Source organism: Artemia franciscana, chromosome 1 (genome assembly GCF_032884065.1).
Source record: "Artemia franciscana chromosome 1, ASM3288406v1, whole genome shotgun sequence".
Classification (NCBI taxonomy): Eukaryota; Metazoa; Arthropoda; class Branchiopoda; order Anostraca; family Artemiidae; genus Artemia; species Artemia franciscana.
In genome coordinates, this window is record NC_088863.1 from 69001691 (window position 1) to 69145869 (window position 144179).

At 35.3% G+C, this 144179-nt stretch overlaps 1 protein-coding gene across 2 annotated transcripts; it reads right to left on the bottom strand.

The window, feature by feature from the left end:
• Positions 1-44267: 44267 nt before the first annotated feature.
• Positions 44268-110883, bottom strand: LOC136033316 (protein suppressor 2 of zeste-like). 2 transcript variants are annotated; one of them, XM_065714106.1, is made up of 9 exons: positions 110796-110883; positions 95141-95258; positions 92246-92342; positions 89973-90076; positions 87078-87168; positions 68663-68738; positions 67407-67505; positions 50148-50228; positions 44268-46978 (listed from the first exon to the last, which is right to left on the bottom strand). In XM_065714106.1, exons 1-9 carry the CDS (start codon positions 110826-110828, stop codon positions 44792-44794), a joined length of 2886 nt encoding a protein of 961 aa, XP_065570178.1. In that variant the 5' UTR covers positions 110829-110883; the 3' UTR covers positions 44268-44791. The 2 variants fall into 2 exon arrangements, with proteins under 2 accessions (XP_065570178.1, XP_065570185.1); XM_065714113.1 differs by lacking the exon at positions 50148-50228 and having other exon boundaries at positions 44626-46978.
• Positions 110884-144179: the final 33296 nt, after the last annotated feature.

Here is a 144179-nt window from a genome sequence, read left to right on the forward strand (position 1 = left end):
TCAGCGTATTGCGACCAGCTGATTCTTTTTCTGTCAAGTTTGTGTCTTTTTTTATATTAGTTTTATGCATGATTCAAGCTATGTTTCCACCATTGTAAAAATGTATTGTTTTTACCTCCTTGGTACATAAACCGGAAGATTATTTAAGTTTGGTACAACACATGTCGTGAATAGCATGAAAAGCTTCATTTGAAGTCTGGAAGATCTTTCTCTCTTTTTTCTCTCTCTCTTTTCATTACAGTTATTTTGATTAATCCTGGCACTGAGGCTCTTGTACCGTGCTTCTTTTTCTGTTTAGTATTAAATAAAAAAAACAAGTTTTTTCAACTGAAAGTAAGGAGTGACATCAAAACTTAAAACGCACAGAAATTACTTCGTATATGAAAGAGGCTGCTTCCTCATCAACGCCCCGCTCTTTACGCTAAAGTTTGACTCTTTCTCTCAATTCTTCTTTTTAAAACAGTAAAAAACTTTAGCTTAAAGAGCGGGGCGTTGATGAGGAAGCAGCCTCTTTCATATACGAAGTAATTTCTGTGCGTTTTAAGTTTTGATGTCACTCCTTACTTTCAGTTGAAAAAACTTGTTTTTTTTATTTAATTTCTGAACGTTTTTGAATCAATGCATGTTTTGATTTTGGCTCTCCGCAGAGGAATAATCAAAACGAAATTTGCATATTTTTTTTTTTTTTTTTTTGGCTCAATGGCTTTCTCATAACTTTGATCGAATGATTTTGAGAAAAAAAGAGCGGGGGACGAAGCCTAGTTGCCCCCCGATTTTTTGGTTAATTATAAAGGCAACTAGAACTTTTAATTTTTTACGAATCTTTTTATTGGTAAAAGATTTACGTAACTTATAAATTAGCTTACGTAAAGAACTTTTGTATTCTCATGTTTTTATTACATATATGAGGGGATTCGCCCCATCGTCAGTACCTCGCTCTGTACACTAAAGCTTAAATTTTATCCCAATTCATTAAGAATGACCCCCTGAATCACAAAAGCCGTAGAATAAGTAGTTGAAATTACCGAAAATACTTTAGCGTAAAGAGCGAGGTATTAGAAGGAGGTGAGCCCCTCATATGGGTAATAATTTCTGTTTGTTTTAAGTTTTATTGCTGTTCCTTACTTCCAGCTGAAAAAACTTTTTCACTTTTATTTTTTAATTGTTTTTTTTTTAAATAATGCTAGTAAATCCTGCTCTCCCTTCATGGAAATTTTCTTCTCCCATTACAAATTCTCGAAGGAAAGTTCCCCCAGCATATCCCCCTCTTCTCAACCCCTCCCCCAAACCAAAAAAATCCCCCTGAAAACGCCTGTATACTTCCCAATAACCATTACTATATATAAGCACAGGTCAAAGTTTGTAACTTGTTGCCCCTCCCACGGGGACTGTGGGGGAGTAAGTCGTCCCCAAAGACATAGTTATAAGGTTTTTTGACTACGCTGAATAAAATGGCTATCTCAGAATTTTGATCCGTTGACTTTGGGAAAATAATTAGCGTGGGAGGGGGCCTAGGTGCCCTCCAATTTTTTTGGTCACTTAAAAAGGGCACTAGAACTTTTCATTTCCGTTAGAATGAGCCCTCTTGCAGCATTCTAGGACAACTGGGTCGATACGATCACCCCTGGGGAAAAAAACAAAAAAAAACCAAAAAAACAAAAAAAACAAATAAACACGCATCCGTGATCTGCCTTCTGGCAAAAAATGCAAAATTCCACATTTTTGTAGATAGGAGCTCGAAACTTCTACAGTAGGGTTCTTTGATACGCTGAATCTGATGGTGTGATTTTCGTTAAGATTCTATGACTTTTAGGGGGCGTTTCCCCCTATTTTCTAAAATAACGCAAATTTTCTCAGGCTCGTAACTTTTGATGGGTAAGACTAAACTTGATGAAACTTATATATTTAAAATCAGCATTAAAATGCGATTCTTTTGATGTAGCTATTGGTATCAAAATTCCATTTTTTAGAGTTTTGGTTACTATTGAGCCGGGTCGCTCCTTACTACAGTTCGTTACCACGAACTGTTTGATTAACTACTCAAGTAGTTTTGGGTTTTTGTAAGGATTATATGTATTAGTTCCTTTTTATATTATCTTTTCTATTGCAGCGTAATTTACTTACCTTCTTAACTGTAAAAGTGGATTAAAAACAGAATAGTGTTAATTATTCAAACGATAGACCTTATTTTGAACAATTTAATTTACTTGAGACTTACCGTGATTATATGCAGTATTAAACAATCTGGCAATAACTGTTAAGCGAAAAGGGACGGAGAGGTAGCATAGTTTTTCCACGGGGGGGGGGGTCCATGAAGCTTTAAAATTGCATTTGAAGAATTATAATTTAAAACTATGCTGAAATTAAACTTCGTTTGATGGGATATATTTAAACTAAGTACGGTAACTGATGCTGAGGGGATTGCAGCCCTCCTGTATTGTTGAAAGGTTGTAATTGCGAAATTGGAGATTACATTTGCATAGTTTCAAGTATAGATTTAAGAGGGAAGAAGGGGACACCAACCCCAAGATTAAGTATAACTTGAACACCCCGATGAGAATATCAAAATTGTGAGTTTAAGACTGAATTTTTTTTATAGTGTCAAACTAAATGTCATAAAACATCGAGAAAATAAACTACTGTTGAACACCATTTCCTACTGCATTGACGATCTTGTCCAAAAAAGTCGTTGAACTTCCAGAAAAATCTTGTAAGGATCTATCAGATTCTATGGTGTCCAGATTCATGTTCGTCCAGAGGGAAGCATAGTCATAGAGGCATAAGCTTCAAAGGGGCTATTTTATTTGATATTCATTTTTTTATTTGCGAAATCCTTAACTTAAGTTCAAAATATTTCAGTATTTTACTTTTTGTTTTATTTCAATGATTCTTTACTCTACTGAAAAGAAAATTGAAAATAAAAAGTAATACAAATGAAAAATAAAACAAAAAAGAATCAAGAGGAATTAAAGTGAACATGCATTATGTAAAACAAATCTTTTACTTTGTTGTGCATGATGCCACAGAGAGACCAAAAACAAACAGAGATTGCCCCAAGTACGATGGGCGAGCCAATCCATTTCAATCTTGCTGCTTTGCATGCTAGAGTTTAGCTTGAACTGTACTAGAACTTCTTAGAGTAAAATAATACAGGTGTTGGTAAAATAAACTGTTGATTTACCAATTGTCAGTGAAGAGAAGATTTAAATGTGTAAAAAAAAAACACACTTAAATTAGCAGACTCAGGTCATCTGGCTAGTTTAAAATCTTTAGTTGGGAAAGAATTACCATTCAACTATCAACAATTGTTATTTAATGCTCTAGGAGGGGAATGATCCCCCTCCAAAAACAACTGAAATACTCTCTTCCTGGAAAACTGAGCCCCAAAATATTTTCAACATTCCTGCCCTTTATTGTAAGTTTGCCGATACCGTTCCCCGCACAGAATATCCTATGATCCCCTCCATCTTCCTGCGGGTAAGATTTATATGCAATACACATAATAATGCCCAAAAATATAAGCGATTTGATAATCAAATTACTTTAGAATCACATCTTCATTTATTCCGCACCACACTTTCTGTATGTATACGATTTTCCTTCATAATTAGTCGCCGTATTTGGGCATCAAGTAATGGGAAAACTTCCAATTTAGAATTTAAATGAGAAGTCTATCATACCGAAAATGGATCGGTTATGACTGTGAGATTTCCGCTTTAAAAGAAAATAACCTTGAGCTTCCACCAATGAAAGATGGAGAGCATATCACGTGATCGTAGTCTTTGATTAGACGGAAAACATTTGTACAGAGTTGCCACGGAAATCACTTTCATTAAACATTGTTGTCTTTGAACTAAAAAGTTATTTTTGAGGTTAGGGTCCTAGATATGTTACTTGGATTTATGTTGTGTTATCCAAAATCACCAATTTCAACGTTTTCAAAGCAGACTATCGATCCTATAGAAAGTTTTTGGCCCCCTAAAACTGTTCTTTTAGCTTCGCAGTATCCCACGGCCATGGCCAAGGTCTTAGTTCCTCCTAAAGAATGCTTGGTCCTTTTAGCCCTGGCATTAATTCTTGAAAATACCAAAACACTCAAAATAAATGTTTGGATCATTTTTAACCCCAATGATTGTAGGACCATTATCCCAACAGAAAAAGCTTTTGTCTCTTTTATTGAACCCATTTTCTTAAGGGGAGGGGAACAGATTCTATTTTCAATCTTAATTCTTAATTTGGGTAGCCATTCCCCAACAGTTTTAAATTTCATTATTTTCAGAAAATAGAGTTTGTTGGCCTGTTTTTCCCCCTCTCTTGGGCCCTGTTTTCTGGGGAGCTAATTCTCTTTCTATTACTTTTGTCTCCCTTATTATTAACATATGGAAAGCGATTGGTCCCAATTGAACGAGAAACTATTAGATTGTTTTTTACAGTCTTAGTATAGGTGAAAAGAAAAACAATGAGGATACCCAAGTTAGAAGATTGCTTTACACATAGAACTTACTTCTAAAGTTCTCTAATCCTTTTTAGCCAACCATTTAGGACAAAACAAATATTCTCGAATTGAGTAGAAGGTGATAGTAAGGAAAGTTTTAAGGGAAATTGGTACTTTTCGATGGAGTGTTTTGAATGGAGTGGGCGGAGGGGGAGCGTGCGTAACTGTGTTGGCCTCAGGTGCTTTGGTGATGCACTGAGATAGTAGTCTCTAATTGTATATATTCACCAAAAAATAGTCAAACCGCGCCTGCAAATGTGATAGAAGAGGATTTGTGCTTGTACTATGTACTAAGGTGTAGTTTCGTATGTTGATCACCAACTGTGATCCGGTGGTCACAGTTGCTACAGCACCCCACGGAGCCCTATCAATGAATGTACAGTTTTTCATGATGTCTATTGCTAAGAACTGTATATAGACAAACACTGCAGTTTTTTTTTTTACTGTTTGGTCTTCGTAACAGAATTTCTGAGTCTTTTCAACCATGGGCAATCCCTCAGCAGAAAAATTCCCCTCGGATGCGAAATCGAGCTGCCACGGAGAAAGTATGACAAATAAAAGGAATGAAGAAAATAATTAATTTTTGAATATTCTACCTATATTCCAAAATATAGACAGAATCTGTGGAGTCAAATTTTCTGTAGTATTTTTTTCTATATTTTTATTGATTCTGATTCCACTTTCCTGTTTTGGGGAGTATAGTTAGAGTTGCCTTATGGTAGAAGTACACATAGATAACAAGCTTGGACATTAAAGCACCATTTAACTACTTCCAGTGTACTTGTTCCGGTTCTAACCAGAGGCGTCTTAAGCTAAAGCCTCTGGAGGGGAGGAGGTATTTTACACTCTGGCTAGTCATTTATATCAAGTTATTTGGCAATATTACTATTGAAATTACTCCAATTTTTGTTCTTTACCGACTGAGACAGATTTTCTTTCTTTGATTCTACGTCATATATTTCCATCACCTAATTTGGCCCAATAAAAACAATTTGATCCAGTAAAATACAGGAGGTTTTTGCATTGTTTTAACGACACAAATCTTTATCTGACTGGCTGAAAACACTGGGAGAGTGGTGTCCCCCTCATAAATGGTGATATTAATGGTGGTGTCCCCCTATCAACTACAATTGTACATGATACAATTTTACCTCTTGTGATCGAGAATGCGTCCACTAGCATCAAAAATCGCATCAAAATATATTTTTTTTTTTTAGTTTGAAGTACCTTTAAATTAAATTACAAGAGTCACACTCTAAATCTCAACCTAGCAAATTTAAAATTGACTGAGATACTTATTCCAAATAAGTTAGTAATAGTTTAAGTAAAGAAAATTTTCAACTAGTCATCAGGCATTGTTTACAAAAAAAAAGTACTGGGCTTCGTCCAAAAGGCGTACATCAGAAGGTTTTCCAAACTGAAGCAACTTTACGCTTAGGGATTACTTGTCTTTTCAGGGACGAATGCGGAACCGTTGGCCGTTACTTCCTCCGCAACTGGGACACTCAATATCAAGCGTTTTGATACTCTTAGTGGATTAGCTATCTCGTAGTTTGTAACTGATGGGAACTTGGTCCTCTATTGGGCAAAATCATAGTCTTGTGCCACAAAATGGTTAAATTCGCCAATTTTCCAGGTAAAATCTTTTTGGTCACTATTCAAATTTCAAGTTCTATTCGGCTGAGCCCTCTCTCAGTTTTTTTGGATGCTCAACTTTACATATAGCAAGAATTTTACGGGAAGTAACTGACAGAGGAGGGGGTAATTTTATTGAAGGGATTTTTCACGAGGAGAAATTTTTCCGGGGAACACACCAGACCCTGGTTACAAACCCTTATAGTTCCCGTAACTATCAAACTGTGTCAATGTGTTGGGGGTAACATTTTTTTTTCTGTTTTTCCTAGGTCACCAGTTTCAGTTTATTGCTAGAAATTAGTCGGAGTCTAAATCCCGCCGTTGTACCTGTGAATATGGATTTGCGGCTAGAATGAAGAATATGAGATTACATTTTGGAATCGGCACATAACTCTTGCCGTGGGCCTAAAAAATTGTTTTTCGCAAGTAGTTGAGACTTAGGCAAAGTCTGTGTCGGGGAGGACTATTTGAAGTCATGCAGCCAAGCTTTTTTCCCTTCGAACCATGATTCTACTTTCAGCTAAAAGGTACCGTTCTAGCTGGGAGGCACCAGTTTCAAATCGAAGTTTGACTAAAATCGAAAATGGTTCAGATCTGCCACGGTTACCTTGCCCCGTTGCCAGAGAAATCGGGAATTTTCCTTTACTTCTTTCCAAACAGCAATATTATAAAGTTGGTACACAGCTAGAGAATTAACTTTAAAAACAAAATAGATAGGTCTATTTTTTTTAATAATTATCCATATGCCTTGATGAGCGGATCAAAGTATATAACATTTGGTTTTGGGCACAAAAAGCCGTTCACGTGTTGCATCATATTAAAAATTTCCAGCGGTTGGCAACTTCAGTGCTGTGCCACACAAGAGAAAAAAAAATCTGGTTCGTATTTTAAGGGGTGCCTGGCGCAGTCCGCTTAGGAAGAATTCCCTCGCTGAAAATTCCCCCTTGGAAAATAACCCCATGAAAATCTCCCCTACCGAATATTATTTTCGTGGTAAATCCCCCCCGCCGTGAGAATTCACCCACATGCAAAATTGAGCGGATACAGAGAACTTGCAAAATCGACAACTAGAAATGTCGATAAGATGTCCGAAGAGATTACAAAAAGACCAGATATCAAAAATGGTTCTTGTACAGGGACTGGTCGGTTTGCAATCCATTTCAACTTTTAAAAAAGGGACAAGAACTGACAATTTCCGATCGAATTAGGATCTTTCAAAGTTTTCTAGGATCGCCAGGGAGTGGGGTGACGATGACGAAAGAACAGTCCCCCTCCTACACGGAACACATTTTGATCACTTTGGGGTTTAAAGTTACTCTTTACTTTCATAATGAAAGCATAGACCATAAATATTCCCGGAAATCAAGAGGGGATAGGCATGAATTCTTACCTTCGCTCCCTTCCTTAGAGGTAATTCTGTATTTATACGGAGGCTCAATGAGAATTAACCCCTTTCCTGATGCCTAATACTGACTCTAGTTAGGAGTAAGCAGCAAGCTAAGCCTGGAAATTTCTGCGGCAGTGGTAGAGCTCAAGGAAGCGAAGCTTGACCCTCCGTCCCTTGGTAGCATAGGAAATCCGTCAGCGCATCCCAAAGTGGTTAAGTGGTGTAAACATTGCTAAGCTTCACGCCAAGCAATGTGATGGCCAACACATAGCAAGGTGACCTTGACAAGCGGCGACCCTAGGGAAAATTATAACCTAGTAGATGACGCAGCATTAGCACCGGATTCTGATTAATAGATAATTCTTATGGGTTTGGTCTGTTTTGGTGGGCTTTTTATTTACTATGGGCTGCCTCCCCGTAGTAGCATAATATTTGCAGGTATGAATATATAATGATTTGGTAGCTTGAGATTGTCTGAGCAGGATTTAAACTCTTGCTGATAGAAGAGTATCGCCATGTGTTGAAAACCATTCTGTGGCCAAGTTAGACCAAGGATTGTACAAAGCCTCCATTCAACTGAAGGTCCCAGGCACGTCTTGCTGTTCTAGGCCGAAAATGTTTTGATCCCTCTCCTGCACTGTTATCCAGTTTTATCCAGCGATTTAAAAAATATGAAGATTGCAACGTGAAATATTACAGCGCTAATTGATAACTATCGCATCGACAATTTGAATGACTAATTTTTACGCTTCGAACCTGACTAATTAGGATTTTCAGAAACTTTTACCCAAGGGGTGGGAAGCATTAAGTTAGGTGAAATAGAATTTATGCACTCAGTCAGGAAGGATGAGGTAAACCGATAGGGAGTAGGGCTCATGATGAATAACGAAGCTGCTAATTCTTGTTTTGGCTGGGGAGGTATTAATACTAAAATGCTAGTCACAGGTTTTTGACAGAAAGTGCAGAGTACCAGTCGCAGTAGTATATGCCCTTGCAGAACCAACTGACAGAGAAGGTTGTGACTCAAATGAATTCACCTTACAGCTACAAGAGCAAATAGGCAGGGGCCCTAATTGATAGAAGGCATCATTGCCTAGGTAAATTTTGTGTAGGGAAAGAAAACACTAATGGCTACAGACTGCTGTAATTTAGTAGGTAGAACAACCTAGTTATAACAAATCCAGTATTTGGTCATAAAATGACCCATAAGTTAACAGAGTATTCAAATGATGACAAGAAAGTTAACCTTAAGGGGAAGTAGGATCAATGTAGGAAACTAGGGTATATATGTTTTGTGTTATTAATTTTAAAGCAAAGATCATCATATAGTAGTGTCTAGGGTTAATTTAAAGCCGGAATTTAAGAAGGGTGACTACCTTTCAGGAAGCTATGAAGTTGTAAGACTCCAGGATGAGACTATGAGTAAGACCTTCCAGGAACGTTTTAACACTAAACTAGAGAGTTTAAAATTTCAAAATGTTTAAGATATATGAAATAACTTTAGGAAAACAGTTTGTGAAGTTGCTGATGGTGTCTTAGAGAAGTAAGTTAGGAAAGGAACTATTAATACTAATGAAAATGCTTTATGTTTAATCGACAAGAGGAGGGGCTTGTACAAGAATGGTATGAGTGACAGGTAATATGAAAATAAGAGGAATATGAAGAAAGTGGAAAAAAGCATTAAAACACGAACTAAGGCGGTGTGAAGTGGAGGCCATAGATAAAATTGTCGAAGATCCGGAAAATGCAGCTAGACAGCGTAATAGTAAAATACTGTACTAGTATAGAAGTGACCTCCCTTTGGATTTAAACACGCCCATAGGGGGCATAATATTGGAGTCACCAATTCCTCAAAATGCTATTACGCGTACCCGGGTCTTGTGCAATACTTTGTTACACCTGTATCTTACGTAATACCATAGTATACTTGTTTGTTACATAATAGGGACTGTTTTAAGTGTTTTCTTTTGTTGTTGCGTAATACTAATGCAACTGTATGCAACTGGGGATGACATGGTTTCGCGTGGCTTGTTTTGCTAGAGCTTAGTGCCCGCTTGTCAAGTGAGGAAACGCCGGTTGTAAGTGAGGACAGCGCACACGTGGGTTCCACGTAATACTTTACGATATTATTTTTAACTTTACCACGTTTGTTTTCTTCAAGGCGTTTTTTCTCTCAAGATTTGTTTTCTTTCAAGGCGTTTTTTCCTCAATGTGATTTTTCCTCCAGATGATTTTTCGAGTAATTTTTTCTACAGACATTCTCTTCGAGATGTTCTTTTCTTCAAGATTTTTCCTCAGGGAACATTTATAATCTGATGAAAACAAAAGTTTTGTCCACTGTAGGTATGGACCACAAGACCAGAAATTTTGCCAATGAAACCACGCGTTAACCCCCTTGACCAGCAAATTGTTCCTACTGCTGTCTTTCGACAAATAAATTCAACATGATAAGCTGTCTCCCCGCTCGGAGAAATCTCCGCACAGTTCCTAGATCGATAAAGCTATGGATAGTGTATTTCCTATCTCAAGAAATATTTCACACGGGAGGGAGAATATAAATTAGTGTATATAGGGCTAGGGGATATTATTTTTATACATTTGAAATACACAAATGGATGTTACATCATAGTTATGTAAATGCTCGGATCGATAGCCTCTCTTTTGTTTCTCCGTGTTATCAGGGCTACGCAATCAATACAAGTGATACAGTGAATTATAAAGTAGACATAATGACGAAAAGGGTTTTAACGAAGGCATTGCTGGGGATCAATGAACTCTGAAAGAACCTGGACAAAGCAATTTTGCATTATTTGGCACTACAGTCCTGTCATTTTTGAAGGGGGAGGTTACTTCGGATTGAAACGGTGAGTAAAACTACTTCTAATAGCAAACACAAGGAAATAAAAAAAATTAACACAGGAAATCACAATCTAAAAACGGAAGGAACACGTAAAAATGCAGGAATGGAAGATAAGAAAAAACATCCCCTATAGGTAGTTTCTGTATTTTTAGAAGACCTTAATTTTACTCGGGAAAATGTATAAAACCATGGTTGAAGGGAATAAGGAAAAGGCTTATTCAAGAAAATATTGAATACCTTATATGGTGTATACTCGTTCTTTTCGGATTACAAAGGTTCTTAGACCAAATTGGAAAGCGAGCACAAGGTTTATTGACTAAAAGCAATAGTTTTCATGGAGTATTATATTTGTGATGTTGTGGTTATGCTTATGGTAAATTTCTTAGTTAAAGTTCTTTATGGTAGATTATTTTTATGTACAATAAAAAGTGTTCATCTTATAGAACTCTTGTTCCAGGATGAATCTTCAATATGTAATACCATAGGGGTGTTTTTCTTATCTTTAATTACTGTATTTTTATGGCTTCCTTCCATTTTTTAATTGAATTTTTCTGCGTTTATTTCTTTATTTCCTTACTTTGGTAGTAAAAGTAGAAGTCGCAGCTTCAAGGCAAAGTATCCCCCCTCAAAAATACCAGAACCATGTTGCCAAAAAGTGTAAAATTGACTTGTCTTGGCTGTTTCATAGTCCATTGCAATTCACCAATAACTTCGTTAAAACTGCTTTCACCATTTAACCCTAGAAAGGAAAAAAATCTCGAAAGAAAAAAACCTTGAGGAAGAAAACTTGATAAAGAAAAAAGCGACTCCTAAAGAATTACGTACAACCCACGTGTGTACCGAACCATAGATGTATCCAGGGCTTCCCCAGTTGACCAGCAGGCTTTGACCTCTAGCAAAATAAGTCACGCGAGATTAAATCATCCTCAGTTACAGGAGTTGCGTAACTATAAAGCAACAACCAAAGAAAACTCGATAAACACTTCCTATTACGTAAAAAAGGTATACTATACTATTACGTAACATACAGGTATATTATAGTACAAGAACCAGGTGTTCGTAATATAATCATGAGGAATTGGTAACTCCAATATTATACCCCCTCTGGGCGCGCTTAAATCCAAAGGGTGGTCACTACTTGGTATGTTAACAAATTTCGAGGGAGTAGTAAATCTGGACTTGACCCAATTAAAGATAGGAATGGTACCACAATTGATCATAAGCAAAGAGTTAAAGACAGAGTGACAGAATATTTTGAAAGGGTGCTAAACCGTGAAGAGCTACAAGAAAATATATAGAGGAGAATGAAAAAGTTTGTGACACCTTGGATTTGATTGAAAATATATTCTGTGAGGAATAATAAGTGATACTGATAAAAGTATTAAAAATAATAAGACCCAAGGTACTTATGTGTGGTAAATGGTATGTGATATTGACAAAAGTATTAAAATAATAAGGCCCAAGGTACTTATGTGTGGTTAATAGTGTGGTAAATGAGTTTCTTATATATGGTGGTTATGAGGTTAGAAACAAGCTACTGAACATTATTAGTAAGATTTTTGTAAAAGCGAAAATACCTGGCGATTTTGTAAAACTCTTATTAAACACCTATATAAAAAAGGGGATAAAAGTGAACGTGGTAATTATAGAGGCATTAACCTGATTTGTGTATGGAGAAAATTACTCAGCGCGATGACTCTTTTTAGACTTAGAATTTAGACCTTAACAGGCGTATTTAGACTTTAAGATTAGACATAGCAGCAATATATTAAGAACCGCTTAGAGCATTAGGTTGAAACTTTCAGAGCATGCTGAGGAGTATTTTGAGCTAATAAAACTACTATGTGTATATTATTACTTCTACTAGTAGTACTGCTACTGATGTTGGCACCAACATTACTAAGGCTAATATGGGTAATACAGGCTGTCAAAATGGCGTATCAGCAATGTCTGAGAAATTGACTAAAATTGAAACTATCAAAGTATAAGGAAGCGATATTGACTAAAAAGGTTCAAAGTGAATGCTATTATTAATACTACTACTAGTACTATTACTGCTGTCACTAACACTGCCCTAAATGCGCCTGTTCGGCTGTTATTACTTCTGCTACTATGATAACTATTACTGCTAAATACTAAGGGTAAAACTTTCAGGGAATGTGACGGTGGTGTAGAACTGAATCAAAACACTTTAAGTACATGTGGGTTATGAAAAGGGTGTGTATGCAATATTCCAGCAACCCCTTAGGGTATTAAGCTGAAAGTTCCAGGGCTACCAGCATTACTACCACCTTTGCTACTACTCCCACAACTACTAGGCCCTACTGCTGCTATTGTTTGAAATCAAAATAGTTTAAGTGCATCCAGGTTGTCAAAATAGATCGGGTTGTCAAGATTTCCTGACGATACATCATAGGACTGGACAGGGTATAAAGTAGAAACTTCCAGGAAAGTTTAGGTTGCTTTAAAACTAAAACTAAAGACACTTTTTGCATGCTGGTTGTCAACAAGGGATCTCATTAATATCTTAAGAACGACTGACTTTCAGGGTTAGTACTAACACTACTTCTGCTCTTACCACTGAGCTATGTCAAAAGGGAGTTGGTGTTCAGATTTCAAAAATAGTGTAGATATAATGTCTTAAGAACAGAATCGGGTATCACGTTTTATTGCTCAGGGAAAGTTGAGCCTTGAAATTGACTAAAAATATACTAGAAATATCCAAATTTTCAAAAGGGTGTATATCATTTAAAAATGTTGAAAATATTTGTTCAACATATAAATAGTAAGCCGAAATTTGAAAGCTCATAGAAAAAGAAAGATTTTAAATATTCTTTTCTTAACCAATGAAAAAGACTATGTCCACTAAAACTGACCAGAAAATAGTCTTAAAAAAAAAACTTTTCAGCAATAGAAGCTTTTAAAAGAAAAGTAAAGAGTTTTATTTGTTGATGGTGATTTATGGTATTTTTATAGTGGAAAAACTATTTGACTTTACTAACACTCATCTCTGGTTTAATATAACTCTTAACTTTCATTATAATTTTAGAACTAATTACAAATAACGGTGATTCCACCCTTATTTTGAAAATCTCCCAAGCAGTCTATAAGAAACGGAAGATTTAAATTAAAAAGAGAATTAAATCAATATACGTATTATCTTTTTATTCAGTTTGATTTGTCAGTATTGCTTTTATACCCACCTCATCTACACATGAAAGTATTATGAGTGATAAAACGCATTTTCTATCAAACCCTGAGAACTTATTATTAAATCAATTTGTAAAACAAGAAAACAAGCTTTTCAACTGAAAATAAGGAGCAACGTAAAAACTTAAAACGAACAAAAGTTATTGCGTATATGATGGGGGTTGTCCCTCCTAAATATCTCACTCTTTACGTTAAGATTAGATTTTGTGTTCTTATCATTTTAGAATGACTGCTAAAACAACAACTACTACCACTACTACTACTAACAACTCGCCACAGCACCAAGCTGCTTGAGGCTAACAAAGCTCTGCAAACTCCTCCATCTCAATCTATTCAAAGCCTCCCTCTTTACACCTTCCCAGGAATTTCACATTTCCTTTAAATCTTCCTTTATGACATCCTCTAACCTAAGATGAGGACGACCTGCTTCCCGTTTAGCCCTACACGGTTGGCTGAAAAGGACAATCTTTGGTAATATGTCATCCTTCATCCGCAGAACGTACCCTAGCCATCTTATAATACATTAATAACGTACATATATACGTAAGTCAATGCACAGTTGAACGGACTTGATGTTCATAACTGTAGCGTGATCGTGAAACAAGCCATAAAGTTAGTTTACAAGAGACTTTTATTTTCTAAATAGGATTCTAAGATTTTTTCTTCTAAATTCTTTATTTTAAATATAAACAGGTATAAACCCTGTGTTAACCAACTTAATCGGCTGATATTCATCATAAAAGATCCCTCAATCATCCAAAGCCTTTCATTTTTGGCAGGTGTTGAATTCTTCCATCTGCTCCTATTGACTCGTGCCTTTGGTAGCCTACCCCTTGCCATGTATCAATAAACTATGCCTGTGGTCCTAAATACGGCTTATTTCAACAGGAAGAGATATATTTGGAGAAGTAGAACATTGGTCAATTGAGTAATCTATCAGAATAGCAATTTTCTGGTCCCCATAGGGGGCCACTTTAGGAGCCCCATAAGGCTCCGAAGTGGCCTCCGCTTTCGAAGTAAAAAAAGAGTTTGATATAAATTAAAAACTAATGAAGTATATGTATAGAAATGTAGAAACTGTAACTTCCAAGAACTTAATCACTGTGAGTCTTCACTCTGAAAGACGCGAAGGATAATATAATGGTTTAGACTCGACAACCGGGCCATACTCACTGAAAATACAACTACTTTTATGAGTAAATCTTTCTTTTTTCACAAGTGGTAAGTTTTTTTCAACCTCTCTTGGATCCTCTCTTAGAATTAAAGTCCTTCTCACAGTCATGGTGAAGGTGGACATATACCTAGGCTGCGCTTCTCTTGAAATATCATGTTTTCATTCTGCATCAAATCTGACTTTCCATATAACACGCCATTTTTTTTTCAAATTGGGGTTCTTATAAATATAGTGCTCGAACTGAAATAATTATCTCTGTCCCTGCGATGGGCTCCATATTACAGAAAAGCGGGCTGGACCCTTCTCTGAAGAGTGGATAGTTGGCTATCTCGATACAGATAGGGATGTGGAAAATGTTACATTGATAGTTTACAAATGTGAATCACTCCTTTATCTAATGAGAATAATGACCACCCTTTGGATTTAAAGGCACTCATAGCTGCTACTCTTTTCTTCTTCACCGTTAATCACGAAGAAGTTTAACGGCGGCTCCCTCAAGACGCAGGTGCTATTGGTTTTCTTCAAGATGTAAGTTTTGTTGCATAACTGCTTACCTAAATTGAGAATGACGTAATCTCATGTGACTTGTTAAATTTACTAGGGTTGACGTGATCTCACGTAAATTAATAGAGCTTAGGGCCCGCTAGTCGAGTAGGGAACCAAAATTGTAACTTAGAATGGCGTACACATGAGTTCTAGGTAATACTTTAGGAGATATTTTTTCTTCTAGATTTCTTTTCTTTCAAGACATTATTCTTCAAGACGTTTTTCTTCAAGATTTTTTCAAGACTTGCTAATTCAGGGCCAGCTTGTCAAGTGGGGAGCCCCCGGTTGTAACCAAGGATAAAGAAGCTAACATGTGTTTTACCTAATATTTTAAGGAGGTGTTTTTTCTTTAAAAGAACCCTCTAAAATATAAAACATTTAAAATATAAAAGATTTTTTTATGTTTCAAGGTATTTCTTTTCCTTCTAGATTTCTTTTTCTTCAATTTCAAGATGTATTTCCTTTGAGACATTTTCTTTCGGATTTTTTCTTCTTCGAGGTGTTTCGTCTTCAAAGATTTAATTTTCTTCAAGATTTTTTTGTTTCAATATGTTTTTCATCAACATTTCCTTCAATGTTTTTCCTAAGGGAACCTTTATAATACGCCATCGAAAACTTTTGTCAGCTGTAGGAATCAGACGTTAAACCAGAGATTTCTCCATGGAATGCTGCCTTAACCACATATGCTGATAAATCCTTCCTAGTATTATATTCCGGAAAATATTACATTTCTCGGGCAATTCAGGACCACTATAACCTCATTTATTATCTAATTTGTAGCTGTAAAGCGCAATATAATACCCACAGCATACAATTTTGTTAAAAAACTTCCTTTTTTTAATATTTAGCTTTGATATTTTAAATATTTAATGTTTTTTTAATTTAATTACATGGGTTGAAACAAGACGGACGCATTGCAAAATACACGGCAAATATATAATTTGGGTTATATATTTAAAACTTTGGGAGGGGCGTTGTGGGTAAACTATAGTGCAGCTGCAATCAAAATAGCGTTAGCTACAATTATTCTACGCATTATAAAGTAGGGCAAAGAATTGTTTTTAACATATGCCCTTCTCAAACTCCTCAATTAAATTTTCACAGAAGGTTTAAAAAGACGGCCAATTATTTTCTTCTATTTTTCATGCAAATGCCAAATAAAAATTTATTTTTTAAATCAACGGAAATGGGAAAATCCAGAAAGCACCCCCCCCCCGTGATTGGCACCGTTATAACTAGTTTCAATAGCAAAAAAGCGTAATACCCTTCATTACTTAGGATTTTAGGCTCTTATATTTCTATAGGTCTGAATTCCTTCGTCACTACCGAAGGGGAAAGCCTAGACCAAGTATTATGTAATTACTTAATCTAGTTTAAGACGCAAAATTAACACACCATGGTCTATTCCAGTTATTGAAAACAGTCGAGCTTGTTTATCACTATAATGAATTTCAAGGACTAGACCTTCCAACAAGAGCAAAATTCTCCCTGGTTGATGTTACGCTGAGCTTGTATAAGAAGCAGCTGACCTGTTTCCTTGATAATAAAATTTCAGAGGTGGTATATTTGTATAAATATTAATGAGGAAGCACAATGGCTCACTATTTTTCGAGTTTTTCAGTAAAAACGAGCTGGGATTAATTAAAAAAATTATCTGATCGAAGTGAAAAGCGAATTGGAAGCTTACAAAGAGCACATTTTAGAATTTAATTAATGAATTACAGTTCTTCATCCATATTCAAGCGTCATACCCAAAGGCAGAGAAAGGATGAGAGAGAGAGAGAGAGAGAGAGAGAGAGAGAAAGAGAGAGAGAGAGAGAGAGAGAGAGAGAGAGAGAGAGAGAGAGAGAGAGAGACATAAAAGCTCACAGACACAGAATCAGACACAAGAACAAACAAAGACAGACAGAGATAAAAACAACACACAAACACATAGAGTCATACATACAGACACAGAGAGAGAGATAGAGACAAAAACACGCACAAAGACACACAGATTCAAAAACAATAACACATAAAGACACAAACAAACACAAAGAGTAAGACACACTGGTACAGTGAGAAATAGAGACAAAAACACACACATAAACACAGAGACTCAGAAGCACAAACAAGCAAAGACAGGCAGAACGATAAAAAACACACAAACACACAGAGTCAGACACACAGGCACAGAGAGAGAGAAAAAAAACATTCACATATACACACACACACACCAATACACAGAGTCAGACATTCAAAAACGCAAAGACAGGCAGAGATAAAAAAACATACAGATTTAGACACAAAGGTACGTAGGCAGACCAAAGACAAAGATACACACACAAAAAAATAGAGTCAGACACAAGAGCACACAAAGACAGGCACAGAGACAAAAACACGCACAAATACACAGATTCAGATGCACGAAAACACAAAGACAGACATAGAGACAAAAACAAACATGTACACAGAGAGACAAAAACATACTCAAAACACGGAGTCAAACGCACGAGCACAGAACGATAGACACAGAGACAAGAAAACACAAACATAAAAAGCCAGACAAACAAGCACAGAAAGAGGGAAAAAAACAAACACACAGAATGAGATGCGCGTACACACAAACACAGAAAGAGGACAAAACTTGCAAGCACATAGATTCAGACACATAGGCACAGAGAGAGAGAGAGCAAGAGAGACAAAAACACACAGAGTCAGGCACACGAATACACAAAAACAAAAACAGGGACAAGAATGAAAACAAAAACACAGTCAGACACACAGACCCAGAAACACGAACACACAAAGACAGATACAAACAAACCAAACAAACAGAGTCAGAATTACAGACACAAAGAGAGACAAAAACACACAACAAAAAAAGCAGAGTCAGACAAACGAATACAAAAAAGACAGACACACGGAGTCAAACACACGAACATAAAAATACAAACGCAGAGACAAAAACACACACAAACAAACAGAGTTAGACACACAGGCACAAAGAGAGAGAGAGAGAGAGAGAGAGAGAGAGAGACAAAAAAAACACACACAAAAATAGAGAGAGTTAGGCACACAAATAAAGACAAACACACGGTCTGACAGATAAGCACACAGAGAGAAACAAATACAAACACACATAGTCAGACACACAAATACACAAAGACAAACACAGAGACATGCAAACACATTTTCAGACAACACAGACACAGCCAATAAAATGAGACTTGAATCGATTTGAATAACAAAAGTACCATCAAAAGATGCAATGAAATGACTACCTGAATAAGCTTGATCATATTTTACTTTTAACCTAGATTCATCTAAATTCATTTAGCATGGCACACACCATGCAAAGTGAACTAGGTTGAAAGGAAATGAAACTAGGTTGAAAGCCTAGTGTCTCTCTCTAAGCGTGTCTGTCTGAAACTGTTTGCTTGTATGTTTTTGTCTTTGTTTATGTTCTTGTTCTTTCTTGTGTCTGACTCTGTGTTTTTCTCTCTGCCTCTCTGTGCCTGTGTGTCTAACTCTTTGTGCTTGTATGTTTTTGTCTTTATGCGTTCGTGTGTCTGTGCGTTTGCTTGTGTGTTGTCTCTTTTTCTTTGCCTGTGTGTCTAACTCTGTGTATTTTTGTATCTGTGTCTGTCTTTGTGTGTTCTTATCTCTGACTGTGTTTTTGTGTGTGTTTTTTGTCTCTCTCTGTGTCTGGGTGTCTAACGCTGCGATTTTGTTTCCGTGTCTGTCCTTCTGTGTTCGTGTGTCTGATTCTGTATTTGTGGGTCTAACGCTGTGCGTCTGAGTTTCCCCCTCTCTCTCTCTCTATCTTTGCCTCTGTTTCTAACTTTATGTGTTTGTGTGTGTTTCTGTCTTTTTGTATTCTTGTGTCTGACTCCGTGTGTTTTGCCTCTCTCTCTAAGCCTGTGTTTCTGACTCTATGTGCTTGTATGTTTTTGTCTTTGTCTCTGTCTTTGTGCGTTCGTGTGTTTGACTTTGTGTGTTTCTTTGTATGTTTTGTCTCTCTCTGTGCCCTTGTGTCTGACACTCTCTATGTTTTTGCATGTCTTTGTCTCTGCGTCTATCTTTGTGTATTTGAATCTGTGTTTTTGTGTCTGCTTGTGTCTCTATATCTCTCTTCCTGTGTACCTGGACCTATGTGTGCTTGTGTGTTTCTGTGTTGATTTTGAATAAAATACAGCCCAAATCTCTCAGATCTTGTTAAAAAAACCGGTTAACCTATCTCATATTCAAGTGGATTCCTTCTGATCCCGGTAGTAGTGCCTTTGTCTCTGTCCTGTTCTTGCATCTCCGACTTTTGAATTAACATTCTTTAGGCTGGAGTTGCTAGCGTACCCAACAAGTAATGATAAAATAGCAATTTAATGCAACAGAATATTTTTATTGAAGTAAAGGCATGTGAGACATCATCACCAGAAATTAATATTTTGAGTCCATTCCATAAAATGCTCCATCCTGTTTTCTCTTGAGTTGTCAATTATTCTATTTAAGTGCCGTACACGACTTTTAACATGGTTTGAGCTACAACCTCATCTCACTTTTCATTGTTGATATTGTAGGGTTATTGATTGCATCTGTTGGTAAACCATCGATGGTACTAGCAGCGTTTGTAGGTGCTTTGTTTTAATCAATTCATCTTTATATTCCATTGTAATATTAACTAATGATTTCCTTTTTATTTCACTTGCGGTTTCACAGTCTATTAGAATACTTTCCTTTTTATTTCACTTGCGGTTTCACAGTCTATTAGAATACTTTTTTACATACATTGCGGTTTTGAAACATGAATAAGACATGGCTTATGATAATTGTGCTGTAGTAGGCTTGTCTTCTTCTTGTCTTCTTTTGCATGCTAGTACCAGAAAGATGGCAATAGGACCTATCAAAGGGTAACGTCTTACCAGAAGCAAAAGCAAGAATTTGACCTTCGTCATCAACTAAAAGTCTTATGTTTGCATTCTCTTTGAGCACTATCATCTCCAGAAATATCACTTTCGTCCGTCCACAATTAGTATGTTGAATTGCAACGCACATATGCATTTTCGATAAGATCCCCATTGTTGCTTGATTCATAGTATAAATATTTTTCTTTGTCAGCATTCATTGGTACTATAACTTTATCATGAGCACTACAGTTCCTTGAAATATTTCGTCTTCACCTTTAAAAATAAAATTGGAATGTTTATCCTACCAATATATAAGTAATACTGTTCGAAAACGCACACTAAATTAGCCATTTTTGATGACCAGCTATAGATTACCACGGAGGCAGCAACACAAGATATCCTGGAATCGGTAGAACTCGGAGCATATTAGGTGGAATACGAACTGTAGAACAGGGGAAAGAAATGGGGGATCCGGAAATGACGGAAACAGAGCTGTGAAATCAGGTGCAGAAGTGATGGAAACGATATTAGAACTGAAACCAGCCCAGTAGAATCGTGGGAATTTTTTAAGTTTAAACGGTCAATTCTAGTGTATACGGTTAGTTTTTGTAGGAAAATGTCTGAAAATACTTTAGAAACGGTAATATGTGCCAGAGGGCGCTAGGAGCCAGGCTTCGAAATGAGAAGTCCCACTGTTAAAATATAAAGAATGACCAATTTTAGTTTAAAAGGTTATTTTCTTAGGAAAATCCTTTAGGAAAGAGAATATGTGCCATAGGACGTCAAATGGGATTCATATATTGACATGGTTAGCCATTAAGTTTGTTGATGTTCGAAAATCTACGACCATATGAAAATCACCACTTCCACAAACCAATGTAGTTAGAAAAGGTAATTTTTATAAAGAACATGTATGAGAGTGCCTTAGAAATAATAATATATGCCAGTGAATGCCATAAGCCAGCCATGATGTGCCATGATGGCGTAAACTGTCTTGGACTTCATGTTCTAAAAACAAAATGGTTTGTTCCCACTGTCCAAGTAAAAAACATTTGTCAAAATCGAAGTGTGCCACTTGGATGCCTCAGACGGCCAATTTTTTGAAAATTACTGGAAATAAGGAGAAGGTACATTCAAGAAAATGCTTTCAATTCTACATCATTTTTATACAAAAAGGAAATTTAAAATTAAAGACGGAAACATATTGAAATATATCAAATGTTTTCCAAAAAGGTGAGGAGCGACGTTAAAATTTAAGAGTCATATCTAAAATGCAAGGAGGGGGTCGCTCTATTTATAGAAGGTGATTAATGTATGTTTTAGAATGTTTTAATTTTACAGGGGCAAAACATAAGAGACCACTGATTGAAAGAAAAAAGAAAAAGGCATATTCAAGAAATTATTGATTACATCATATGGCTTATTCTCATTCTCGTCGGATTACAAAGGTTCACAGACCAAATTAGAAAGCGAGTACAAAATTTATTGATTAAAAGTGATGGTCCGGGTATACATACGATGAATTTCTCAGCATTTATATAAAAAATTCTCGATTTAATGACTTTATAGTAGAAAATAACCCTTTGCTAGCTGTTTAATATTGATTTCAGTTCCCTAAGAATAATGTGTTTTATTAATATTTGTAAATTTGTTTATATATAAACGTTTGCGCAAAATGAAAAGTCTTTGTCTTGTAAAACCATTTGAGAATCAGACCAAAGTCTTGACTAGCATACGTGAGAAAATTAATAGCAATTTAACAGTTTTGTGTTCCTAATAGATAAATAAACAACAAAATCATTGGACTCTAGCGCGCTCTTCGTGGAGAATAGAAATAAAACAAAGAATTCTTAGCTTAATCGATCAAAAAACTTTGCAGACAATTCTTCGTTCGGAAAACACTCTATTTCATTGAAATTATTTCCCTGAATATAATATTACAAAGAATCTGTTGACACAGGTGGTTAACTTCCATGAGGAAATATCTCGAAGAGAAAATAACTTAAAACAAAAAAAAACTCGAAGAAAATGAGATCCCGAAAAAAAACTCCTCAATGAAAAAAAATCCTGAAGAAAAAATGTCTCGATGAAAACAGAAATCTTTAAAGAAATATCAAAGAAAAAGAAATTTTGAAGAAGAAGAATTATCTCGAAACAAAAAAAAATTTTGGAGAACAACATCCCCTAAAGAATTACGTAAAACCCACGTGAGCGTCATCCTCAGTTAAAACCAGGGGTTCCCCACTTGACTAGGGGGCCCTGAGCTCTACTACGTAAGGTGAAATTACGTCAACCTGAAGAAATCTTGAACAAAAACACTTTAAAGAAAAAAACGCCTTGAAAGAAAAAGAAATCTCGAAGAAAAAAATATCCTAAAGTATTGCGTATTACCCATGTGTGAGCCGTCCTCAATCACAATCGGTAATTCCCCACTTAACTAGCGAACCCTAAGCTCTACCAAGTCACGAGAGATTACGTCAACCTCAATAAATATAATAAGACACACGAGATTACGTCATCCTCAACATAGGCAAAAATTGCGTAACAAACACGTGCATCTTGAAGAAAATCAGTAATACCTGCGTTTTAAGGAAATCACCGTTAAACCCTTAGCTATTAACGGTAAAGAAGAAAAAATAGCGGCTATGGGGTCCTTTAAATCCAAAGGGCGGTCACTACTAATGAGTATGACTATTGATTCTAAAACCGAATCTAAAGACACAATCTTTTGCTGTGGTGAAACCAGATAAACGTACAACAGAAATATCCGCTTTTAACAAATTTGGAACGGAAGAAGCGATTAATCTGGTTAAGAATGGCCCGAAATCTAAGCAGAAGGTTTTTTTTCAAGCATCAATTGAATGCTTCGTGCAGGTCATGCTAGTCATATCAATATTAAAAATATATATATAACAAGCCCCCCCCCGCGCGCGTAAGTCGTTACGCGCCATTGTAGTTGTGTCCCTGTGTCCCACCTGTGAATATAGATAGATTTATATATGTGTTTCAAACTACGTAAAAATTGCGAATATACAACATTTTTGGCTTTCCCACTACTGGGAGCTTACCGTTTCCAATTGCCAGCAATTGATCTGAAAATGTTTGACCAGAGTCATCGTTTTGCAATCGGACACGCATATTTGTAGTTAATTTTAATATTTTTACGTGTGCCCATAAATTAGAATTTTTCAGGCAAGCATTCATTTCGTCTGCAGGAGTTAAACTACGTAAAAATTGCGAATATATAACATTCTTGGCTTTCCCATTGTCTGTGCAAATACAAAGCCGTATGCACTAATAATGACGTCATATGCAAACGCTCTTTTTACAAACAAACAAACATGCATACACACAACTCGTTTTTATATAGATAGATAGATAGGTAGATACAATACAAATTAACTGCGTAAAACTTACGAATATACAACATTTTTCGCTGTCCAATTGTCGCTGCATATAAATAGATTGTCAGGTTTACCGACCCTCGAACATGCAACGCACAATTGTCCATGGGAAAAACAATCAGTATTAAGATCTATACCACATTTTTCTAATGATTGACCTTGAGCTTTGTTAATGGTGATTGCAAATGCTAATCGAATTGGGAATTGCAATCTTTTAAATTGAAAAGGCAGATCCGTTGGAATCATGGGAATGCGAGGAATAAGAACAGCCTCACCCTCAAAAGGCCCTGTCAAGATTGTGGCCTCTATTAGGTTTTCCATTGTTTTTTTTACGGCAAGTCGCGTGCCATTGCAAAGCTTTGGTGGGTTGATATTTCTTAAAAGTATTATTGGTACGCCTATTTTTAGTTGTAGCACGTGTTGTGGAAACCCTGAAAGATCTATGGAATTTAAAAATTCAGATGGATAATTAACCGCTTCATTTGGTTCCAAAACTGTGTCGACTGACTTGTAAAGGACTGCCTGGTCTCGAATCTTGGTCAAAACAATATTGTTGATTTCTTGGACGTCTATATTTTTGGGTGCGAGAATCGCTCTTTCACTTAGCCATTTATTATTTTTATAATTTTTTAGAATATTCGGAAATACTTTTTCAATCAATTAATTTTTGGACGTCACTAAATTACAGAAATCAGCAGGTAGTTGTATACGTCCTGAAATTGAGTCTATCGTATCATAAATGTCTTTTTGTTCCGACGTTAACTTGGAAATGTTATTTTGTACATACGACAATAGATCATTCGTACTGTAACTTTTTTCACGATCCAATTCTACACATGTCGAAACAGCAGCGATACGGTTAGGTGAAGGCATTCCCAAATCCTGAAGAGGTTTGTTTGCCATACGTACGCACAAATCTTCTATAATAACTAAAGTGTAGTTATAAATTTCTGATGTAAAATCAAAAGTCATATCTGACGTCTCTAACTGTTTTCGATGGAGTATATCTTCGGACATTTTTGACTTATATTTTTCCCATAACTCTGTAGGAGCTGATGGAGAGCAAGTTGTTAAAATGATGCCAAACAATGCACGAATTTGACTTGGGGTTGACGTTTCGCACTAATGGGGAATATGGAACAACCCACTGGTTATCTACTTCGATGGTGGTACCGTTGCCATTGTAGGTTCTTCAGTCATTTTACAATTAGAAATTTCTCTTTCAACGGTCTTCTTACAATTAAAAATTTGTCTTTGAACGATATTCTTAAATACCTGTGTCCTGGTCGTCATTTATATTCCCTGTGTCCCGGCCGTCATTTCTGTCCCGGTATCCCAGTCTGTAGTTTCTCTTTGAGTGTCCCGGTCGTTATTTATATTCCCTCTGTCCCGGTCGTCATTTGTGTCCCGGTCTGTAATTTCTCTTTGAGTGTTTTTTCTTTTTAGTATTTTTTAGTTTTTTACATTTTTTCTTTTTTCAGTTTTCTTTTTCTTCTTTATTTTTCAGCTTCACTATGAAATACATATCGCCGAACCTTTGTTTTTTTAACTAAAATCTGGTAGGCATTGATGACCTTATCCGAGTCAAAATCCCAAACCCAATCATCATCGCTATCATTTTCAGTTTTGATATGTTTTGACTCTCGCTGTCCAGGTGGATCTTCATCTAACTGCGCGGTTTTGCGTTCTTTAGCCTCAAGCCTGTTTCCTTGCTGTTCTTTTGATTCCTCGGCACGCTTTCTTTTCTGACTTTCTCTATCAGCAGCAAGTTTTTTGGCATAGACTCTTTGAGCATCTTCATCGGCTTTTGCCATTGTAAGTTCATCAGTCATTTTAAACTTAAACATTAATAGATTTCTACGTGAACATATATGTCTTAAATATCTTTAATGACGTCACCGTCATAGCAAAAATGACGACAACTAACTTCATGACGTCAGCTGACACAGAAACATGACGTCACCTGATCCACAGACAGACACACAGACAGACAACTTATTTTTATATATATAATTTATAGAAATATACGCATAAAAATGTCCCGTAGTGGTTGGAAAATAAAGTCTTATCTCATTTCAGTAATAAATGTATTTTCCATTTAAAAGGGAAATTTTCGTTTCAGGACGATCAAAGGATCGAAATAAGTAAGGTGCAAATTTGTCCGGTTTCTATCCACATTATTAAGAAGCAATGCAACAATACAAACTGCATGGATTTCCTTTTAGCCAAAGTCCCTTCTATTAACAAAGGCCCCTGACTTGCTAACTTATTTTAGTTGCTTTGTTTTGCAACGAAAGAAACTATACGAAAATTAGGAAAGAGCAGAAAAAGATTAAATATTAATCTACATTTTTGTGCGGCTCTATGCTTTTGGACGTCCTGGCCGAGTGGATTGGTACACTGGATTCAGGATCCTTCGTCTGAGAGGACGCGAGTTCGAATCCCAGTGTACCCAATTGTTCAGTTTGGGAAGGGGGTCAGTGGTGTGATTCTGTAAGATTAGCCAGAGTCCACCCAGCTCTAAATGGGTACCTGGAGAAATCTGGGGAAGTTAAACAGGAAGGGTGTGCGAAAGCACAGGATGGTTGGCCCCCAACCCCCAGTGCACTTCCCGGCTGAAGGGCCAAGAAACACAGTCCCGGTAGGGACTGTAAAGTCTAATGCCATATCCTTTACCTTTTCCCTTTACTTATGTTTTTGCAAAGAACTGCAAAAACATTGAGTCGCTATTCGTTCTGATTTTTCAGAAAAGATCATGAGTAATCCAACGCTTCTGTGGAAAAGTTCGACTCGCAACCAAAGTCAAAGAAACACACCGTGAGCTCACAACTCTGCTGAGGCTTGGCAACAGCATTTTTTGAAAGATTTTTCAGAACCTGATTCTAAAGTAGAATATTCCTTTAAATGTAATCTTAACCGGATGCTGTCAAAAAAAGCTGCATCCGCGTTTATTGTTTTACTGTCTGATATTAGGAATTCCGCGCAAAAAATTAAGAAACCTTTTTCGAGGGTAAAGATAATATTTTTTCTAAACACATTCTTCTTGGAAGTCCCCTAATATTTTGTCACCTTGAGCTCATGTTCCAAATGGTGTTCGCAATTGGAATAGTTCCGGCCTCGTTCTCTTCTAGTCGTCTTACTCCTGTTCCGAAAAAGAATAAATCGCTGAATCAGTGTTCTTCATATCGGCCTATTACAGTTGCTACTACTTTCTGAAAGATTTTTGATATACTTGTAATGCCAAAACTTAAAGATAAATGCTACATGCCGCCATATCAGTTTGGCTTCCAGAAAGGCCTAGGGTGTGCCCACGCGCTTACTGCACTATCGTCAATATACTCATAGATGTTGATAAGTCTGGTGATTCGGTCGTCTTAGGAAGTCATGATGTTAGCCGTGCATTCGACTCTGTAATTCAGGCGCAAATTCTCCTTGAGCTATATAAACGTGGAGTTGATACGTCTGCTATTCGTGCTTTGTATGACATGTATAACCATGTTGCTGTTGTAATCAGGCTACCCGATGGGATCATAACAAGTTTCGTAATTCCAGTCCGTCGAGGCGTCAGACAGGGTGCCCTTACCTCTCCAGTTGACTTTAATAACTGTATCCTGAACGCCTAGTCCAGCGCAGTTCCTTCGTGTATTTTAAAAGGTATCGATGTGTCGCTTATCGCTTATGCAGATGATATTTTTAACCCCATTCGAACAGTACAGTAGTTCAAAAGAAATTTTGCTATTTTAAGTAAAGAATATGCTAAGATTTACCTTACATTCAATAGAGAAAAATCGGACGTAGTTCTGTTCAACGGGGTGAAACTCGAGCAGGATTTACTATTAATCTTGACGACGCGCCAGTTTACCAAAATCACAAATGAAATATTTAGGGCTTCCTATCGGTGACACTCTTAAACCAACTAAAAGGTTCTTGATCCTTCATTTTCAGCGTCGAACAACAACTACACACGGAAGCTTGGTAGCAAACAAACTTCGACTCAACCGCAAGCTACTAGCTAAACTTAACAATGCTTCTGCACTCCCGAATAACCTATACCTTGCACCTTTTTGGCGTGTGTTTACGATGACTGAGACGAAGGAGCTGTAGCGAATCTACTTCCGGTATGCCAAATACCTGTTTGCCCTTCCTCCATGGTCACGCAACTCCTGGGTCGTTAAAAGATACAGCATCACAGACCCGAATGCTTCTATCAGAAAAAAGCAAAGAAGCTTATAATAGTATATATATTATAATAGTAATATATCAGAATAGAAATCTGATGCCGTGGAATGGATAAAGAGGAAAATAATTTATATGATAAAAAAAAATATCTGACGAAGAGACCTCTATCAACTAGTACATCGTCTTGGTTAAAGTTTCGACCACATAGTCACCACTCCTACCTACTATCCATAAGTCAGGATAACTTCGGAAGTAATAGAGTAAGTTGCAGCTGCGAAACAGACAAGTCCAGAAGATTTGGAAATCTGGGGGCATGGTACGGATTAAGAGGAAAATATCTTTAAAGATATGTCTGACGAAGAGATCATAAAAGATATTTCTAGTTCTACAGTAACATATCAGGAAGTTGACGACGTTGTAATTGAAACTACTCCTCAAAATGAACAATTACCTCGCCCTTCAACAATCTTAAGCGAAAAAAATTGATGAATATTCTTATGTTTCATAAATTGATTGCTTCATCTTATGATTTCAAATCATAATTTCTGATTGTTTTAGTATACATGTAGGCCTATATTTGTTTGTACAGGATTAGTTCCTTACTGAAATTATTATTTTTGCAAGTTCTGTAGCATTAATGATACTAATTCTACAGTAAACCGCATCTTTTTCATTGTGTTGTTTATATTATTAAATCCAACATGCATAATGGAGTATGATTTGTACTTCAGAGTATAACTTCCCGTATAGAACCTAATCATTGGATACATAGTTCCGGATAACAAGGTACTATTTGTAAAACAATTCTGATTATAGAGGGTCTTAGGCAGTACTCTACAACCTGACAAATTCGGTAGTTCGACACTGCCCTCCAAAATGTTTATCGGATTACTGGATGTTCATTGTAATCACATAGTTCCATTTAGTAAGATGGATGCCAAGGGGTTGTTTTATGAGAAGGAGAGAGGTACTATAGGCCTCAAAAGATTGTTTTCGTACCCATTAAAACTTTCCATAAGACGGGACTTGAATGATTGAATGTTTATACGGATGAGTTTGAACTTAATTTCTGACCTCCCTTCATCTGGAAGAAAATCACTACGCAGTAAAGTGTCAATTTCCGTTATTTTGTCCTGAACAACATCAACTTAAACTCAAGCGGAACCGAAAAATCTATATATGGATGAATTTGTAATGAAACGTACGTTTTGGATGCTGAGAGGATAAAGGCGTCTCTCTTAATGATGGAGCGACAGTTTATTCAGTAGAACTATTCTATTTTGAAATACAAATAAACTGAATAAGCTCTTTGTCTTGAAGTGCTGTTATGCAAAAGTTAAACTTTAATGTAAAAAATGAGGGTCGAGGAACTGGAAGGCCCCCTAATATTTAGCATAACACTAGATACGGTGCTAAAAACAATAAGACAATGGGCGAAAACAAGTTTTTCCACATAAGAGAAAAGAGCAATATTAAAAAAAAAATTATTGTGCAGGAATGTGCAGCATAGACAAACGTGCAGCAAAGATGCTGAGAGGATGAAAGCAAATCTCTTATTGATGAAGCGGTAGTTATTTATTAAGACTAAATTCCATTTTGGAAACACAATGGTTCCTTTGTCTCGAAGCACTTTAATGCAGAAGTTAAAATTGAATGATACAAGTGGGAGTAGGGGGGCCAGTAGACCCCCTCATATCCACCCCGCTCTGGATATGGTACTGAAGCCAAAAAGATATAACCTAGCGAAAACAGGGATTTCAAATGAAAGAAAAAAGCAACGTTAGAACAGGAAGGGAACATAGACTATTCTGTATGTGAAGAGGGCAGCAACGTCGCTTGTTCCTTCTCCTACTCTTTACGCTAAAGGTTGACCGGTGTTTTATTGAAACTATTTTTATAGTGTCAGCAAAGCATGCTGGTAATTCAAGTTATTTAGCGATTTTCCTCCAAAATATTTGATCTAATTTTTTTCCCCAAACCCTTCCATTTTCCAAATACTGCTTCAAAACTTTCCAAACACAAACAAAGTTTGTCTTTTGCTCTTGAGCATTCACTCTGGGGGCATTGGAAAAAAAAGTCCCACTTGTACGCGATGAGTGAAAGATCACGCGATGAGTGAGAGATCTAGGCGGTAGTGATTTCCCCAATAGGCCTACCAAGGTAATTCGGTTCGTTTTAAACATTAACGTTTCCTTGTATAGAAAAAAAATTTTGAGAAAAGAAAAAATATTCGAAAGAAATGACGAAAAAAATTAACGTTAAAAATTAAACCTTAGTCAGTGACCATTAGCTGTGTCAAAAACCGTACAAAAGTTGATTTTCTTATAAAAGCTCCTCGTTTGAAACTCTGAGGGATATCCCACTCTACCGTCTGATATTCATCTTGGTGCGTGACTTGTTTCGCTGCACCGCACCACATCTGCCAAACTTTCCCCTGCATGGCGTGCATTTACAGATGTGCGCAGTTCTTGGGAGTGATCGGCCCCTCACTTTTTACGTTAATCTAAATGAATTGCAAAAAAAAGCTGCTTAAAAATACATTTAGTGTGTTCTAAATAATTTTATTTTTTAAGATTGTTAGAAATATTTTGACTTCTATTTGTATCTACTTAATTTTCTACTTTGTTATTTTGTTGGGGTCTATTTAATCTACTCAATTCATTTAGTCTATCTAATCTTTTCAGTTTTTTGTGTTCTAAATCTTTAATTTTACTTGTGTTTATATATCTATTATTATTTTCCTTCTTCTCTCAGTAAGTGATTATTTTTCTTATCTCCGAGTTAGTCTCTGTCCTTCCTTACAGGTCAATGAGTCTTATGGAGAATAGTAAAGTGTAATATTGCATGTGTATTTCATAATTAATAAACCTGATCTTATCATAGAACCAGTTCATTTTGTCAGAATTTTCAAAACCTTTTAAGTCACCTTAAAATGATTAAAGCAAAAGAAAAGGGATTTTTATTGAACACAAACGCAAGACAAAACAAAACCTCTGCAAATTTCATATTAATCGTCAAAGAAGGCTGAGTCCGGAGGGTAAGGGTACGGGGTTAGATCCTCCCTCCTTGAAATTCTTGTCTGACTCAGAAAAACGTAACAAAATGCATACAAACTAATTTTCTACAATTTTTTATACAGTTTTTTAACTAATTTTGACGCGTTCTTACAGTTTTTTTTAGCCTCCCCCACCCTCCCAAATAAAAATCCTGGATAAGCCCTTGTTATCACACCAGAAGTGGCGGTCAAATTGATTTCTGAGAGATATGAGTTTAAAAATCCGAGTTTGTTTAGTTTTCAGCTTATTCGAGGGTTTTGTCTGAGAAATTGAAACTGATGTAGGATTCTATAATGGTACCACAAAGAATCTTCGCACGATATAATTTGATCGGAAAAATGGGACAATATTTATTAAAGCGGTAACAACGGTGTCGTTTAGTCTTAACTGCATTGCCAAAATAGCACACAAAGAATGAAACTGCTAATATCAATCATAATTAGTTTATACAACTACTAAAGAATATTGTAGAGAAAAACGAATGCCCGGAAGACTTGGATCATTGACAGGTGAAGTATAATGATGTTGAAAATTCAGGTTTTTGAAGCAAACGCAATGCACAACAAAAATTTATTATTGTGCGAGTTAGATTATTCAAAATTATATTTTGTCTCTAAGATGAGATGTCCAAGAGTATTAACGACTTATACCACTAATTAAATAAAACTTGGGATGACTCTATTTTATTCTTAGATGTGAAATTATAATTTGCTTACTATATGAAATAAATTTTTTGTCATATGTCTTAAGGTTTCCCAGTTCGGTTCTTTAAACCCTTAATGGACTAGTTCTCATTTGATTCAATAGAAATTTGGGTATGTTTCAGACATGTGTGCAAAGGAAAGAGGGGAAGCTTCGGTCTTAGCCTCCACCATGAAAATTGTGTTCACTTCTTATTTAAATTATCAGCAAATTACTCTCCTCCCATCAAAAAACCCACACACGTGCCTGACACAACTCGTGTTAAAGGGTTTTTTTCAAGATTGTGTTCAATGGGGTATGTCTTCTAGCTTGCGCCGAACAGATCATTCTTCTTACGAAACAGATGCACTCTTGATATATTTTTTTTTCTTTTTTAGTTCACACTTTTTAGTTCTGCGCTGTTGAAAAAAAAGTGGTCGTTTTCGCAATGTCCGTGCAAATGCGGTAAAAATCGGTGAGAAATCAACGTGGCAAGAATGAACGTGAAATTAAGGAATAAAATTGAATCTTGCAATTTTGTTGTAAAAAGTTTCTTTTTCTTTTTTTCGGAGGTTCTATTGCTGAAATTTCACTGTAGCCTAGATCGAATTTGACTTTTGTTCTAAATCTTCTTTATTTTTGATTTTTGTAGTTACTTGAATGCTTAATCTGATAAATCTTCACCTTTTACGTTTTTTTTTATCATATCCAAATAATTTTAAAATTGCTTTAATCTTTTTTCATTTCAACTCCAAATTGCTTCGATTTTGGGTTTGGTCAATCTGTATTCTTTCTTCCCTTTTTAATTTCCTAAGTTGTTGAATGTAATTTGTCAAATCTTTTTATTTTTTTTAGCCAAATCTTAAACGCAGTTTTCAAAGTACTTGAATAGTAATTCTGGTTCTCTTACCTTTTCTATAGAATTCCAAAGCTACTGACGCAATTTATAACCTGGAAAATTTTCTTTACAAAAAACTTTGCATCAGGCTTTAAAAAAATTCAAAAGTAACTTCAAAGTTTGATAAAACCGAAAGAAAACTAAAAATAAAACTATCATAAAAAAAACAAGAATGATTTTCAGACAATGGAAGACACAAGAACAAAAAGATAAAAGCAGATATTTGGGCAAGGACCTCCGCCAAGCCGTCCTCAGCGCTTCTTAATTATTTAGATATTTTCACTTTTATTTCAAACGTCGTATAATGCTCGACTTATCCCTCGGGGAAATCCACCCTCGGATAATTCTCCCCGTGGAAAACTCCTCCCACATACAAAATTAAACAGCCACAGGGAAAGTATGACAAATAAAAATAATGCAGAAAAGAAGAAAATTGAGAAATATTTATCAATATTCCAAAGCATAGTCGGAATACCTGGTGTAAGATGTCTGACAGTATTTTCTTTTGCATTTGTATGTTATTTTAATTCTTTTATGTGTGTCTGGGGGTTAAGTTATCAAGGCAGGATACGATGAAGTTTAACATAGGGGCTCTAGGAATAATATCAACCACAAAGGCAATCGTATCAGATATTTCACAAGTTTTTGGACAAGATAGATTCCTCAAAATTGTATTTAGTATTTTATGGGCTGCATTAAAAATGCAGACCCGTTTTTGGGTCTGCATTTTTGGGAGGAGTAACATTCCTCAATTATTCTCCTTTCGCATTGGAGTCCCCTTACTGCAAAGTTTATGGACAATCGGAAAAAATTGGCTCCTTTTTAGGCAGCCTTTGTTAGAGGAGGGATCAGTTTCAAAGAGACAAATCTTTCCAAAAGTTTTTCGTGCATTGGTCTTTTTGGCTCAAGAACTTGCGGCTATAAGTTCCAAATTGATCAGGAATATTTTTTGTGGCTCATATCTTGGCACTTGATCTCTTCCCCTTCCCACAGCAAAAATTAGATGATATATTTGAGGAATAAAAAAATCCCTGAAAATTTTACGCCACTGGACTCACAAGATCAAACATGCAGCACTCTTTTCCACTATAAAATATATCTGTAAAGAATTGATATTTAGCATAATATATGACCCTTATCCCAGGGGCTCTGGGGGCTATGTCATCTTAGGATGCAAATTTATTGCAATTTTCAACTGATGAACGAAACGTGTACCTAAAAATGTTGATCAGATGTCCTAAGGGCCTAGAGAAGGACCAGATATCAAAAAGGTTCTTGGACAGGGGCTGGTTTCTTTCCAATCGCTTTTGATTTTTTGAAAAGGCACAAGAACTCTCAGTTTTCGATCGAACGAGCATCCTCCGATGTTTCTACAACCACAAGAGGGGATTGAGGAGAGGGCAGCATGAGCACCATCAGGGGGGGCAGGTGGGGGCACGGCCCCCTCGAAATTTGGAACTATAAAGTAATTATAAGGAAACCAAAGGAAAGAGAGAAGAATAGGGAAAAACCATGGAAAAATGTGTGCTGCTCCATTGTTGGCTGCCAGCCAATAGATTCTGACCATTAGTAAGGAAAATAAAAGTTGTAATTTGTGACTGAGTGACCCCTTTGGAGTGTTTCCACAAACATTTTTCCATATGATTGGGTTACAGCAACACAAAATTCAAATTCTTCATAGTAATGAATGGTATGTAAATAACAACCCTTGTCAATAACGAAAGTATAAGAGCCTAACTATTGACCACATTCAATCAAAGAATCAGCTTTTCATGGTGATCCTAAATAATTTATTTGTTTATTAGTAATTATTGCAGTTATTAATACACAAGGAAGTTCGCACAATTATAGAAAACACAAGGAAAACAACTTAATAAGAGGCAGTTTCGGTAAAAATTTGCCGTCAACTTTTGCTTGCATTGGAAGAATACCCATGAGCTGATATATGAAGCCATTATAATCAGAAATGTTTCCCCTGAACGGAATGCTGGGAGTTTCTGTGTTTTCACCCTGAACAGACACGATTTTTGTATTTTATTATCATTTTTTTTCCAGGAGTGATTGTGTTTATCTAGTTATCACTTTATAAAGATCCAATTTCTTAAAGTTACGAAGTATAAAGGTGTCAAATATATTGGTTTTTGGTATTCAAAATTAGTCCTAAATTAAAAATATGGACTTGAAAAATTTTGTCTGATTTTCTTAATCTTAGTTTTAGCGTTTTACTTTGAACAAACTACTTTGATAATACGTTGCTTTTTATAAACACCGAGTCTAAAGGCATTAAATATTTTGGTGTTTCATAACCAAGTTCAAAAATTTCGATATTGTTACAAATACGTTACGTTACGATATTGTTACAAATTACGATATTGTTACGTCCAACACTTTGGCATTAGTCAGTAGAACTGAATGCTGGGAGTTTATATCTTAGTTTTTGTAAATAGGCTACTGTTTTGTGTATTGTTTTGCAATTACTTACTTTTTTCATTTTTTTATACTTTCACTCTAATTGACATATTTTTTCCATTGCCTTTAGAAAAATGTTAGTCTCTAAGCTTCATGCAATAAAGAAAAAAAAAGTTTTTTAACTGAAAATAAGGAGTAACATTAAAACTTAAAACGAGCAGAAATTATAAACTATAAGGGGGGTTTCCCCCTCCTCAAAACTTCGCTCTTCACGCTGCAGTTTACGGCACTTAAAAGAAAATCTCTTATTGTTCTATTTAAACGACCCTCGTATTTCAGGGGTCGTTTTTAAGGACTTCGTGCAAAATTTAAACTTTAGTGTAGAGGAGGGGGAAACCCCCCTCATATACGTAATAATTTCTGTTCGTCTTCAGTTTTAGTGTTGCTCCTTTCAGTTGAAAATACTCGTTTTTGTTTCATTTCTGATCGTTTTTTAAATAACGCCAGGATACCTGGCTCCACCTCCCCAAAATTCCCTCCCATAGAAATATCCTCTGGACAATTTAATTCTGGCGAAAATTTATCTTGGGCAATTACCCTTAACATCTTCACGCGTAAAATTGAATTGGTAAAGAGAAAGCAAGACATATTCTTCGAAGAAGAATTCTGGCAAACTCACCCAGTGTAACATTTCCTCTGATAAGTTCACCCCCTGGAAACTTCCTTCTCCGTGGAAAATTCTCCCAGCAGAAACATTGTCCTCCCCTCCCATCCGAAAAATATATGCATACTTCCCAATAAAATATAAAACAATGGGTAAATTTTATAACTTAAAAATGTTTCTCCAAAGGCTTTAGGGGGTCATTTTACGTCGAAAGACATAGTTATTGGGCCTTTCAACAATGTTGAAAAAAAACTTGTCTCAAAATTTTGATCACACTATTTAGGAAATAAGTGGCGTGGGAGGGGATCTAGTTGCCCTCCAATTTTTTCGGTCAATTAAAAAAGAGCACTGGTACTGGAATGAACAATCTCCCGAAATTACGAAATTCCACATTTTGTAGATATGAGCATGAAATCTCTACACTAGGGTTCTTTGATACGCTGAAACAAACAATGTGTTTTTCATTAAGATTCTGTAACTTTCCCCCTTTTTTCGAAAATCAGACAATTTTGCTCAGGCTCGTAGCTTTTCCCGGGTAAAACTAAACTTAATGAAACATATATACTTGGAATCAGCCTAAAAAGCGAATTCTTTTTATATATGTATTTGTATTAAAATTCTGTTTTTTAGAGTTTCGGTTATTATTGAGCCAGGTCGCTCCTTACTTACAGTTTATTACCACGAACTGTTTGATTATCCATCAAAATCCAAACAGAGATTATTGAAATATTGATAGTTTTTTCTGCGCTACCAAAAGTATTGTATTCATAAAACTTTACAGTTTCGTGAAATGTAATTAAACAAATATAAAAGGTTTTTCTACTAAAGTAAGGAGCAAGTTTAAAACTTAAAATGAATACAAACTATTCGGTATTTAAGGGGGACAGCCCCCTTCTCAACCCTTTATTCCTTAAACAAAAGTTTATTAGTGATTTGAAAAATCACCCTTCCCAGTAAAACTTCCCAAACTTCCCAGTAAAGAGTAGGGAGCTAAGGAGCAGACAGCCCTCTTCATGCAAAGAATATTCTGTTCAAATAGGTTCCAAACCTGTTACTTGCTCTCAGTTGAATTTTTTTTTTTTTTTTAATTTGTGATTGTTTCCAAATCATACCCAGGCCTAAACAAGATTTAATTTGTGGTGTCAGTCACTTAAATCCCTAGTTAATTGCTTTTAAAATTTGTAAATCAATAATTGGATTTTCATTAGTACCGCCCTACATTTAAATCTACAATTTCAATTTTTGAAAAAATTTGAATATACTTAAAAAATGGCCGATAAAACAGTAGTTTTGATGGAAAGTCCCTATTAGTATTACTACTAAAGAATTTCGGTTGGATGAAAAGGAGTATTATTGTTTGTGTGGATGGAAATTCTGTGAGACTTTTGATTTTCCACATAACTGAAGCCATCACAACCTCTACAATAGGATTTTCTTATCGATAAATACATTACATACATTTTTTAAAATACATTGAAGTATTTCATATAAATAGAGAAATATTACCATTTAAAATTGCTGAAAAATAGTTCTTGCCACCCAAAAGAAATTTCCTGGCAGAGCTGATGAAGACCTGCCTTGCCTTTTCCACCTATGTGCTGGTAGATATGGGAATGCAACATTTTAGCTGTATAGAGAAAAAAATTAATTAATTCCTTATCCCCCTACCTCTTTCAACATTTATCTGAGGCCTCAGGAAGAGTAAGCAGTTTGTCTAACAAAACGTACTTTTGTAGGAATCTACACTACCCCCACCTAAACAATAACTCACCCCCTTCTTTATAGCTAATACGCAATTACAGATCACCAAACGTAGCCTAATTTCATTACAAATAAAGCGAATCAACTTGGTTGAATCCTGTACTACCACCGTTTGGCATTACTTCTTTTGCAACTGGGAAGCCTAAAATATAGTTATTGATACTTTTAAATCAAGTGGCTTTAATTTTACTATTTACTTACATGATAAAGGCAATAGAACAAAAATATTCCCAGAAATAAGGAGGGATTGGACATCAATTTCTACCTTCCTTTCTTCAATAGTATTAATTTTATATTTATATGAAGGCTCAATGAGAGTTAGGATGTCCTGGCATGAAAATATACTCTTTGAGACACCCCCCTCCACCTACAAAAATGATCCCATATCTCTTCTTCATAATAGCTAATGCAAACTTAAAAATTAGTGCATATAATTTTGTGAAAAATGAGGAAAAACATTTCTTTTTTTCTTTTTTTTCTTTTTTTATTGTAAATAGTGTAACAGACAAACAGTACATTTATATCATTTATATATATATATATATATATATATATATATATATATATATATATATATATATATATATATATATATATATATATATATAGATATGGCAGCATACAATTCCAACTAACCGATTCAAAGAATCAAATTTCATTTTCTTTGTCCTGATCCTTTAACAAAATTACCAAAATTTGAAATTGTTGCAGAGCTTGATTGGCCGAACCAAAAATAGGGAAGAAGGATCGACTATCTTTTGACTCTTGACAACATGATCATGTTATGTAATTGATAACCCCCGCTCGTTAAAAAAAGAATAAAAGAAATAAAGCATATTAAACAATTAGCAAGCGAAATGACAAACAGTCTTTAATTTATTGATCTGGGTCATGATCTTCCCGTCAAGTTTCTATTGTATCCACTTTCGTTGTTTTACGAATGGATTACTAAGGATGATTCTTGAAGATATATTGATCCGCTTAGGGATCCCCGAATGATGTGTCTTCAGTTTGAAATTCATCGGAAAGGAAGCACTCACGCGCAGTTCGCAAGGATACCCCGTTTATTTTTTCCTTTTTATTTAGTTAGGGTGGAAACATGTCAAAAAGAATTGACAAAAGCTCTTTTTCTTCCTCAGACAAATTGGATTTTCAGAATTTTATTAAATTCGGCTAATTAAAAAAGGGTAGAGAAGCAAATGTGCATTAGCCAACAGCACCGATTGGAAGCGATACTTCCAATAGATGCTTCCGTCGACATACTCCTTAAAAATTTACTCGGTGGTTTCAAAGAAAAACAAAACTCAAAAGCCCCCCCGCCCCCAAAAACAAATTGCAAATCAGCTTCAAAAAAAATTTTTGACCCCCGCATAAAAAACTTTCCCATGAAGTGGCGCTACCAGTAATAAGGACAATCCGAGTTAATTTTAAGTGAAAAAGCTGGAATATTCTAGGCAGACCTTAACACCCTACAGACCTTTGCATTCTATTCCTTCGTCTAGCGGCAGATAATCAGACAAAAGGGAAAGAGGTTTCTTGGGGGGGGAACGCGAGAAAAGAAGGTATACTTGCAATTTACATTAACTAAAAATGTATTAAATAATCCCCAAAAAAGGAATATGCCAAAAAACAGTTCCGTGAATTGGTGCTACAAGTAATAAGGGCAACCGAGTTAATTTTAGGTGAAAAAGCTGAATATTCTAGGTGGACCTTAACACCTTTTAGGTCTTTGCATTCGACTCATTCGTCTACCGGTAGATAATTAGAAAAAGAGAAAAGAGGTTCCTTGGGGGGGAAAGGCGAGAAAAGAAGAAATGCTTGCAATTCACATAAGTAACAAATGCATCCCAATTAAAATAAGAAATCACAAAAAGGAATATGCCAAAAAACAGTTCCGTGAATTGGTACTACCAGTAACAAGGAAAACCGAATTAACTTTAAGTGAAAACGCTGAAATATTCTTGGTGGACCTTAAACAGTCTATAGATCTTTGCAATCTACTCATTCGTCTACCGGTAGTTAATCAGACAAAGAGGAAAGATGTCTCTCGGGGGGAAAGGCAAGAAAAGAAGAAATACTTACAATTCACATAAAAGAACAAATATATCCCAATTAAAATAACAAATCCCAAAAAAGGAATATGCCCAAAAACAGTTCTGTGAATTGGTGCTACCAGTAATAAGGAAAACCGAATTGATTTTAAGTGAAAAAGCTGAAATATTCTTGGTGGACCTTAACAGTCTATAGATCTTAGCTTAATACTCATTCGTCTACCGTCAGATAATCAGACAAAGAGGAAAGAGGTTTCTTAGGGGGGGGGAAGGCAAGAAAAGAAGAAATGCTTATAATTCTCATAAACTAACAAATGTATCGCAATTAAAATAACAAATCCCAAAAAAAGGAATATGCCAAAAAACAGTTCCGTGAATTGGTGCTACCAGTAGTAAGGGAAACCGAAGTGATTTTAAGTGAAAAAAATTAAATATTCTTAGTGGACCTTGACTTTCTACAGATCTTTGCAGTCTACTCGTTCGTCTATCGTTAGATAATCAGACAAAGAGGAAAGAGGTCTCTTGGAGAGGGAAGCAAAAAAAGAAGAAATACAATTCACATCAACTAACAAATGTATCCCAATTAAAATAACAAATTCCAAAAAAAGGAATATGTCAAAAAACTGTTCCGTGAATTGGTTCTACCAGTAATAAGGAAAAACATTCGCCTATCGTCAGATAATCAGACGAAGAGGAAAGCAGTTTCTTGGGGGGGCAAGAAAAGAAGAAATACCTACAATTCACATAAACTAACAAATGTATCCTAATTAAAATAAAAAATCCCAAAAATAGAAATATACCAAAAAACAGTACCGTGAATTGGTGCTACCAGTAATGAGGAAAACCGAATTAATTTTAAGTAAAAAAGCTGAAATATTCTTGGTGGACCTTGACACTATATAGATGTTAGCATTCCACTCATTCGTCTACCGTCAGATAATCAGACAAAGAGGAAAGAGGTTTCTTGGGGGGAAAGGCAAGAGAAGAATAGATACTTACAATTCTCATAATTAACAAAATGTATCCCAATTAAAATAACAAATCCCAAAAAATGGAATATGCCAAATGACAGTTCCGTGGATTGGTGCTACCAGTAATAAGGACAATTGAGTTAATTCTAAGTGAAAAAGGTGAAATATTCTTGGTGGATCTTAACACCCTATATATCTTTGCATTCTACTCATTCGTCTACCGGCAGATAATCAGACAAAGGGAAAAGATGTTTCGTTGGGAAGACGGAAAGAAAAGAAGAAATACTTGCAATTCGCATAAACTAGCAAATGTATCACAATTAAGATAAAAAATCTTTTTGCTGTCCTCCGTAAGACATGGCCCAACCATTTGAGTCGACGATCCTTGATCGTGATAGCAACGCATATTTTGATACCACACATTCGTCATGTATCCATGTTTGGTATATGATCATTCAGATTTTACCTGAGGATGCTACGCAGACAGGTAGGCTATGCTCAAACACCTTCAGTGCATTTTCATGTAGTCGCTTCACTGACAAAGTTCCACATTCATAAAGAAGGGTTATTCGAACCAACGCCAGATGGACTCGAACTTTAGTTCTTACACTAATTTCACACCGGTTTTCTAAGTTATCAAAATAGGATCATTGTGATTTATTGCCATAAATTTGTCTTCCCTATACTGACTTTCAAGCCAATGCAATCTGCCCAAGTACCTACATCATCGAGCACAGTTTAAGCTTTCTCTGGGTTCGAGAGTATTCCAAAATTGTCAGTGTATTCAAGGTCTCGAAGTGAAAGAATCTGTCCAATCTCGACTCCTGGATGAGTGCATTTTCAATCAATACAGTAGTTAAACAGAATCGAAGACAGAACGCAGCCTTGTTTTACTCCAAACCCAACCGGAAATTCTTCAGTCTCTTCTCCTTAAACTCGAATTCGGCTCACGGAACCCTTGCAGTATGCTCTGTGCAGTTCAACAAAATTCATGGGCATTCCATCATTTTCTAGAATTTTCCGAAATTTTGGCGAGTGATCGAGTCGAAGGTGGAAAGTCCAGAAATATAAGAATCAGGGGCAAATTTTACCTTTCAAACTGTTGGATTATGAAATGGAGTGCAAAAATATTGTCAGTGTAGCCTCTACCAGGACGGACACTGGCTTGATTTTCATGGGTTCCTTTCTCTCTTGCCTCCTTGAAGTGGTTAAGGAGGAATATCCCATTTTTTTTACTGCAATGTAAATTAGACTTATTCCTCGGCAATTTTTGCACTCAGTTTCATCAGCTTTCTTTTAGGGGAGATTAACTGATGTCATCCAATCACTGGGGAAAGTGCTGGTCCTCCATACTTCCTCAATGATACCATGGAGCTGCTCCACTATGATCTCGGGGCACTGTTTGTACATTTCTGGGGGGAGACCAGCTTGTCCAGGGGCTTTGTTGTTCTTCAAGGCCTTAATCACTTTGAGTATTTCAGCTCTTGTTGAGGCGGCCAGCTCGATATTGTAAAGTTTTTTTTTTTACTTAAGGGGGGAAACAACCAGGAATTGATGACGTGGATTGGTTAAGTAGTGTTTCAAAGTGATCTTTCCATCTGATCAAACGCTCCTTTTAACAGCTAATGACGTTCCCTGATTTATCTCTGACAACATTAGACACTGCAGCTTTCCTTGAGAACTTGGTAGAGTTTGCAGGTGTTATGAGCGCGTGCTGCTTTTTCTAAAGACAAGGCTGTCTCTTCCCACATTTCGCGGCAGTCTAGACGAGCAGAGCGCTTGACCTTTCTGCACAACTCTTTCGTGATATGTTTAGGGCCGCTCATATTTTTCCTACGCTCTTCGACAATTGACAGGGTTTTGGTAGTAATCCAATGTTGTCGTTTCACTTTCGTTCGGCCAAGAACCTATTCAGTGGTCTCTCTCGTCACTGTTTTGAAGGTATCCCATCTTTGCCCAGATTCGCAGTTTTCCTCCTCACTCAAGTTTAGGGCACCTAAATGGTTTGTTAGCTCCAGGTTTAGAGTTTGCCAAACTTCTTTATTTTGCAGCTTGCAAATGTCGATTTAGGCCTTTGGTTGATTCTTTCTCCTAGATGCAAGACCAAGTAGGATTTTTGCAAGGACTAGCTTGTGATTGGACCCTGATTTTAATCCTGTGTCTGCACCGTTATAAGAGCGGAAGTCTATTACTAAGCTTCTCCAAGTTGGTGAATGAGAATGAAGTCAATTTGGCCCTTAGTAAAAGCATCGTTGGAATGCCCGATCAGTAGATGGCTTGGCTTGTGCTTAAATATGGTGTTGATGACAACAAGATGATTCATCAAAGCATAGTTTACCGGCCTTTGCTAATTTTTACATCTATGCCTCAGTCCAAACTTTTCAGTAGTTTGCGTGGGGGATCAGATAGCCTATCTTTCATGTTGGCCGTTGCAATATTAAGTAGTATCGTGCAGCAACTGAGGAAGACAGTTGTTGCAACTCTGAATAGAATTCAACGTTGGCGGTAACTGTGGCATCACGAGCAGGGGCGTATGCTGAGATAATGGATACATTTGCAGAGCTTCTTTTAAGCCTAATATTGGCCAATCAGGGAGATACAGAATTCCATTCAAGAAGTTCGTTTCTGGTTCTTCGTTTCAAACCAATGCTATGGAGTCCCGAGTTATCGTTTACACCACAGTAGAAAAGGTGGAACTGTTGTAATGTTTCCGGTGCTGTAATTACTGTAGATCCAGAACCGGAGGTTCTGGTCTCAGAAAAGCATAAAAGGTCAACACTGTGCTTCTCCAACTTTAGGATAAGGAAAGCTTGCGTAGCTTCTTGCTAACAGATCTGACGTTCCAACAACTATAGTTATTCGTGATTTTGCTTGTTTTATGACTGTAGTTGGTTTTCCCATGGATATGGCTTGTTGGTTCTTCGACTTCGTCGCCATATTCAAAGTCGCATCGCCTGCCGATAACGCTGTAGAATGGTTGGCTTCATTACTTCTCGACACCCACACCGAAAGGGCCACATCACTTGCCGGGGAACGCCGTAGCCGTACTCATAATTTTTCTAGGTCTAAGGTCCATTGATATTTCTTGGGAATAGAGTCGATCGCAAGGTCCCCTGTCTTGCGGCAAGGCAGCCCTTCGGAGAAGCTGTTGTAAACAGATCTGGATCTTAATCTCTGCCACAGTTGTACTCCTATAAATTATTCTCCCACGATGGTGTTATTCCTCACCATGCAATTTAACCCATCGCTGGGAGAAGGTTTGTAATTCATTGGACGTGTCCACATGCCGGTGTGCCCTGCTGAGAGTACATTTGACGACCCTTCTTCCTCCTACCCTGTATTTACTTCCCCTGGGCGAAGATGCCCCAGTTTCTATCATGAACTCCCAGGGACCAGGTCCCCCTGGTTCGTGCTTGCTATAAAGGTACCCTACATATCGATAGGGCGTTCCCCTATCCGCCACCTGGAGACGTGCTGAGTGGCCTGGGGGAAGCACCTACTGAGAAGATGACTCAGTGTAACTCAGCACACTATAAAGTCACTGTGCCAATTTTTAAACGGACATTTAGAGTCAGTTCCTATTACCTTGGACCACAGTAGAGATATCTAGATATCTCTACTGTGCCATGGACAAAGAAGCTTTTAACCTCCAACTTTTTTCAGATGGATTCTGTTGAAATTTCGATCACCAACCTTAAATAGGCATAGTTTGATTTGTTTTTCTTTACTGACAAGGCAGAAAGTTATGACAACAGCTTGACTACTTTCATTTGCCTATATTCAAACTGTTTCTTACCTTAAATGTTTTAAGACTGATTTTAAACACAAGAAATTTAAAATTAGACATAAAAAGGGATTTAGTGTCAAAGCATTGGAGAAAATTCATTTGAAAACAAAATTACGGGATAAGGCGAGAAAAATATTGCGTACAATTCTTCGCTTCTTTTGATCCAAGCCAAAAGGACACAATTTACTACAGCTGAAGGGACATAAAAACAATATTAAAATGCATAAATTTTTATTACAAAACGATATACCGGTTTGAATGTATATGAGAAACAGTAAATTTACAACTTTCATCCACAAAATCTATCTTCCATAGCACAAAACTATACCTGCTTGAAAAGGAAACCAGCAAAAACTGCCAAGAGAAAACTAGCAGATGAAAAACAAGAAAAAGAAACAAGAAAAACAGCAAACAAAAAGTAGAAGAACTAGTAACAATCAAAATTCCATCTGGGTTTGCTGGGGAAGGAGTGATCGATTAAAACTTCAATCAAATTTTTTTCTTTTTTTTTGTCAAATATAAATAAAGTTTAGTTTAGAATGGAAAAGTCTTGTACTTGTGAGGAGAAGAACAAACAATAGCTAAAACTTGACGAAAGTTGGTATTTGACAACTGAATTCCGCTCTTACAAATGATTACAGCAATAACAAATCTTTTGATACTTGAAACATATCACCCCAAAACTGTTTACTGTACATGACTTGTTGCTCTTTTTAAACAAAACGAAAAGAAAATTATAACTATTCGTTTTTAACTTCTGAAAATTTCCTCGCCTTATTCTCTGGGTTTACAATGCTAACAGTTAGTTCTTTATTTGAAGCAAGTTTTGTCTCCATAATCCGTTTCGGAACAGGAGCATTGGACGTCGCAACTGTATCGCGTCCTTGAGAAACTCCAGCACTCAGTAGTTGTGTCAATCGCCTTTGTTGCAAAAGAGAAGGATTGGGAATTTCTCGGACACTTGAGTTCAGTCCCATTCTAGGACTTGGGGATGTTGCACTCCGACAGTTTTGCTGAGACTGAACAAAATGACGAATATTGACATTAACGGGATCATTGTTCGATTTGAAAGTCGGATTTTTTGCTTTTGTTACATTTGGTAGCTTAGTCATCATTGACGCCTGCGACCCATCAGACGAAGAGCTTGAAGAAAGACGACATGATTCTTGCTGAGCTGTTGGAGTTCTCTGACTCTGTAGCTGAGCAAGAGCATTCCAAGTCAACATATTCCGCATTCTTTCAAATTCAGCCCGATTCGTTAACGGCGAAGTGGTACCAATAGCCTGTTTGGCAGCCGAAGCTGCATACATAGCTGCTTGTAGCTGCTGCATCTGTTGCCTTTGCGCTAGTGCCATGGACTGAAATAGTTGGTTTTGAGCCATATTTTGATGTTGAATATTCATGGCATGATTTGTGAAGGTGTTTATATTCCCGTGCTCAGGTAATTGAAAATGTCGTGGCTGTGTTAACTCTTTGTTAGAATGTATATCCGTACTTGGCTTTGCTGTCGATGGCTTTTCTGTAATGGAGACAGCTGACAACGTTGGAGTGCTCCGCTTAGCAGGAGGGGATGGGGATTTTCTATCTTCCATGGCACTAACACTAGAACTTCTTGATGTCGACGTCGATGATTTACCAGACAAATCAAGAATTACTGCAGTCACTTGAGTAGAATCACTGTCTTCTTTCAGGGCCATTTTTCCGGGCTCGCTTCTTTTAGCAGCCTCCATGATTTTAACTGCTGGCTTTTTATTACTAGCAATAGTTTGCATGCTGCGTGCAATTAATGGTGTTGGTATTTCAGATATTGCAATTAAATTTGGCATAGTTTTTGCGGGCCCGTTACTAGATGCCTTCCGTTTTTTAGAAGAAGAATCGCCGTCACTTGAATCACTTTTTGAATGTGAACTATTGTCGGTATTAGTTTTGTTCTCTGGTGAAACCGTAAAAGCACTTCCCTTAATGTCATACGTTGTTCCATTTGTCATGTTTAGTTTTTCATCTTTATTTACATCATTTCCATTTGTCTTTGTTTTATCTTTAGTCTGTTTGAGCAGTACATTATGAGTAGAAATATCAGTTTTTGGTGTTCCATATTGACTATCTTCCCGTGACTGTTCAATTTTACGAAGTTCTGGTACTTTTCTTGCTGTCTGAGGGATAGAAATTGTCATTTCGTTTGTGGAGTTAGTCACCGCAACTTTGACACTGCAATTAGTCGAATTTTCTTTCATGTCTAGTATATTATTCGGACAATTTCTAGTACGTTTGTCTTCAATGATAGCTTCTTCGGACTCAGTAACACAACCAACTTTTAATTTAACTGGGGACTTACTTGGTGGTTTAGGACCAAAACTTGCAATGGAGGGTAAAGATACATTATCAGGTTGCAGAGGTTTCGAATCAAAGTCAATTTTCGAGACTTTTTTAGTTCTATTTTTTCTTGTAGACTTTACCTTAAGTGAATTCCAGTTCCCAGATTTTAAGTTAAACTTTACGGCAGGAATATCCCATAACTGACCCAATTTATCGCTTTTTACTGGAACTGATAAGTTTTGATACTCAGTTATAGCTTCCCCCTCCTGATATTCATCCAACTTTTCAGATTTAGCTTTAGCAATAAGCTTCAGCCTTGCGCTTTGACTGATATCTTCCAGTCGCGCCTTCTTCGACAAACCGTTCACGCCCGTCTGCATTTTCGCTTTGGAAGTGTCTGACAAATGTCTTTTGACGCCGCATGTTTCATTTAAATCAGCCTTTATTGGCACAAGCCCTGGAGGCACTTCTGAGCTAGTACTAGGAGATTCTTTCTTGCTCCTTTTAGTCCCTTCATTTTCATGAGATTCTATATCTCTTGGAGAAGTTTCAGCGATAATATTGTGACGCTTAATTTGGTAGATTCGATAGTAGAGTCGTAATGGCTCCTCCTGAAATAAATAGAAACATATGACACGTGTATACTGCAACCTATGACAAGAAGGGGGAGGGAAAAAGCTTTAATAAACCACCAAAACATTACGATCATATAAAAAAACATAATAAATTACATCTAACTTGTAAAAATTTGATATTTTAGAGAGGAAGAGGCATAATGGAGGAGGGGGCAGTGGTGCAATTTCCCTTTATGCCTGGGAGGTATTTTTATGTTGTTATAGCATCTTAAGGTCTATCTATAATTTTATGTTTGTTCTTGTAATTTAATAGAGGTATTGTAGGTATCTTTGTCTAGGCCAAGTTCTTCGAGCTTGTCTCCCCATGGGCCTATGTCATATATATATATATATATATATATATATATATATATATATATATATATATATATATATATATATATATATATATATATATATATATATATATATATATATATGATTAATAAATAAATGAACAAATGAATAAATGAATCAAAAAAAGTAAGAATTAAATACATCAGGATATCCTCTATTTTTCAGCTCCTACTTGGAGCCACCATTAATAAAATAAAATTAACACATAATCTCCTTCCCTCACATACTTAAAGCATGACTTTAACATGAATTGAATAAACAATATTTATACCAAATATTTTTTAATAGCAATAATTGTTATTATTGTCATTCAAATTTTATTATGCTTCTTCTACAGAGGGTAAAGCAAGAGGGTAAACCTCGCAGATTTCTATGGAGAAGCGCGGGATTTTGGCGGCCAGGGGGACTGCCCTCATATATTTTGAAGAACACCTTTCTTTGTTTCCCCGAATATCTTTGAAAACGCTTTAGAAATGAAATTAGAATAGAATGCCATTAATTCTCTGAAGTCTAAAACATTACGACAAAGTCGAATCCAGTCTCAGCTAATCAAGGGGCAATATGGACTGAAACTTGGGTTTGGGGTTATTCTAATTTTTTTCCTCTCCTATACAATACTTCTTTCCCCTTAAATCTCTGTAACGAGCACAACTGTGACGGTTGCACTTCGACAAAATGAAGCCAACTTCATTTACACACATTTACAACTTCATTTACAACTTCATCTACACACTGTGATTCTCGTAGAATTTTTAAACCGAATACTAAATATGATGTTCCCTGAACATCTTTAAAAACACTTTAAAAATGAAACTGGAATAGAATAGCATTAGTTCTCTGAAGCTTAAAACATTACAACAAAGTCAGATCAAGTCACTGGTCAGAGAAAAATTGAATAAAAAAAGTTTCTTTTTGAACTGAAAGTAAGGAGCAACATTAAAACATAAAACGAACAGAAATTATTCTGTATACAATGAGGGCTGCCCTTTCGTTGCTCCTCACTCTTTACACTAAAGTCTTAAAGCTCGCTTTATGCGCTAAAGTCTTAAAAGCTCTTTTAAAATAACTCATTCAAAATCAAGGGCCCTTGTGTTTGAGTTGTCTTTCCTAAAGAGCCAGGACAAAAATTCAAGCCTTAGCATAAAAATCAAGGGTCAAGGAAGAGACAGACCCCGTCATAAACTAGAAGAATTTTTGTTCGTTTTAAGTTTCAATGTTGCTCCTTACTTTCAGTTGAAAAAGCAGTATTTTATTTTATTTCATTTCTGACAGTTTTTTCAATCGAGCCAAGAAATCTTCCCCCCAGGTGTAGCATTTCTGATAAAAAAACTTCCCTGGAAAAGTTTCTCCCTATGGACAATTTTCTCCGTGCAAAATCCCCCCTCCATACCGCACAAAACTAAACCCGAAAAATTCTGTATATTCCCAATAACAAATTCTAAATGTTAACAATATGGGGAAATTGCGTAACTTAGAGCCCTTTTCCCAGGGATCATAGAGGGGCATGTCATCACCAAAAGCAAACTGATGAAACCTTTCAACTTTGTTGAATAAAACGCCTATCTTAAATTCTTGATAAGATGTTCATGGGGACAAATGAGCGTGGGAGGGGGGCTGGGTATTCTCCAATCATCTTGATCACTGAAAAAGGGCGCTAAAACTTCTGATTTCTATTCGAATGAGCTATCTCCCAATTTTTTATGACCATTGGTTCGATACGATAACCCTTGCAAAAAAAAAACCAAAAAAACAAACAAACAAATAAACACACATCCGTGATCTTTCTTCCGCCAAAAATACAAAATTCCATATTTTTATAGGTAGGAACTTGAAATCTCTATGGTAAGATTCTCTGATATCAAGAATGTGATGGTGGGATATTCGTTAAGATCACTCGACTTTTTAGGGGTGTTTTCTCTCATTTTCGAAAATAAGACAAACTTTCTCAGGCTTGTAGCTTTTGCTGGGTAACATTAAACTTAATAAACATTAATTATTTGGAATCAACATAAATAGTCATTTTCAACATAAATAGTCATTTTCAACATAAATAGTCATTTAGAATTTCAACGACTACTGGGCTCAGCATAAAAAGGCAATTTTTTACGGACCTATTGATATGAAAATTCTGTTTTTTAGAATTTCGTTAATTATTGGGCACCCCTTACTTATAGTTCTTTACCACGAACTGTTTGACTACTACTGAACCTTTGTCCGATACCGATTTAAAGTAAAATCAAACAGAATGAGGGATGTTTACGTTATATTTTGCAAAGTAGCATGTAATTATTGCATGGGGCCAAAAAATACAGTTTTCGATTGTCCTTAAGTCAGAACCTGCAGTACGAGGGCTGAAGTGAAACTTCATAGTCTGTCAGATATGGGCGCTGACGGGGCGAAAGACCCCCTAGGAAACAAGAGGATATTAACAATTGTGAGGAAATGGGAAAACAAGAAATGTTTCCATTAAAATCTTGGCAAAATAATGCTTCCGATAATACCCCCCCCCACGAAGTCTCCTGGCGGAAAGCGCGATGTTTCAGACGGCTGAAGTTTTTATTCCAAGCTTTTGTTTGTCGAGCCATTTCTGTGGTTTCGTGTGGAAAGCTTCAAGAGGGCAAGCGAGCAGGCAGCACATTCAAATGTACGCAGTGCCCCAGCAACACGTATGCAAGGTGCTAATTTTTAACTGTGTATATATATATATATATATATATATATATATATATATATATATATATATATATATATATATATAGAGAGAGAGAGAGAGAGAGAGAGAGAGAGAGAGAGAAATAAAGCAAAATACCTGTGTCCATGACGTGATATAAGCAACATCCAGCAAGCGATATTCTGGTAACAGAAGCTCAGAATGACATAATATATCAACCTATTTTAAAATAGAAACAAATTATTATTTATATAAGGTAATAATTCTAATACTCACTTAGAGTAAAATCAGAATAAAATCAACAATTTCACGCCTTTGTTCTGCTATCAGATTAAGTGTCGCCACAGTTTCTGTTTTTGTTTGTCTAAGCTGTTTCTGTTTTTCAAAAAAAAAAGAAAAAAAAAGGAGCAGAAAACAGAAACAGGACGTCTGTTTTTGCCGGACTTGTTCTGTTTCTGTTCTTTTCTTGTTAACCTCTTTTTTCCGTTTCTATTTTTTTAGCCTATTTTCTTTTTTTCGTTTAAACAAGTGCTTGCGTATACGTTATTGTTAAAGCTGGCTACCTTGGGGACGTGGGAGGGGGGGGTTTGAAAGGTCTTCATGCTTTGGTCACCTCCTTCACCTTTGCGTCATCAATGCTTTCATTTCTGGGGAAAAAGTAGACCAAGTTCTTGAATGTGAATCTGATGACAATAATGATAAACTGGAAGAAGGTTCAAGTAGACAGCAAGCGGGTGTGGCTCTTAGGGTAAGCAAAGTAAGCAGTCGCGTAGGGCGCCGACTAACAGGGGGCGCCGAGTGACAGGGGCACCTTGAGCAAAGGGCATCGTCTGTGGCAAAGGGTGTCAGAGGCGGACTATGTGTCGGAGGGAGAGACAATCGTCGACCATCATGTGACTTAATCGAGACAAAAATTATAAGATAATTGTTGAGCCTCCGAAACCGGTTTATATCACCTAAAGAATGGCGTGATTTGTTAGGCATGAAATTGCCTGAACTTGAGCAGTGTGTCTATAGTTTTTTGAACAGTGCAAATATTCTATCAGTTATTCTTATTACTAAATAAAAAAAGCACATTTTTTTAACTGAAAGTAAGTTGCGACATAAAAACTTAAAATAAACAGGAATTATTCCGTATATGAAAGGGGCTGTCCCCTCCTTAACGCCCCGCTCTTTAAACTAAAGTTTGACTCTTTCTCACAACTCTGCTTAAAAAAAACAACTTTAGCATGAAGAGCGGGGCGTTGAGGAGGGGACAGGCCCTTTCATATACGAAATTATTTTTGTTCGTTTTAATGTCTCTCCTTACTTTCAGTAAAGAAAAAAACGTTTTTTAAATTTAATTTCTGAACGTCTTTGAATTAATGCAGGATTTGAAGATTGCTCCTCATAAATGAATAGTTAAAATGAAATTTGTGTATTAATTTTCCTTTTTTAACTTATAATAACCTAAGTTGATTTTTGTTCCAGCTATTTAATAATGACTCCTGAATCGCAAAGGCTGTTTAATTAGAATAATAATCTATTTTAAAAGTTAAAAAAAACTTTAGGGTAAGAACCAGGTATTGAGGAGAGGCAACCCCCCTCATATACGTAATATTTTCTGTTCCTTTTAAGTTTTAATGTTGCATCTTGCTTTCAGTTGAAAAAAACTCTTTTTTTTAATTTCTGATTTTTTTAAATAATGCTAGGAAATCCGGCGCCCCCTTCATAGAAAATTTTCTTCCCCAATGAAAAAATTCCTCTATGGAAAGATCCTTCCACGTGACCTTCGCCTCCAGACTCCCATCCCCCACCAGAAAAAAATCTCCCCTGAAAGCGTATGTATGCTCCCCAATAACCTGTTGCATGTAAACAATGGGCGAAGTTCACAAGTTGCAGCCCCTACCCCGGGGACTATGGGGGATTAAGTAATCCTTAAAGACAAAGTAATTAGGTTTTTCGACTATGCTGAACAAAATGGCTATCTAAAATTTTGATCGGGTGACTTTGGGAAAAAATGAGCATGGGAGGGGGCCTAGTTGCCCTTCGATTTTGGTCACTTAAAAGGGCACGAGAACTTTCAATTTTCATTCAAATGAGCCCTCTCGTGATATTCTAGGGCCAATAGGTCGATAGGATTACCCCAGGGAAGAAAAAAAACAATCAAACAAAAAATATAAATGAATAATCAATCATGCATCTGTGATCTTTCTTCTGGCAAAAAATACAAAATTTCACATTTTTGCAGATAGGAGCTTGAAATCTTTACAGTGGGGTTCTCTGACACGCTGAATCCGATGGTGTGATTTTCATTAAGATTCTAGGGGTTTTAGGGGGTTTCCCCTCTTTTTTCGAAAATAGGACAGCCATCCTCAGGCTTGCAAATTTTGATGGGTAAGACTAAACTTGATGAAAATTATATATTTGAAACCAGCATAAAAACCGTTTCTTTTGATGTATAAATTGGTATCAAACTCCCGTTATTTAGAGTTTTGACCACCCTTGAGCCGTGTCACTCCTTACTTGCAGTTGATTACCACAAAGTATTGGATTGCAAAATGACCACAATTTAGTGAATTTTAAATTCAAATCGCTATCTGTTTACAATTCAAATGATAAGAAACAATATTAATTTAATCATTTCTGTTCAAGCGATAATTTCCTTTTGTTTACTACGTCAACTCAGTACGGACAGACTGCCCAATGAGTTTTCAAACACGAAAGCAAGAAAAATGTGTTTTTCATTGCAAAAGTCGATATGTTCAATCGATAAATTGTGAATCACATTTTAACTCCCCCATTTTTAATAAATCATCTTGTTGTTTATTGACATATTTCATTTCAATATTTAAGTTAGAATTATACTACATAACAAAGTTTATTTATTTTTATTGTTAGACTTTTTACTAGAAAACACTGCACACCTTACTTTAAGGGAGTTTAATTATATTTCGGTCTACCAGGGGGAGGGACGCCGAACAATACAAAAAAACGTCTAGGACCGGCCCTAAGAGCAAGAGATAATATACAGACGAAGATGATCTACCCGATGCCATAGATGAAGATTTTGCTAATGCCACGTCTGATATGGGTGACCCTGACAAGTTGGATGAATAAAGTGCACGTGATGAGTACATTAGACTCTGGAGGCAGAACTAGAGACATAGTTTTATTTTATTTTATTTAGATATCTTTTTGAACTAATGCTTTTTCAGCTAAGAAGAAGTTCTAGTCAAACAGTTCGTGGTGACAAACTGTAAGTAAGGAGCGATCCGGTTCAATAGTAACCGAAACTCTAAAAAACGGAATTTTGATACTAATTGATACATCAAGAGAACTGCGTTGAATTATGTCATAGAATCTTAATGAAAATCACACCACCAGATTCGGCGTATCAGAGACCCATACTGTAGAGGTTTCAAGCTCATAACTGCAAAAAAGTAGGATTTTGTATTTCTTGCCGGAGGAAAGATCAGAGCTGAGTGTTTTTTCTCAGGGGCGATCGTATCGAACAAGTGGCCCTAGAATATCGCAAGAGAACTCATTGGAACGAAAAATAAAAGTTCTAGTGTCCTTTTTAAGTGACAAAAATGGAGAGCAACTAGGCCCCCTCCCACGCTCATTTTTTCCCAAAGTCACCCGATCAAAATTTTGAGAAAGCAATTTTGTTAACTAGGTTCAAAAAGTATAATAACTATGTCTTTGAGGATGACTAAATCCCCCAAAGGCCCCAAGGGAAGGGCCGCAAGTTATTGACTTTGCCCATTGTTTACATATAGTATTGGTTATTAGGAAGTATACAGACGTTATCAAGGGGGATTTTTTCTGTTAGTTGAGGGGGGTCGGGTGTTACGTGGGAGGATCTTTCCATGGAGGAAGTTTTCATGGGGGAAGGAACATTGCTATGAAGGGGGTGCTGGATTTCCCAACATTGTTTAAATACGGTCAGAAATCTAAAAAAACAAGTTTTTCAACTGCAAGTAAGGAACAACATCAAAACTAAAACAGGAACAGAAATTATTACACATATTAGGTCAATACCTCGTCAATACCTCGCTCTTTAAGCTTAAGTTTTTTTTTTAGTACTTTCAAAAGAGGTATTTGTTCTAATTAATGGGTCTTAGTAATTAAGGGGTTATTATTAAAGAATTGGAACAAAATTAGAACTTTAGTACAAACAGAGAGGTATTGACTAAGAGGCGAATCCCCTAAAATAGATAGTGATTTCTCTTCCTTTTAAGTTTTGATGTTGCCCCTTATTTTCTGTTGAAAAAACTTATTTTTTTATTTAATCTAACTACAATACATCCTCAGGAGACTGAGAACCTGTAGCTCAATATTAACTTTAAAGCTGGTCCAAAACAGAGCCAGAAGCTTGCAATACTGTTACCTTAGATCTTAGAAAAAAAATTTAGGCAGTTTGCAAAGAAGTGCAAAGGGCTTTACAGTACAAGCCAGTAGAAAAGGTGGCTCTAGTGATTCATCAGTGTTTGTATTAAACGAATTTTAGACACCATGAATACAATAGTAACTGCAACCTAGTGAAGAGCAAATATCAGCCTATAGTAACCGAAAATAAAGAAAATGTGTTTTTGGGAAAAACCGTATAATGCAAAAATTATTTGATACTGATTCATTAATGTTGATTATTGCACAAAAACAAATTTTGCCGTGTTTTCGAAAAAAAAACTAAAACTCTCGAAATGGGCAATGGATCGAAATAAAAAGTACGCCGTTGAAATCAACATGGTCAAAAACTTCTAACCGGAGGTATACAGTCCAAACCCCAAAAACCCAATAAATTCGTAATTTAGCATGGATAGTGCAAGCAATCCAATTTGCAAGGACATTTTAATGAACACCCGAAATAACGATGTTTCTATGTGGCAAATTCAAAGCTTGAACTTCAGTTTATTTTCCATTTTATTCAAAGCTGTTGTGCTTTTGTATTTGAAAGAAACCTTTATTCCTTTTATTTCAAACTCTTTAATCAACATCTTAAGGCGGCAAGAACGAAATCTTGCAATCCCCAGGTCCTCTAATAGATTTTAGAATCGCCTCTGCAGTCGAGGTCGTATTTTACGTGCATGTAGTTGATTAAAAATACGATGGACTAGTGGATTTGGGATGGTTTCAAGGTGGTTTCTTTGTGCAAGCTTTGGAATTGCAACATATAACTTTCCCAGTATAGATGACAGGGGGCAACATCTTAAAAAAAGAAGAAGATAACGAAAAAACAGCTGTTTTTTAAACAGCTGTTTTCTGTTTTTCCAAAAAGCAGCAACAAAATTAGAAAGAGATCACCTGTTTTTGACGGACCTGTTTCTGTTCTGTTTTTTTTTGTTTTTTTCGTTTCTGATTTTCTTAAAAATAGAAACAGAGTCAATACTAACAACACATTAAAAGATAAAATTATAATACAATTTATTCATGGTAAATTAAACACATCTGAAAAATTGACATCATATTCCCACAAAGACTGTTTGGCCTATAATTGTGGGGGAAAACACACGAGTAATTGAAACGCCAACTCTCAATAAAAAAAATATAAAAATAATACCTCCTATTTGTTACACACTAGATATGGCTGAATCCAGGATGGAAAGGAGGGGGAGGTATTGATCCCCCCCAAACCCACCAAATGTTTGTCCACCTCATAAAAAAGTAACAAAAATGAATATAAAGCAAATTTTGAGTTTTTTTTTAAAAAAATTATTTTTTGCAATCCGTAACTCCTCTCTACAAAAAAAAAAAAATATGGATATTATTTCCATATCTAGCTGTAAGGAGGCATGCCATCCTGTTCTTCTGTCACTCGTGCCAATAGATTGCTCTCCGTTAGAAACTGTCACTTTTGCTTATTTCAACAAAGCAGAAGCATCTTTTAAAATTAATAACACATACTTTTCCTTGCAGATTACATAAAAGTCAAAATATTGACAGGGATATGCCAATGAGGTCTATACCAAGGTCTCTGAAATTGTACAATTCTCAATATTCACGAGGTCATTATAATTGCACGCAATATTTCCGCTGACAAAAAATCCTCTCGTATCTGAACTGGGGTGGATATTTCAAGAAGAAGCAAGAAAGCGAAGAAATCGAAGGGATTCTTCCTTAAAACCTCACTCTTTAAGAAAAAAATTGTCTAATACTTAAAAAAAACTTCATATTGTTCCAATTAAAAGGTCTTTTTGTTTCAGGAGTCATTCTAAAGGAATTGAGGCAAAATTTGAACTTTAGTGTCAAGAGCGAGGAGTTGAGGAGGAAGTTACTCCCTATATATACTATTAATTTTGTTCTTTTTAATTTTAATATTGCTCCTTACTTTCAGTCGAGAAAACTTTTTTTTTACATTTAATTTCTGATCGTTTTTAAATAATCCTAGAATATCTGGCCCCACATCCACGGAAAAACCCCCTCCCAACAAAGATATACTCTAGACAATGCAATCCTGGCGAAAATCTACCCAGGACAATTACATTCAACTCCAGGCGTTAAGTTGAGACGGAAAAGAGAAAGCAAGACATATAAAGGGAATTTACATAGGAATTCTCGCAAATTTCCCCAATGTATAATTTCCCCTGACCAGTTCACTCCCTGGAAAATCCCCGAGTGGAAAAATCACTCTCCCCTAAAATGTATGCATGCTTCCCAATAGCATAGGCTATAACGAAAAACGGACAAGTTTTTATAACTTATGGACCTATCCCCTAAAGATTCGAGGGGGGGGGGATCACTTTCTATTCAAAGGCATAGTTATTGGGACTTTTAGCTGTGATGAACAAAATGGCTATCTCAAAATTTTGATCGGACGATTTGGGGGGAAAAGAGGCGGGGAGTTTTTAAGTGACCAATCTTTTTGGTCACTTAAAAAGGACTCTAGAACTTTTAATTTCCGTTCAAATGAGCCTTCTCATGATATCCTAGGACACTGGGTCAATACGATCACCCCCCCCCCAAAAAAAAACAATTAAACACGCATCCGTTATGTTCCTCCTGGCAAAAAATACAAAATGACACATTTTTGCAAATAGGAGTTTGAAACCTCTACAGTAGGGTTTTCTAATACCCTGAATCTGATTGTGTGTATTTCATATTGATTTTGCGATTGATTTTATGATGGTAAGATTCTATAACATTTAGTGTTTGATTCTCCCTTTTTGTAAAATCAGGTAAATTTTCTCAGGCTCTTAACCGTTGGTGGGCAAGACTAAACTTAATGAAACTTGTCTATTTGAAATCAGCTTAATAAGCCTTTTTGTTGGGTATACCTATTGGTATCAAAATTCCGTCTTTTAGATTTTCGGTCACTATTGAGCCGGGTCGCTCCTTACTTACAGTTCGCTACCACGAACTGTTTGATTAAAGAACCGAGTCTTTTACCAAATAACCTTTTGATCTTTTTATTGCCTAAAATTCTGTATTGAAGAACCGATAAGTTGGAATTTAAGTTTTTCCTTGCTCAAAGTTGCACGCGACTGGTTTCAAAACCAGCCAGGTTCTATAAGGGCAGGGGTGTTTTCTCTCCAGAAACAAGGATTAATTTAATTGGCGGATGAAATACATCACAAATATGAACCAATGAAACGAAATCGCCGTTTGACCATGAAATTTGGGAAACTAATCTCTCTTTGACTCATGGACGCATCTAAGAGAGAGCAACGGGGCACTTACCCTAGGCAATGATTTGTAGGAGGACCCGACCGTAAGCAACTTTTAGATCTATTCAAATAAGGTTTGAACCCTAATTTTTCTGTTCTGGCACGCCCCGACGCATACCTTGAAGATGCTACGCATTTATTCGTTCCTTCTAATGAAAAAAAAAGAAGCTTCAGCAAATTAATGTTAATTAAAGACTATCTTAGAAACGGGACAGCGAAGCAGAGGTTGACAAAACTTGGTATAATCTGCATTTTAATTAGATATGGCTTCAAAGCTTTCATACGAAGACATTTTAATAGTCAGAGTACCAGATTCTGTATCTCACTTATTTCAATTAAGTACCCATGCCGGAAGGTACAAAAATGTCAAGGGTGGATCCCAGGGTAGTCGACCATGCTGAAAGTGAATATCGTAGGGCGCGTGTTCGCCGTTGGGGCCTTTCTGAGATATAGGCCAAAAACACCAAATTTGTGTGGGTTGGTGGGTGCAAGATATAGAATCTGGCGCTCTGACTATAAAGAAATTTGCTTCGACAAGAGAACAGAAAAATTAAGTTTTAGTCTATAGAATAAGATTGATTGTTTATTACCTAAATTGTATGTTAAGGCCTCCTCCACGGGAGTCGCGCCAGCATTTCATTGGGAGGGGGGCAAGAATTTTATTCGAGCGCTACTGAAGAAAAGTTACCATTTACCGATCACAGTTCAAGGTTAAACTCAAAATATTACACAATATATAATAAATAATAAGCACATATTGAATCAACATTAAAGCTTTTACTAAGATTATATGCAATGAGTTGCTGTTGGCGACTGCAGTATAGTTTAAAAAAGCTTTTGCATGGGCTAAGGTGAATTTCATATACATTAGAATTTTCAGCAGGCTTCACAACTAATGTTGTAGAATTAATCCCCCCTCCACGTCCCCAACCTTCCATCTCAGCACAGGGTGCTCTACCTTATAATTGAACCACGCACCATTCTAACAGCTGCTAAACTCTTGTTATGCATGATATGAATTTTTATTAAAGTGATTTGGTAGTGGGTTCGCTACTTTATATTAATAAACAGCATTGAAAAAGCGGGCTATATAAAGCAAAAGCAGAAATACAGGGTAATTCTAAGTTTTAATACATATAATTCCACGTCTAATACCATATTGTAACACGAATCTTATGATATTTCAAAAGTAGACGAATGTAGGCTAAATATAAAATAGACCTACAATACACACAGACTTGCAACGAAAGATGTATTTGTCTATGTTTTCTCTTCAATTGCCAACAGTGCAAGCACGTCTTCAGCCATCGAAGGCAAGAAAAAGGTCTTTCAAATGATGCAGACTTCATAGGAATAGTGAAGTACTGTTTAAATAGATCAAATATCAGAGAAAACCCACATTTGAAGGGTTTTCCAGCTAAAACAGATGTTCTTTCTAGAATTTTTGTTTCTTCTTTTATATCCTCAACTCCGTAAAAACACCTTAGCTCAGACGTGTAGCGTTCAAAATCAAGATTATAGTAATTATATACAAAGCTTCCACTCTTTGTTCATTTCGTCTGTACCTAACATTATGCTTAAGTTGTTCAAAACGTCCAAACTGTTCTCTTCAATCCTATTTTCAATCTCTGTAGTTAGAACATCAATAACAGGATACAACACTGTATTTTTGAAAAACTCTTGCGCTGTCTCATATGGATCTACTGTACCCCCACCTAATTTTCTTAGAACTGTACGCTTCCGGGGCAATTTAGGACCTCTAAAACCACGATAATTAGCTAATTCTGAGCTGTAGAGGCAATAATAAGCTACCATGTGACACCCACAATGTGTACTTTTGTAAAAAAAAACGGTGCTTGTGTATTTTTCAGAATACACTCAATAAGTGAAGTTAGGTTCTTTCGTGAAACGAACTACAATGCAGGTACATTTTAATTAGGTAAACCAAACCTAGCCTAAACTTTCCTTCTCATAGGAGTATAAAGTCATGTTGTGTCCATTGACACACTGTTTTGTTGTGGGCAAAAGCCCCTTATCCTGGGAAAATGTAATTACCTCTTTTTCAGTCTTTGGCAAATCCCAAATCTTCATTTCAAAATCCATGTTCAGACATTATCTTCTATCACTATGCGTAGCAAACTAAATTAGTCTTTGTGGCTATGAAACCAGACTTTCTCATAAAATGTGCCAGCATCGCAGTTTGTTTCACGAAAGAACCTAACTTCACTTATTGAGTGTGTTCTGAATAATAAACAAGTACCAAAAAAACTTGCTTTTTTTGTTAAGTATTATCTTTAATATCTTTAATACCTTTTTTATTTAATTTCACGGGTTGAAACAAGAATGACGGATAACAAAATGCACGATAAATATATAATCTGGGTTATATAATTACATACTAGGAGGGGGAGGGTAAATCATAGTGCAGCTGCAGTCAAAATGTGTTAACTACAATTATTCTACACATCATAAAGTAGGTCTAAAATTTTTTTTTTAAACATTTATCCTTCTCAACCATCTCAATTCTATACTTATAAAAGATTTAAGACAGGGGGAAATTTTTTTCTTCTTTTTTACCATGAAAATACCAAATAAAATGTATTTCTGAAATCAAAGGTTTGGGGGAAATCCAGGAGGTAAATTCCCCCGCCTCATGATTAGTCCAACTGGAACTAGCTATAATAGCAACAACAAGCGTAATGCCATTCAATACTCGGGATTTTAGGTTTTTAGATCTCTGTAGGTCTGAATTCCTTCGGCACTGCCCTATGGGACAGCCTAAACCAAATATCAAATAATTGCTTAATCTAGCTTAAAACACAAAATTAACATAACATAGTCTAATTTATATATTGAAAACAGTCGAATTTGTTTCTCACTATAATGTATTTTAAGCACTAGACCTGCCAAAAAGAGCAAAATTCTCCCTGATTGATGTTACTCACTGAGCTTGTATAAGAAGTAGATGACCTATTTCCTTGATGATAAGACTCAAAGGCATACTGTATCAATATTAATGAGAAAGCGTAATGGACCACTATTTTTCGCGTTTTTTACATTAAAAACGACCTGTGATTAATGAAAATAATTATCCGGTCAAAGTAAAGAGCGAATTTGAAGCTAGAAAAGAGCAACAGTTTAAAGTTACTTAATGAGTTATAGTTTTTCTCAAAATTATTGGGGGGCAGTTGTCCCCCCCCCCAAATACACCACTGGCCTTCTCCTTTCTTCTTCAATATGCCTCCATTTCTCCCCCTCTCTTATGCGACACATTATAGGTTTTCAAGGTTTATTGCACAGCCTACAAATTATACATAATTATTGAAATTAAAACACAATATAATTGACAGTGCTTGTCAATTACGTCGACTACACTCAAGAAGTTGTATATGTTTGATCTGAGTAAAACCAGTTTTTCTGTTTGAATTCGGAAATGATTAGCTTAGTCTCAGTGAGATAAACTACTATGCAGGTACATTTTCATTAAATATTTAATATAAAGAGTTGGCTAGGTATTTAATATAATTCGTTCTGGGCGGCCAGCTTTCCGTGATTCTCTTTTGTAATTTCCATAATTTTGTTGATAAAGTATTATATTTTCGTCATATTTTGGTAAATTCTATTATGATTAACCTGACTTAATTCTTCTTGGGTGTGGTCGAAATAATTGACAAGTACCAAAATGACTTCTACCCAGTGATGACCTTTTCCAAATTCAAACTTGGCATACTGTATATTATCAGTGATATTTAACATCTGATTCGTCCATAAAGACTCTGACAGATCAATTAATAACCGCTCTGACATATTCTTGGCATGTTTCGTCGAAGGAACGCCAAAGGATGCGCGCTTCGACTAGTAGCGGAAATGTGCCAGACATTTTTATTCACATTCTGATAAAATAACAACTAGTTATTCTTATAGATGTAGATATTCAAAGCTTGAAATATACCACACAAAATAATTGTTTGAAATGCTAGCAAATTGTTATTAAAGCAACCTATATAATTTAAAAGGAATCAAATAGAGGCTCGGAAAAACTGGTTATAGACAAGAATCAAATCCCAAAATACTTTAGAAAACGCATCAAAATGTGTTTTTAAGCATTTTTATATCGTTTTTGCGAGTCGGACAATCATTTCGATGGGGGGAAGGGTTAAAACCTCCTAACACTTCCCCTGAATACGACCTTGGTGTGTACGAATTTTGCTGTTACAAGTTAATCAAACTTTTTTTTGCATTTTCTAAAAGCCTACTACCTAGAAACTGGATTGTTTCCCCATTGAATTTGTCTATATTGTCATAATAAAAATGAAATTAGCTTGAATATTTTAAGCATATCCAACACTCGTAATTTCAAACATACTGATAGTTAATAATCAGTGCGAATCTCCTGAATTTTTTAGGAGGAGAGGGGGGCAAGAGGGGTTCATATCCGGATAATCAAGTGATATGGGGTATAAAATAATTTTTCTCCTTATTATTGGGGAAGGGCAACTACCCCCCACCCCCAACGCGGAATTGTCAAAAGTGGAGCCAGATCTTGGGCACACCCTTGAAGCTTAAGGCTAATCATAGACAATATTATTTAATCTTGGATTCAGGACCTTAAAAATACAGCAGATTATTTAACTCTCAGACAGACTCAGTCTTGGACAAGTCGAATCTAAGAAAAGTATTGTGAAGCAGAATAACTGCTTTTAAGAAGGCAAGGCTGTAGGGGTAAGTTTCTTCTTAATTTAAAGGTTGAAAGACTTCTGTTTTCTAATATGGTAGACAGCCAATCCCAACTAACCCTGTCCCGGTCATTAACTAATCCCAATTTTCTAAACCCATCATGTCCAAGATTAGTAACATGTCGTCTATATTCAGGAAAGATGCATTTCAATCAAGATATTTGTATGAGATTAGGCACTGTCTGAGCCCTGGGCAAAGGGGTTATCTACTCTCCGCCACCTAGCGTACATTTCAGAGCTCAATTCTTCTGAGACCCTGATAAAAATTTGAAAGGCCTGTCCCTTCACGTCAAATTCGCATGTGGCATGATTCTAGCAGCCAACCATCTATTCTCCACTTGGTGTCCTCTACAAGATTTTGGAAAGCGAGCAGCCCCTCGATTATCATTACAGGTGAGGCCGTATCCAAAGCGGGGGGGGGGGGAGAAATTCGTATTCCCCCCAAAAAAGTGTCCAATTCATAATAACGTAACAAAATGAATATAAACAAATTGTTGATGCGTTTTTAAAGTGTTCTTTGTATTGCCCCCCCCCCCCAAAAAAAATGAACCCCCCCCCACCCAGAAAAATACTAGTCATGACTCTGAGTATAAGTAAAGTTAAAAGAAAACCTTTGTCATTTTTACTGAAAAAATATGAAGCTTTACCCTTTCAGATTTTGAAAAATTCCTGAGTTAGAAACACGATTTAGCCCATATTAAACCCTCAAGTCTTAGAAATTACCTCATTTGTTATACTGAGATCCATAGTCACGAACTTAGGATTTACTCATTTAGAATATGTCAGGAGCGTACTTATGGAAAGGGATTACACGGCTTAAACAGGGCTACCACCATTATCCTAAGTACTGCAGGCCAACTTGGACTTTGCTACAGGGGAAAAACATTTTCTATTAAAACGAAGTTCCATTGCTATAATATTTTTCCATGAAAACCCGTAAAAGGTCAGTAAAAGCTAAAATAGTAAATTGGCCTTTCGCCCAGAATGCTATTTTGATTCCAATGAGAATATACAATCTCTTTTCTCGTAATTTGATCAAAATGATTATCACTTGATTATTTATATATATATATATATATATATATATATAATCAAGGTATATAATCAAGATTTATATATAAAATCTACAATCTAATAAAGTTCAATACGCTCGTTGTAGAAAACAAGTAACAATAAGATGTCAAAGTCTACACGAAAGCATGGAATCAGAGCGTAATGAGAGGATAAAAAACCCCTCGACTAATATTCTTTAGTTGAGTTTAAGGCACAAAAATATGTTTGAAAATTTATACGATTACAAAATTATAAGAATACAAAATCGCTTCGACTAGGAATAGATGAAGGCAAAGAGACGATGTTGGGCAATGACAAGATCGATCGAGTGGGTTTCTTCACTTACCTGGGTAGTATTATCAGTAAAGATAGTGTATTCAGCAAAGTAAAATAACCAAGAACCAGGGTGTTTTATTTACAGTCGAAAAAAAGTTTATGGTAATTCTCCAAAATAGGACTAAAATATTGGAAACTACGGTTAGGATAATGGCCAAGTATGGTTCTGAAACGTGGGCACTCCTGAAGACAGAGGAAGATTTATTAAATGTTTTCCAGTGACATTGTCTAAGGATAGTTTTGGGTACCCATTTGACCCAATGTATATCAAACAACAAGCTATAACGGGAAATGTGGTCTGTCCCGCATTCCACAGGCATAATGAGAGAAAGATTGAGATGGTTAGGAAACGTTTTGCGGGCAAAGGATGATAAATTGTCAAACATAATTCTTTTAGGTTATCCATCAGGGGCCAAATAAAAGCAAGTCCTTCCTTAATGGGGTGGGAAGTCATAAGAAAGGATTTAAAGCATTTTGGAGCTTTATGGGAAGAGATAATGAACCAGGACTTGAATATATTAGTGCGAACGAGGGGCGTGCACAACAGTGGTCGCCTCAGGCAGGTTGATGCTGCAGTAGCTTATTAATCGTACTAGCAGTAAAAGAAAGCAAGAATTCAGCCAAAAACTTGGAAATAGGTGACTAAACCCCTACCCTTAACACGTATTTTGTGAGGGGAAGAACCACAAGATAATTCACTTCCGCTTCATATTTTAAATTCTTCTTAAATTTAATTTGTTGTTAATTCTTTCTTTTTATTCTGTTTTGCTTCGGGCTTTTTTTTATTCTTTTTATATTTAAAGATAGAACAGTTCAACTTTTCGGTAGAACTAGCTTCCTCACCACTCACCCTACTATTTCCAGCATTCAAAAATATTCTGGCGGTTTTGCTTTATGCTATTATGTTTCTGGGTTTATCTTTTCTTTAGGGGGGGGGGGGCATTTCATCATTATCTATTATTGGCATTTGGTCCTTATTAACCTCAATTAAAATTTGTTAGCCAAAAATAACTAGGCCTATTGATGTGATGCAATCTACTTTGCTACTTAAAAAGCCCACTAGGACTAGTATCTTCCACGACCTGATGCAATGTAAACCATAGAAAATTATTTAGTTTTTTGTTGTTGCTTTTTTTTAACCCAGAAGCGCTAAGTAGAACTTGGCACATTATGAAAGCATTACACAGAAATCTTAGGGTTGTATTTTCAAATCTTTAACAAAGAGAAAAAGAGAGATTAAGTTCCAATAATTAGGGGGTTTAGCTTGTGTTTTCATTTCATTTCATTAATGTATATCTGTGACGTACATTTCTAAGCCAATCGAATCTACTAATATAATCTGCTAATTCCTGACCTTCAGCTTAGAAAACAATCGCTTGACATAGTACGATGGAAACCTGAAGGCATTCCAACAAGCGAGCACATAATAAGGTTGGTTTTAATTTTTATCTACCGTCAGACAGAATCAGTTGCTAGTTCAGGGCTTTAACTTTTTTAGTTCAATTTTCCCTATCTTCATATCAATTTTCCCTAAAATTTCCTAGTCTTTTGGTCTGATTTCTTCATATTTTTATCCCTAGAAAAGGGATATTTTGTCTTAGATGAGACTATGATTTCAATCTCACTTGACCTAAAAACAGTTCAATTTTGAATTACTACCGTATTAAATGAAATTCTGGCATCTTTTATAAGATAGTAATTAAAATCACAATCTCCTTTCGCTTAGTGACAATTCGTTTTGAATTACCACCATACTAAATGAAACACTGATATTTTTTGAAAGATTAAATGAAAAAAAAAAAAAAAATTGAAAATATTTTTCAATTGAAAGTAAGGAGCAATATTAAAATCTAAAACGAACAGAAATTATTACATATATGAGGGGGAGGCTTGCTTCTCCTCAACACTTAGCTCTTTACGCTAAAGTATTTTAGTACTTAAAAAAAGCTTCTTATTCAGGAGCCATTATTCAGGAGTCATTCTTAAAGACTTGGGACAGATTTCAAACATAAGCGTAAAGATTGAGGTATTAGAGGAGCACCCCCCCCCCTCATATACGTAATAGTTTCTGTTCGTATTAAGTTTTAATGTTGCTCCTTACTTTCAGTTGAAAAAACTTGTTTTTTTATTTAATTTCTGATCGCTTCTTAAATAATGCTAGGAAATCTGGCTACATCTCAACGGAAAAATCCCTCATCCTGACCGATTTATTCTCCAGACCAGATGCTCTCAAAATGTGGTACTTGTACCCTTGGGATACGCGAAATTTTTTTACGGGGTACACGGAAAGCCAACAAAAAATAAATAACCCTTCAACTCAAGGACAGACAATTTCATTTATATTTTAGCTGACTTAGTACCGGTAACTGAGAAGAGGTACCTAAAATGTTTTGTGGATAAAAAGGGTACAGTGTCTGAATAATTATGAGAACCACTGATCTAGACAATTCATCCTGGTGAAAATTTGACTGTATGACTTTTAGGCGATGTTTCCCCCTTTAAAGTTTCGGTTGCTATTGAGCCCGATCGCTCCTTACTTGCACTTCGTTACCCCGAACTGTTTGATGTCACATGCAACGTATACTGATGTGGGTGTAAACTCTAATTTAGCTTCTTTTTGCTATCTTGGAAAGGGCAAGAAAAGGGACAACGCAAGTCTACATTAACTAACTTTCTTTCCATATTGATGTACGGGACACTACTCAAATGAGTTTCATTTAGTTTCTTTTAGGAAAAACCTTTATTCACGCTAGTGCTACTATCAGCGTGAAGGGTAAGCTTCGGAAAATTAGGGCTATTGAGATGGAAATGTGTTGAGAAAACAATACTTAATTAATAATATGCAGTATAACTAGACTTGACAGATTTTGAAAGCAATTCCACAATATTTTACCCCCCCCCCCCCATTAATTTGGAAATATATAGTCAAAACTGTATGTTTACCATGTGTTTCTTGATTTCCTCAGCGTTGATTGAATTCACGGTTACATGGGTTGAAACGAGAGTGATGCAAGACAAAATGCAAGTGAAGTAAGGTCGTATGCAGGGTTTGAGCCCTCCCTTCTTGAAATACGTGTCCAACTTGTAGAAACGTAATAAAAATAATTTTTTATGCGCTTCTGAATCTTTGGGGTACCCCTCCCGTAAACTCCTTTGTAACCCCTCCCCCCGAAAAAAATGAATACGGTGGGAAGTATAGAAATTGGAATGATTATTTGCACACAAAGAGAGGGAGTAAGCTTAGAGTTTAATGGAATCGCTTTAAAATTTATAAACTACAAATTTTTCTGCATATTCCGTAGTCAGAATTGTTTTATTATCATGTTTCCTTCTCAATAACCCCAATTCTAGGCTTTTACCTAATCTTTTTCAAAAACATTTACTGCTGCAAGTAACCTTCATTAAGATGGCATTTGCGAGACCCACCCTATTTTGTAGCGACAAAGATGCCAAAGGTCCTTCATCATACCCAAACAATGCGTCAACAATATTTACAGTTCTCGTATAATCAAAAAGACTATGACGCAACGAAAGAAAATCAGAGACACTCAGATAGCCAATTCCCATTAAAATTGATGCTTAAAACAACCAATCAAATTTGACTAAAAAAGGGGAACTTGACAAACCTTATAGCGATGTTCCAGATCGTATTTGAGACGAATAAATTTGTGTAGATGACCAATTGTCATGCCTGCTGGACAAGAGAGAAACCGCTTTCCAAGAACCTAAAAGATATTTTCAATTAAAATCTTAAAACAGTTTGTTGAGTATTAGAAAAAGATATAAATGGTAGACTTTTTTAAGGGAAAAGGAAGCATAACTTGAGAAACGTGCCGGAGAATTAGCAAATCTTAATGAGAGAAATGACTAATCTTAATGAAGTGATAAGCAAATATTATTATACCCTAGGAAACAAGCAATATTATAAAGAATAAGATAATAAATATCACTATAAAGCAAAGAGCTAACGAACGAAACATCCCGAGTAACTTTTTTATGAAAAAACCTTTTTTTTAAAAAGTCACTTTGTGACTGAAAAAGTCACGTTTTTATGAAAAGTACTCACGTCTCAGAAACGAGTCTAGGCGTCTACCCCGGGGAAAATACCCCCCCCACACACCAGAAAATAGCCCTTGGAAAATACCTTCCAACCGAAAAATGCCTCAAAAATTACACCCCCCTGCGGCTGGTTGGTTTCCAATTATTTTTAACTTATAAAAAAGGACTAGAACTCAAAATTTCTGATCAAATGAGCATCCAAAAAGGACTACGACCATGAGGCGGAGGTGAGGATGAGGAACGGGCAGTCCCCTCTTATACGGAAGAAATTCTAATCATTTTGGGGTTTAGTTTTACTCTTTACTTTCAATAAGCAGCGTACACCAGAAATATAGGAGGGAGATGCATCAAAGGGTGCATTTTCATACCAAAACATCCCAACTCTCATTCAGTCTTCCGATAAATACAGAATAAGTTCTGAGAGAGAGACGAAGGGAGGGTAGAGGTAGAAATTAATATATAATCCCAAGGACCGTATCCAGGACTTATGTTTAGAGGGTTGCTTTTCTGGGGGAGGATACAGTTTTGTTAAACGAATCAAAAATGTGAAATTAACATTTAATCCTTCTTGATTTCTGGAAACATTCTAGCCCAGTGTTTCCCAAACTTTTAGAGATGTGTATTCTAAAAGCAATCAAGATAGTAGCCTAATATAAACTACGAGCATTTATTGCCCCTATTCGCTTCTACACAGCATTTCCTATGCCTGCGCTGAAATTTGGGAAATACAGCTCATAACCAATCGGCAACACCCAGAGATTATTACAATATATTTCTGGGCCAAGCTTTTCCAAAATTAATATAGCATTGGTTAGAGACATACCTTCTTTCCGTTTTCCGTCAAGTCCGCGTCCGAAATATTTGACTTCATCTCCTTATCTTCCGAAATCCCTCCATGACTGTAATGTAAACATCTTTATCAGAAATTGGATTTTATTACGTGAATAACACACCAAATTTCCTAAGCTAATATCATATTGCAATGAATAAGGGTTTTCATTTAGAAAACCTTTATTTGTTATTAATAGTAGAAGAAGATTATGGGCATAAACGTCACTTCCAAGAACGATATTGTTATTGATTTATTATTATGTGTTTCTTTATGCAGATGTTGACGCAAGCATTTACTCCGGGGACGGGGCTTCGGGCGGGAGAAAATTACAAAAATGGAGAAATCAAAAATTTTACAGGAGATATCAGAATCATGGGAGAAATAGTCAAGTCTATATTTTTAGGAGGGGGAAATGGATCCAATACTCACTCCCCCCTGCAAACGTGTCTGGCCTTGAATGTGATTTCTGCTGTCTAAAATACAAATCCAGATCCTTTATCTTGTTGCGATATTTGGGAATTGAAGCATCAATTCAAAATATAACAGCTGAAAAATATCTGTTTCTTTGTTAGAAAACATTTCAATAGATTGACAAACGTTTTATGCAATATATTTGGGGTAATATGCTCAATATGGACAATATGCTCAGAAAGCCAGACATACGCAAATAAAGGATAGTTATTTGTGAAATTTAAATTAGTAAGAATCAGTATTAAAGGATCCCATTATGCATATATGCTAGTTCTAAAAGCGAATCTTGAGTTGTTTGAACTATTAAGGGCATCTCACAACCCACTTCATTTGTATTCATGCCAGAAAACCGTCATTATTCAAGACTTGTCTCTTGGTAGTTTCAAATACTGAAATGTTTGAGGCCGTATCATTCTTTCAAAAGTATTGCTACATTGACTAAATTTGACGCATTTTTCCGCAAAAATTCAAACATTAATAATTTATTGATTCCCAGGAACATTTGCACTTTCAGAGACAATTTTGGAGCTTTTATGATTATTATCATTATAACAATAATAATAACAATAATTTATTTCTTACCCACTTACAAAAGGAAAAAGTGGAGTACAAGGAGAAAAACAAAGAACTACAAATAGCACAAAGAACACAAAAAAACAAACAAATAACACAAATATAAGAAAAAAATATAACAATTTAGCAAAAGAGACGGATAAGATGATTGTTAGGACCAAGACAGATTGGCGCTTCATCAATTAAATTTGAACTTAGTTTTTCCACTGAAAGAACAATATCCGTTGCCTGATATTTACTAATTAACCTTCGGTTCCAAAATGATTGTGGTAAATAAAGTAGGAACTTTAAATACCGATAGTAATCCGTCTTGACCCTCTTTACGTCACCTTTATTCGAAAGCATAAAAAACACAGCACAAAATAACACAGAATGGTCGCAGAAACTCGAGTACAGCTTTGTAAGTGCTTGTCGCCGGAAATGTCCACGATTTCCAACAATTTTAGAATACCCCAGTTTAAGCTTAAATTGAATATCCCTAATCATCTGAAAACGAAAAGAACTTAAAGAATTGCAAACAGAAATCCCAAGCCATCGAAAAGAAGTAACTTGTGGTACGGAAAAAGAAATGCCATCCAAAGGATGAGACGAACTAACCCCATTAAATATAAGAAATTCAAATTTATCTACATTTAGCAATAATCCAATTCTTGCAAATGCATCAGCAACGCATCGGACAGAACGCCGATCCGTTATATATTATATATCCGTTATTATATATATTATTGTTTCTGATTTTCCATTCACTTTTCTTTTTGGTTTTTAATTTGACACTCGCTACTGCCAAAAAAATGCACAACTGCACAAAGGCCTCATTCATGTAAATATACTACTAATACTACTACTACTACCACTTCTAATACTACTACTACTACTTCTACTGCTACTACTACTGTTGATTCTCAGGGACAACTGCACTTTCAAAGACAATTTTGGAGCTATATATTTATGATTATATACATTACTGTTTCTGATTTTTCACTCAAGTTTCTTTTTGTTTTTTAACTTGGCACTCGCTTCTGCCAAAAACTGCACAACTACACCTGGAAGTTATTTTCCTTTAGAATAAAATAAGACAAATATGGTTGCGGAAGTTTCCACTAAAACCCGTTCAACTAATCGAATCTCATTTTCACTGTTCCTGGAACTCTAGAAGATTTCAAGCGAGATCAGACTGTACCAGAAGAGTAAATTCATTTCCTTTAGAAAACAAATTGTTATTTGACATATAGGAAAAGAATGTAAATGGTCAACCCTTCATTACTTTGTCAATGGGGATAAGATGAAAATTAAATTTCAACAATTGAACGTGTACAAATTTTCACGTTTTGTTTACGTTTACAAATCATGTGCACGTGAACGTGTTCTACAAATTTTCAGAATCAAATTTTCACAAATTACAGAATTTTCACAAATTACAGAATTTCGTGATTTCAAAATCACGTGTACAATTTTCACGTTTACAAATCACGTGCACGTGAACGTGTTCTACAAATTTTCAGCCTTGTTGTAACTCCATTTTCAATGTCTTTTGTGCTTTAAGTTAAATAATATGTGTATTATTTTTTAGAACTCGTTTTCAAAGTGGGTTAAATCCTGATTTTTTTCAGGAGGCTATGAATAGAGGAATTTCTTTAAGAGGGGAGGGGACTTCAGATGCGAAATTGTCTGAAAAAAAAACTTCAGAAGATTTCACGGACAATGGTGGAATTGCTTCAGTTACATCACCAAAAAAAAAAATACTAGAAAGCCACTGAAGCATTCGGGTAATTTTTATTTTGCCGTTATTAAACGTGTAAATGCTTTCTAAAAATGTTTAACGTTGTTGTAACTCCATTTTAAATGTCTTTTGTACTTTAAGTTAAATAATATATGTCTTATTTTTTAGAACTCATTTTGCAAGTGGATTCAATCCTGATTTTTTTTTTCTTTTTTTTAAGGAGGTTATGAATAGAGGCATAAGGAGTGTAAAACAGATTGGGCTTTACTTGAAAAAGATCTTGACATAGAGTTTACTTTACTTGGCCTAATCTAAGTTATACATATATAAATGAAGAAACCCGATGAGTTGCGAAAAACAAATTAAAAAGATCCAGTTAAGTAAGGTTCATTCGGTTTTCTTCAAGGAAGTTAGTGTAAGACTCAAAGACCAAGAAGTAAAACTAGGGGAATCTTCTCTAATATGACAAAAGATAATTAAACTAGAAAACGGAAGATGCTAAATATATCGAAATTCACTTATGACCAAGCAACATTATATCCCCGCTTGTTGGTAATTCCAATCACACGCGAACATATCAACAATTGTGCAAGCCGCTGGTAAGTTTTTGAGCTGAAGTGCCTAAAGTGCTTCAGCTTCAGTGCTTGTGATTGGTAATTCCAATCACACGCGAACATATCAACAATTGTGCGAGCCGCTGGTAAGTTTTTGAGCTGAAGTGCCTAAAGTGCTTCAGCTTCAGTGCTTGTGATTGGTAATTCCAATCACACGCGAACATATCAACAATTGTGCAAGCCGCTGGTAAGTTTTTGAGCTGAAGTGCCTAAAGTGCTTCAGCTTTAGGTAAGCTAAAGATTTTTAGTACTCTTAAAAAGTATCTGACTCTAATTAAACTGTCCTTTCATTACAGGATTCTTTCTTGAAAAATTGGAACAAAAACTCAAAATTTAGCGTAAAGAGTGAGATACTGAGGAAGAGACAACCCCTGTCATATACAAAATGATTTCTGTTCGTTTAAAACTTTAATGTTGCTCCTTACTTTCAGCTGAAGAACGTGTTGTTTTTACAATTTAATTTCTGATCATTTTTCAAACAACACCGGGAAATCCAGCTCTTCCTCCAAGAAAAATTCCCTACCTCCGGAAAATTATCACGGACAATTCCATCTTGGTTGAAAATTCCCCAGGAAAACTTCTTGCGAAATTCGGTTTTGAAAACTCTCATTAGCATATTTATATCCGAAAAGAATTAAGTTTCTGACCATTTCTTAAATCATGCCAGAAATCCCCCTCCCCAGATAATTTTCCTGGAAGTCCCCCTCCCCCTCTCCCACTCAGATATATTTTCCAGACGATTCCAACTCTAGAGAGAATTCATACAGGAATTCTGGTAAATTCCCCCATTTTAGATTTCCTCTGGGAAATTCTCTCCTGGAAATTTCCCCCTCCATGAAAAGCTCTCCTTGTGGAGAATCCTTCGCATTAAATCCCCCCAAAATGTCTGTATACTTCCAAATAATAAATACTAAACGTGTCAATGGGTAGCTTTTATAACTTACAGCTCTCTCTCCCCAGTGGCAGTAGGGGGTCATACTATTCCCAGAGGCATAGTTATTAAACCTTTCAACGATGCTGAACTAAATAATTATCTCAAAATTTTGATGAGACAGCTTAGGTGAAAAAGTGCGTGGGAGGGGTTGAAAGTTGTCCTTCAGTCTTTTTAATAACTTTAAAACGGCAAAAGAACTTTTAATTTCCGTTCGAACGAGCCTTTTCTCAATATTCTAAGACCATTGGTTCAATACGATCATCCCCTGAGGAAAACAAACATAAAAACAAATAAACAAGCATCCATGATCTTTCTTCTCGCAAAAAAATGCAAAAATCCACGATTTTGCATATGGATGTCTGAAACCTCAACATTAGGGTATACGCTGAATCTGGCGGTGCGATTTTCGTCAAGATTTGTTGACTTTTTGGGGATGTTTCCCCCTTTTTTTGAAATCAGGTACATTTTCTCAGGCTTGTAGTTTTCGATGGGTAAGACTAAACTTAATGAATTATATATATTTGTAATCAGGATAAAAAGCCGATTCTTTTGATGTATCTTGATGTAAAAAAACCGTTATTTAAAGTTTCGGTTAGCCTACTATTGAGCTGATTCACTCCTTAGTTCCAGTTCAATACCACGAACTGTCTGGAAAAAGTATTTCTGACATTTTTTTCTTTATAGCTTTGTTTAACTAAACTTAATTTACTACATATTTCATAAATGATGTACACGTGTAAGTACCCTTCAGCTATTGCGACGGAGGGGCGGATGGTCATTGTGGGGGGAGGGCAGATGTTTGAAATGAATTTTAATGCCCAATTTTACTCACAAACAGTGACGAAATTGTCGGATTTTGTCCAAAATTTTAATTGCAATCCAAAATTCTTAAGCCGAAAAGCCACAAAAGCGGGGTGAAACCAATCAATCTACAATTATCTAAATATACAATTTAAAAATAAGAAATATGAGTTTTAAATGACCAGTACCTCAGAAACATATCTTGGTTAGACCTTGACAGGGGCGAATATCCAGCATTCTTATTGGAGGGGGGCAGGAGGGGTTAATATCCGGATAGTCAAGGGGCGTGGGCTGTATGATATTTTTTTTCCAAATTAATGGGGGGGGTGCAACTTCCCCCTTGCCCTTCCCCCAAACGACGCCTCTGGACCAGGGGATGATTTGAAAACCGATCAGAAATGAAATGTAGATGGCCGTTTCAAAACCTTGAGAATTTCAATTCTTCTTCAAATGTCATATAGCTTCCATATTGCTTTCCAATTGTTTGCTCTTTTTTAGAATGCAACCCCCCCCCCAAATCTAAAAAAGAAGGGTTCCATACCAGTATGTACTTTTCTGCTTTGGCATGTTTTTTTATGATTGTGTGTTCCCTTTATATTTTTGCTCCAGATTGACCTTTATCCCATATTCTACTTTTTCAGACATGAATTTAAAAACACTATAGGGGAGAAAAAAAAAAACAAAAATAATAGGGGAGAGAGGACTAGGGTCCAGGCTCATGCGTCCGAGAGGAGGGATTACGGCCCACACCTTCCCAAGAGAGCCTGATATATTACACTATTAGTTGTTAGCAAAATCCTGAGCACCCATACGGCCTACCTTCACCCGAAAAATGTTGTAACTTTCGAATTTGTAACCCCGTAATCTTCCTATGTCCCCCAGGGGGGAACGACCATTTGTTTCCTAATCGAGCACCCAAAAAATATTGTGACTTTCAAATTTCTAACCCAGTAATCTTCCTATGTTCCCCAGGGGAGGAGCAAATATTTGTGTCTTAATCGAGCTCCTATTGCTATCAACGAATCAATTTCGTCATCTTGAATACTTCAACCAGGCGTCAGTAGAAGATGGGCCGTTACGTCAGGGGCAAAGTCATAGCCCACAGGGAATTTTACAATTCCTCTTTATCGACTAAGAATGTAAACTTTTCTGTTATTTAACGGCTACTGGAGTTCCTGTCACGAACCAAATTTCTGAGGACATATTCTTCTATCCCCACAAAAGTTGTCGCATGCCCCCAAAAAAATCTGTAGTGGGTTACGGAAAGGTATAAAGAAGGAAAAATATTTTTTTGTTAAAACAAACTACCATATTTCCCTAAAGATTAATAGGTTCTTCTATTTATAGACCTATGCTTTTTTTTGCTAGAGGGAAGGAAAAAAATGATAGAGGGAAAGGTGAGTCAAATAGACACTCTAACTCAATCCCCTTCGCTATGCCAACATTTATGCCTTGCGAGGTCACTCTGCTAAATCTAAAAACTCATTGCTGTATGCGACAATTAAGGCGTATCCAGGGGCGGAGGTTTGAACTCCCTCCGAAATGGTTGTGTGACTCACTAAAACGCAACGGAAATGAATATAAAAATTTTTATATGGGTTTTTAGTCTTTTTTTATTCCCCCAAAAATACTTTTGTAGCCCCCCCCCCTTCCCCCGAAAAAATCCTGGATACCACCCTGGCGATAATAGGAAAAAAAATACTTGGGACTAGAGTAAAATTAGTAGTTCCACGCAGTTGTATTTTCTCCTAGGAAAACTATTGTCCATAGTCAGTCCCCCGCAGAACATGGGATAACTTTGGACCCGTGACTTGTAAATATTACTTATTCTACATTTCTCGTGCTAAAACAAAACAAGTAAAAAATTACCACTATACATTTTAAAGATTAATTAAAGCCAATTTCAATACATTTGACAAAATTGTTAGTAAGTGAACCTTTTCTCCCCTAAAATTAATTATATTCAGGACGGAAACCATCCCCAATGTAATATAAAAACAGAAATAATTGATAGCAGTGCGTTCACTGGTTGCCAAGGGGAAATGCCGCGGGTGAGTAGGAGGAAAAGGAGACAGGCCGATCAATGTATCACCACCCGCTCAAAGTAAATGGGATTGAGATATTGAGAATTTTCTCTCTTCGCCGCATTAACTAAAATATAGACAATTTAGACGAAAACTTTTGATTATACTTCAGATTTTTGAAAAAACGGTTGAAGATGTTCTCTGAAGAGTTAAGTTAATTCATGGAGACTTTTCAAAATAATAAATTACAGAAATAATGCTGAATTCGTCACTTGTATATATTAGACTATGTTAGTCTTGCAATTTTGAAATTACAGTGTCTAAGAAAGAAAGAAAATTATGGGTGGGGTAAACCTCTTTATTCAAAGTGGAGAGAACATGATAATGCTACATCTTTATTTCCCTTCTCTCTCAACCTGTGGGACATGTATGTTATTGTATTTACAAAATACTGATCACAGATAATTGTGCTACAAGTGGTGTTACTAAAGCTAGTTTGAACGGCATAAATGAATTTGTGGACTTTAAACCATTAGCCCCAGTGGCGCCAATTCATGAAAATGGACATAAGTGGTTGAGATATATTGTTAAAAATATCGGGGCGCTATTTTGTTGTTTTTTGAATGAAAGTATATAAAAAGGTATATTCAATGAAAATTTTAGTCCCAAGGACTTTGAGAAACTTTAGAATTTCATGTGGAGCCTGAACATTTGTATACTCCCCCCCCCCTGCAAACTTGTATGCTAGTTTCTATAGCTTTTTTTAGAGTGAAAATTCCCAAAATTTGTAGAACAAAGACAGTCATTCAAATGACGACACTTATGCAACAAATAGAAAGGTTAGCTTCGTCACCTTTTATGAATAAGCACTAATAGCTTTTTTACCGATAAAACCTAATTACTATAATTGCCATACGAATTTCAGAGCATTCACCGTAAAATACTCAGAGAATATTCACCAAAAGTCTGGGTTGATGAAGCCTGTCTATTTTTTTTTTTTTAACATTCCATTTAAATATGACCCCCCCTTAGGATATCATGATGCCCTAAGCTCAGCGGCGGTTTAGACCTCTCGTATGCCAGGGACAAATCTTGATTAGCTAGCTCTCTCCTTCGCCCTGTCTCCCCAAAAATTTTCAGGCCAAATTTTATCAAAATATTCATTTAATAACAAAATTTTCTATTTATTTAAATCTGACTTTTCTTACTTAGCCTTTGCAAAATTGTTAATTATATGGTCTCGGTCGATTACTTTTAATTCAGTCTACTTAATTTTGGCTTAAAATTCAATTTAAAATTGCTTACATTCAGACTATTTACTTTTATTTTCAAGGAATGGGGACAAAACATAGGAAAATTGAAATTTTGGGTGCAATTTCCTTATACTTACTTCCACCTGCGCCCTCTACTTTATTTAAAAAAAACTAAAATTGCAAAATAACAGAATAATTATAACCGTCATATTATTTACTTGAAGTTTTGCACCCATAAAATGTATGCACTCGGGACGAGTACCTCCTCTGCCCCTCCCCTTTAATCACCCCTGTGTAAGTATTCACATTCCTTTCCATCATTTCTCCCCTTGCCAACTTATTAATCTCTCCTTTCAGCATGGTATATTTCCGAAGACTCACAAGCAATCATGTTATTACAATTTATGGGATGGGCATCAAAATGGTCCAGCAAACTATCTGCCAATGTTTCTGCTGTCTGTGTTTAGCAACATTTTTTAGAATGTGATCGTCTTAATAGTTTTATTGCTTCTAAAGATATTTTCCGAAATACATTTTGATTTTCATAGAAATCCTTCAACAGAGCATGATTGTAATTTCTATTGAACTATCTTCAATTTACACTAGACTTTTTTTATTCCAATTATTCTTTGATGTTCGTCAAGTGTTTAACTCGTTGACCTGAAGTGTTCTCCTCTCCAAACTTTTGCATTTTGGCGTAAAAAGTGTGTTTCTTTGGTTTTAAGCCTTACAGGTCTGGTAGAATTATCTTTGTCGATTTGTTTTTCCGTCGACCTTCAATAGTTTTGTAAATGAAAAGTTCCGTAAATGTTTATGTGAATGACCTAATTTTTGCAGTTAGAATAGAAAATCCTTTTCATTATTATCATCAATCTCGTCCTATATTTCCAGTGCCCATAATCATAGTTTGCTTTCTTTGAATCATCTTATTGTTTTCGTTTTCAGGAAGAACGGAGATAGGAGTTCGTACAAAGCTAGTGGACCTTTTCGAGATAGTTTATTTTTGCTTGATTCTAACTTTCTTGCCCTTAAAGTTTCTAAATTATTATTTTAAAAATTATTATTATTATTATTACTTTATTAATTATTGTTATTATATTACTAATCATTAATTGCTGTTACTAGTTTAATAATTATAAAATTAAACTATTAAAAACTAAAATTATTATTAATAGTTTTTTTTCTCGTGAACCTCGGGCTTATCTTACAACAATCTGATATTCTTCTGTCCAAAGGCTCCATAGCAGATCAAAGGATGGCCATGTTCGTTTCTTAGACTTTATTCTTCATAAAAATTACGATGCGTCAGACAACTTTCAGAAACCACGCACATCAACTGGCGCGTACTAAGCGCGAGGAGAATGTGGCAAGCGTTGCAGAACTGTGCAAAGTGGCGCAGGGATTGTAATACGCGTGGTGGAACACTGCAGATGTCAGAAAGTTGACGACCCCTCAGAAAATAGCACCTTTATTTATCGTTTTGGTTTGATTAAAATAAAGGCATAAAGAGGTCTTAGTATTAAAGAAAACTCAAACACATTCTTTGTTTACTAATCAGATAATTTCTTAGACCACACTGCTTTTCCTGATCACTGAGCAACGACTAGAGCGGTGATCAGAAAACTTTTCTTTACAAGTCTTTAAAAGGTGCAAAACGAGTGACATTCTCGAGACGAATCATGAAATCTATTTCAAATAATATGGCATGCAACTAAAGGGTTGAAGTCAAATCTTAGTGTGGACTTCTAATATTCTTAGATTGACGGAGCTGATATTCCGACAGATCAAATGATATCTTGACCGACCAAATGATATTCCGACTGATCAAATACAAAGGATGAAGCAAACCTAAGGGACTTTGGAATCAAACCGTGGAGATGATTAGAAGGGTAGGATGCACTTAAAAAAATAGGTTTTTTAACACACTACAACGGCTTATTTCTGAACGATATATCTTCTGGATTAGATTTATGGCTTTATTTTAAGTACTAGAAAACAGTTTAAGGAAAGAAGGACAAGTAAACGATAATTAAACTGGGCGGTAGGAAATATACGGCTGAAATTGAACTGTGAACGAGGACTCGGGATTAGTAAAAACTTAAGAGAGTAAACTGGTTTAATTAATCAAGCAGTGAACATAACGGAATAAAATGTACTAAAAAAAAGAAATTTGCACCCTTCCTCCAGTGTTAATTTGTGATATCATTCCTAATACGATCTTGACTGTATTGTAAATATGATTCCCCGATAAGGAATTTACAACTGTAACGGTCCATAACCCTAAATATTACCCCACACGTGTAACTAGAGTACACCTATACACAGGAGTTATACGGGCTAAAAGTATGTCCGCTTTATATATATGTCGACTTGGGCTTAAATTATACTATGGTTAGTATTCCAAAATTCTAGCGTACTATAGTTTGAGGAAATCTTTTGTGACAACAATAAACAAAATTAACGAAACATCTACATATAGAACATGCGTGACAAACTTAGAGTAAGAACTAGAACGTATATTGAGTTTATTTCGGACAAAGTCAACATTTTGGATGGGCAAATTCCAGCGTAAATGAAAAATAAAGTCAAATTATATAATCTGACTTCCTGCTAATTTAACTCCACGGTAAATTATGAAGGAAATTGTAAAAACTAGATTTCATAAACGGAGTCACGAGGTTAAACGTTTCCTGATCTTTGTAAAAAACCAATTGGCGACTTCAAAAAAGATACATCGGGGGTTTCTTTTTTTGGGGAAGGGAGGAGACCCATCAATAAAAATATGCAGGAACAAAGTGTTGAATATTATAACTTAATTCTGGTACAAGATACATTTTAGGAAGTCTTTGAGTCAGAGTACTGAAATATTTGCGTCATGTAAGGGAATTATTAGGAGCACACTAATTCATTTTAAGGAAAAAAAGGGGGAATATACACCTTTTGGGCTTGATTTCGTTTTCCCCAAACCTTATTATAAAAAGGAAAAAAGACCACCTTAAGAAAACAATGTATAGGAATATTTTTCAATATTCCTATATTAAAACATTGTTATATTTTTCTTTAGTCCATTCCCATTTATCATATTGTACTATTGTTTATCTGGCAACGTTTAAAACCCATCTTAAACCTTTACAAATTGTGCAAAATCGGGCTCTAAGGATTTCACCTAAATATCTACCATCACCTTCGTCATACACTGGTAAGACGACGACAGAAACTCTTTATTTGTTAATGCCTATCCTTCCTATTTCTTGTCTATGTAATCTTTCTTCAGTGCTTTTTAAAATTAAGTATGACCGTCAAATGCTCCCAGTTTATTTTCAGTCCATTGATATGCTTGGGAGAAAGGGCGAATTTCATAATTATGAGACTCGGCATAAAGACGAGCGTATTTCTTCTGGATTTATAACGGAGCGATCGAGATTTTCACCAAGGAATATGGTAACAAACGCATGGGGAAAATTTCATAATGTATATGATGATACTAAATCATTTGAATAATAAGACATGATCGTTTAATTTTTTTCCTAGAAACTTTTCACCATTAATCTTTTTTTTCCTCTATGGATTTTCTTTCAAACATTTTTTTTTCTTTTTTTTCCGTCATTCTCCGTGCACCTTCGTTTGATTGTTTTGTTAATGTCGTAATTATTTTGTCATTCTGCTTTGTGCGGTGGGCCGTGGACTTGGGTATTGGATCTTCAACTAATATTATTTATGTTGTAAATATTGATGGGGTCATCACAATCACGAGCTCTGTCTCTCCGTGATGACCCAGTGTATTTTATTTGTTATGCGTATTATATTAATAAATTGAACTTGAACTCAATGACCATATTGTCATTGAGGGTGGTAAAGCGTAACAACGGATTCTCTGAATCTGAATATACGAGTATTTGGAACCGAGCGCTAGACAGACTTCTTGGAATGGCAAACATTATTATTTATACAAGACTAACTTGGATTCTAAAAGAAGAGACCAATGGAGGAAAATAAACCTATCAGGTTCTTCATTTAATGAATTTGTAAGCCGCTAAAAAAAGTTCCTTAAGGGTAAAGTCGGGCAATTTCTACTTGTGAGGCACTTTCTCAGATTTATCAATGGGAAGAGCTGAATCTGTTTGATAAAAAGTACAGCAATAAAGGCAGAGCAAAGAAACAAGGCCTTCAAGTGGCTTAAAAGCGAACAGAAAAATAGAACTAATAGAAGTCTTGTGTAAAGAATCAATTTCAGCCTGATTCCCCCCCCCTTCCAATTTAAGAAAAAAGTATCTTTAGATACTAACTTTGCAAGAAAAGGTTTAAGAAACCTACCATCAGATAATTACTAACTGCCAGTCTGTGTTAACCAAAGTCAGAACTAAACTCTGATCCAACTATTCTACCTTCCACGAGTATACTAGTGACGTCAATAAGGTTCTATTTCACAGTGAACGCTCCACCAATTTTACAAACGGGCAGCATTTGAGCCGGCAAAGGGGCAAGCCCCTCCCCGATTGTCAAGAATTGGTACACTGCCCTTTATGCAGGACTGCTTTGATTAGAGATGAAGCAGTTCCTCATTTTTTCTCCCTATTTTGTCATGATATGACGCTTTTGGCTATTGCTAGTGCTCCATATTAGCATTTGCTGTCTGATAAAACACCTAATTCATTACAACGCTTCCATACCTTTACCTCTTAACTCTCTCTCTACCATTGGTTATACGGAAAAAATATTTTATGTGATTGTTTATTCCTATACTTAGAAATGCACCCGGAGGTTATTTTCCCCGAGTGAAGTGGAAGGATTACTTCCGCAATCTCCGAGTTTCGGGGAATTACACCTAAATAAGTTGGCAGACTCATGGAATAATCGTTTTTGCTTTCAGCTTGAAATACTGTTAATCACTGATGACTGGCTTTGACTTAACCGGAAATCTTTATTGTAATGTCTGGGACAACCCCGAGTAAGACTGGACGAAACGAACACACACACATACTATAACGCTTTTTTGTTGTGTTGTCAATGTTTATGGACAAGGTAATTAGATACTGAGATGGTAATGCTCTATTTCTGTTCTTTTTATATACACGAATATATGGAGGAGTAAAGGAAATAAGGGAAAATAAAAGTAAAACTAGCAAAACGACAATTCTGATGAAAACGACGACAACAGCATTCATAATAATTCCTAACGAATAGCTCAATTTTACTAAAGCTGTGGCGAGAGAATTAATTATGCATCAAAAGAGACAGTTAAGGCGATAATCAATTTCATTTTCTCTAGATTGCCTAAAAAGTCGAACATACGGTTAATCCATTTTAATAGTGATAAAAAATATCTTATATTTTCGGGCAATATACCTGTTTCTGAACTATAGAGGGATTCCCCCCCAAATGTTTATAAAACCGGGAAAAATACACATGGATACGCTTTTTATTACACTTAGTTAAAATCTCCGAAAATGGAAAGATGAAAAATACAATAGGCGCGAATATCGTATTGCATTGTATTATAAACATTGTATTATGAACATTGTATTATAAAGTTTATCAAGTGCCTGCTTATTAAAGGTACCTTCCACCCTGACTAGCAGGCTATAATTTTTCTTTTGAAGTTTTTCCAATTACAAACGATAGTATCAGCTCAAGCATAGCTTTAACAGTCCAACCAACATGTAATCCAAGGCATTTAATGGATTATTGAAAAAAAAAATAATTCTGCGCTACCACCCTAAATGAATGATGCTGGAAATCAATATCGCTTCCCACTAGAAAATCTGTTTTTGTAGATGCGACCTCCAATCCTGCCTTAGATGTGATTATAATTTGTTAATTGCACTCTGTATTGAAACAAAATTATCCCTAAATAATAAATATGATACAAGGGGTTGATTTTGATGCCGTTTATCATATACGGTAGTAGGTACCGTTTGCCTGTTCTAATTACTGTATTATGTATAACGGAGCGAGGTACTGACCCTTGTTTGACTCCATGACGCAAAATTCCGACTAAAGGCTCCCCCTCCTAAAAAATAAGGCATTATCATACTAGCCAGTCAAACATTGGCTTGCGGATAGGTTAACTCCACTACGCACCAACGATAGAAAAGCGTGATCGTGTAACATACTATCGAATGGTTTTGAAATATCCATTCCACGGACGAAAAGTGGTTTTTAAACGTTATCAGGGTGGTTCAATTTTTCCAAAATTATAGCATGTGCATTTTGGATTCATACATTATTCCGAAAGCAGAACTGAATGTCCCCCACATCAAATTTTCTCGATAAATACAATACTTTTTAAATAGTAAACTAGTTACAAAACGAAGTGTAGTAGGTCTATATGACGAACATTGTGAAGGATCCTTTCCTTCCCTACGTACACATACTACTATACTTTCTCCAATCAAAAGACATTGTTTGGGGTAACTATTACTTGAAATACTAACGTAAAAAGCTCTTGTAATTTAGCGAGACCATACAAAAGGTGCTGAGGCAACAACCTATCTGGACCTGGTCACGTTCGTTATTGAACTATCAGGAATAAGGGAGGGGGATTTCACGGCCAGGCGCACTAACCCCATACGCAATTACTATAGCCAATGTTTATATTTTGCTTCATATAATCCCGATATAAGAGACCGTCCCTTATTTTGTGTCCTTACGTACCCGAATACCAGGAATCCCGGCAGAAGTAGCAAGGTTCATAGTATTTAGTCGCAATTTTCTTTCACATTAAAACTTAAAAGGAACGTATTAAAAGGGCTGTCCCCTCCTCAACGCCTAGCTCTTTACGCTAAAGTTTTTATTGTTTCGAAAAGTAGAGCTGTGAAAAAGAGTCAACTGTATTGTTTTAAAAAGTAGAGTTGTGACAAAGAGTCTAACTTTAGCGAAAAGAGCGAAAATTTGAGGATGGGACAGCCCCTTTCATATACGGAATAATTTCTGTTCGTTTTAAGTTTTAATGTTGCTCCTTACTTTCAGTTAAAAAAGCCTTGTTTTTTATTTAATTTCTTATCTTTTTCAAATAACGCCAGGATATCTGACTCCATCTTCACGGAAAAATTCCCCTCACCACGGAAATATCCTCTGGACAATTCAATCATAAACAAAACTTACTCCGAACAATTACCCTTAACATCTCAACGCGTAAAATTGAACGGGTAAAGAGAAAGAAAGACAGATAAAGAAATTTCGTATGGAGATTCTGGCTCGTATGAGAGGTTCCCCCGGTGTAAAATTTCCCTTAAAAGTTCACCCTCTGGAAACTTCTCTCTCCATGGAGAATTCTCCGCAGGCAAAAACCCACAGCAAAAAAATCGTCCTCCCCTCCCCATCCGAAAAATGTATGCATACTTCCCAATAAAATAGGCCTACTAGCCTATACGTAAACCAATGGCAAATTTTATAAATTAAAGACCTATCCCCAGGGACTCTTGGGGATTATAATATCTATAAAGACATAATTATTGGGTCTTTGAACAATGCTAAGCATAATGGCTTTTTTCAAAATTGTGATTGGACAATTTTGGGAAAAAAGTGGCGTGAGAGGGGGCCTACTTGCCCAACAATTTTTTGGTCGGTTAAAAATGAAAATTGAACTTTTCATTTCCGTTAGAATGAGCCCTCTCCCGACATTCTAGGCTCAGTGAGTCGATACGATCACTCCTGAAGAAAAAAAAAGAAAGAAAACAAACAAATAAACATGAACCCGTGATTTTTCTTCAAGCAAAAATTACAAAATTCCACATTTTTGCATATAGGAGCTTGAAACCTCTACGGTTTGAGTTCTTTGATAACGCTGAATCTAATGGCGTGATTTTCGTTACAAATTAAAAGAACTAAGGGGTATTTCCCCCTTTTTTGCGAAAATTAGACAAGTTTTCTCCGGCTCGTAGCTTTTGATTGGTATGACTAAACTCAATCAAAAACTTGTATATTTAGAATCAGCACAATAAGCCAATTCTTTTGATATATCTATTGGTATCAAAAGAGTTTCGGTTACTATTGAGCCGGGTCGCTCCTTACTTAGAGTTCGGTACCACAAACTGTTTGAAAGTGTTTTTTGAATTTATGAAAAACTTATCGTTCTATTTAAACCGTCCTTGTGTATCAGGACTCATTCTTAAATAACTGGAACAAAAAGTCAAACTTTAGCGTAAAGAGTGAAGTACTGATAGGGAGCGACCCCTAATATACCTAATAATTTCTGAAAGTTTTTAGTTTTAACGTTGCTCCTTAATTTTAGTTAAAAAAAACTTTTTTCTCAATTTAATAATAAAATCTGGGAAGAAGGTAAACAACAAATAGTAGGGTCAATAATAAATCACCACAAAACCAATTGGCTTTACCAGAAGCTACTTTGCCAGAACGTTCATTGAACTATTCTTCTCTGTAATTAGTAGGCAAATAAACTGCAAGAACAGCAGCCATAGCAACACAACAGCAGCACATAGCACACAGGCACACAGCAACGCAAACCCACAGCTCCACTTTTTCTATCCCTATTTTTTTTTTGCCGAAATGCTATTTCATCTTGCCAGAATTTTCCCCGAATTTTCAAAATTAAAAGTGGAGCAACAGTAGGAAAAACAAGGAAATGTTATAAATTTTGCAAATAATCACGTAGAAAACCATAAACATCAATATTTTTTTCAGGGGGGGGAGGTCAAAAGTCATTCTCTTAAGAAGATGCAAGTAGTTACTGAACGATCAAATATATTGTTTTTCTAAAAGTGGTTTATACAGTTTGTGATTTAAAGTTCGATTACGAGCCGGAAACAATTTTCAAATTCTATGGTTGAACAAGCCTGTTCCCGGGGCGGTAATCCATTCTAAGGACCAAACTTTTCAGAGATACTAATAGAGCTGGTCACGAAAGACATATCTCTTACAGTTCAGCCTGAAATAATGACAGTTCGTCCAAATAGAGACACTACCTGGCACGTATGCAGGGGGAGGGGCCTTCGGGCCCGCCCCCCCTCCAAATTTTGTGAAATGTTTAATTTCCCCATGGTTTCTTGAGATTCGTGGCAAAAGTAGGACATTTATTAAGAATCTAGATACATGTGTGAACCCTTTTTGGGGGATTTTACAGCATGCAATTATCCAGTCAAATCAAGCCCAATTATTAACCCATTTTCTGTCTAACTTTTTACCCTTTTTGAATTAATTAGCAATTGTATAGTTATTTTTTTTGTAAAGAGGGTTTGCTTGCTTTCCACAGCGAAATAGAATTATCTTTGATATTAGGGCGTTTATCCCCCTTTTCAGGATAAAGTACAGCTTTTAATGGATCAATTTTGGAAACTATCATTATTCATTAAAATACACGTTTTTGCACTAGAAGAACTACCCACCACAGCACCAGTATTGCACTGTTAACCCTAAAATTTCCCTTTCAGTGGGATATAAAAGATTAATCACTGGTTCTAAATCGCTATGAACATAACCTGAGCCTAAAACGTACTTCTGAGGCTTCAGTCCTCTTCCCCCCATCCGCTACAATACTACAGATTAAAGTTAATCTGTATTTTCCGATATACGTGCTGTTTGCATTACTAAATAAAAAAAAGTGCTACTTTATATCTGCTGTTTCGAAGGTTTTGCCTCCCCCCCCTCTGAAAAAAATTCCTGCGTACGTGCTTGGACACTACTTATACATTTAAGTGATAAAATGATTGTTTTGCAAAAATAAATCACTTAAGATAAACCAATAAAGTTAAAAACAATTTTTTTTAGAATAAACCATATGAATATCAAAGGTGGATCTAGAGGAAAATCTTGGGGCTGTGACAAGGGCACCAGTAATTGAACATTACCAGTTTATCTAATGAAAGGGGTAAAATAAGAAAAAAAACAAATGAGGACGCCAGAAAAATCTTGAGGTGAGGGGTGGGGGTCACCAGTGTCAAAGCCCCCCAGATCCACCCCCGATGACTATAGTACAACTTGGACATTTATCACAGTAATGGAACATGTTACCCCAACACCCATGACTACGAAATTATTTGAACAAAGCACGTTTTTACCTCGAGTCTATATATTCTACTGACAGAGAAATTTGGTCATTCGGCGAGAAAAACAGCATTCTTGAACAAATAACTCCTTCTGGAATAGAACCTAAAAGAAAAATTTATAAATTAAATGCAAGAAAACAAGTCTCTACAGAGATGCCTCGGGCAAATACAAAATTATTTCTTTTTGGGAGACGACATTTCAGGAAAGTGGCAAAGTCGATAAAAAAAAATCACAAATTGTAAGAAATAATACGACATTCCTGAATTTGGGGGAGGGATTTTAATTTCTCCCATAAGGACTTATAGTAAACACATTTACCGGCGTCTTTTATGGCCATTTACATTCTATCGTGTTTGAACGGTAAACAGAAAAAAAAGTATTCCTGGGAGAGGGTTTCGTACTTCAAAAGCACATTTTTGCCTTCATCTTTTAGATGTTAGGATATCTCACTTTTCAGACAAACTTCTTGATATTTTAAAGAAAGTAGTTGAGTTGTAATCAGTTATTCGGTTAAATTTTAATTTAAAAATATCTTCGATGGTCACGTTTCCCTAACTCAAATAGCGGTTTTAGGTCTCATTATGGGGGGGGGGGATGTGTGCAAGATATACCACAGGGGTGTAAAAAATAGAATTAAAGAAATTTAATTTCATGTATCAGAAAAACTACTGCAAGACCAAGTCTGTAAAATGAGCGTCATTTAAAGACGAGGAAAAAGTTGAAAACCTTTTAAACTTTTGAAAACTTTTGAAAACCTGTTAAAGTTTTAGACCATTGAAATCGACTGGGAATCTTAAAACTTACATTTCATGGCACTGTCTTCCTCTTTCTGCAAAAATACATATCTTTTTGTACCAACTGGCAGGAAACGCTACATTTATTAAAATGTCTTATCTATTTACTATTATGGCTTACGGTTAGTCGAATATCTTAATAAATAGTCATAGTAACTTTACTTAAAATGATTATTAAGATTAATCGAAATAATAGTTCTCTTTCCTGAATCAGCATCGAATAGCAATTTCTTTTCTCTGTACAGTTTTTTTTTTAACCCTCAGTTTTTATAGGCCGTTGCTTGCTCATTACCAGGTACAACTTTCGATAAAACCATTATAGTCAATTAGGAACGTTGGTATCTTTCTGGACTTTATTCCCATCTTCCATGAAAGAGGGATAATAATCGATTTTGTCCAGTTCCGTTAACAATCCACACGGCAGTCACGTGAACTACAGCCAATGACTGCTGATAAAGTAAGTCAAACCCCACCCATTAATGGATTGATGTTATCGTGACTAGGCAGAGAAAAGTGCAAGGTATTGTAAACGTGGACGGAGACGCTTTTTCAATAACTCGTAAGGTTCAAAATAAAAAGACAAAACAGTCCACATTTTATTTATACAGTCTGAATCAAGTATACTTAATAATAGCAAAAGCCAATAGAATCAGCGCATCCGCAAGCCGAATTCCAATACGTGAATTTGCCCAAAATTTTAAAGCCGCGCTTAAAAGAAGTAATGGACCTATCATACTTATTACTTAATCAAATAAGGGAATAAAATTTGATTACTTAATCAAATTTATATATATATATATATATATATATATATATATATATATATATATATATATATATATATATATACATATATAAACAAAAAATTTCTTTAGACCCCTCCCCAAATTTTGACAAATGTATTTTGCCTATCCCCCTAGTCTTCGAGAATTGAAGCCTCTGAAAATCGCCTGATTTACAGGGACAGCACGGACAAGATATGTTTAACGTTAAATTCAAGATGACAGAACAATTTAACATTCACCTAGTTTTTCCTAAGAATTCCGTAAAACTTCAAATAGTTGAATCCCGCCTCCTATTGGTCTTCGTCCACATCATAACAATAATTTTCTGAGTCTTTTAGGCAAACAGATTCTGTCAAACACAACAGGCTCAAGGACGTCACTAGACGAAATTCCGCTTGTATGTCTTGTTGAAAGCTAAGTTCTTGAGAACTTTCCTGGAAAACTTCTTGAAAAAAAATGCTTTGAATATCTTTTTAAGGTAGAATATCGATTGTTCATTCTTTGGCATTTTATGTGCGTCTTTTCTGAACTTGGATTCCACTTTCCAAAATCTAGAATTTCTCCCAAATCCATTCATGCTTAGGCGTGGAAATACAACCCCAATTTCACCATTTTGTTCTCCCACGAAACACAGGGTGCGTTCTATGTACGAAGGCAGGCCAGTTTCTTTTTTTGCTTTTTTTAAATAGTGTTTGTCGATATATGTGTTTTGTTAGTAATCTAAATTATACCTTTTTTCTAAGAGCAACACGGAATACTGTCTAGACATGAGCCCCAGAATTCTCATGACTGTCCTCATCATTCAGATGTTGCAATGAATCTATACAGAAAATTCAACAGTCAACGACTTTGAACGTTCCCATATTTACTTTTAAAATACGAAGCAATCGATGACAGATAACAGACATGTTAGCACTGGGGCTTTCACAAGGCCATGTCCAGGACTTTTTCCGGGGAGTCTTTTACACAAGGATTTTTTTTGGGTGGGGAGGGGGTACGCACACAAAAAATTGTTTATGCCTTTACGAGTCAGACAAACATTTCAGGGCGGGTTAAACCCCAAACCCCCTTCAGTACGGCCTTGAACTTTCAGACCCATCCTTTTTTCTCACAACACTCGAATGTCGAGAGGTTCCCAATTGTCCCGTATTTTTTAACATTTTTTGGATAGTACAACCGTTCTTTTCCTCTTTTTTGTTTTCCCCTCCCTCCTAAAAAAACAACAAATTTCTACGTAACGAGGCTGATGACAAACACTGAATGATCAATAGCCTACGACTTGAAATGACCTTTCTTAGCCTTAGTTAGTCTTATTTCTTATAAATACCTGTTTCTGGGTGTTTTGAATAAAACTCTTTCCGGCGTGCCATTTCCGATCGGAATAATTCAGGTACAAGTTTGTAGACCAAATCTTGGCGCGTACGATCAGGCCTTGAAACAAAAAAGATATAAAATAAAAAGTATAAATAAAAAAACATTATAACAATAAAACTAAAATGCAGTAGCGATTGAAACTGACACAGAATAAAACCCGAGTGAAACTAGACGTATAAAAGACGTTACAGAAGGATACATCTATCGTAAACAGCACAACTGGGGATCTGTAGGCAAGGATATATTTCTCAGCGATCTTAGTTTTCACAACAACTTTTTTAGGATACCTGAAAGACGCCTTTTTCGTATTATTGCTTTTCAGCTATTTCGTACGAGTATATTTCCACAGTCCTAAATTCAATTTTTCCAAGAAACACAATGGTTCGGTGATAACCGCTTCAAAGAGGATATTACTTTCAAAGAGGACCAGAGTTCGGGCAGGTTTGCAGGGGAGATAACTTTGGACCTTTCCGAAAATATTTGAAATTTTCCCTATTTTTGCGATTCAACAGTTTTATATATTTCTGTATAATTCACCTACTTGTGGTAGTTTGTTTGCATTTGCCTATCCCTACTGAAGTAATAGGCTAGATAATGCATTAAGCAACAATGAAAAGACCCTAACAAATGTAGCTCAGGCGATGATGATTGGAAATTCGTAACAAAAATCTAAAAGAAAAGAAAAAAAGATTTTGATTGTTTAAAGATTTAATCTTAGTTAAAAGACAAAATTTCAAATGGGTTTGAATTGAACCTGATCAATCTAAAGCTGATACAAAGCGAGATTAGCCCCTAATCACGTAGGCTGGCATTAAGATTATTAAGTGTTAACCTCAATTCAGATAAAAATATAACAAAATAAGGGTTTCTCTTGTATATTAACAGTTCTTCTCGTGGTTATTACAATGGATTTCACCTAAGGATAAATATTGGAGATGGTCTTAACAAAAATGACTAAAAGGAAAGAGTGAAAATCCAAACAACCTGATTGGATTAAGCCGATAGTTTCTCATGCAAGTCGTTAATTGGGACGTATATCTTCGCTAAGTTGGCCGAATACCGTCGCTAACAGTGTACTGTGTGGTTAGTCAAGACCGAAAAAAGCTAAGACGGAAAAATAGCAAAAAAAAATTTCTTTACCCCTCACTCAACAAAATTTTTAGTTATTAGTTTAGTTCATCAATGTTATTTTTTCAACAACAGCCCAGTTGTCATTATTTATTTTAATCTTGTCCCCTTCTGAAAACAAAAGGGCTACGAAGCAAATTTCAGCACACTTTTCCATCGGCAGTGCTGCATTGAAGTTCAGAGATAAAGATGATTCTTATATTTTTGTTTTTTTAGCTAATAAAACTTAGCATAAAATTAGTTTCAACGTTTCAAACCCTTCTCAAACTCTGGACAAACATTTCAATGTAAAAAACTGTAGGTAAAGAACAATCCTCGGAGTCTCCTAAAGACTAGAGCGTTATTTGCGCTTTGATGAAAACATAATATATTTTATATGTTTTCTTTTTCAAAATATTTATAAATCCAAAAGACCTGACACTTTCAGGCTTTAGGATCATTATATATTAGACTAGAACCTAAATTCAACAGTTCTTTCAAGTAACCTTAGCTATTATAGCGATTTTCTTTCATTTTCGGTTGATGTTTTTGCAGATAAGATAATCCTCAAGAACGAAAATCGTTTTCCGCAAAGCACATAAATGACACCCGTGTCATTAGGAGGCTGAGAAGCCGTTATCTTGTCTCGTGTTGGTAGAATGTCGATGGGATACAGAAATTGATCAATAAAATAAATAAGTTAGGAAAACTATAGAAGAAGTTTCAAAATTACAGGTCTTCTCAGTTTTTGTGAGCAGACATTCCTTTCTAGGACAAAATACCACATCTTTTAGGAGCGATTATATCCATCCTTTTTACTATTATTAGCGGAAACAATATCCGTCTATTAGCATAATCATATCCATAAAAAATGAATTTATTATCTAAAAATTCTTTTAAATCCTTTGGTGTGGAGAAAGCAGTATTTAGGAGGGGGCAGCCATTTCTATATACGGAATAATTTCTATTCGTTTTAAGTTTTAATGTTGTCCCTTACTTTCAGCAGAAAAAGCTTGTTTTTTTAATTATCAACGAAAATAATTCCTGTTTGTTAGCATAATCAAAGCCTATCAAAATGAATATATTATCTAAAATAGCTAAAAGCACTGCAAAGCTTACCTAATATGCATGAGGGGTTTGGCTTTGTGAACCTGGACATCACACGCAGGACAAAAGTTACTTCCTTCTAAGTACTTTACAATGCATGACTTGCAAACTAAAACACAGAACTTATTAACATAAAGCCTTAGGTGTTTTTTTTTTAGAAGATAGTGGGGGTACATTATCAAACATAATAAACAAATATCTAAGTTACGGAGAAATGACAATACAATGGGTTCTGTGCCATTTTTAGGAAAATAAATACCCAAATACTTAAATATAATTAATACCCAATACTTAAATACCCAAATACTTAAATGCCAAATACTTAATATAAATACCCCGAACACCCTTCGAGTATTCGACGTTTCGCACAAATAGCAGGCAATCTACGACGATATATGATTTAATTATGATATTTGAACCAAGAAAACGTGAGAACTAAACTTTCTACCAAAGTCCTTGCCCCAAACAACTATATGAAGCGCGTTTATTCGGTTAACAGCAATAACAAAGGTATAATATGGTATAAAGGTATAATTAATAACAAAGATATTTCATGTTCTCGTATTTTGGGCAACAGGAGTGGAGCCCATCAACCAGGTCCCACATGAAACAAGCCTAAATAGCCTGAAAAACACCATAAGCAAGTGGGACACATACCTGTATCTTATATTATCAAAATGAATAAACAAATAGCTAAAATTACGGAGAAATGGCATTTCAATAGATTCTGTGGCATGCTTTAGAAAACAGAAAATACCTCTTAAGGAGAATCTTTCGTTTTATTAGAGTTCAATTTTTGATCTGAAGAATCCTAATGATACTAATTTCACCGGTTTGAATTCACAGTTGTGGTAAAAACCTGATTTTTACAAGGGAATGATCTCGGGGAAAAAATTCGTTGAAAAAATGCGAGAACTAGGGCAAAAAATACATCATGTGGTATTCCAACGCTAGACGTCCACGTTGCAGGCGAGTTTTTTACCGATAGAGTACTAATGGTTGAACACACACTTTTTATGTCTGTTGTTATATGTGGAATAATAAAATATATAAATGTTAAAATGGGCACATTTATAAAATCTGTATATTACGAAAGCAATTGAATTTGGCCTACATCCTAGCATTTTTTGTTGTTTCTTGATCCACCAGAAAGAGGGGGAGATAATCAAAATTTGTATATCTGTGAAAACCTATAGTTTCATTCTATATGAAACTTATCACCCACTGAAAACTCTAAGCTAAATGAAGAAAAAAGTAAGGAAAAGTATATCTAATTGCATTAGACCATATAAGCCTAGCACCTGACAGCCTAACATCCACTGAAAACTCTTAAGTCAACTAAAGAAAAAAGTAAAGAAAAGTATATTTTAATTCCATTAAAAAATATAGGTCTAGCACCTGACAGTCTAACAACCAGTCAAAACTATAAAATAAATGAAGATAAAGGTAAGAAAAAACACATTAGTTTTACATTAAATATAAATATAACTATCTATTCTTATCTCTTAATAAGAATAAAAAGGATGAGCCTATAATCAAAATTAATATATCTACGAAAACTCCAACTTCCATTCTATCTAAATTCTGAAATACCCTTGGAAATTATTAAAAAAAAACTTGGAGTTGGCCTAAAAGAGTTAGAAAAAGCACACTTATTTACCAAAAAAAAAAAATAAAAAAAATTCATGGGATTATATATTCCAATGCTGGGAAGTTTGGTAATGTTTCTAAAATCAATCTATGGTGATAAGACAGAATAGACAAAAGTCTCAACAATACATACTAAAAACTGTCCCTCATACTCTATACTTCCAAAATGCACCACAATTATAGAAATCTATACGTAAGGGGGAAGGGGCGGTTAGAGCAGCAAAAACAGTCTGACTTTATGAACATTATTGTAGTAATTCCACGATTCCATATATAATGCGCAATTTCATGTAAGGAAGTTGTACAAACGTCCCAAGAATCACGAAATATTCGAATTCTGGGCCCACTTTTTCTTCTATCCGCACTTTTTTGTCATCATTTTGTCAGTGGTCTGTGCGATGCGTAGCATTCAAGTGCAAACTTTTGGGTAAAACTCGGGAATGCACCGAAGAACAAACATTCTAGTTACTCAGGCTCTTCCTGGATTAAGGCTAGGTTACATATCATAGCTTCTAGATTAAACAATTTATAGTAACTACAAAAAAACAAGGTCTCCGTGGTAATAAAGGCTAAAATGTTCCGATCTAAGGGAATCGCCGTCCCAACAATCTTTCCTTATAACCTCATCTCACCCAATTTGGAGACGACCTAATTTTCGGTTGGCCTTAGATGGTTGGCCGAAAAGGACTATTTGCGGATGGGTGTTTGGGAATGGTTGGCGATCTGCCACCTGGTAGCTCTAATGCTCCCTCTCCAAAGATTGAAATGCTTACGATATGCATTATAATTCAAAATTTTATACAGTACATGTTTATTATATCGTAGGCTAAACACTCGAAAAGGGAAGTTAGGTTAATCCTAATGAAATATCCAAAAATATGATAAAAATAAAATAATTTAGCTGCAAATTATGAATAAAAAATTATGGTAGGGGACCGCAAAGAACGTATTATATTAAATACCTAGCCTAACCTAACGCAACCAAAATACCATCTCTATATGTTACAAATTTAACAAAAATATATTTACAACGTAGATTTCAAATGAGCCTAAGCTAATTTTCTTCAAATACTGACAGGTAAAAACCTCTTACTGTGTGATCTGTAGATCCAAATTCCCGAGTGTATACCATATAATACCCAAGTATCTTTTCTCCCATCCTTGTTTTTTTCACTCCTCCCAATAGCAAATTCCCTCAAAATAAAACCATGCACAATTTGTCTGCTCACGAGCACAAGATTAGCCTAAAATACTTACAAGAATGCAAACACTCTGTAATCGTAGTGGCATCTATCAAGTAGCCAAAACATAGTTTACAGAGTAGGTACTCGTTCAGGTCCCTTAATAGCAATGGCTTAGAAGACATTCTGCTTATCTGAAAAAGATGATACAAAAAAGAACAACAGTTAAAACGTTACGTTTAAAAATGATTTATGATAGATTTGCAAAATTACCGTACACGGATAAAAATCCAAGTACTTTTATAAGGGCAAACAAATCCAACCCTTACAAGGTAAGAGAAAAAAACGACAACAGTCAATTCAATGCCAATAATTGCCTCGACAATTACCACAATCACTCTTATCACCTTTCTTATACAGTGGTTTAATTAAGGTTTTCCTAAATCGTCAGGTACTTATCCTTTTTCAAAAATCATATTCGTAATCATCAGCAACTTATTTCTAACCTCAGAGCCACCATATTTAAGAAACTCATTTCCCATACTATCAGCACCTAGAGTCTCAATATTTTTTAATCTTCTTAGTACTGTCGTTATTTCTTCCTAAAAAAATAAATCCTCCCTCACATCCAAGGTACCACAACCTTTTTAATTAAACTCTATATCTTTTCCTGCAACTGTTCTTGTCTCTCCCTATCACTCATTGTGACCCTGTCCCTATCTTTAACTGAGAAAAACCCAGACTGACTACTCCCTCTCAATTTATTAACATGCTAGTCCGATATTTTATTATTATACCGTCTAGCTGCATCTCCCACATCTTCGGCAATGTATCCATGGCCTCCACTTCACACCTCCTTAGTTCATATTTTGATGCTTTCTCAACTTTCTTTACATTCATTCCTTTTGCTTTCAATCCCGAGTCTATCTTGGTCACAGTATGGTTTTCAGCACTTGGCGATGCTCTTCTATCAACAAGAGTCGAAAACCTGCAAAGACAGTCTAACCACCCCTATGTGACCATATTGACAATCTGATCTTTTTCCTATGAATAAGAACCAGAATCCCGATCATGTAGTGAAAACCATTTTGCAGAATCTTTTGCATAATTTTGCAGAATTCCATCCCTGAACCTTAATCTTTATTCTCTCCTCCCTTTGGGACCCTCTGTTTTGTCAGCTGAATTGTGTACCATCCACTTTGCCTTAGATGTTTTATAGATTATTGTTTAGAGTCTGAAAGTATTCTCTCTTTATCTGACTCCCAATCTGCAATACATTCGCTCATAAGTTTAAATATAATTGTTGATGATAATGACGTACTTCTTGAGTGCAATCACACAAAAAGTGTGATTGTTGTATCTTGACCGAGCCCCCTCCCCTCCTTCGTCATAGGTTAAAATTTTGTTTAGCGTCATACCTACAAAATCTAAATATTGGTCGCTACAAGGTTTAAGAAATTAGCCAAGGAAATAAGGTGGGACTACTATATAGGAAGGCAAATAATAAAAAAAAAAAAAATTTCTTTGCTGTTTGACGACTTCTTGTATTCAAGTTTAGTTTTACGTTTAAGCGATGGTAGTATAGGGGTTAGACCAAAGTTATATATGGAAACTTTATTAACCTAAAGTCTGGACAGAAGAAGATCGCACAATATGACCAAACATAAAAGGAGGACCAGAAATAATAGAAGACCAAAAGATAAAAGGAAGAACAGAAATAATAAAAGACCAAAAGATAAAAGGTATGAAAAGCCCTATGTGTATGAATTTTCTAATCCTTTAATACATAAAAAGATGCGCTATTTCGTAAGGAATACAGTTACTTCTATCACGAAAGAAGATAATACAGCCACAAGCTTATTCAGGCCTCTGAAAGTCCTTGTGGTGCTTACAAGTACCACATATTATCACAATCTGTGAGCCATTTCTCAAAACATCGAGAAAAAAAATTGATTGCATGATTTCTGAGCAAGGCAGTATCTGTTTCTTTTGGGAGGGAGGGGGTGACCCATAAAAAATTTGTTCAGATACGTGTTGTGCTTTTACGAGTCTGACAAAAATTTAAGAGGGCTAAACCACCTCTGGATAGGCCTTGCTTCTAAGAAAAGGTATTTCAGCATTAATGTTTACATATTCAACGCATTTCAAAGTATCAACTGTCAAACCTGAATGAGTTTATGAATGTAAAGGAATTTCTTCAAAATTTTCCGAAAACTTCCATTTACTTTAGTTGTTTACGTATTTAAATACTCCTACCCTCACCCCTCTTCAGTCCATTTTTCAATCATATTTCATATATTAACGACTAGGGAAAACCCTATGAGCAACCAAGTTTCTAATTAGGTTTTTAACGAAAGTTCCTTTTAACTGCTAAGTATTTACTGCGTCAGCTCATTCCCTCCTCAGACTATTTCCCTCAGAAAAGTCCTCCCAGTGCATAAATTTTTTCTTAGTCAAAATAACCTCATTTGGTAAAATTACCAGTTTATTTAAAACTCATTTTTTATTTCCCTCCGTCACGGTACAATGCATTTTGCATAGAATAATTTGCTCTAATACATTCGTTTCATAACTTCAATCAATTCTTACTCCCTTCTTACTAGTCTAACCACAAATTCTTGATGACGACTAGTCACCTGTAAGAGCTTGCTAAATATTAAATTCCTGCTAAATGTTACAGATTCTTGCCACTACATTATGTAGGTTAATCTTGATGCTTTTAATTTTCTGGAAAAAAAAAATCGGAATCGGTAACCCGGATATTAATCAGCGAAGTAACGACCCATAAAAGAGAGACATGAAAACACTGCCTCAATAAATGTACGTCATTCCTTTTAAGAACCGTTCATTTATGGATCCACCTACTATCAAAGTCAAATTGTATGCTCGCTGTGTTTGGACACCGTTCGCCCCTTAATGTTGAATCTTACAGTCTCTTCTATGTTTCCTTGTGTGTTCCTGCATAATTTCCTTTTTATTATTCTTCATGTTGTGATGTCTTCTTCCCCAAAATTCTTAACCATTTCTACAATATCGATCAATTAGTTAAATTAATGAATCAATGACGGAATAATTGCTTTAAAATGAAATAACTAGGTAATTATTATTGATTAATCAACCACAGGGGCTAAGATTTGTGATAACATTTGGAAAAACTTTATCTCTAAAATAAGTCATACAATTATGAGTATCTTCTTGATAAAAGTGGAATTTATTTTACAGTTTACAAGAATTTACTCGATGGGACACCCTCTTTCTGTGACCTCATTTACATCTCAGAACACAAAGTGTACCACACTATTTCTGCCACGCTCAGCATGTACCACTTGGTGAATGTGATTTCTGAATACCCTCTGATTTATTTACAAATTCATATTCATCAGTAGCATTTCACCCCTTTTACTAGCTACAATAATCACTTGTATGAATTCAAATTTTTATCCTCAAATGTAGGGCCTATAGTAAAAGAATAAAACATAGACTAACTAACTAAAATATTTAGCTCTAGCTCAAGGATTTATCCAAGATTTGTGATCTATATAAATGTAGAATTTGTAGTTTTTTTGGTGCCAGTAGAAAGATCACGGTAACATGATTATTTGTTTTCCCAAGAGGTAATTGTATCGAACAACGGTCCTAGAAGATCGGGAGAGTGAAATTTTGAACGGAAAAATTTGAATGGAAATCAAAAGTTCAAGAGCTATTTTTAAGTGCCCCACTCTCGCACCCCTATTTCTCCAAATAGATCAGAAAATAGATCAAAGCCATTTGATTCAGCATAGTAGAAAAGTAAAATAACTACACATTTGGTGATGATACAACAGTCCGTAGTCCCTGAAGAAAGTGTTGTAAATTAAGCAATCTGTTAATTGTTTGCATGTAGCATTTGTTTTTGGGAAATATACAGATGTTTTCTTATGGGGGGAGGTTTAGCAGGGGGATGCATTTTTCATGGGGAGAATTTTCTGTGAGGAGAAAAGTTTCTGGTCAGAATTTTCTGGGAACTTTATACGTAGGGGGGGGGGGAATTTTCTGGCAAGCTTTGAAAATGGTCAGATATTAAATAGAAAAGGTTTTTCAGTTGAAAGTAAAGACCACCATGCATTGAATGGATGCATGAAAAACATGCATTGAATGGATTTTTTTTTTATATGAGGTGGGTTGCCCCTTCCGCAACCCTTGTTCCTTACACTAAAGTTTGACTTTTTGTCACAATTGTTGATTTCTATCCAAGTAAAGAGCTGAGTTGTCTCTTTTTTCACCAGAGCACTTCGCATGGAAGAATCTGTCATACGATTGGAAAATTAAAGTTCCTGTGCGCATTTTAGAGTCAATAGCAATTGGAAGATACCCTGCCCCTCTCCCATGCCCTCTTTTCCTCAAGATAGTCGCTCAAAACTCTGAGGTAGCCATTTTGTTTGACAAAGTTGGAAGTTCCAATAAATATGCCTCTGGGACTTACACCCCCTCCCCACCGCCCTTTGGGTAACGGCTGTAAGTTACGAAATTTGCCCATTGTTTACATATTGTATTTGCTTAAAGAGAGGGGGGCACGTTGACACCTTGGTGTCCAAAAAGGCCAAGGGCATTCAGGTGAAACCTTCAAGGGGTGTTGAGGGTAGTGTAGAACTACATCAAAACACAATATAGGCTTACATGTTCTCGAAAGTGTGGATCAGGAATTTCCCAGAAACAGCTTAGAGTATTAAATGGAAACTTTCATGGTATGTCGAGAGGACTGCTGAACTAACCAAAGGGCACTATGTAGATACATTTTAAATATTTTCTCTTTTTTAACTTCCAAAATTAATAAGACTTTCAGGAAAGGCCATATCCAGGGGGATTTGAACCCCTCCCCCCCAAAAAAAAATGTTTACCTGACTCGTAAAAACGTAACAAAAATGGATGTACACATTTTTTATGTGTTTTTTTTTCAGTTTTTAACTCTTTTACTCGGGTCGATACCCCTTCGATTTCAACTCAGGGTAAAAGCTTGCTCATTTTTATATCGAAAGACACAAAGGTCGTGACAGCAGCTTGACTTTTCTGCTGCCCGTTTAAATTCAATAAATAGAATAGACAGCTGAGAATAGAATAGACATACAGGGTGTACATATACGACATATCGTTGTATGCAAGGCATAGAACATCGACCGATGATTTTTTAGCAGAAATAAATGTTTCACACTTATTAAGTCACATTTTCATAACGTTGTGACACGGGAAAGGGCGAAGTTTAAGCTATCTCTCAACCAATTAAAACCATCATATTTCTATTTCACTGTCTTCGGGTCTTTAATGTTCTTATTTTTACCTCCTTATGTAATGAGTCGTTCCTCTTCGAAACAACCTTTTTCCTTACAGCACAGATTTTTAACGATCCGTAACCAATTTGCTTTTGATTTGTCTAGCAAAAATCCCATTCTTACTTTTGGAAGTCTTACAATTACGTGACACTATTACAAAAACTTGGCGGAACAGGAGCCTAAGTTTAATATCTTTGTGTCAGTTCTATGCCGCTTTTAAACAACGTCAAGACTATAACTTTATGAAATGTCCGTATTTTTGAAGAACAAAGGGCAATGAAACTTAAACCTGATTGTTTGAAAGGGTTAAGTGAAAACATACAGAATCAAATATAAATTACAAAATATGGAAAAGCCAAGTATCCTATTAAAAAAAAAAAAAAAAAAAAAAAAAAAAAAAAAAAAAAAAAAAAAAAAAAAAAAAAAAAAAAACACGATATACAGATATGCAGTTTTTCAAAGCAGGCGCAAATTAATTGGAAAGAATAATGGTAAAAAAAAGAATCAAAGACTAAGCTGAGAACAAAATAGCACTGGACGGTTAACAAGTTGTGGCATTTCTTTGACAGTAGTTGTTTTTGGGAAGTGTTGTCAAACACAGCATATTAATTTTTGTTTATTCATTTTGCAGTTCAACGTTATACCACTGACGAAAATGTGATCCTACCCTAAAAACTTGGTAGCTTTGAAACAATCACAAGAAAAATACTAGGAAGCCACGACTTTCAGGTATAAATAGACATATCGAGATGATTCAAGTTGGAATAAACGCTTTTATTTTGATGAATTTAGTACCTTAAGGATTTTTTGCATATTATTTATATAATTTGTCAGTTGGATTTTTTTACGCATCCCCCCATCACCTTCAAATGTGATAAAAATCAAAACTACCTGTGCTGTTCGTAGTGCAGGCATTATCGTACTGCTGTACGCAAAACCTTTGGGGGTGGGAGAGATCTCTATTAAATAAGTGTAAAAAAGCCACAAAATTGCCATATTGCATTTCAAAAATCTTACATCAAAGCCAATTATGCAATTTTGAGGTTGTCTCTATCTCCGCCAGGTCTTTGTAGCTTCATTCCCCATTGGCCTTGCGTACTAAATGAAATCTTTGAAGGTTTCTATTGCAAAACCTAAAAATGACACCGCCAGACAATTTTGACAAGGGTGGGGGGTGCACGGAGTTAGAAATTCACAATGATTAATCGTGATACTAAAAAACTAAAATATTTTAAATGTTTAAATAGATACTAATTTCTCAATAAAATGAAAACAACTCGGTCTTAAATAAATCCAAGCCCAAGGAGAGGGGGGATACAAAGGGGGCTAAGTCTCAGTGCAAAGCATTCCCCCATCCTCTTCAAACGTAATAAAGATCAACGCTCTTGAACCTGCACTGTTCGTAATTTCTTAAACTTAGGTAATTTGCCATTCTGGAACTCCGTAATTCTATATCTGTTTCCAAAAAAGATGTCACTAACAGCATACAATTAATACCTTCTGATTTTGTGAAACCAGTTCCAAGAAAAACACTGTGCCCACAAACCAAAATAGAGGTGGGCTCAGATGTCATTGAACACAAAAGTTCTTTTTTTTATTTATTCTTAAACCTACTTTCAGCAATTAGCTTTACCCAGGAGGTTGAGCACTCCAACAATATGGAACACCCCGAAAGGAATAAAAGATGCCTCATGAACTGGCTTTTTGTACATATTAAAATTTATAACATTTAGTTAGTTTACCAGGGAATTCTATTTACAACGAGATAATTTCTGCGATATAAAATTCCAGGATTTTTGAATGTCTCTTTATCGAAAAAAAATTCATTTACAATCAATTTAATTGCACATCAATTTTTTTATTTGTATCTCGGAGGGTAGACCAAGACTGACAAACTTTGAACCAAGAATAGCCACTCCGACGGACCACGGATCCTCGCTTTCGTTCCACGTGGCTCTCAGTGCATGTGCGTATGGGTTTTGGGCGAGCAAAATCTGTCTGAACAATTGTTGAAATTGCTTCAAAGTAGCTGTTAAGTTTTGAGGCACTAGATACACGTCGACTTTACTTTAGTAGTTCCGATGGTATAACTTCTACTGTTGTCTAGGCGAGATCTAGCACGAAATTATTTTCTGCGTTCACTTTGAAGTAGCCGAATTGATAGTTAATTTCCTAAACAAGTAAGCCCAGGCATCAGAAGGGCCGTTACGTAAGGGGGTGGGGGGACCCCCCAAATGTGCTTGGTCACTCGGTAAAAAAAAGAAGTCGGTAATATCGTGCCGCTTCGCGCCACGATATTTCCGACGCCGCTAAAATTCTTCGTTCGGTTCAATACAGAACACGAAAATACTGACATTTCATCTACAGAAATTTCGAACTCGGTCGGTAAATGTAGTTAGGCTAGTTTTAGCGATTCCTGTCGTGATTATAAAGATGATGCCACAGTTTTCAATTTAGGTAATAAACAGCATTACCTTGGCCTGAATCTCGGTCAATAAATGCAGCAGATTCATCACTGATTTTACACATTGTATTCAAAACAGACATTGTGCTAATTTTTGACAAAAATTGTCAGTAAATATGACTAGCCAGTCAGTAAAACCTCTTGCTCCCCCTCCCCAAGAAATTGTTTTGGCTAGTAACGACCCAAGCGTCAGACAGGTTAGTTCCCATAGAGCGTACAAGCTATCCTCTCAACTCTCCTCTCTTCTTCACCTATGAAAAAAATTCTTGTCCTTTACTGTTCGTTTAATTCTTGTCCTTTATTTCTGTTGTCCGTTTTATGTCGCTACTTACATTCCGTTAAAAAAAACTTGTCTTGTTTTATTATTTAATTTCTGAACGTTTTTGAATCAATGCATGTTTTGATTTTGGCTCTCCGCAGATGAATAATTAAAACGAAATTTACATATTTATTTTTTTGGCTAAATGGCTTTCCCGTAGTTTTGATCGAACGATTTTGAGAAAAAAGGAGCGGGGGAGGAGGCCTAGCTGCCCTCCAGTTTTTTGGTTACATAGAAAGGCAACTAGAACTTTTATTTTTAACTTTTAATGTACTTTTTAGAACTTTTAATGTACCCCCTCGGCAGTACCTCGCTCTTTACACTAAAGCTTAAATTTTGTCCCAATTTCTTAAGAATGACCCCTGAATCACAAAAGCCGTAGAATAAATATTTAAAATTACTAAAAATACTTCAGCGTAAAGAGCGAGGTATTAGGAGGGGGTGAGCCCATCATATGCGTAATAATTTCTGTTGGTTTTAAGTGGTTTTAGTTCTGCTCCTTACTTTCAGTTAAAAAAACTGTTTCATATTTATTTTTTTATTGTTTTTTTTAAATAATGCTAGAAAATCCTGCGCTCCCTTCATGGAAATTTTCTTCCCCCATGATAAATTCCTGCAAGGAAAGTTCCCCTAAAATATCCCCCTCTTTTCTACCCCCCCCCCCAACCAAAAAATACCTTTGAAAACGTCTGTACACTTCCAAATAACCATTACTATATGTAAGCACTGGTCAAAGTTTGCAACTTGTAGCCCCTCCCACGGGGACTGTGGGGGAGTAAGTCGTTCCCAAAGACATAGTTATAAGGTTTTTCGACTACGCTGAATAAAATGGCTATCTCAGAATTTTGATCCGGTGACTTAGGGAAAATAATTAGCGTGGGAGGGGGCCTAGGTGCCCTCCAATCTTTTGGTCACTGAAAAAGGACACTAGAACTTTTCATTTCCATTAGAATGAGCACTCTCGCAAGATTCTAGGACCACTGGGTCGATACGATCACCCCTGGGGAGAAAAAAAAAACAAAAAAAAAACAACAAACAAATGAACACGCATCCGTGAGCTGGCTTCTGGCAAGAAATACAAAATTCCACATTTTTGTAAATAGGAGCTTAAAACTTCTACAATAGGGTTCTCTGATACGCTGAATCTGATGGTGTGATTTTCGTTAAGATTCTATGACTTTTTGGGGGTGTTTTTCCCTATTTTCTAAAATAAGGCAAATTTTCGCAGGTTCGTAACTTTTGATGGGTAAGTTTAAACTTAATGAAACTTATATATTTAAAATCAGCATTAAAATGCAATTCATTTGATGTAACTATTGTTATAAAAATTCCGTTTTCTAGAGTCTCGGTTACTATTGAGCCAGGTCGCTCCTTACTACTGTTCGTTACCACGAACTGTTTGATAGAGTTCATTAAGTCTAATTTTACAAATCAAAGGCTATGGGCCTGAAAAGTTTGAACAAGTAGCAAATGTGTCAGAAGGCGAAGTCCAGGGAAAAAAAGGTGAGATTTACAGAGTGTATTTCCTTCCCTCGAATGAAATGAAATGAAAGTAGCAAGAGCTATTAGTTCATACGAAAATTGCATTGCAATCAGCCTTGAGATTTGAATTACCAAATTCCTCTGATATAAACTATTCTAGGTTCAAAACTACGTTCATTTGCTTTTGCTCCTGCGCTAATTCAGCAACATTTATTTAATACCTTTCAACTTTCATTCACGCCAAAGGCTACAATTCAGTCAACATTTTAACTTATGACTTACATGGTGTACCCAAAATAATACAAAAATGGTGATCTTACCTATAAGATTTTCAAATATACCTTTCGCACACATATACCCGTCGGTTTGGTACTATAGCTTTTATCTTAGGCCTATATACTACTGCTCTTTTACTTTTTCCTCTCTTTCTCTTTTGTGTACTTGTTAATTTGGTAGGATAGCTTTTATCGTTTATACTACCGCTCTTTTACTTTTTCCTCTCTTTGGTTCTTGTTAATTTGGTACGATAGCTTTTGTCGTTTATAGTACTGCTCTTCTACTTTTTCCTCTCTTTTTTTTTCTTACTCATGATCTAAAATCTTACCTACTAAGGAGCGTCACTACCCCATTTCCTTTGATGTGAGGCAACAAAAACATGTCTTAAATCGAGATTAGGCCAATGATAAATAAAAATGATTAGAGTCATGAAAATGTCTAGTTTAAAGCAACAAAAACAACACTTTCTTTCAAGAAGCAAAAACTTTTTTTTACATATATTAAGCTAACGATTTGAAATTTTCCGTATTTTAAGTGACTAAAACCATATTCAAATATACTGCAAAGTTGTAAAAACTTTAGATTAGCTTTAAGCTTGGGATTTAGCTTTAAAAAGTGTGTTATTACAATGGATTTACCTTTTTCCATTATCTCTTTAACCTTGCAAAAAAAAGAAGAAAAAAAAAATGCTAGATACAGCTTGATCATACAAAAATACTGAAATCATGATAATACTGACAGAGAGAAGTAAAATAGTACTGAATTTAGTATCAAAACAGTGTACATTGCAAACCTATAAGGTTCTTACCCATTTCAAACATTCGATATAACTTTATTTGAATTTGCCCAAATTAGCAACGTTCGGATTCTAATTTTGACTAAAATAAAACTCAAACTTTAATTTTTTATGGCTTTGGGTTATCAAAATGAACGCATAAAATCTTAGTTGAACTTTTATTCCTTCATTCTTGAAAAAAAATTCAAAAAAGTTTCACTCTCGTACAATGAGATACTCAGCTCATCCTTTGTTATAATTTATTTAAAAATATAATTAAAATTAAAATATAAAATATAATATAAAATATAAATATAAAATAATTTATATTATATTATAATTTATAATATATTATATATTTATAATATATTATATATTTATAATATATTTATAATATATTTATTATATTATTATAATATAATATAATTATATATTATAATAATTATTATATATATTTATAATATATTATAATTTATATTATATTATTTATATTATTTAAATAATTTATATATAAAATATAAAATAAATATAAAATAATTTATATAAAATATAAAATATAAATATAAAAATATTTATATTTTAATATAAAATATAAAAATATAATTATATTATTTAAATAAATAATTTATTTAAAAATAAATTATTTCGACCCACAAATACCACCTACCCCTCACTCAGCCTGAGGCTAGCAATTGTGGTTGTTATGGGGAAGGGCAGAGGTGGCAGTTGCCCCTCAGACCATAATTTCCCAACATAACTGAATGGGCCAACATAACTGAATAACCCTCAGAAACAGATTAGTTTTCATAAGTATACCTTTGCCTTTATGCCTCAGTTTTTCACTTTTCCCTCTCTTTTTTACATGACTTGGGGGAATCGCCTCCAACTTTGCCCCCCCCCCAGGATTTTGACGAGATTATGCCACTGCTTGGGCTGTACATTGAAAAATTGTAAATAAAATCATGAAAATTTTGTGTGATTCTTGACCCTGTTTTTGGGTCTTTATAGCTATCAGTTAAATTTTCGTAATCTCAATGCTTTTATATTTTTACTGTTATTCTTCACTAGCCAATGAGTCCTATTCTATTTCCCTTAAAAGCCAAGACTTTAGTGGAAAATCAATCGGTTGTCCAATGCATTAATCTTCTTGTGTGTGAAGGAGAAACAATATTTCTTAAGGTTGAATGAGAAGACAGTATATCATGAAACATTTATAGAGATTATAGAAAGCTAAAGGACATTCAAAGAATTTTAAAGGTACATAAATACATTTAGAAAAATCCCTGTTATTACCGATCCATATTGTTATCCAGTTTGAGGCAAATCGGTGATTGAAGTTATACTGTGACGAAGCATAAATGGTTGACAAATTACAAAATCTGTGAGGAATGCCCACCTCCCCCCCCCCGACCACTGGCAAGTCCTTGGGCAGAAAAACGAAGACAAAAATCCTTAGATGCCATATTGGTTTATACTTCGTCTAACTTGACGGATTTTCGTTGGATAAATGTTTTACAGCGAAGACGAGCAAGCTACGTTAATCAAAATCCTATCAAAGGAATTGTTCCTATCAGAATTATATATCACGGTAACATAAAAACTACATAACGAACAGCTAAATCCAAGATTAGAAGAATTCCTCTGAAGAGGCTGACCTGTGAAACTTATACCTATTGCCGTGGTAACAAATTTCCATCTTCACATATACTACATATTTTTCAACTGTTAAATGGTGATATTCTTATCCAGACCGATGAATAATAACATTTTAAGAGGGTGACAAAGAGAGGTGTCACCGAAGACTAGCGTCAAAGGTTCAACATCAAGTGGTTCCGCCTAGGCACTTACATCAAAAAAATTTCCAGGGTGGAATAAAACCTTGGATGGATACAAATTTATCGTTTGGAAGGGGGGCAACGATGAAAAATCTTCCTCTTCCGTTTGTATTTTGCCCCTCAAACCTTGTTACTAATGCATTTTTCTACCTTCTGGAATATTTATCAGGGTGCAAGGGCCAGTAGATGCTTTCATATGACACTTTTTCTCTACAAATACGGCTTTCATTGATTCTAATGCGCTAATTTTTGTCTCTGAAATAGATAGTGGCTGGCCAATTCAAATGATGTCAAATCAAAAGATGAAGATTGTGTGAAACTTTATAAACCTAAGAGACATGAAATGAAGGCCTGACAGAAACGAATCGACCACAACACTCCACGTTGATAACTCTATCAGAACGAAAAAAAAAATATTTAAAGACAGGAGGTACAAGAATCGAACTTAACCCTGAAGTACATATCTGATTGTAAGACCTAACAGTGAAATGTTCTACCGGAAAGGAAATACATTAATCTTGTTGGCATGGATTGTCCACAATCTGCAAAAAAATATCCTGGTCTTGGGGATCAAACAAACTTCGTGGACCTTCGAATCCATCTAAGAGCCTAACCAAGGATGTCCGTCCAATTCAGGCACGTACATATCAAAATTATCTGAAGGGAAGGGGCCGCAATTTAGTGAAAAATAGTGAACAAGTAAGAAATTATAGGAAGGATCACAACTACTCCCGAATTCAAAAGAAGCAAAGACCATTAGCTCCCCCCCCCCCCATGCACGAGGATAATCCAAATATTATGATTCGATGTCTCTACCTATGCTCTATTAGAAGTACCTTAGTAAATCCCTGACCATACCTCAACGCGTCAGATACATCTAAGGTCTTGCAAAATTAAAAAGCTTCTGTTCATCAAGGACGGAAACCTACCAGACTTCAATTCAGTAAATGAAAAAAAAATAAGGATACTTGTAATTTATAGCCATTGCACTCTAGTTCTGTCGAGGGGTGAAGTTTGGTTAATACTAATGAAATAACCAGCATTTCATACAATGGGGTGAAATTCATTCAGTTTGCGACCTGTGTAGATATGAAATAGTATCTGACCATGGATGTTAAAATGACAACTTCAGATTTGCCAAGGACTGAAGAAGAAGCAATTAGACTTTCCCAGGATACAACGACCTGACATAACCTAACCACGTCATTTAAAATCATAACTGGCAGAGTACATGATATCATGGCTCATGATACTAGATTTATTACTTGAATAGATAATGTAGATGGAGATTTGCAACACGCGAGCTTACCAGGCATCTCATAAGGATGGTGACACAAGAGAAGCACACGCAAAAAACTGGTTTCATCTGATTCGAATACCTTTGCTGGTGCCAGGGATGAATAAACCCAATAAACTCGCCAACGTATACAGTCAAGCACTGGGGTATCCAGGGAAGGGCCGGGGGGACCCCCAAGATTTTTGTGGTGTTCTTTTATCCTGTTTTTTCTCTTTGATCAATTACTAGCACCTAGGTCACATTCGCCCCACCCCTCCCCCACCTAAATCTTGCTCATTGGCTCCATTTTGACGGTGGGCCTCCCCCGTGATTTTGCTCTAGATCTGCCCCTGTGGTCAAGGAAGAAGACAAACTTTGAAACCAATTTTGACCGAACCAAACTTTGACCGAGTAAATAAAACCAGATTTCAAGCCACTTTCACAGCAAAGTCAAACCAAGTAAGGTTTATAATTTCGTTGTTTTTCAACCTAGTTTATAATGGGGAAATTACCTCTCACGTATTTACGGAAATCAAAATATAATAGCATAGACACGTACATAATCACTTACCCAGCTCGATAGGTTGAATTTATTTGTTAAGTTTCATTTAGGTTATGACATTAAAATTATATAATCCAACACCATATATCCCAAAAACAAGCAAAATAACAACTTTACCCTCATTATACACATTCTTATCTTTGTAAATGTTTCAAAATAGTGGCTCTCGAGAAGGAGACATACTAGAACAAAAGAATATGTATTTTTGGATTGCTAATTACAAGCTAATTTTTATACTTTTGGTCTTTTTTTCACAATCTATCCCCAGCCACCTTTCCATTTTATATTACCCTAGGCTACATACAACATAAAAACGGTGTTATTAGATTGATTATATTATGCTCCTTTACAACATATAAATATAAAATACACCAACATATAAATATTATAATATAAAAACGATGCCATTAGATTGATTATATTATGCTCCTTTTCAACATAGTAATCGCACCATGACAATACACCCCCCCCCCCATTGATGGATAAATGTAATGCCCAAATAATATACCGTCTGGGGCTACAAAGAAAGCAGGTTGTCCTCGTCCGGGTTGGGAGAATGTCATAAATAAAGATTTAAAGGAAATGGGAACTTCCTGGGAGGGTGTAACGAGGGAGGCCTTGAATAGATTAGATTGAAGGAGGAGCGTTCGCAGCTCTGTTGGCCTCAGGCGGCTTGGTGCTGCAGTGAGTTATTAGTAGTAGCAGTATAAAACCAGTTGCTCTGTGTAGACTTTAGATATCCAGTACAGTCTAACTGATTTTGGTAAATGTTGGATAAAAGAATAGCCTACTATTCTAATTCAATTAAAAATTAGGATAATGATGGAAGGGAACATGATAAACTGATTGATTTATATATGTTTCCTATCTCCGCTTCCCAGTAACTTTCTAAGATGCATCACCACTGGGAGTAATTCTCCGCACTCATACTACTAGATCCCATATCCTCCAATTCTTCACAATCACACATAAAGTGGGATCATCCCCACATACAAAAAAAAATTTGGGCCACTCCATGTCCTAAACCTATCGAGATGTTTCATTCTTTCTCCAAGTGGCCTGAAAGGCACTGTTATTAAATTTTCCCTGGAAACCACAAACACTAGGAACAACTCTGAGCCTTGGCCCCTGGAAGTCACAGACGCTTCAGTCAACACTATTGCAGTTGATGGATGTAGGCTGTGAGCGCATTAGCCAATACAGTTTCAAATAGGAAGGTAAAAATGCATATTGTACAGAAAGAAGGCTTTAGGAAGAGGAAAGGGGACTTCGGTCTCAGATTCTCTCTTACCAGAATTTTTTGAATTCCGATACTCCGTGATTCCTCCCTCAGACGTCACAGATAAGGCCTGCAAAATTTCTCTTTCCAAAAACATTCATCTAGCTTAAATAAAATCAATTGCAAATTATCCTTGAATATAATAAAATTTACATACGGAATCACTGTGCCAAAATACTGGAATTTTCATCTAATCCAACTTAACTTCTACCTTTATCGACATTTCAACTCAGACTAAAAACGTGCCAAGAATTTCCCGCGCGGCTTCACTGAGAAATTGCGTTGTCAATTTTCATTGGCTTGAATTGCAACGTCATCTGGCCTTTGACGAATCATCGTTTTGATTTTAATATAATGAAAAATGATTGGCTGGCAAATTTTCAAGGGACGACGGAATTACTAAATGGAAAAAGAGACTAACGAGTGCCAGCTGTTAGAGGATTAGCATACAACTTGAGGTCATGAATGCACTATTGTGTTCCCCCTATAGTCACGATTTCCTTTCTTGATTGATTCTGAACGAGATTTGCCAACATTTGGCCAGAAGAATTAAAAATGTAGTCGAGCAAAAGGTCCAAATATTAAGGGTACCAGTTTGTAGGAGAGGGGATTCCTTCCTTAGATTTCGATTTGTTGGTATTTTTCTTGAAAAGGGCTTCATAGGTATTTTTATCACAGAAGAAAATCAAGGCCACTTAATTCCCCATCATAGATTTTTAAAAATACATTTTGCCATTCCTAAGGTTTCATCGATTGCCGCTCCTTCAGATAGGACTATCTCTTGGAGAGGGATAGGGTTACGCAGGCAAAGATATGCCCCTGAACTGAGAGGTTTTTTTTTTGGGGGGGGGGGTTAAACTTCTAACTATGGCTTATTTTGTCGTTTCGCCCAAAAATGTAGGTGCCCAAATTAATTTATAGCGCAGCCTAAATAATACGCAACCTCTGAAGGCATCCCTTGTTGGGTAGCCTGGTGAATATGTAATAGTTCGCAGGTTTAATGTTTCAGCAAATTATTTAGGTAGTATGACGATTATGGCATCCGCTATACAATCCACTCAGGGAACGATAATAAGGGACAAAATATGAACCAACTTGTTGGGTTTACTTGTTGGGACCCACTCCCTGCTAACTGGCTCACTAAGAAGGGGAGTACTCAGTCTCAGACTGAGTACTCAGACAATTAGAAAACATATTAACTACTATAAAATTCATTGTTTCAGGAATACGAGCAAATAGACCCAAAGACCCCCTCCCTGCTAACTGGCTCACTAAGAAGGGGAGTACTCGGTCTTTTGAATGCATGGGGGCTCATACTATCCCATTGGTTCACAGCTTTCAAAAATCTTTTACACTAAGTGATAGCCTACATACTTCGCGTGGCACAACCGTGCCATGAATATCAGAAGTGCTCACGTGTGAAAAAAGTATACCACATATGCTGGAACTATGTGGCAACCTCCATTTGGTACAAAAAACCAAAAATGTTCTCCATCGATCTTTATCATTTTCTTCTTGTTCCGATTTCACAAAAAGAGAAGAAAACATGAGTTTTAGCTTAAATAACAAATACAGATTTTACTTCGTACACCTCTCAGACTTTTCGATATGATTATTAATTAAAAGTATAATTAAAATCATAATACAATTATTCAATATGATTAAAAATATAATTAAAAGTTACACCCCATCCTGACACAACAAGCAAATATTTCGCAATATTTCAGACATGGCATACAAACTACCTAAATGTGCATATTTAGTTTAGCTTCTCGATAATTATTTCCTGACAGTTTAACTCAATACCTTTTGCTTTTCTGCAGTATTGTAAATGCTCCTTTTTGACAATCTTTTCAAAAGGGTTAAAGAAAAATATCTGCTAAAAAATCGAACAAAAACAACACCAAATTGCACGAAAAAAATCAAAAGGGGCGAATTGCACGAGAGAAAAAAAAGAATTGATATAATAGCAATATTCACCTTCAGACCTATATAGAATCACGAGGTGGATCATAATACACAATACGTCCTAAAATTAGCAGCAGAGTAAATTTTCAATACTTTGTGAATGGCTCTGAAGATCGAGTTGACACTTTCATTTTGTTTTTCGAAAGGAGGGATAGGAGATTTCAAAGTTTGTACTAAGGGAGGGATTTTTTAGTTTTATTTTCCGACCCTCATAAGAATTTTAAACTGTCCCTTCTACCCCTGTACGGCTTTTTTTTACACCGAAGCCGCAAATTATGCCCCTGTATGTACCCACAGTATTTTTACAAGTTATAAAAATATCCCACCTGCAATATTTTTGGAAATGGTTTGGGGAATCAAGTTGAACATTTCAAGGAGTTCTAAAATTTGTGTGCTTGAAATTGTGTGGGATATAGAGTTCGTGGGTGGTACTGAGATAAATAATAATAATTAAGAACTGTATGTACAATTTTATCAGAATAGCACATCAGCTACGTCGTAACTAGAAATATCGAAGAGGGATGAAAATAAAAGTTTTTGATTGATCTTTTCAGCTTGAGGAAGGTATCTTCCTTTGAGATCTGTTTTTAAGCCGTCCTGGCTGAGTGGTTGGCGCGCTGGCGTGGTAATTCTGTGTCCAAGGGGCACGGGTTCAATCCCAGTTGTGACCAGTTATTTAGTTTTGGACGGGGGTCAGTAGGGTGACTCTGTAAGTTAAGCCAGACTCTAAATGGGTACCTGGAGAAATCTGGGGAAGGTAAGCAGGAAGGGTATGTGAAAGCACAGGATGATTGGCCCCCAATCCCCTATTGCATTTCCTGGCTGAAGAGCCATGAAAGGGAGATCAGCACTGCCGGTTTGGACCTTAAGGGTCTAGTGCCGTCTTATTTTTACTTACTAAGTCTAGGGTAAGTTACATTTTACCCCATATAGGTATTTGAGAGACATTTGACTCACTGTTAAAAGACTTTCGGCACTGAAAAATAATCTTTTTCCATACAAAAATCAACCAACGATTAATGTATTTCCTTTGTTATTCTGCCATTTTCCAAAATACCTAATAACAAAGAGGAGGAAAAGATTATTGAAAGACAGAAAGAAAAATGAGTTTTTTTTTGTAATTTTGATCACTCTTCTCAAATAGAATTATTTGATATCTTTCCTTTATAGCGGGATCCTTGTCTAGCTATGTTTTTTAAGATGATGATATTGTTGCTGTTCAAGCAGAGTAAAGGGCTCAAACAAGCATCTGTTTTCATTTCAATCGGAACCTGAAAACAAAATTTGGTTCAAACATTTTGATAAGGGAATACAAGTAAGATTTTATGAAATCGTCAGATTCTTCTTGTAAGGCAGAGTCATGCAAAATATTAGCATAAATTTTCTTGTTAGAGAAATGAAATAGACATAAAATGGCGAGAATTGTTTTTCCATGCTTTTATGTTCATGGGCACTATAGCTGTGTTTCTCTTGTCTCAGCGAACCCACGCGCGGACGCGCGGACTACTTTGGAGATAAACATCGTTTTTCTTTGTCCGCTGGATTTCTCAAGTCGTTTTTCTTGCTTCTGCTTACCTAAGTCGTCCGCTGGCGTGCTAAATTTTTATCCGCTGTGAATGGGGCAGACCTCCGTCGGATCAATAGAAAGAAGCGCTGAATTCAAAACTTCTGAAAGATGAAAATTCAGGATATTGGTTAAGACTTTGGAATCTCATCCATTCATCATTAAAGATTAGCTTGGTTTTATGGAAAACTAATTCAAGGTTTCTTAAAATATTAAAAAAGGGTTTCAGGCATTATATTTTAATAATAGACATACATGTAGGCCAAGGCTAAGGCCTTTTTTGCGTCAACAAAAGAGACTGCTTGAGCTCAACCACTCGGTGTGGTTGAGCTCAACCGCTGTTTTTGCGTGAAACAGTGACAAACAAGGTTGTCATGAAGAGTCTTTTTGCGTGAAACAATGGACTGGTTGAACTCTGATTGTTTTTAACCGTAGGCTTCTACCATTTATAATTATTGGTTGAACTTTACAGGCTTTAGTAAGTTTATATAAAATAAGAATTGTAAGCTGACAAATAGAATTCTAGCCATGCCTAAGGAAGCTTTGATTTTGTTTTTTCGTATTAGGGCTATTTGGATAAATGTTGGGCTATATCCTGCAGTTTGATTCACATAGGCCTTAATACAGCAAGTCAAGAATTTGGATTTGCTTTTGAAGACTTGTTTAGATACTTGGAAATCTTTGTTTCATCCTTTTGATGCTCTAGGTTTGATCTTAGCTTGGTAATTTGGGGCCAGAGATAAAACCTTAATGAAGCAAGGCCCTAGTAGTCACAAAGCATTGTTAATCTAATTACCATTCTTACTAGATGCTTCAAGATGTATTGCATTTTCATCAGAACTCTGTACATTTCAGTCTTACTCTATAGGGTTATGGATAAATTTTCAGGTCAAACTCTAGTTTGGCTACTGTTTGCTACCTTAGAAATGGGCTAGGTCAGAAGAATGGAACTCTCAGTAATGAATCCAGGGCGAAAAATAGGTAAAACTCTAGTTTAGCTACTTTTCACTATCTTGGAAAGGGAATAGGTTAGAAGATGAAACTCAGTTATTAATCCAGGGTCAAAAATATACTCTGGGAAGGTACTGCCAACCTTCTATGTCAACCCTTTTCTGATTTCTAAGTCTTAGAAAATTGCTTACTCAAAAGGTCTATACCTAAGCTATTGAAATTTTGACAGAACAAGATTTACCTTTATTTTCAATTTTCAGTTTCTTTTACTCTGGTTTTAGCTCTTAAAATGCAATTCCTTTTATTTGAGTAGCATTTTAAGCCATATCAATGCTTTTTTTCAAAAGTCAGGAAATGTATTTGCATATCTTTAAAACATTATAAAGTGGGATTGAGGAAAGTTGTGAAACTGAAACCAGTTTCTTTGTACTTCATGTAAGTAGACCTTCCCAGGACATACTTTAGCCTTTAGACCCATCCCTGAAAGTTTTTTTCTAATCTAACCCCCTGGTGCTCTTTTACACATTGTATAAATTATGAAGAAATACCTGGCCCCTTATTTAACAGATTTGGCTAAAAGTCTTAAGGTATCTTATATAAAAATATACCTGATACAGTTTATTTTTTTGGAGATGACACAGAATAGCATTAAAGCTGAGTATTTGCTTTGTAAGAAATGTGTCCCTTCTGTTGTAAAGCATTTTGGATATACACTAATCTAACCATGGGTGTATTGCTGTTGCAAATGGTTTTGCTGAAATGAGTGTTTAGAAAACAAATAGCAAATGTAAATTTGCTTTTTTTTTATTATTTAAGACTAGAATATCACAAAGCTAAGCAATCACATTGTTTGTTGTATCTTAAATAAATACAATGCCTGATGGAGTTTTGTTGATACCTATCTTAAAATTAATTTGTCTAAATAAAATATTTTGTTTATGGGGCAGTAGAGAAAATGGCAACAACCATGAATTGAGTTGTCTTTTTTTTCAATATTTCTTTTTTCAAATAATAGTTCTCTGGTCACTTTTGTGTTCCTTGCTAAGTTGTTGGCACTCTGGGTTGGGAATCCTCTGTCCAAGGGGTACAGGTTTAATTCCTGGCATTGCTAGTTTATTTGGTTTTCACCAGCTAAGCATTCACCATGCTAGTTTGCATCTTAAGTAAATGCAATCCCTGTTGGAGCTTTGTTGACACCTGCCTTAAAATAACCTGTCTAAGTAAAATATAATGTATACAGAAGATTAGTGAAAATGGCTGTAAATCCACCTTAGCTTTTTTCAATATTTTTTTTTTTAATAGTTGTTTTACTCTGGTCATAATGGTGTTCCTGGCTTCATTACAAAGCTAATGAACAAAGCTTCAATTAAGAATCTGTTTTGTTTAAACAGACAGAAGGGACAAACCTCCAAGCTTTGACAAATACAATCTCAATTTGGGGCTCCTATCTTTTCAAAGGGGACTCTCTTTGGATTTTTTCTATCCAACTAAAACCAAAATCGACAGCATCATATACAAGTGACCTTCCAATTATCCTACATAGCAAGAGAAAATCATTCAGCTAGGCTATGCTTTATCTCAATATCCCTCCTAATGTGCAGGAATATGGCACAAATTTCATATTTTCAATGCATTGAACCTCCTGTCACCTGTTTTTCTAGTTATTGTTTGTCACATTTGGTTTAATTTACAGCTACATGGGATGAAGTTAGAGAGACAGATTGACAAAACAAATGGGAAATAGGAAATTTCAGCAATAGATTTTATATTGGGAGGATTGAGGGGTAAAGTAAAGCAAAGTTGTATATGAAATGTGTTACCAGCTTTACAAAGTTACTAAAAATTACAAAGCATGAATTATTTTTTTATTATGTTTTTTTCTCTTCCAGGTCCTTCTCAAGGGCTTTACCAAATCAAACATTGTATACCCAGAAAAATTAGCAACAAGCTATAGTCTATATACATAAGCTTATGTTATTTAACTATGACTTATGGAATTTATATGGCAATCAGTAACTGGATACAGACTAAAGCAAGTAAAAAAAAAAAAAAAAAACTTCCCTAGATATCTCAAGAGACTTTTAATAGATTACTCTTCTGATAATTGCCTATCATACATAATTTAAATATTTACCTCTTTACAGTAGGGCATTAAAACAATCTATCACAATGTAAGATATATTTAGATGTGATGCTGATTTACAAATTCCAGGATTCTTTGTTGTAGTTTTCATAATTTTATTGATAAAGTGTTATATATTCATCATATTTTATTATATGTCATTAACATTAGCCAAACTTAACTTCTCAATAGAACTTGAGTGTGGTGGCTATAATGCACAAGTACTGCAAAAATCTTACAACACATTATGTGTTATGGTAACTGTTTGGTGAGAAAAAAAAACTATTATCCTAGTTTAGCTTAATTAGTAATATTTTTGTACTTATCAGAAATATTTTGTTAATTTTAGGCAGCTGCTCCCCCCCCCCTCAAAAATTCCTACACATTTGCTGATTTATACTTAACTAGTATTCTACTAAAAACAAAAATTAATATATATTTTGTATTGAAGAAACATAAGGCACTTTGGATTTTTTTTTATTAAGATTAAGCAGTTTGCTGTTTTCTTTTCATTATAGAACTGCACTTAATTTTTTATGATTTCATTAAATTTGAGTTAATTCTAACCAATAGCTGTGCTTTAGGTTATAAAAGAGCTATTAGATTGTTATATTGCAGACATGTTTGTTATGAAGTGTTAGGACCAGATAATGACATTATAACTTGACTTCAAAACAAATTCTCTGCTTCTAAGCTAAATAAAATTCTAGATAATTATTGCTATCTGAAATCAGAGTTTCTATGTTTTGAGTAAGATATTGATAGTCAAATTGAATGCTTTATTGTGAAGAGTCAAAATTTGTAGGGATTGCAAAGGCTAGCCTGAACAATATGTTATTACAAGTTATGAGGTTAAAAACTCTGTTTGGTAAAATTCTAGTTTAGATAAATTTGTATTATCTTGAAAAAGGTTTAGGTTAGGAATATGAAACTTTCAGGGATGGGTCTAGAGACTAAACTATGTCATGGGAAAATGTTTTGAAGCATATAACTCTACTCCTTCTCTCTCTTAAAAATTTTTAAATTACCTTAAATCACACTGTCCAATGAAACAAGGATTAAATCCTGTAGAATTGCTGGTTAGTGATGATGACAGTTGGAAATCTCAATATTTGGTCCACACCCTTAAAAATGTTTGTGTTATAAAAGTGAAACCCTTGTAAAATAAATCCTCTACTTAAATGACAAGAAAAAAAGTGTTTTTAGTGACATAACTTTGTTCAATTCCAATTAATGAAGTTTCCAAGATTTGGAAACTTCCAGAATATACATTTCCTAAATTTAAATATGAAACACTGATAGCCTATGGCTTAAGATTCTACTCAAGTAACAAGAATTGCATTTTCAGAGCTAAAACCAGAGAAATAGAAACTGCTAGCTGAAAATTAAGGTAAGATGTTGTTTTGCCAAAATTTTAATAGTTACAGACCAGTCAAGTATGCAAAATTCTAAGACTTAAAAATCAGAAGAGGGTTATCACATAAGCTCAGCAACAGCTTCTCAGAGTATATTTTTAGCTATGGATTAATCACTGAAAGTTTCATTCTCCTAAAATAACTCCTTTCAAAGATAGCAAAAAGTAGCTAAACTGGAATTTGACTGGAAATTTAATCTATAGCCTGGTAGTAGAATTCCAAGTTCAAAACAAAAAGAAGTCATAGAATTTTACCCTCTGTTTAGGGTAGCTCAACAAAGCCAAAGTCTTATCATTTAGGACTTTTTATAGATGATTCTGCTTTTAGAGTATGAATACAATATTTCCCAAGATATTACCTGAACAACTTAACCAAAAATTCCACTAATTTAGCCCCTTCCTATCTCTTCAAATATACCAGAGTATGTTAGATCATTTTTCAATTCACTCTGACCTCAAATTAAAGTGAAATATGTCAAATCCGGAGGAAATTAAGCCAGTGCTAAATCATTTAATTATAATAGATTGACACTCTTAACAAAAAAAGTTACGACATTGAATAATTATGCTTATAAGTTAAACTTATAAGTTTATAACTTAAACCTTCAACGTTTTCTAGAATTTGAATAGTCAGCTTAGTCCGTCGCTTTTTCACGTTTTTCTTAGCACTGCCAACCAGGGCTGCCAAATTTGTTTTCAAGGAGTGTGTCATATTTTTTCCGAAAATGTGCTTTTTGTGTCATCTCAAATTCCATAATGTGTCATATTTTTTTGCTACAAGCCATTCATATTTAATTGTCAACTCTTTATTTAGAGTTTTGGATATATAATCTTTTCCAAATCAGTTCAAAAAGGAGTAAACTTAACCTTAAACTATTATCTTGGGATCAAGACAGTTTTATGATGTCATGAAAGTAATAGGAACATTTAATTAAATTAATGTTACACACTATGAATTTGTGTCTGGGCGGCCAACCAGGCAAGTTTACATTTATAAAAGTTTTTGGGACAAACAATTCTGACAGTAAAGTAAATACTTTTTGCATGGCGTCGTAATCGTAATCGGCTAAGCTTTAATTAACAACTTCAAAAATGGAAAAATACAAGACCACAGTAGGTGCCTTTGAGCTTTTCAGTTTGCGAGCATATAACTTGTCCAAGACCTGGATTCAATCGAGAAAAAATTCGTAAAAATGAAGTATAACGCCTGAACACACTTCTTTTTGTTTTAACATGTTTTGTGCCTACTTTTCTTCTCTTGTACAGTATGTCACTTTGACTTGGCTGTTGGAACTTATTTCCTAGAAGAAACAGTTCCAACTATCTGTCTATCAAGTTGTCTGTTGTTCATTGTGCCCTCATTGAAGCTTAGCTTGAACCAACAATACTACTAAGCTGTCTTCCTGTCTTAATGGTTACAATTGTACTTCTAATGGACCTAGAGGCCGAGGAAAAATGTAAGCCAAAATCAATTGCATATTTGTACTAAAAATTACAGACGAATATCAGATATATAAGCACTAAACAGCTTGATAACCTCTCACACACAGACCCCTCCCCAGAACTTCGAGTATATTTGACCCTGGCTACATCTAGGGCTCATTGGTCTCTTCTTCTTTCTCTTTGTACCAGGCCATAAAATTCTTCTGCATATCGGAAGGAATTTCCCAGTCGTGCACGGTTCCTGAGGTACGAGAGACCAGCTGCTTTGCATGCATCAGTGAGTCTATTGTGTCGAGAAGTAGACTGTTCCTGAGTTTCGTTTTTATATTTGATACAACTGAAAATTGACGTTCTGCAGCTGCATTGGAATGTGGAAGAGTACACAGGTTTAGCATGAAAAGGGACAGCTCCTCAAACTGTGGCTTGCCTTGAGCATCTTTTGCATTCATTAACGTCTTCCAAAAGATCAAAGGAGACATTTCAGTTCCCATGGTTCTGATAATTTCATCCCTGTGCTGACTCATCAAGATCCACTGAGTCTCTATTACATTCGTTGACCTTTCTACTTCCCCTTTATGTTTCCCAAGTAAGCTGCTGAACCGACCAGTCAGTCCCACAAGAGTGTCAACTTTTCAGCTCAAAGCAATCACTGGGTCTAAACAAGCCAGAGCTTTTAAAGTGGGATCAGAATGATCAATTCATTTCCTCATTTGTTTGATAACTCCTGCAAGGAAGTTCAGGCAGTTCAACCTAAACTGTTTGAGATCATTCAAGGGTATTACATCCTTGTATTTCAGCACGTGTATTTCGGTATTTGGACCAAAAGAAATCTCGGAGATTTCCTTGAAACAGCCTGAGATCATTGGTATGACAAATGCATCATCATTCTCTAAGAAGTCAGTTTTGACAAAAGACTTCATGATAGACTTCATGGTTGCCCTTGAGGTGGAAAGGAGTTTGTGAAGGCGAGTGTCACTACTCTAGAACTCCCAATTCAAGCAACTGATCTTGTTGACCCTTTTCATCCTTTTTACGTGAAACAAGGTAAGGTTAGAATGAAGTAATCTTGTTTGAAAATAGAAGTATGTTCAGTTAGAAATTTTGAAGCTATATTTATTTACTCAATATGTGAGCCATTCAACTAGCTTCAATATAGTATTTTTGTCATATTTGTTGGTGCCTTTGTAAGCCAAATGGATTATTCTGAAGGAAAGACTTCTCTGGAAATTTTTAATCTTATCCAAGGTGGGATAACCCTCCTGTACTCTTAAAATGTGAGTTGTTGCTTACGCATAAGGCTTTGGAAAACTGCACGCTGTTTACTTTTTACTATTAAGTATGTACCAGTTGGCTAAATAGCATACGCAATCAAGCAGCCAATTAAGTTCGATAATTCAACATGCAATTTGATTTGAAATTTCCACCTATGGCTGTTTTCTTCTCATGGTTTAAATTTTAAATATGATGATGGTATCTGTCCTGTATTCAACATTTTTTGTGTACTACTGCCACCATTAGGTAGTGCTATCTCCTCCGTTAATTTGTAGCTTTTCTGGAGATATAAAATTGAAATTTTACTTTTCTTTCATAACCATTAAAAAAACAAGACTTGGATAACAAAATTGTGTCATTTTTTTTTGAAAAATGTGTCATTTTTGTCGATTGTGCCATTTTTTATCGAAAAATGTGTCATTTGCGTCGATTGTGTCATCATTTCGATTGAATGTGTTATTGTGTCACTCAACATCAAATTGTGTCATTTTGACACAAAATGTGTCAATTTGGCAGCCTAGCTGCCAACTGATGCACGCTATGGTACTCTCCGGCCAGGGCTTCTACTTTTCATATTTTCCCATGAGATCTCATGTTTTTGGAAGATTTCTCATGGGACAAAAAATTGTCTCATGTTCTCATGTTTTTAGAGGTTTTCTCATGTTTTTCTCACACTTTTAGAGACATTCAGGGTTTCTCATGTTTACCTTCATTCGATATAATCTCCCGATTTCTGCTGATTTGAGCTCTGTCCAACTTGAAGTTTATGATCTTTCGTAATTTTCTGGCAAACTGCAAAATATGTCTTTATTGCCCGTAAAAGGGAATTTCAATCCCGCAAACCTTAATTAATGACTTAGTCGGCAGCTTGCCCCGTGACTCACCACTGTTGTGTGCGAAAAAGGGCTGATTAGGCGGCTTTTATACTTATATTATCTGTTTCATTACCAAAATAACATGTTTTAACTTGAAACCAGTTCTTAACCTGTTGACAGTTCAAGAATTCTATAGTACAAATTCGAATACTCTATTCTTACGGATCTTATAGACATTTGGTATTTGTCAGACTAATAGCCTAGTCTATATCAAAATAATGATTTCGAGTGCCAGTAAAATCTGATTCACAATGTAGGAGGATGGCTTTTATGATGTAAGCCAAAGCAGGCCATACCAAATCTGTTTTCAAAGGGACAAATCTGTTTTCAAAGTGCCGATATGTTTAAATTTTAAGTCACTGTGTTCAAAGTGTATTAAAAGTGTATTATTTTGCTTTTCAAAGTATGGTATTTTGGTCTGTTTTGGGGAGACCAGAAATCTAGAAAAACGGTTAGAATGGAGGGATCGGTGCATCAAGGATCCAATCAAACTGACTTGTAAATAAAACTTTACTCGGTCCGATAGTCGTGAGGGGAGTGGAGGACGGGGGAATCCAAAATATTGAGCAATGTATAAATTTGGAATGGGTGACCGGGGGTACAGCCCCCCTCATCTTTTCAGGAATTCCCCAAAATTCCGGAAACCTGGAAGTTCAAAAGCCCCCTTTTCTTCTGGATTATTTTGATATACTTTCGAACCGTTTCATGTTCCAGATACAAGAAGAAGAATACAATAAGACTTTCCAGACCGAAGAGCCTCTTATGTTCAAACTCAAAATGGAAACGGAAGGGGTTGCTTCGTACTTTCGCTTCTTCTTTCATGTTATCCAATTATATCAAAGGATCTGATATAATGTGTTTGGATGTGAGCACTGAAATCATACACTTGCCAATTAAGGATATCTATATTGGCTTTAAGGCAGCTACAATTCTTCAAGAGTATGTTGAAGAAAGTAGCCTCACATACGAGGACGCTAATGTCTCAATTGTTCTCACAACAGCAAGGGAGTTCTACCAAGAGTTTATTAATCAAGTGCAGATTAGGTTCAATTTTTCAGCACCTATATTTAAGCACTTGGTCATACTAGAACCATGTAAGGCTGCAAACATGGAACCACCTACGCTACTACCGTTCTTCCACTTTTACAGCAGTCCAGACTGGGACAAGAAGAGAATAGAGTGGGTTGAGGAACATCAATACACTAGAAATTCCGTTTAAGTATCTAGAAAGTCCTCTGCTTTTCTGGCGGAAAATTTTGTCAGTGAAAACGCCTTGTGGGTCACTGAGATTTAAGAACCTTCAGAAGGAATCTTCTTTCACTTCCATTTTCAAATGTTGTGGTGGAAAGGTTGTTCAGCACGCTACAAAATATAAAGACAGAAAATAGAAACTATCTGTAATCTGAATCTTTAGGTGCATGGCTGCAATCTCAGAGTAGCTTCAAGAGGGTTGGACCATCAGTGGTGGATAATCCTTACATGTGGAAGGGACTTAAAATGTTAAAAGTCAGTGCAACTTCTGAAGAATGTAGGGGAATGCCTATTATGAAACCTTAGTCCGATGATTTATTTTTATTATCTTAGTTGGAAGTTGATATTAACTGTATTATTTAGTAACGAGCAAACTAACTGATGATACTCTGTTTTTTTTCCTTTATATGCTTTTTTAATTCACCGGTGACTTCTTTAACCCATTTTCGGGCTCATCAGTGGCTAGTTTTTCCTCATCGTTGTAGACTCCCCAAAACTTGTTTGGGAGTCAGGTTCTAGTAAGAAGTAAGTGGGATATGGTAATTAGGTGAGACCAAGAATTTCCCTTGTAGGTGCAACACCAAACCAGCACCAAACCCCAGTGAGTAAAAATCAGACACTATTAGGAGCGCAGAATACGTGCCTATTAGTTGAAAGCTGAGTTTAAATAAAAATGAGTGATATAATGATCTGCTGCCAAATTTGGGTTTCGTTTGTTTATATTCAAAATATAAACAAAAGAAAATTCTCATGCGAAATCTCATGTTTTTCAAGTTTCAAATTTCTCATGTTTTTTGGCTATGATAATATGTTTTTGACAATTTCGAAGTGGAAGCCCTATCTCCGGCTCTCCGCTGCAAGAAAAACGACTTTTTGGAGCTCCGCAATAGGTCTGTCATCCGTGCAGACTTCAAGAGAAACACAGCTTATGACTCTTTCACTATTTTATAGAGAGCAGCACAGTGAGCAAAATATTCAAAAGCGTAGCATGCTATTATATCTTTTTAAGTGAAATTTGATAGGTAGAAATTTGATAAGTGAAAATTGAAAGGCGTGTCAGGGAGCTGCAAAATTTGACTTGATAAAGTCGTTTTTCCAGATTCGATCATCTGGGGGGCTAAAGGGAGAGGAAAAATTAGAAAAAATTAGGTATTTATAACTTACGAGTGGGTGGTCAGATCTTAATGAATTTTGATATTTAGAAGGACATCGTGACTCAAAGCTCTTATTTTAAATCCTGACCGGCATTAAGCCTCTTATTTTCCTTTTTTAGATCAATCTATTGATTCATAGAATTTTGTTAGAGCTCATACCATATGATCTCTTGGCTCTCAGCTCTTCTCGCCTCCGCACAAGTGCCATATGAGCTCTTAGCTCTTGTTTTAGATTTGAATGGTTATTTCGATGAAAAATAACTTTATTTGAAGTATTGTAAACCTGTTTTCGCTAAGTATTAATTTTCAACTTTTTTACTAACAAGACAAATTGCCCAGATTAGAATTTAAACAGGGTTTCTATCCGTCCGAACGGTTCCTCCAATTTAATGGCAAAATATTGTTTGGACATTCATGACTCCAATGTTGTTATTTAAATTAGATTTTAGAATATGCACATTTTCTTTCAAACTTTCATTTTCGCAGCCCATAGTAACCGAAAAATGGAATTTTCAAGAGATTGTCTAGTGACGAATATTTCCCAGTCGACACTAATTCTAGAAACTTTGATATTTTAGGTATGTTTCAATTGTTGTATTTTGAGAAGTGATAAAGCATATATTAGTCATTTTGATTATTGAATATCAGTGTTGTTAAAATTTTAACTAGTTTGGTTTTAGTTCTATTATGAGAAATTGTTTTTAGGGTTTTATTATATTGCCATCTATCAAAAAGGTTTGTTGCAGTAGGTTAAGATATAAGTATTATTATAATTTGTTTTCTTTTGTTTAAATACTCTAGAACCAGACATTTATCCTGTAAAGTTTCCATGGAAAAGCAAGATTAGCTCCAGATTTTATTTCTCTGAAATTTTTTAGTAGATTTTAAGCAGCAGGCTATACCCTATTTAGGTACCCAAGTACCCTACTTTTTCTTGGGGGGGGAGCTCTTAATATGTAAATGTTACTATTTAACCAGTTTATCCATTTGCAACCATGCTCGATCGAAACCCGTCAGAATGGAAAATAAAACTATTATACCTTATTTAGTTCCGTTTCATTTGTTTGTTTTACATTCACAAATAAACACCTTAATCGTTTCTTTCATTACAACGGCTAAATAATTAATAGCTCAAAAATATTATTTTTGTATAGATTTTGCTAATGCATTGAAAGAGAAGATATAATCCTATTTTTCTGATGAAACAAAAACAATACTTATCTATTGATTAAGGACACATCTTTTGTCTTTCTTTTTTTTCACAATTTTAAAATAACGCGATTGATGATCCCCTCACTCAAAGTAAAGTATTAGCTGCTAATTTCAAATATTGTTTAAACTTTTTTCATTTCTGCTCGTAGTCTTAAGATTTTTGCTCCCAATGAACCAAGCAACTTTGTGACTAGCCAACAGTTGTAACAGAATATAATACTTATGTTATTTGATTAATCAGTTTCAGATTGATTAGTTTCAGATCATTCCGATGAAATCAAAATTCCAAGGCCATTAAAATAAAAATGTTTTTTGACCCCTTGACCCTTTCTTCAATCCTTTATACCTGAAAACTGTCATTTTTTCTTCCCATTTTTTTGTCTTTTTCAAAATTCGGAAATCTTTAGAATAATATCGCATTTTCGTCAGTGTTGCCGTGATGAGCTGCGAAAATAAATAATAACAAATAAATAGCTATGTTTGCTAGCGCTTTTCATTTATGAAAATTCCAAAAGTAATAATCTGTTATTTCTTAAAGACAATGATATCTACAAAGAAAAGATACACCTTTTTACCCTGTTTGTTGTCATTTATTTTTAGATAATTTTTACTGATTTTTCATCAATGTTTCTTTTTTTTCTTAATTTTTTTTTTGGTGCAAAAACTGCATATGGAGGTCTTTATTAACAAAAATTAAATTCGTGAATATTTCCAAAATTTGAAGTTAATTTTTGAAATTAATTTCAAACTTTTTAAAGAAACATTTTAGAATGTTCTTTGAGCTTCCACTTCGTCGATTCGGCCAATCTGATGTAATTTTCAATGTCCTCAGTTCGATATAGATTAAAAATTCTATGGAATAGATTTTATTATAACAATTAAAATTTATTAAATTCAAAACCAGGTTGATAAAAAGTTTTCTTTTTCCAGAAGAGTCAAATTTTTTCGAATCTTGTAAATTCCGAGAGCTGCCACAAAATAGTCTGATAACCCTTCATTTAATTTAAATTCTCCTCAGTATTTTAAGTTTTCTTCACAAAGAATTTGTGTCCAAAATTATTCTTTTTACATCTCTTTCTACAAATCCCTGATGCACAGACTATTTTTGTTCTAAAGTGAAAAAAAAAACTTTTTTGAACTTTCATTTTCGCAGCCCATAATAACCGAAAAATGGAGTTTTCAAGAGATTGTCTAGTGACGAATATTTCCCAGTCGAAACTAATTACTCCATTTCCACTAACTCTCCTAACTCTAACTCTAACTAACTCTAACTCTAACTAAACCTAACTCTCCATTTCCACTGTCCTTGGTATTTTAAACGTTCAATATAGATTATGATTTCGATAGATTAGATTTTTAAAACTGAAATATTTACCTTGAGGTATATAAGTTTTACAGGGGGAACACGAGGGACATACAAAACTGAGGGAATATGGTTTTAAAGCTCTTTAGTATTTTATGTACAATTATTTTTGCAGCTTCAGAGAGCAGCTGCCATTTTATAAGTATATAAGGATAGTGCACATTATACTGTACATCTTTGAAGTGAGTGTAGTTAACGTGATCTCTGATTGGGTGCCACTTTTTGCGATGATATTTTTGTACGTTTCTATTTCAGGAAATTTTTGGAAATTCCTTTGTCAGACATGATTTTTGATTAAAAGTTGAAATGTTTTAATTTTGGCATTTGTTCTTGTTAGATAGTAGATTAGGAAATTTTAAACATAATCAAAATTAGTTTAATTAAAAACAAAAAGAATTAGGAAAAGCCTTTCAGAAATAGGACTTTCTGGAAAAAATAAAATTCCGAAACTCAAAGGAGAAAAGGTTTTATCAAAATAATGATTTTTCTGTATGTAGGCTTCTTTGGCGCAAAAAAAAGGAAAAAAAAAATCAAAAACCAAAAGCAATGCTAATAACGAATAATAACGAAAAATACGAGCTACAAAATATATGTATATATATATATATATGTAAATATATATATATATATATATATATATATATATATATATATATATATATATATATATATATATATATATATATATATATATATATATATATATATATATATATATATATATATATATATATATATATATATATATATATATATATATATATATATATATTAGCAAATAATTTCCAGAGTAAACTTATATTAAATGGCCTTCTGGACCAAGCTCAGACGAATTGCTCCCTTCCACCCTCCCAGGCTACTGGCTATGTAGTTGCAAAATATATCAATATTTGAAGTTGAAAGAAGTTTGGAAAAAAAGGACGATAAGTTTGTGAATGAAGATTGGAATATTAGAAGCTAATGTGAGCTGCTTCCAAAGACAGAATAATATTTTTTGAATATTCTCCAGAGAAATTGTCTGAGAATTTTTCTAGGTACCCGTTTGACTCACCTTGAGACAAATATTTGGGTGTACTAAAATTGTGGTTCGACCCCAATCCCTAGAGTCTGTAAAGAAAGCTTGAGATGGCTAGGACATATTTCACAGAAGAAGGGTGGAAGATTGCCAAAGATTATTCTTTTCGACCATCCATCTGGGGACAATCAATAATCTCAAACCAATAATTTCAATAATTATCATAGCTGGTTAATTCGACTCTGTACTTTTAAAATAAGGCCTATTTCTGCAGTCCAATTGTTAGCTAACGAAAATTTTTTGCTAACAATTCGTGAGATCATAATACTTTTTTCAAAATCTATGAGACATGACCTCTATGTATAAACCAAGACTTTAAACAACATTCCTAATTTCAAACAAATGCAAAAAAGGGGAAAATAAATTCTGAAACACAAAGAACGTCTCCACTTGATTCTGAAATGGAAAATTATTTCTCTGGATTTTCAATTTCAATTTCACGCGCACACTCCATCAATAACTCTCTGTTAGCTCGAGGATAAATAATTGTAAGTAAAATTCGTGCTAAAATATTGTGTTGATAAGGCAGAAATAAAGTAAAAATTGAAGGTGACTTAGGGTCTATTTTAAAGTTAGGGTCTAAATTGGGAATAAAATCTTGGGTCTATTTACGAAACCTTAAGGTGTGCCATATTTCACAATTACTGGATCATTCTGTTTTCAGTATTAAGTTTCATATACTTGTTCCATTATTGAAAATATGAGTGTTTTATTTACATATGACGTCGTCACTTGCCCTCACTGATCCTGCATTTCCTGGGATTAGCAGGATGATGTAACTGATGTAAAACAGCCTTATTGAAGTAGTGTCAATTCTCTTTTGGTATTTGACCAGTCAAAAACTAATTGAATTTAAAACGGATTAACTCTCTACCTGTTTGAAATAAATAACGAGTGAAATACTTTTGAACTTGTAATTGAAACTTGTTAGATAAATTCATAAACTTGTATATGATTACGGCTTAAGGATTATTTATGGATTGTGGCTGTGAGTTAGTATTCAGCACTACTATCATCTGAGTCGTGCACTGAAATATTCGGATTACTTGCCCCACTCAAAGATAAGTTATCATTTATTTTTCATTGCATTCATTTAGCCAGTGTGGATCATTTCATAATTGTGCTTATTGAGAACTTCTCTGTGGATATACCTTTTTCGATTAATTGTTTTTGGACTGATGCCGAGTCGTGAATGAAACTTGCTTATCATGGACAATTGGAATACCAGTACGCTTTATTATTGCTCAGTTTTGAACTTTGCTCTGCACAATCTCGATGAGGGGTTGGACCATCAGTCGATTGTGAAATACACTAGTGATTTTTTCCCATATGAAGATGTTCTTGGCGCTAAGAAACGTTTATGTAGCAATTGATTCCTAGATGAGCCTATACCTCGTCGTTTGGGACCCAGTGCTAAGAATAGTTCATTGTCGGACATTATCGCTTCTCTTTTTTGCGGCTCTGCAAAAAATATTGATTTTCCAGAGTTCGTGATCAAATCCCCCTCTGAAGTCCCTAACATTCCGGTGTCAGCTTATTCTATCCTTACCGCCAAAGTCAACCAGTGCCTTGATCAGCTAAAATCGCTTACTCACCTCAATAGTCCAGCAACGTCTATAGATAGTTTTTTGGTCTCAGATAGTAAGGATACCAATCGCAAACCCTCGTTTGCCGTCGTTCTTAGATATCTGCCACCAAAACTAATAGACCCTATTTCTCGCAAGGAAAAGCTTGATTCTTTCACCAGACATGACGGAATTATGTCGGTAAAGTCCGATCCGGTAAGGAAAAGATGGGTTGTTGTTACGCGGGATAAAGTTTCCGCCAATTCTCTTGCCGCATCTGCTGTTGCGAGCTATTCAAATATTCTTGCGAAAGTGATTGATTGCGAACCTCTTGGAGTAATTAAGGGACTTCCCGATAGTGTTTCTAGCAGTATACTCATCTCTTCTATTCCTGGTCTTGTTGAGGCCACCTTGATCGGCTCTTCTCATATATTCCATTTAGAGTTCCTTGATTCCGCTGCACTAAAATCTGCCATCGCTACAGGTCTGTACTTGTGTTACGAGTCTTTTAAAATATCTGAATACAAAGAACTGCTCAGATGGTGTCTTAGATGCCAAAGTATCCATCATTCATTAGCTCACTGCCCATGTGCCCCGAATGAGATAAAGTGCTCTAAATGTTCTGGATGCCATTCAAATACTAAAGACAATCCTTGCTTACAGGCTCGAAACGCGCTCTGAACTCTGCTCCAAAATTTTAAGTTTTGCTTTTCTCAATATTATCGGCACAAATGACAAAGATTTGTTAATTAATGAATTATTAGTCCATGACATAGTGTTCTTGCAAGAACATCTTTTGACCAAAGCAAACGTTTCTAGCCTAAAGCGATCTTCTGTCCACCATTTTTTTCGCAAGAGGCCAAGAAAACTAGAGGCCACCTTTCTGGTGACCTAGCAATTTTCTTCCGTTCCCCATCAAAGCCCTCAGTGATTCATTGTAATGATAACATCTTAGCGATTCAATGTGACAGTACCGCCTTTATAAACGTTTACTTACCTTGGGATTGACGTTCTATAGCATCGTTTATATCTTTCGCTGAATGTTGCTCTAGTTTAAGGTCTCTACTTGAAAGTCGACGTTTGAAAGACCAAAATTGGGTTTTAGCTGTTGACCTTAACTGTGACATTCTTGGTACCACCGATAGGTCAATCCTCTTGCTAGAATCACTTCCTAGCGTATTTCACGTCACAGTTAAGAGCCTCCCATTCACGTATTTTCATAACAGAGGCTATTCAAAATCGAACCTGGATCACGTGATCTCTCTCAGTTCCAGCTTAATATCATCGATTGTCAGGGTGGACGAAGAGAAGATTGATGACGATCACCTTATTCTTAGCTGTAATTTGTCCTGTGAGCTATCTGGCAAAACACTTTCGGCTCAGCCGAAGTGGCATACGAAGTTGAACTGGGATCGTACTAATGGCCACTATACCTTGCTACGCTAACTGCTTTACTGTTGACCATAAAAGTTCCATATCACCTGCTGTAAACTTCAGTTTCCTCGTCTTCAAGTAGAGTTGACCAAAATTGATATTATTATCAAATTGTCCATTGCCTTAAATCAGCTTCCAAAGCTGCAGTGCCTGTGGATAAAGTTCGGATTGGTACAAGAAAGCCTAATTGGAACGTTGACCCTGAAGTAAAACGTGCTAAACAAAAAGCCAAATTTTGGCTACGTATGTGGATATCATGTGATCGACTATCATCCGGAGCTGTTTTCTCTGTCAAACAAAAGTGTAAACTTGAATGTAAGGCCAGTTTAAAGAGAGTACGCTTGAATGCATGGCCAGGCCCCACTGATAAGGCCTCCTGGAATAAGGTTATTAATAGTGAGAAATGTTCCCCATCTACCCTATCTTTTCTCCAGCTAGCTAATTTTGTTTATCATTATAAGCGTGTGTTCAGTGTATTTAATAGTTTTCTTCAGTCTTTTTATTTCAAGTTCGTTAAACCGCTTTTACTGTACCGTCTTCTGCAGGCTCAAGTCCAGCCTGTATTAATATCTGAAATTCGCCAGGCTTTATGAAAAATTAAGCGTTCAAATAGCCTTGATGGTGCCGGCCTTTCTTACCGATTTTTTGCTTATGACTGCCCTGCTCTACTTAACCATCTACAAATATTTTTACGCCTTTTCAATTTGGTTTTCGGAAAAGTTTCGGTTGCTCCCGTGCACATCATGTTTTAAGCCGACTCATGAAAGATGCCGTAAAAACTAAAAAATTTTTATACTGTCTTACTGCTGATATTTCTGGAGCTTTCAACAATATTGTGCACTCTCAGGCTCTATTTTCCCTCGCGTCTTCAGGTGTTAATCCTTCCATACTAAGTTGATTGTCTTCTTGGTATTCAAAGTCTAAAATTCAAGTTACCAGGAATGGTCAAATATCTGACCCAGTAAAAATTAATAACGGAGTTCGGCAAGGTGTCGTATTGTCTCCTAGTACATTTAAATGCGTGCTTGCATTGTGTGCCTGCGTCCCCTTAGAAGTTCTATTTTTAACGGTAATATTGGTTTGTCTTCTATTGCATATGCAGATGACGTTCTTCTTGTTGCCTGGACTCGCCGTGGATTGTTTTCTAGTTTTACAATATTAACCAATGAACTATCTAAGATCGGACTCTCAGTTAATGCGTCTAAATGTGAGTTCATTTGTTTTAATATCCCTCATGCGGTCGCTCCATTCGTTGCTGGGACTGCAGTTCTACCATGTTCTTCTTTAGTTAGTTGGCTTAGTCTGTGTTTCGGTCCAACACTTTCCACTACCTTTTCATCCCTAGTGAATCAAGCCGTGAAAAACCTACGCGTCGTTTACGGAAAAATATCCCCTAACAAAAGCCGTTACAACTGCAACGGTTTGTGCATGATTTATAACGATTATTGCGCCCCTGTGCTTATGTTTTTATCAGGCATTGCTCATTTGTTTTGTAAGAAAGATTGCCATACTCTACGTGCAGCTTATTTCAGATATTGCAAATTCCTCCTCTGGCTTCCTAGATGGTACCGAAACAAAAAAAAAAAAAATTAATTGATCGATTTGGTGTAATAGATGTGCCTTCTCGGATTTGGTCTTACAGTGATGATTTATGTAAAAAATACTATCAACTTTATTCACGTTTATGACCCTTTGCAGCCTTTTTTCCATATTAATGCTGGTTAATTAGTCCATGTTGTCTTCTGTTAGTTTGAATTTTTTTTTCTTCCCTGTTTATCGTTTTTGTTTTTGTTTATTTATAATATCCGTACTTTGTGTTTTTTATACTTTTACGGGTAATAAACTTCATTCATTCATTCATTCATTCATATCCTAAGAACTTGTATGGAGGAAGTTTAACCTATGCTTAAGTCTCCTATGCGCTTTTTTTTCAATCAATAAATCAATATTTATTCATTCAAATTAAAAATATACAGAAACAATATTATGCCCCAACAGAGAGAAGATTTTCCTCACCTGCATACTATCTTTCTCTTTGGTCCTTAAATTCATTGAATGTGAGTAAACCAGTAGATATTTTGGTAAATCTTAGTTATGTAATCATTTTTCTATCTCAAACAGTACTGTTATTTAGAAAACACTTTGCTTTTTTTTATAGTTCATTTGGGTAAAAGGAAAAATGTTTTTCCCATGAAGCTTCTTTTTTTGCTAGCCAGTGAGAGACAAAAATGTTTTTTTTTTGTTTCAAGCCCAAAAGTAGAGAAGTTTGAAGCATTATAGCTCAAAAACCTGCTATGTGGGTTTTGATAACTTGTCACCAAACCCGCATAGTAGTTAATTTGTATTGTATATGTATATTTATCTATCTATCTATCTATATAAAAATAAGTTGTATGTATGCATGTTTGTTTGTTTGTAGAAGAGCGTTTTCATATAACGCCATTATAAGTATATAAGGCTTTGTAAATGCACAAACAATGGGACAGCGAAGAATGTTGCATATTTCGCAAGTTTTACGTAGTTAAAATTATATATATCTATCTATATATATAAAAATAAGTTGTCTGTCTGTGGATGTGTGGATGGATCAGGTGACGTCATGTTTGTTCGCATATGACGTCTGAATTATTTCACACTAATACAAAAGAAGAAAAAAACTAAAAAAGTAAAAACTACAAAAAAAACTAAAAAGAAAAAAAAAACTAAAAAAGCTAAAAAACTAAAAAAAACTAAAAAAAGGTAAAAATCTAATAACTAAAAAAAACTGAAAAAAAAGGCAAAAACTACAAAAAAAATAAAAACTAATAAAAAAGCTAAAAAACTAAAAAAACTAAAAAAAACTAAAAAAAGGTAAAAAACTAAAAAAAACTAAAAACTAAAAAAGAAAAAAACTAAAAAAAAGGAAAAAACTGAAAAATAAAAGAGAAAAAGAAAACTAAAAAAATATGAATCTTATCTTCTATCTTCTTCTATCTATCTATCTATATAAAAATAAGTTGTCTGTCTGTGGATGGATGGATGTGTCAGGTGACGTCACCTGAAAAAACTGGATCAGGTGACGTCAAAACTGAAAAAACTAAAAAAAGGCAAAAACTACAAAAAAAACTAAAAACTAATAAAAAAAATAAAAAAGCTAAAAAACTAAAAAAATAAAAAAAGGCAAAAACTACAAAAAAAACTAAAAACTAATAAAAAAGCTAAAAAACTAAAAAAACTAAAAAAAGGCAAAAACTACAAAAAAAACTAAAAACTAATAAAAAAAATAAAAAAGCTAAAAAACTAAAAAAACTAAAAAAACTAAAAAAAGGTAAAAAACTAAAAAAACTAAAAACTAAAAAAAACTAAAAAAAAAGGAAAAAACTGAAAAATAAGCTAAAATAAAGGTAAAAACCAATAAAAAACTAAAAAAAAAACTGAAAAAACTAAAAAAAGGCAAAAACTACAAAAAAAAACTAAAAACTAATAAAAAAAGTAAAAAAGCTAAAAAACTAAAAAAACTAAAAAAACTAAAAAAAGGTAAAAAACTAAAAACAATAAAAAATAAAAAAAAACTAAAAAAAAGGAAAAAACTGAAAAATAAGCTAAAATAAATGACGACACTCAAAGAGAAAGCGACCAGGACAAAAGGAATGTTCGATTAGCAATCAACAAAGCACCGGGACACAGGGAGTATAAATGACGACCAGGACATAAGTAAAAAAAAAATTAACAAAACTAAAAAGAAGGTAAAAACTACAAAAAAACTAAAAAGAAAAAAAAAACTAAAAACTAATAAAAAAACTAAAAAATCTAAATAAACTAAAAAAGAAAAAAAAAGGAAAAAAATAAAGGAGAAAAACAAAACTAAAAAACGAATGTATATACAGACCGGTACACCGGGATACAAATGACGACCGGGACACAGGGAATATAAATGACGACCGGGACACAGGGACACAACTACAACGGGGACACCGGGGGAAACAGGGGGATATAAATGACAACCGGGACAAAAAAACTAAAAAGAAAAAAAAACTAAAAACTAATAAAAAAACTAAAAAATCTAAAAATCTAAATAAGCTAAAAAAGAAAAAAAAGGAAAAAAATAAAGGAGAAAAACAAAACTAAAAAACGAATGTATATACAGACCGGGACACCGGGATACAAATGACGACCGGGACACAGGGAATATAAATGACGACCGGGACACAGGGACACAACTACAACGGGGACACCGGGGGAAACAGGGGGATATAAATGACAACCGGGACAAAAAAACTAAAAAGAAAAAAAAACTAAAAACTAATAAAAAAACTAAAAAATCTAAAAATCTAAATAAGCTAAAAAAGAAAAAAAAGGAAAAAAATAAAGGAGAAAAACAAAACTAAAAAACGAATGTATATACAGACCGGGACACCGGGATACAAATGACGACCGGGACACAGGGAATATAAATGACGACCGGGACACAGGGACACAACTACAACGGGGACACCGGGGGAAACAGGGGGATGTAAATGACGACCGGGACACCGGGACAGGGAATGGTCGATTAGCAATCACCATCAACAAAGCTCAAGGGCAATCATTAGAATCATGAGGTATAGATCTGAATACAGATTGTTTTCCCATGGACCATTATATGTTGCATGTTCAAGAGTCGGTAAACCTGACAATCTATTTATATACAAAGACAATGGGACAGCAAAGAATGTTGTATATTCGCAAGTTTTACGTAGTTAAAACCATATATATATATAGATATATATATATATATATATATATATATATATATATATCTATCTATATAAAAATAAGTTGTCTGTCTGTCTGTGGATGGATGGATGGATGTGTCAGGTGACGTCACCTGAAAAAACTGGATTAGGTGACGTCAAAACTGAAAAAACTAAAAAAAGGCAAAAACTACAAAAAAAACTAAAAACTAATAAAAAAAATAAAAAAGCTAAAAAACTAAAAAAACTATAAAGGTAAAAACCAATAAAAAACTAAAAAAAAAACTGAAAAAACTAAAAAAAGGCAAAAACTACAAAAAAAAACTAAAAACTAATAAAAAAAGTAAAAAAGCTAAAAAACTAAAAAAACTAAAAAAACTAAAAAAAGGTAAAAAACTAAAAAAAATAAAAAATAAAAAAAAAATAAAAAAAAGGAAAAAACTGAAAAATAAGCTAAAATAAAGGTAAAAACCAATAAAAAACTAAAAAGAAAAAAAGGAAAAAACTAATAAATGACGACACTCAAAGAGAAAGCGACCAGGACAAAAGGAATGTTCGATTAGCAATCAACAAAGCACCGGGACACAGGGAGTATAAATGACGACCAGGACATAAGTAAAAAAAAAAACTATCTATATATATAAAAATAAGTTGTCAAACTAAAAAAAGGCAAAAACTACAAAAAAAACTAAAAACTAATAAAAAAGCTAAAAAACTAAAAAAACTAAAAAAAGGCAAAAACTACAAAAAAAACTAAAAACTAATAAAAAAAATAAAAAAGCTAAAAAACTAAAAAAACTAAAAAAACTAAAAAAAGGTAAAAAACTAAAAAAACTAAAAACTAAAAAAAACTAAAAAAAAGGAAAAAACTGAAAAATAAGCTAAAATAAAGGTAAAAACCAATAAAAAACTAAAAAAAAAACTGAAAAAACTAAAAAAAGGCAAAAACTACAAAAAAACTAAAAACTAATAAAAAAAGTAAAAAAGCTAAAAAACTAAAAAAACTAAAAAAACTAAAAAAACTAAAAAAAGGTAAAAAACTAAAAAAAATAAAAAATAAAAAAAAACTAAAAAAAAAGGAAAAAACTGAAAAATAAGCTAACATAAAGGTAAAAACCAATAAAAAACTAAAAAGAAAAAAAGGAAAAAACTAAAAAAAATTTTCATCTAAAAAACTAAAAAAAAATAAAAAAGGTAAAAACTAAAAGAACTAAAAAAGAAAAAAATAAATGACGACACTCAAAGAGAAAGCGACCAGGACAAAAGGAATGTTCGATTAGCAATCAACAAAGCACCGGGACATAGGGAGTATAAATGACGACCAGGACATAAGTAAAAAAAAAAATTAACAAAACTAAAAAGAAGGTAAAAACTACAAAAAAACTAAAAAGAAAAAAAAACTAAAAACTAATAAAAAAACTAAAAAATCTAAAAATCTAAATAAACTAAAAAAGAAAAAAAAAGGAAAAAAATAAAGGAGAAAAACAAAACTAAAAAACGAATGTATATACAGACCGGTACACCGGGATACAAATGACGACCGGGACACAGGGAATATAAATGACGACCGGGACACAGGGACACAACTACAACGGCGACACCGGGGGAAACAGGGGGATATAAATGACGACCGGGTCAAAAAAACTAAAAAGAAAAAAAAACTAAAAACTAATAAAAAAACTAAAAAATCTAAAAATCTAAATAAGCTAAAAAAGAAAAAAAAAGGAAAAAAATAAAGGAGAAAAACAAAACTAAAAAACGAATGTATATACAGACCGGGACACCGGGATACAAATGACGACCGGGACACAGGGAATATAAATGACGACCGGGACACAGGGACACAACTACAACGGGGACACCGGAGGAAACAGGGGGATGTAAATGACGACCGGGACACCGGGACAGGGAATGGTCGATTAGCAATCACCATCAACAAAGCTCAAGGGCAATCATTAGAATCATGAGGTATAGATCTGAATACAGATTGTTTTCCCATGGACCATTATATGTTGCATGTTCAAGAGTCGGTAAACCTGACAATCTATTTATATGCAAAGACAATGGGACAGCAAAGAATGTTGTATATTCGCAAGTTTTACGTAGTTAAAACCATATATATATATATATCTATCTATATTCACAGGTGGGACATAGGGACACAACTACAATGGCGCGTAACTATTATGGCGCGTAACGACTTACGCGCGCGGGGGGGCTTGGGGGGGGCGCGAAGCGCCCCCACCAACTAGGTGTTGGGGTGGCGCGAAGCGCCACCCCAACAGCTAGTCTATCTATATTCACAGGTGGGACATAGGGACACAACTACAATGGCGCGTAACTATTATGGCGCGTAACAACTTACGCGCGCGGGGGGGCTTGGGGGGGCGAGAAGCGCCCCCACCAACTAGGTGTTGGGGTGGCGCGAAGCGCCACCCCAACAGCTAGTATATATATATTATATATATTATATATATAAAAATAAGTTGTCTGTCTGTGGATGGATGGATGGATCAGGTGACGTCACCTGAAAAAACTGGATCAGGTGACGTCAAAACTGAAAAACTAAAAAAAGGCAAAAACTACAAAAAAAACTAAAAACTAATAAAAAAAATAAAAAAGCTAAAAAACTAAAAAACTATAAAGGTAAAAACCAATAAAAAACTAAAAAAAAAACTGAAAAAACTAAAAAAAGGCAAAAACTACAAAAAAAAACTAAAAACTAATACAAAAAGTAAAAAAGCTAAAAAACTAAAAAAACTAAAAAAACTAAAAAAGGTAAAAAACTAAAAAAATAAAAAATAAAAAAAACTAAAAAAAAGGAAAAAACTGAAAAATAAGCTAAAATAAAGGTAAAAACCAATAAAAAACTAAAAAAAAAAAATGTTCGATTAGCAATCAACAAAGCACCGGGACACAGGGAGTATAAATGACGACCAGGACATAAGTAAAAAAAAAAAACTATCTATATATATAAAAATAAGTTGTCTGTGGATCTGTGGATCGTGGATCAGGTGACGTCACCTGAAAAAACTGGATCAGGTGACGTCAAAACTGAAAAAACTAAAAAAAGGCAAAAACTACAAAAAAAAACTAAAAACTAATAAAAAAAATAAAAAAGCTAAAAAACTAAAAAAACTAAAAAAAGGCAAAAACTACAAAAAAAAACTAAAAACTAATAAAAAAGCTAAAAAACTAAAAAAACTAAAAAAAAGGCAAAAACTACAAAAAACTAAAACTAATAAAAAAAATAAAAAAGCTAAAAAACTAAAAAAACTAAAAAAACTAAAAAAAGGTAAAAAACTAAAAAACTAAAAACTAAAAAAAACTAAAAAGGTAAAAACTAAAAGAACTAAAAAAGAAAAAAATAAATGACGACACTCAAAGAGAAAGCGACCAGGACAAAAGGAATGTTCGATTAGCAATCAACAAAGCACCGGGACACAGGGAGTATAAATGACGACCAGGACACAAGTAAAAAAAAAAATTAACAAAACTAAAAAGAAGGTAAAAACTACAAAAAAACTAAAAAGAAAAAAAAACTAAAAACTAATAAAAAAACTAAAAAATCTAAAAATCTAAATAAACTAAAAAAGAAAAAAAAAAGGAAAAAAATAAAGGAGAAAAACAAAACTAAAAAACGAATGTATATACAGACCGGTACACCGGGATACAAATGACGACCGGACACAGGGAATATAAATGACGACCGGGACACAGGGACACAACTACAACGGGGACACCGGGGGAAACAGGGGATATAAATGACGACCGGGACAAAAAACTAAAAAGAAAAAAAAAACTAAAAACTAATAAAAAAACTAAAAAATCTAAAAATCTAAATAAGCTAAAAAAGAAAAAAAAAGGAAAAAAATAAAAGAGAAAAATAAACTAAAAAACGAATGTATATACGACCGGGACACAGGGACACAACTACAATGGGGACGCCGGGGGGCACAGGGGGATATAAATGACGACCGGGACACCGGGACACAAGGAATATAAATGACGCCCGGGACACTCAAAGAGAAATCACAGACTGGAACACCGGGACACAAATGACGACCGGGACACAGGGAATATAAATGACGACCGGGACACAGGGACATAACTACAAAGGGGACGCCAGGGTGCACAGGGGGATATATAAATGACGATGGCGACTCAGGGAATGGTCGATTAGCAATCACCATCAACAAAGCTCAAGGGCAATCATTAGAATCATGAGGTATAGATCTGAATACGGATTGTTTTCCCATGGACCATTATATGTTGCATGTTCAAGAGTCGGTAAACCTGACAATCTATTTATATGCACAGACAATGGGACAGCAAAGAATGTTGTATATTCGCAAGTTTTACGTAGTTAAAAACATATATATATATATATATATATATATATATATATATATATATATATATATATATATATATATATATATATATATATATATATATATATATCTATATTCACAGGTGGGACATAGGGACACAACTACAATGGCGCGTAACTAATATGGCGCGTAACGACTTACGCGCGCGGGGGGGCTTGGGGGGGCGCGAAGCGCCCCCACCAACTAGGTGTTGGGGTGGCGCGAAGCGCCACCCCAACAGCTAGTATATATATATATATATATATATATATATATATATATATATATATATATATATATATATATATATATATATATATATATATATATATATTATATTTATATATATATATATATATATATATATATATATATATATATATATATATATATAATATATATATATATATATATATATATATACTAGCTGTTGGGGTGGCGCTTCGCGCCACCCCAACACCTAGTTGGTGGGGCGCTTCGCGCCCCCCCAAGCCCCCCCGCGCGCGTAAGTCGTTACGCGCCATATTAGTTACGCGCCATTGTAGTTGTGTCCCTGTGTCCCACCTGTGAATATAGATAGATCTATATATGTGTTTCAAACTACGTAAAAATTGCGAATATACAACATTCTTGGCTTTCCCATTGTCTGTCCATATACAAAGCCGTATGTACTAATAATGACGTCATATGCAAACACTCTTTTTACAAACAAACAAACATGCATACACACAACTCGTCTTTATATAGATAGATAGATAGATAGATACAATACAAATTAGCTACGTAAAACTTGTGAATATACAACAGTCTTCGCTGTCCCATTGTCTGTGCGTATAAATAGATTGTCAGGTTTACCGACCCTCAAAGATGCAACATACAATTGTACATTGGTAAAGCAATCTGTATTAAGATCTATACCGCATTTTTCTAGTGATTGCCCTTGAGCTTTGTTGATGGTGGTTGCAAATGCTAATCGAATTGGGAATTGCAATCTTTTAAATTGAAAAAGCAGATCCGTTGGAATCATGGGAATGCGAGGAATAAGAACAGCCTCACCCTCATAAGGCCCTGTCAAGATTGTGGCCTCTATTAGGTTTTCCATTGTTTTTTTTTACGGCAAGTCGCGTGCCATTGCAAAGCTTTGGTGGGTTGATATTTCTTAAAAGTATTATTGGTACGCCTATTTTTAGTTGTAGCACGTGTGGTGGAAACCCTGAAGGATCTATGGAATTTAAAAATTCAGATGGATAATTAACCGCTTCATTTGGTTCCAAAATACAAATCAACTGCGTAAAACTTGCGAATATACAACATTCTTCGCTGTCCAATTGTCGCTGCATATAAATAGATTGTCGGGTTTACCGACCCTCGAACATGCAACGTACAATTGTCCATGGGAAAAACAATCAGTATTAAGATCTATACCACATTTTTCTAATGATTGACCTTGAGCTTTGTTAATGGTGATTGCAAATGCTAATCGAATTGGGAATTGCAATCTTTTAAATTGAAAAGGCAGATCCGTTGGAATCATGGGAATGCGAGGAATAAGAACAGCCTCACCCTCAAAAGGCCCTGTCAAGATTGTGGCCTCTATTAGGTTTTCCATTGTTTTTTTACGGTAAGTCGAGTGCCATTGCAAAGCTTTGGTGGGTTTATATTTCTTAAAAGTATTATTGGTACGCCTATTTTTAGTTGTAGCACGTGTGGTGGAAACCCTGAAAGATCTATGGAATTTAAAAATTCAGATGGATAATTAACCGCTTCATTTGGTTCCAAAACTGTGTCGACTGACTTGTAAAGGACTGCCTGGTCTCGAATCTTGGTCAAAACAATATTGTTGATTTCGTGGACGTCTATATTTTTGGGTGCGAAAATCGCTCTTTCACTTAGCCATTTATTATTTTTATAATTTTTTAGAATATTCGGAAATACTTTTTCAATCAATTCATTTTTGGACGTCACTAAATTACAGAAATCAAAAGGTAGTTGTATACGTCCTGAAATTGAGTCTACTGGGAGCTTTCCGTTTCCCATTGCCAGCAATTGATCTGAAAATGTTTGACCAGAGTCATCGTTTTGCAATCGGACACGCATATTTGTAGTTAATTTTAATGTTTTTACGTGTGCCCATAAATTAGAATTTTTCAGGCAAGCATTCATTTCGTCTGCAGGAGTTGATCTAGGTATTATAGGTAATGTTTGCCTGAAATCTCCCACAAGCAATATTGATGTGCTGCCAAAGGGTTTCGACTTCCCTCGCAAATCTTTCAAGCATTGATCCAGAGCCTCGAGCGATTTTTTGTGTGCCATTGTGCACTCATCCCAAATAATAAGTTTGCATTGCTGCAATACTTTACCCATCCCAGATGATTTGGACATATTGCACGTGGGAGTTTCTGTAGAATGCAAGTTCAGAGGCAATTTCAAAGCGGAATGAGCAGTTCTTCCACCAGGCAGCAATGTTGCGGCTATTCCGGACGACGCAATTGCCAACGCTATATCATTTTTTGATCGAATTGATGCCAGAATCAGTTTTATCACAAACGTTTTACCAGTACCTCCAGGCGCATCCAAAAAGAAAATTTCTCCAACGTTGTTATCGACACAATGCATTATCGTATCATAAATGTCTTTTTGTTCCGACGTTAACTTGGAAATGTTATTTTGTACATACGACAATAGATCACTCGTACTGTAACTTTGTTCACGATCCAATTCTACACATGTCGAAACAGCAGCGATACGGTTAGGTGAAGGCATTCCCAAATCCTGAAGAGGTTTGTTTGCCATACGTACGCACAAATCTTCTATAACAACTAAAGTGTAGTTATAAATTTCTGATGTAAAATCAAAAGTCATATCTGACGTCTCTAACTGTTTTCGATGGAGTATATCTTCGGACATTTTTGACTTATATTTTCCCCATAACTCTGTAGGAGCTGATGGAGAGCAAGTTGTTAAAATGATGCCAAACAATGCACGAATTTGACTTGGGGTTGATGTTTCGCACGCGTCATTGATGCAGTTATCCCAGTGTTGGTCATTCTCCAATAAATTCAGAGCTTGGCATGCACTACGGTAAGTGTCATGTATAGTACCATTTACAGTCCTCAAATACTCAAAGGATGTCGGACCGGGTACATTCACCAAAAGCAGGCGTAGAAAGAAGCATTCATGTTGATTGGGGTGAACGGTGTAGAGTCTTCCTATCGTGGTATCTTTGAAGATGGTAGGTTGGCCGTCGACTGACTTACCCTGTTTTCGACGTTCAAATACTTTATTTTTAGTATTCCACGTGTAATACGAAGGCACTTCAGTATACAGCAGTTTTTTTTGCAAAAGAATCATTTTTGTAAAGCGAAAAAAAAAGCTGTTAATGTTGTATCCGGTGGATTCAGGACTCTTTGTTGCACGTTGGTTTCCGTGAAATAAACACGTTGACCATTCTGTAAATGTACCGCTAAGTGAACAACAGCTGGACTACGTTCATGTATCGGAAATGAAAGAATTCGCCAAACAGCTTCATTACTGCTTATGTATCTTCCAGCCTGATATTGTACGATTTCATCGAAATCTTTGATTTCGGGCTGCAAGCCAAAAACTGCCATGTCACTGCCTTTGTTGACGTATTTACATATGTATTTGATTGCCTTTACGGAGTTACAGTATTCAACGTTTATGTGTGCATTAAATGTTTTGATAATAATGGGGAATATGGAACAACCCACTGGTTATCTACTTCGATGGTGGTACCGTTACGCTTCTTTATTATTGCTGTTTTACCGCCATC

Bases quoted from the DNA above. Each gene is read 5' to 3' on its own strand.
- LOC136033316 (XM_065714106.1), bottom strand. From the start codon at position 110,828: ATGAAAATTCCAGTATTTTGGCACAGTGATTCC. The intron at 90,077-92,245 runs GTAAGCTTTGCA...TTTTGTTTCAAG, and splicing joins AAACCCCTCATGCATATTAG to GCCTGATCGTACGCGCCAAG. The intron at 46,979-50,147 runs GTATTTTGCTTT...TATTTATTTCAG, and splicing joins ATATCACGTCATGGACACAG to GAGGAGCCATTACGACTCTA.